We start from the raw sequence: 144,179 nt of genomic DNA on the forward strand, positions 1-144,179 counted from the left end.
TATCAAAGCCCTAGGTTAAATTCTTCGGACCTAAGGTTGATAGTAATTGAGGAATATTGATATTTGGTGATACCTAATAAATAATTGATAGTGATTGAGGAATATGAATATTTGGTGATAGCTACGAAATAATTGATAGTAATTGAGGAATATGGATAATTGGTGATAGTTAAGGAATAGTTTGAAAATTTTGAGGATTTGAGTAACTAGTTAGTAGACATCCTAATGCACATTGTCGGTGTGATTTTGATTTGGAGATTCCTACATAGGGTTCGACCTAGGCAGATTATGGTGGTGGGTTTGAGGTTTTAATGTGTTTTTCTCTCAATTAGTGCTAAAGTAAGTAACTATCAACTATCCTTTTGAGTTTTTATGTATATATATGTATATATAACTCTATATTTTTCAGAAAACTGAATTTTTGTGGTGATTTTTGACATGCATTTGATTAATTGGAGTTTTTATGAATTAGTTCTTAACATGAGCTTAAAGTTAAGTTCAAGTAATTATATATGTATTTGCATGTCAATTTCAACCTATAATATATGTTTATGTATACATGATTTGAGTTTGGTTTTGATGAACTTAGTATATTTGATTAATATTTGTGTAAGATTTGATATTTTAAAGAGTAAATGAGTGGTTTTCTATAAATTTATTTCTCAAGGTAAATTTGAGTTTTAATTAAAGGTTGTTAAAATATTAATTTTGATGAAATTATGATTTATTGAAATAAACTCCATATATGATGATTATGTGTTTATTTTTAAGAAATTGAAGTTAGTATTGATAATATATTTTTAAATTATTTATTGGTGATTTTAGTACAATTATGGTTTATGATTGAATATTTTGGAAATTGACTGAGAAAAGTACTTGGAAACTTTATGATGTTGATTTATGATATATTTTTTATTTTAAGTCATATTATGAAATTATAATGTTTTTAGTATCCATCAAGAGTAATCCGGATAGGTGGCTCTAATTAAAGTCTGTATTTAGTGAGAAATACGGCATGTGTACACAGTTGAAAGACCTATCAGGTATGGCAAAGAAGTGTTGAGTAAGACCATGCGGGATAGGCAAATCATGAGATATCTCGATTATATTATATTGTGGGGATTGATACATATGGGGATTATCTCTCGGATGGATACGGTTTGTGAAATATTTATTGAGATACGATTTATGAAGTATTTATCGAGATATGATTTTTGAAGTATTTATTGATATACGATTTGTGATGAATTTATTAATATACAGTTGATGAAGTGTTTTATTAAAATACAGTTTATTGATATACGGTTTATGAAATATTTATTGAGATACAGTTTATGAGGTATTTATCTAAATACGATTTATGAAGTATTTTATCGTAATACGATTTATGAATTATTTATTGATTTACGGTTGATTTGAGTAAATGGTTAATTACGAACCTATTTATTTTGTATAGTTGAGATTTTAAACAAATAAAATATATATATAGCTATTTTGGATATGAGTTTTATATTAAGTATTTTAATACAGTGATTTACGTTTTGACTATATGTGGTATTTGAGTAATGATAGCAAGCTTGATATTTTAAATTGCATATTTGGATAAAGGTACTATTTTGAGTATTTTATTATGGTTTAATCCATAAAAAGATCATTTTTAAGAATATGAATTTTATGTGATGTATTTTGAAAATTTAAAATATATATATAGTTATTTTGAGTATAAGTAATTTATGTAGTTGATAATTGCTTACTGAGATTTTTGTCTCACGTTTTAAATGTTTTAATGTTTTAGGTGAGAAAGAGCAAGGTATAGGAGAAGTTACTGGTTGATAGACAAGGTTAAAGTGTCAAGTCATTGACTTTGTCCTTAGTTAGGACATTTGCCTCTCATTTGGAGATTTGATTGTATTGGGTAATATTTTAGGACTTGAATGTAGTAGAAATATGGATTTATTTTATAATATATCTAAAGGAATTCTTGAAAAGTGTGATATTTATAATATTTGGATAATTTGGAGACTAGTAAGTGTTGATTGTGATCTTTCTATTTTCACGCCCGATGCCGATTGAGGTCGTTTTGGGTCGGGTGTGACAGTTTGGTATCAGAGCCCTAGGTTAAATTCTTCGGACCTAAGGTTGATAGTAATTGAGGAATATTGATATTTGGTGATACCTAATAAATAATTGATAGTGATTGAGGAATATGAATATTTGGTGATAGCTACGAAATAATTGATAGTAATTGAGGAATATGGATAATTGGTGATAGTTAAGAAATAATTTTGAATTTTTGAGGATTTGAGTAACTAGTTAGTAAGTTGTAAAATGGAAATTTGATGTTTAGTACCTAGGTGTATGCAAATTAGTAAGTTATTGGATATTTGGTGATATCGGTTATATGTGAAATAAGTATGAATTGAAATTTATATTTGGGAGTTTAATACTTAGCTTACGAATATGTATGTTAGAGGTGAAATAAGGCTAAAAGACTTGAAATAATATGATGAGTTTTTGCTCTCAAGAGTATAAGTAATCTAGGAAATGATAAATTGATGAATTTGAGATATTAGATATAAGTTTGAGGAAAAAAATATATGAAAATTCTTACTAATTATCATGGAGTTTGATTAATATTTTGGAGATTATAATAGACACTAATTTGGAGTTAGCATGAATAGTTGAGGATATATATATTGACAATTGAATTTATATAGTACCATTATTGATAATAGCCAAGTAATTTTTAGTTGAAGTTGTGTGATTATAGTTTAAGTTTGTATAAGGATCGAATTGAGTGTTTGTACGTCAAATAAGAAAATCGAATGACATTATAAATTTTATTGACTTCTATATGTCTAAAGGTATCGTTTGGAGTTTGGAGAAGAAAAGAAACATTGATTATCATAATTTAGGTACTATATATTTCTTGACTATATGGTTTGGAGAAACGATTGAAGTTTATTTGGTTGGATTAATGGTATATATGGTGGTGATTACGAAAACAAATATAGCATCTTAGCTCAATTTATTTTAAGGAAATCAATGGAAAATTTTAAGAGTGTCATGAATATTAAGAGTTTATGAAATGAGCCTTATTGATAGGAAATTGTATTATAATATTAAGGTTTATATTTGATTGGTGATGATAATTGAGGATTTTAATATAAAGCATGATTGGAGTGAAAAACTATAGATATAAGTATTATTATCATGATGAAGTAAATTATACGTTGATGCAATTTATTGATTCAGATTATTTGAAGTTTAAGAAAAATATAATAACCTACATATTAGTGGTTCAAAAGTGATTTTTTTAGAAGTCTATAGAATTTGGAGATAGGTGAAATATATTTGATATATATATGCGATAGATAAAATCAATTGTGATTTAAATCTATTAAAGTGAGATTTGGTTTAATACTAGGAGGATATGAACATAAAGTGTATCATATTATATAAAATTGAACAAATGACATTTGAAGTTTTATCGTGGATTTATTGGGTGATGGAATTAACTAAGTTGAAGTTTAGAGTTACTAAGAGTTATATATAAATGATTATTATAAAGATGTCGATATTGATAAATGATGAAGTTAATGGAAAGAAACATTAGAATTCGTGGTCTCATGTTGATTATGAGGAATTTTTTTTAATTTGAAATAACTTTGTGATCTTGGAGATTATTTCAAGAAGAAAATTAATACAGATTAGAGAACATGAATTTCAAGGACGAAATTCTTTAAGGTGGGGAGAATTGTCACATCCGTGTCCCAGATTTTAGTTATTATACCCTAATATTATGTTATATTATATTTATTTATTGATTGGAGAGTTAATTGAGTATTATGGATATATTTTGGAGGCTAATTCATGCTTTAAGTGTAAAATTAAAAGTTTAGGCTAAGTTTTAAAAGAAGTTAAATTTTAGAGGGATCAAAAGGGAGATTTTCCCTTATTGGGAACATAAATCTCAATGTTCTAGGCATGAATTTCGTGCATCATAATTCCAAGGCTTTTGTTTTTGGATGAATTCCCAAATTCATCATCGTCATTTCATCTCCTTCATTCAAACACCCAAGATATCTAGAGATTTAACCGTTGGATCGAGCTGATTTTTTTACAGTAGGTTTTAGACATCCTAATACACATTAATAGGTTCTACACATCCTAAAACACATTGTGGTCGGTGTGATTTTGATTTAGAGATTCCTACATAGGGTTCGACCTAGGCAGATTATGGTGGTGGGTTTGAGGTTTTAATGTGTTTTTCTCTCAATTAGTGCTAAAGTGAGTAACTATCAACTACCCTTTTGAGTTTTTATGTATATATATGTATATATACCTCTATATTTTTCAGAAAACTGAATTTTTGTGGTGATTTTTGACATGCATTTGATTAATTGGAGTTTTTATGAATTAGTTTTTAACATGAGCTTAAAGTTAAGTTCAAGTAATTATATATGTATTTGCATGTCAATTTCAACCTATAATATATGTTTATGTATACATGATTTGAGTTTGGTTTTGATGAACTTAGTATATTTGATTAATATTTGTGTAAGATTTGATATTTTAAAGAGTAAATGAGTGGTTTTCTATAAATTTATTTCTCAAGGTAAATTTGAGTTTTAATTAAAGGTTGTTAAAATATTAATTTTGATGAAATTATGATTTATTGAAATAAACTCTATATATGATGATTATGTGTTTATTTTTAAGAAATTGAAGTTAGTATTGATAATATATTTTTAAATTATTTATTGGTGATTTTAGTACAATTATGGTTTATGATTGAATATTTTGGAAATTGACTGAGAAAAGTACTTGGAAACTTTATGATGTTGATTTATGATATAATTTTTATTTTAAGTTATATTATGAAATTATAATGTTTTTAGTATCCATCAAGAGTAATCCGGATAGGTGGCTTTAATTAAAGTCCTTATTTAGTGAGAAATACGGCCTGTGTACACAGTAAAAAGACCTATCGGGTATGGCAAAGAAGTGTTGAGTAAGACCATGCGGGATAGGCAAATTATGAGATATCTCGATTATATTATATGGTGGGGATTGATACATATGGGGATTATCTCTCGGATGGATACGGTTTGTGAAATATTTATTGAGATACGATTTATGAAGTATTTATCGAGATATGATTTTTGAAGTATTTATTGATATACGATTTGTGATGAATTTATTAATATACAGTTGACGAAGTATTTTATTAAAATACAGTTTATTCATATAAGGTTTATGAAATATTTATTGAGATACAGTTTATGAGGTATTTATCTAAATACGATTTATGAAGTATTTTATCGTAATACGATTTATGAAGTATTTATTGATATTTATAATATTTGGGGAATTTGGAGACTAGTAAGTGTTGATTGTGATCTTTCTATTTTCACGCCCGATGCCGATTGAGGTCGTTTTGGGTCGGGTGTGACAGTTTGGTATCAGAGCCCTAGGTTAAATTCTTCGGACCTAAGGTTGATAGTAATTGAGGAATATTGATATTTGGTGATACCTAATAAATAATTGATAGTGATTGAGGAATATGAATATTTGGTGATAGCTACGAAATAATTGATAGTAATTGAGGAATATGGATAATTGGTGATAGTTAAGAAATAATTTGGAATTTTTGAGGATTTGAGTAACTAGTTAGTAAGTTGTAAAATGGAAATTTGATGTTTAGTACCTAGGTGTATGCAAATTAGTAAGTTATTGGATATTTGGTGATATCGGTTATATGTGAAATAAGTATGAATTGAAATTTATATTTGGGAGTTTAATGCTTAGCTTACGAATATGTATGTTAGAGGTGAAATAAGGCTAAAAGACTTGAAATAATATGATGAGTTTTTGCTCTCAAGAGTATAAGTAATCTAGGAAATGATAAATTGATGAATTTGAGATATTAAATATAAGTTTGAGGAAAAAAATATATGAAAATTCTTACTAATTATCATGGAGTTTGATTAATATTTTGGAGATTATAATAGACAATAATTTGGAGTTAGCATGAATAGTTGAGGATATATATATTGACAATTGAATTTATATAGTACCATTATTGATAATAGCCAAGTAATTTTTAGTTGAAGTTGTGTGATTATAGTTTAAGTTTGTATAAGGATCGAATTGAATGTTTGTACGTCAAATAAGAAAATCGAATGACATTATAAATTTTATTGACTTCTATATGTCTAAAGGTATCGTTTGGAGTTTGGAGAAGAAAAGAAACATTGATTATCATAATTTAGGTACTATATATTTCTTGACTATATGGTTTGGAGAAACGATTGAAGTTTATTTGGTTGGATTAATGGTATATATGGTGGTGATTACGGAAACAAATATAGCATCTTAGCTCAATTGATTTTAAGGAAATCAATGGAAAATTTTAAGAGTGTCATGAATATTAAGATTTTATGAAATGAGCCTTATTGATAGGAAATGGAATTATAATATTAAGGTCTATATTTGATTGATGATGATGATTGAGGATTATAATATAAAGCATGATTGGAGTGAAAAATTATAGATATAAGTATTATTATCATGATGAAGTAAATTATACGTTGATGCAATTTATTGATTCAGATTATTTGAAGTTTAAGAAAAATATAATAACCTACATATTAGTGGTTCAAAAGTGATTTTTTTAGAAGTCTATAGAATTTGGAGATAGGTGAAATATATTTGATATATATATGCGATAGATAAAATCAATTGTGATTTAAATCTATTAAAGTGAGATTTGGTTTAATACTAGGAGGATATGAACATAAAGTGTATCATATTATATAAAATTGAACAAACGACATTTGAAGTTTTATTGTGGATTTATTGGGTGATGGAATTAACTAAGTTGAAGTTTAGAGTTACTAAGAGTTATATATAAATGATTATTACAAAGATGTCGATATTGATAAATGATGAAGTTAATGAAAAGAAACATTAGAATTCGTGGTCTCATGTTGATTATGAGGAATTTTTTTTAATTTGAAATAACTTTGTGATCTTGGAGATTATTTCAGGAAGAAAATTAATACAGATTAGAGAACGTGAATTTCGAGGACGAAATTCTTTAAGGTGGGGAGAATTGTCACATTCGTGTCCCTAATTTTAGTTATTATACCCTAATATTATGTTATATTATATTTATTTATTGATTGGAGAGTTAATTGAGTATTATGGATATATTTTGGAGGCTAATTTCATGCTTTAAGTGTAAAATTAAAAGTTTAGGCTAAGTTTTAAAAGAAGTTAAATTTTAGAAGGATCAAAAGGGAGATTTTCCCTTATTGAGAACATAAATCTCAATGTTCTAGGCATGAATTTCGTGCATCATAATTCCAAGGCTTTTATTTTTGGATGAATTCCCAAATTCATCATCCTCATTTCATCTCCTTCATTCAAACACCCAAATTCACCTAGTTTTGATCATACCTTGATATCTAGAGATTGAACCGTTGGATCGAACTGATTTTTTTACAGTAGGTTCTAGACATTCTAATACACATTAATAGGTTCTACACATCCTAATACACATCGTGGTCGGTGTGATTTTGATTTGGAGATTCCTACATAGGGTTCGACCTAGGCAGATTATGGTGGTGGGTTTGAGGTTTTAATGTGTTTTTCTCTCAATTAGTGCTAAAGTAAATAACTATTAACTACCCTTTTGAGTTTTTATGTATATATATGTATATATAACTCTATATTTTTCAGAAAACTGAATTTTTGTGGTGATTTTTGACATGTATTTGATTAATTGGAGTTTTTATGAATTAGTTTTTAACATGAGCTTAAAGTTAAGTTCAAGTAATTATATATGTATTTGCATGTCAATTTCAACCTATAATATATGTTTATGTATACATGATTTGAGTTTAGTTTTGATGAACTTAGTATATTTGATTAATATTTGTGTAAGATTTGATATTTTAAAGAGTAAATGAGTGGTTTTCTATAAATTTATTTCTAAAGGTAAATTTGAGTTTTAATTAAAGGTTGTTAAAATATTAATTTTGATGAAATTATGATTTATTGAAATAAACTCTATATATGATGATTATGTGTTTATTTTTAAGAAATTGAAGTTAATATTGATAATATATTTTTAAATTATTTATTGGTGATTTTAGTACAATTATGGTTTATGATTGAATATTTTGGAAATTGACTGAGAAAAGTACTTGGAAACTTTATGATATTGATTTATGATATATTTTTTATTTTAAGTTATATTATGAAATTATAATGTTTTTAGTATCCATCAAGAGTAATCCGGATAGGTGGCTTTAATTAAAGTCCTTATTTAGTGAGAAATACGGCTTGTGTACACAGTTGAAAGACCTATCGGGTATGGCAAAGAAGTGTTGAGTAAGACCATGCGAGATAGGCAAATTATGAGATATCTCGATTATATTATATTGTGGGGATTGATACATATGAGGATTATCTCTCGGATGGATACGGTTTGTGAAATATTTATTGAGATACAATTTATGAAGTATTTATCGAGATATGATTTTTGAAGTATTTATTGATATACGATTTGTGATGAATTTATTAATATACAGTTGATGAAGTATTTTATTAAAATACAGTTTATTGATATACGGTTTATGAAATATTTATTGAGATACAGTTTATGCGGTATTTATCTAAATACGATTTATGAAGTATTTTATCGTAATACGATTTATGAAGTATTTATTGATTTACGGTTGATTTGAGTAAATGGTTAATTACGAACCTATTTATTTTGTATAGTTGAGATTTTAAACAAATAAAATATATATAGCTATTTTGGATATGAGTTTTATATTAAATATTTTAATACAGTGATTTACGTTTTGACTATGTGTGGTATTTGAGTAATGATAGGAAGCTTGATATTTTAAATTGCATATTTGGATAAAGGTACTATTTTGAGTATTTTATTATGGTTTAATCCATAAAAAGATCATTTTTAAGAATATAAATTTTATGTGATGCATTTTGAGAATTTAAAATATATATATATATATAGTTATTTTGAGTATAAGTAATTTATGTAATTGATAATTGTTTACTGAGATTTTTGTCTCACGTTTTAAATGTTTTAATGTTTTAATGTTTTAGGTGAGAAAGAGCAAGATATAGGAGAAGTTACTGGTTGATAGACATGGTTAAACTGTCAAGTCATTGACTTTGTCCTTAGTTAGGACATTTGCCTTTCATTTGGAGATTTGATTGTATTGGGTAATATTTTAGGACTTGAATGTAGTAGAAATATGGATTTATTTTATAATATATCTAAAGGAATTCTTGAAAAGTGTGATATTTATAATATTTGGATAATTTGGAGACTAGTAAGTGTTGATTGTGATCTTTCTATTTTCACGTCCGATGCCGATTGAGGTCGTTTTGGGTCGGGTGTGACAGCAAGACTCTGAAATTGTTGCTTATTGTCTTTGGCAAGTTCTTCAATGAAAAATGCAAATGAATAAACTTTGTTAGATTGTTTATGCATATTTGTTAATTTCACATTTCTGTTGATTAAATTCAACAATTTAATCTTTCTTCGCATTTTATGGTTGTTTCAAATTTAAATGTATTATTCATCAATCAAGCAATTAATAAGCATATGTTGATATGGACAATATTGAACTTTTCAGTTGCTGTCTGTTCTGTAAACCCCTAAACTTGCTGAACTCTCCAAAATATTTCAAGAATTTTTCATCTTGACATGCCGTAATAGTAACCACAGGTAGAATAAAGTGTAAAGTTCAATGGTTTCTATATTACTTTCTGAAGTTCAGTGGTTATACTGTAAAAATGGATAAAGTTCAGTGGCCATTGGTGTAATTTACCTGCATTATTGATGTCTTGCAACAATGGAAATAATAGCTTTACTGTAGTCACCGATGGTAACTAGTGAAAAACAATCCGTGTTATCCTCCCCATATATCTGAGTATACTCCATTGCTATAAGCATTGCGTTGTATCTCTCCAATGTTCCAAAGCCCCAAGCTCTTTCTTCATAGCTTATTCCCAATTAGGATCATGACAAGCCTCTATATATGTCTTATTAGGTAATGGAATTTTTGTAATAGGCAAATTGATACCCATCGGGACGTTTTAGTTTTAATCTTAAACTAACAAATAGGTTCTTCTGAAGCTAAACTTGAAGGAGTGAATCTCAGGTTTTACGGACTAAACCTTAGGAATAATAAAATCCCCCATTGTTGAAGGTTAAAACCTTAACAAAAACTTCATAAAGAAGATGATTTGTTTTGTATTGATAAAAGTTAATGATTCTTACGAATAGAGGCATTATATAGCACTCTTTAGGGAAATGTAAAAGACATAAATGTCCTAACTAGGGTTACGATTAACTGAGAGTGATACGGGTAAGATAGGAATGAAATGCCAAAATGGCACTTAGGTAATTAAAACTATAGGACAAATAATAAAGTAAAAATGGCATAACTGTAAATAAGAGATGTAAGAGATTGGGGCAGCCATGGTCCCCATGTCCCCTAATTTTGTTTGTCTTCTTCTAATACTGAAATCTGGTTCGCGGTTGCTAAAGATCAGCATTCTGTCGCAGAAAGGGAAACTCATGTTGCTGAAAATGGTCGGAGTTATGTCAAGTGTGAAAGGTTGGGAAGAGAGTTTGGAGGAACCCGACACCGCGTGTCACTGCTTGATACGGCGTGTCAGGCTGAAAAACCACGGCTTGGTTGGGGCATGTCGGCCCGTGTCGGAACGCATCACAAATATGACAGTTGGTTGTGAGGATATGTTGTAGTGTTAAGGACTCAGTGAATTTGGTAGGTGCTCTAGACCTCCTTGTGGAATGTCTAATTTAAGGAGGCGAAATAGCAAAGAGGAGAGTTACCAGTTGTATTTGAGTGTGGTAAGGCTGATGAATCTGGAGAATTAGCCTCAAATATAATTGGAGAAGGAATTAGATTCTGTGAACTTGGATTTTTTTGGTTAAACCATCTGGTATTCCGAACCACATTGGCCGACTAATCCGGATTCGGGGCGGGTCCAAGAACATATTTTTTAAGTAATAACATATATTTTTTTTTTGATCTTAATGGAGGGGATGAAACTCCGGAGCACAACAAAGAACAAGCTAAATACTAGTCATCCTAAGAACACAAGTACCACAAATATCAGAAAATAAGATATCCAAGATGCCTGCAGGGGCACCTCACACTCGTGAAGACCCACGGTAAACTTCTTGCGTAATTCGCCAGATGAAGTTACAATTTCAGTTTTGAAGGGAAACTGATCTTCATGAAAAACTATGTCTCTAGATACACATAACCTGTTTGAATAAAGATTGTGATACCTTAATTATTATTCCATGAAAGCATCTTTTACACGTGGATCAATTTTTCAGATAAAAAAGATTCATAGGACATCGGACAAAAAACAGAGTGTGGTACATTTCAACCACATGAAAGAATCCCCACCATTCATTCAGTAGCATTTGACAATGCGTAATCGTTAGATCAAGATAAATGGTTGCACAAAAGACATCGGACAAAAAACAGAGTGTGGTACATGAGCTTCTCAGCTCAGTTCAATTGGTTCAGTAACACATGAGAGATGATTGGTATAAAGAAAAATATATATAAATGATTGATTAATTGGGGGTATTATTCCTCCCTCAAACTTTACGTTTATTATTCTGTTCGGCCAGAAATTTTACAGTATTTCCGGAGTAATACTCGGGACCAATCAAAATCTTCTTAAATACCGCTAACACTACATAGGTATGATTGGTTGAAAGAAAAACTATATATATACATGTCATGAATTGATTGGTCGAAAGTATTACTCTAAGAGTACCCTAAAATTACTCTCCGCAATGTTCATCTTAAACTTTTTAGAATATTTTGATAATAAAAATTTAGAATTGGAATCCCTTTCGAATATTAGTTGGAACGTATGTTTTGCTCTCAGTAGATATTATTGTTGGAATCCGAAGAACAATTTTAATTTGTCATGTTAATGTATTTCTCCATTTGATTATTCAAAAGTTTAAGGTATTTTTTGTTGATTTGAATTTTAATATTATAGTAATATAAAACGTAAAAAAATTATGTAAAAAATGAAATTTAAGAGCATAATATTAATTTCACTATATTTTGGGATAATATAATATAATTTAACTTGCAAATTGATAATTAAACATATATATTGTAAATTGTCTAATAAGAACAATAAACATTGCCTAATCATTATTCCCGTTTAAGCATATAATCTTCCTGCCTCATAAAAGAAAAGCTAATTTATTTTATTATAATTATAATTTATTTTATTTTTCGGAAAGGTAGCAGCAAAGTACGTAGCGAGTCTATATCCCAACTAAGTTGGCACTCGTATATGGAATATCTGGACTGGATCTATTGAACCCTCCCGCTAACAAACTACCATTTATCGGTCTCTTTTTCTAGCTCGGTCCATAACATCGATCCGCTCCGCTAATCCATTTAGCTTACCGAGAACTTCTATCATACTCCTCGTCTCTAAGACCATTAACAAATATAGAACTAAACATCTCCATTTCATTTTTCTTCAGGGTTAAACCAACCTCAATTCCTCCATTTCCATCCCTACTCTCCGCCATAGAAATCGATCCATTCTTATCTATGGATACAACTCGGGTCTTTTTCGGCTTCCCCCATCCAAAATCTGTTCCATAAATCTCAAACCGAGGTGACCCAGCAACTCCGATCATGATATCAACAACCCCCATAATATTTTTAAATTTCAAATTTCTCTCATTTACTTGCTCAATGCCGATGTCATTCACTCTTGTCTCTAACTCTTTTATCATCTTGTTAAGCTCATTCGCGACGGAGGCAATCCCATCTTTGTCGAGGATAATTTCCGCATCGATCATTGTAAAGCCTCCGTTGAGACAATTACCGAAATAATTCATCGGTAAAGGAGGGTTTAAACGGGATCTACAATCCGCTGCAAACGTGAATCCAACCTTTCCTTTTCTTTCTAAATTTTTTGCTTTCACCATGGATGCGATTACATAAGCATAGGAAAGAACAAATGTTGACAAATGCATACGGTTTGGATCTTCATTTTCTTTTTCGTATTTCTGACGAATAATATTCCGCCGGAGATTGGTTATGTCTTGTCGCGAAAGCTCAAAATCGGCTCGCACTAAGTTTTCGATATCTGTTATTACTCGTGGAAGTTTTAAGCTTCTCGGGTTTGGATCGGAACTCATAGACAACCAGTTGTTCAAGTAAAACATGTCCAATTCATGTGGATTATCAACCGCTATTCGATCAAAATCAGCAGTTAGCTCAAGCGGTAATTCGGAGTTCTCTTTGCATACATACGCCCATGATTTCATAAACATAGCTTCGCTTTTGGCGTCCATGATTGCGTGGTGCATAGAAATGCCTATAGAGAAGCCTTGATTCGGAAAAAACGTTATTTGAAAGGCGATAATCGCAGCTTTCGAGTCGGAAGTGGGTAACTCGGGGATGTAGGGATGTAAAGCTATTGCTTCCTGCATTTCATTCTGACTCAGACGATTGAGATCCGAGTTAGACTCAGCAACTAAGAGGGAAACACTGTCGTCTATAGTGTAGAGGACGGATGGTTTCGCACTATCGGCGGGCCATATGATATTTCCTGCAATAGGGATAAAGTGCGTAAGGGTAAGTGCAAGAGAATGCTTGAGTTTAGGAAGTAATACTAAGTTGAAGAACGTGCGAGTTGACTCGTGTTCAGCGAGTTGATAGAAAAAGACTCGCTCAATAGGGTGGAACTTAAACCATATGGTATCAAAATATGTAAGAGGGAGAGAGAACTCAGTAGGAGAGTTGACTGAGTCAGTGGATGGGGTGACTCGGCAAATTTCTAGTGTCTTAGTAGATTGGATAGTTGCCATGACTGAGTTTTAATTTGCTGATCAAAATTAGTCTATTAGGAGAGATTATATATTAGAGAATTACATTAACTGATAATTAATGTATATCTTGTTATTTATGAGGGTAATTAATGAATATCTATTGTTAATTAATGAGGAAACACCTAACAGATTTGTAATAAAATGTTTTTTTTTACTATTTTTTTTTACAAGTTTTCTTTTTGTACTGTTATTGATCCTTTCTAGACATGTTTATCAGCTTGTTGATTAAAAAAAAAAGCTAACCCAAATCATTATTTTTAATATGTTTAGAGAATTAGGGTGCGTTTGGTTTGGAGGTTTCAGGAAAGGGTAAGGGAAAGGGGAGACTTCATTCCCTTTGTTGGTGTTTGTTTTGCTAATTAAATGATTCCCTTTGCCTTTTTTAGTTTTGGGTTTACCCCTAACTCCTCTAACCCATTCCCCATTTCCGCCTAAAGTTTTCTATTCCATTTCCCCTCTCTTTCTAACGTACACTCCTTATAAAATTCTACTTTACTCCCTATTTTATTTTTTATTTTTATTTTGGTCTCTATATTTTTTTATTTTTACATTTCTTTATCTTTAGATTAATTTCATTTTTGTTATATATTTTCAATTTTTTTACTCAAAAAATATTTTTTGACTAAATTTTAGTTTTTTATTTTTGTTTAATCCTTATATTTTTTTATTTATATTTTTTATCACTAGATTAATTTCACTTTTGATCCTTATAATTATTTATTTTTACCTTTTTACCCTGAAAAATAATTTTGACCAAATTTTTTTCTTTTATCATATTATTCAGTTTTAATATTTATTTTTAATTATTTTAAAATAATTATTTTCTTTTTAAATATAATATTTATGCATTTTCTTTGATTAATTTTAACTTTTATGAACTTTATATTATTATCAATAAGGGTAGCAAGTGAGTGACGTTTTGGATTGTTGGGATTATATATGAAGTTATTTCACGTTTTATGGAAACTATAGTAAAAGAGTTGATTTTTTTTTTTTTGATTATATATGAAATTAAAAAAAAATAGTTTTGATTCCCTATTTGAACCAAACATCCACAAAGGGAATATGGTGGAATTGCATTCCCTTTCCTAAATATATCCAAACACATAGGGGTATGAATGCTCATTCCTTTCCTTTCGTTTAGTTTCCCTTTCTTGATTCCTTTTCCCTTACCCATTATGAACCAAACGCCCCCTTAGAGTTTATAAATTAGGGTATAGTATATATTGTCTAGGGTTTAGAATTATGAATTACAGCTTAAATTTTTTAAATTAGGATGCAAAAACATACTTTATTTGTTATATATAGAAAATAATGATGTATTTAAAATTAAGTTTCATAATCTGATTTAATTGTAATTTTATAATTAATTATGATATTCATGTAGGAAACTGATGCGGGCATCTTTCCCTAGGATCGAGTCTGAACGAGGAAGTCGGAGGAAGAACCAAGTGCGAGCAACAAGCGAGTAAAGAGGCCCAAACAATACAACACATCTACTCAGACACGCCCCGCGTGTACTTGGACACGCTCCGCGTGTATTTGAGATTGATCCGGCGAAGGTCTGAAAGGTCACCTATGCAAGGCTTGGATTGGACACGCACCGCTTGGAAGAGAACACGTCCTGCGTACTTGAGGGTTTGATCCGGAGAAAGTTCATCAGTCAAAGTACGCCTCGTGTACTTCTGGGCACGCCTCGAGTATAAGGGCTACTGATCCGGAGAAGGGCTCATCAGCCAAAGTACGCCTCGTGTACTTCTGGGCACGCCTCGAATATAAGGGCTACTGATCCAGAGAAGGGCTCATCAGCCAAAGTACGCCTCGTGTACTTCTGGGTACGCCTCGTGTACTTTCACTTTTCAGGAACTTGTGCCTTACTCCAGCTTCCTTATTATTTATACATTTGGTCCCTCAGCTCTTTTCCCACTTTCAAATCAACCCCCTCCACTTACCTTTACCCCATTTACCCCTTATCTTTATGCTTTATTTAATTATGTAATCTACCCTTTATGTAAGTAGGGTTTTTGAGATGATATAAATTCATCTCTTTCTTGTATTTGTTCTTCAACTTTTATCAATCAAATTAAAACTCTTCTTCAAGAAGCTTTGTTAAGGTTTATCCTTCAACAATGGGGATTTTGTTATTCCTATGGATTTAGTCCATGAATTGGGATCCACTCCTTCTAGTTTAGCTAGATAAGTTGTTAGCCTTTGTGAGTTTACGGTTTAAAACTCTCAGATAAATCCGATCTGCATCAGTTGGTATGAGAGCCGATCATTTTCCTTGACCGGAGACTTCTTTCGACAATGATTCAACCGACTTATTCACAAGCCTTAAAGAAACATCTTGAATCCGAGACACGGGAGATGAAGCTCCAATATGCCGAGAAGATGAGAAAGGGGTTGGAAAACCTCAAAGCCATGGTGATAAGGCATCAAGCGAGTTATCGGGAGGATTTTCGGGTGATAAATGAGCTAGCAAAAGAGCTTACAACATCCTTAAAGAGCCTCAAGCAAGAATGCTGAAATAACTCCCAACCCGCCCTAGAAGTTCCTCTTGAAGATCCATCACCAATCTTTTCTCCTTTACACATTGAAGAGGTAAATCCAAAGCTTTCAAATCTTGATGTGGAAGTTGTGGGTATGCCTATTATTAGTGATGATTTGGTTGTTTGCGATGTTGAAGTAGATTTAAGTTCTCATTGTGGATTTATTGTTAATGAAATTGTTGATGAGAATTTAAATGCATGTGTGAATGAGGAGGAGTGGGGATTGAGAAGTGAAAATTTTGAAGAAACCCATGTTGAGAAGGGTACTCCCCAAGTGTTTGATGAAATGCCTCTTAAGCATAGCTACATATGTATGCTTAAGGACATTGAGGATATTTGTCTTAAAGAAGGGGAGAAGGAGTTTGGGCTTATTTATCTCTTTGAGGAGAGTGCTGAAATTGAATTGTGTGTAGAGATTGATGGCTATGGAGATGGGAGAGATGTTGGTGGTTCTACCATATTGGGTTGTAGCATGTCTTTTGAGTCGGACGGCTTGGCACGTGAGTTAGTCGGTTCGAATTACGAAGAGGAGTGGGAGGAAACGAAAGGTCATGGGAGAAGACGGATCGTGGATGAAGATGGAAATGAATTTGAGTATATCCATGAAGAAGATGAGTTAGAAGAGGAGATTGATGAAGAGGAGAACCAATCCAAGAATGAGCTAGAAAGAAGTGTTGAACATGACTCTTGTGAAGGCGAATTCGAGGATGAGGTTGAAGAGAGAGAGCACACTTCCGAAGATAAAATCTGTGAGGATGGTGAACTTTGTCATAGTGCCTATGAGTTTGATTATGATGAAGATGGTAGAGTTTACCGTGAGGAGGATGATCATCAAAGAGTTGAGTGGAACCAATATGGGGCCGCTCATGAGGGAGACGAAGATGGGGTCTACTATGATGAAAGTGGGCATTGGTGTGTTGAGTGGGATCGACACGGGACTCCTTATGAAGACAATGAAAGTAGATTCTATTGTGATGATGAGTTGGAGGATGTTGAACGGAACTACCATGAAGATATCTATGAGTGTGATGGAGGTAGGTTCCATCATGACGATGAGTTGAGAAATGTGGAGTGGGACCGAAACGAAAAAGCTTGTGATGAGTATGATGAAGGTCGGTTCCAAGATGAGGATGAGTCGGGAAGTGTTGAGTATGAAGACACATATGAAGTTGATGATGATGGCAATGAGCACAATGTGTATTTGGTGACTAGGGTGCCAATGCCTATTGAAGAGGAGCCTAGCCAACATCATCGATTATTTAGAACTCGATGCTTAGTTCGTGGGAAGAAGTGTGAGATGGTGATCGACGGAGGAAGCCAAGTGAATATCATTAGTCGGTCCGCCATGAGCAAGTTTGGGTTGGTTCCCGAGCCACATCCTAGACCTTACCACCTTGGTTGGGTCAACGAGGTGGAAAAGCTTCAAGTTACTCATTGGTGTAAAGTTCCTTTCACTATTGGAGCTTTTGGGGATGAAGCTATGTGTGATGTTGTAGAGATGGGTGCTTGTGATGTGCTACTTGGGAGGCCATGGCAATTTGATTGTGATGCCTCACATGCGGGAAGAAGCAACACCTATGCCATACGCAAAGGCGGAATCCGATATATCCTTACACCTTTGAAGAGTTCTCCTAGTAAGAAAATGGAGACCACTTTGGAAGATTGTCCAACTCGGGAGTTGAACGTGAGTGGGTGCATTGGTGGAACGGTTGAGACCTTGAATCATCTTGACTTGGGTTCCATGGTTGAGCTAGCTAGCCACTCTCCTAATGAAGTCAAATCCCAAGAGGGAAATGAAGTTGAGAAAGGGGAGATCCAAGTTGGAAGTGAGGAGGTAGAGCCGATGTTCAAGGGTGACAAGCACGTGTCTTTCAATGAGCCACCTATAGGGTTTCCTAAGGGGCTGCCACCTTTAAGAAGGCTACCACAAGACATAGCATGGGATCCGGGAGATAGTGCACCTAGCTCTATATATGGTGAATTGGGCTCTAGAGAGGAGGATGAAGGTTGCTCTATGAAGCCTATTGATAGCACCGAGACACCTAGCACATGCCACATGCAAAAGAATCAAGTCCCTTACATGAAGCATCAACCCTATGAGGAGTCAATGAGAAGCGATCTTATGATGAAGAGAGTTGGGTTTGTGAAGTCTTTGATGAATGGGGATAGCCGCCCGAGAGATGTTGAGAAGGTAGAAGAGATTCGAGACTTGGGGAGTGGTGGCCAAGTTAGTAAAGTGGCAAGTCTTGAAGTTCCAGGATGGTTGACCCAAGGTGAGGGAGGAGCTACTTTGTGTGAGCTTGGGTTCACTATGATGTGGGTTGACAAGTGTCGCCGGGATATTCCGTTTGATGTGGGCCATGGGCAAGGAGAGATTGAGCATGGTAGCCGGGTTAGTGGCATGAATGAAAGCGAGGGTCGGGCCTATTCAAGTCAAAATCATGTTTGGGTTGTGAAGAGTACTCAAGGGATCGCTCCAATTTGGGTTGATTTATGGCGCCGAGGCATGTCAATTGAGGTTGGCTATGTGCGAGTGGAGGTTGAGCCTAGCATCCGGATTGATGGCATGAGGTACATTGAGGTCCGGGCATATTCGACTCAAGATCATGTTGGGGTTTTGAAGAATACTTGTGAGATGGATTCTACTTGGGTTGATATGTGTCGTCGGGATATTCCATTCGAGGTAGGCCATGAGCGGAAGAAGGTTATGTTGATTCCTCAAGTTCGTGATGGGGAGATCAAGAGGGTCCATGGGTGGTCCGTTCAGCGAAACAATGGGTGTGGGCAGACCATCCAAGCAGTTATGGGGAAGTGGTTTGACAAGCTTCGCCAAGACATACCATTCGATGTTGGTAGAGCATCCGAGATTGGTGGAGATTGGGAGATGAGTGCCATGGAAGATGGATGCCGGGGTGAAGTACTCGTTGAGATATCGGAAAAGGCTCGTGAGGAGGAGGTGAGTCCGACAATATGTGGAGTGGACTTCTTAAATTCATCTCGAACAACACTTTGGTTCGATTTGAGGGCTTGGGTTCATTCACGACGAACACGTCTCAACAATGTATTGCAAGCAACTTGGGGTCAAGTTCTTTTTTTTAAGAGAGAGTGAATGATGCGGGGCATCTTTCCCTAGGATCGAGTCTGAACGAGGAAGTCGGAGGAAGAACCAAGTGCGAGCAACAAGCGAGTAAAGAGGCCCAAACAATACAACACATCTGCTCAGACACGCCCGCGTGTACTTGGACACGCTCCGCGTGTATTTGAGATTGATCCGGCGAAGGTCTGGAAGGTCACCTATGCAAGGCTTGGATTGGACACGCTCCGCATGGAAGAGAACACGTCCTGCGTACTTGAGGGCTTGATCCGGAGAAAGTTCATCAGCCAAAGTACGCCTCGAGTATAAGGGCTACTGATCCGGAGAAGGACTCATCAGCCAAAGTACACCTCGTGTACTTCTGGGCACGCCTCGAGTATAAGGGCTACTGATCTAGAGAAGGGCTCATCAGCCAAAGTACGCCTCGTGTACTTCTGGGTACGCCTCGTGTACTTTCACTTTTCAGGAACTTGTGCCTTACTCCAGCTTCCTTATTATTTACACATTTGGTCCCTCAGCTCTTTTCCCACTTTCAAATCAACCCCCTCCACTTACCTTTACCCCATTTACCCCTTATCTTTATGCTTTATTTAATTATGTAATCTACCCTTTATGTAATTAGGCAAGTAGGGTTTTTGAGATGATATAAATTCATCTCTTTCTTGTATTTGTTCTTCAACTTTTATCAATCAAAGTAAAACTCTTCTTCAAGAAGCTTTGTTAAGGTTTATCCTTCAACAATAGGGATTTTGTTATTCCTATGGATTTAGTCCATGAATTGGGATCCACTCCTTCTAGTTTAGCTAGATAAGTTGTTAGCCTTTGTGAGTTTACGGTTTAAAACTCTCAGATAAATCTGATCTGCATCAGAAACCCTAAAATGTATTAAGTTTGGGATTTATGTCAAAACTCGAATTTGGCCTAACCTGGCCTTCTTCTATATTATATGGATAAAGTGTAAAAATATCCCCTAACATTTACAGTTCGGAGCAATTTTACCCATAAAGTCAATGGTGCAATTTTACCTTTAACGTTGGCCGCCAAAAGCAATTTTATCTCTAAAATTGACAAGTTGGGTCAATTTTCGACATTATTATAAAAAACACAGATATGTTGCTCCTTATCATGTACTAATTGCATATCACGGTTCTAAAAAATATTTCATATTTTTTGTGATTGAATAATAAAATTGAAGATTAATATTTATAAATTCGGTGAAATATTTGAATTTTTGTTTTGTCCAACTTATACAAAAGTGAATATATTTTTTATTTTTTATTTTAATTTTTTCACGTCTAATCATATTTATGTAATATGTTACTAATGAATGAAAAAAATAATGCCCAAGTGAAATGAAGATGACAAAATTCATAACCGAAAAAATAGTTTGATGAATTATTTCAAAATCGTGAAACCTTGTTTTGTATGTATAAAATGGTTGATGAATACATTTTATCACAACAAATTACATCATTCACAAAATGTCAAAGTCGTGAAACCGGGTTTTCCCCCTTCTTTATATAGTATCCCAAGGTTGTTTTTGTCATTTACAATTGTGTTAAGATAAAACAGATATAAGTGTTGAATAATAATGCTCACCTGGATCCTGAATGGCCAAATGAATCTGGTCATTCGCCATTAGATCCAAGCTTATTAAATCTAAGCTTTTGGATGATTTGAATCTCCACCACATGATTCTAATCATAGTTGTTAGAATCGTACGAGTCACGAGTCGACTCGTACGAGTCACGAGTCGACTCGTACGATTCGATTCGATTCATGAAGAATTCGAATTGTATCTATGGTATGACTCGGAAGCTTCATGAATCGGCTGAGTCACCACCGATTCGGCCGATTCATCGAGTCATCCGAGTCGGTCGATTCAGGCCACCATTTTAAAAAAATAAATCAATTTTTAACAACTCAAAAACGTACAGCAGAAGAATATGACTATTCACTTTACAAAAACAAAAAAAAAACGTACACAAGTTATGAAACACAAATAGTTTCAATCAGATCACTCTTCACTTTACAAATTACAAAACCTTCCATCTTCTTTTCTGTTTATTTGTTATTATCTTCTTACTCTTTATTCTTTCTATTTTCTATGTTCTGTCTGTCTCTACTTTCTTTTATAACTTGATATAATTTCTATTTAGATATTAAAATTGTATTTTTGGACTAATATTTAAAGTTAAATATGGTTAATATTTTATTTTTTTATAGCATTTTGAATTTGATCTGAATCTTACGATTCGATTCGATTCGCGAGTCCCGATTCGTAAAATGAGATTTCGAGTCACGAGTCGAATCTCGATTTAACAATTATGATTCTAATAAAGGGTCCAGGTGAGCACTATTGAAGTGTTAATAGCTTGAATTAAAATATTAATTAATTAATTTAAGTGTATTTGATAATTATTATTTTTAACCACCTAAATTATTTATTTAAGTTAAAAGTCACTTATTTTTTTTTTTTTTTGGTAAGAAAGGAAAAGAAAAAAACAAAACCAACAAAAAACCTACACCGGGATCAGTCTAGGAAGGCTGACTCCAATCCTATCCTCTAGGAGAGAAGGCAAAAGAAAAGAAGGAGGAACAGATAGGGTAGAAACACCTAACATTCTCCCATGCCCAGCAGCTGCTAAGCGATCCGCCACGCGGTTTTGCTCCCTAAAAATATGGGAGAAATTAAGATACTCAAAGGCAGGACGAAGCCTCAAAATAGCTTTGATGAGATTCTGGCTCTTCAGACAAACAGCCTGGCTATCTGAAATCCTGTTAATAGCCTCCAGATTATCAGATTCCACCGAGAGCTTTTTAACACCCATGCGAATGGCGAGTTTAATACCTGACAAGATACCCCAGAGCTCCGCAGAAAAGGAGGAGCCCGTAAAAAGTCACTTATTTTTAATTGTTTGTTAACCACTTTAATCACTTTAAGTAAAATATTAAGTACTTATTTAATTTAAATATGTTTAATAAGTTAAAATATTTTTCTTATTAACAAATAAGTTCAAATATTTAACATAAACCTTTAACTTAAAAATTATCAACTATTCCCTCGATGTATTACTTAAGATTTTTCATTTACACTATTAAAATAACTAATTTATCATTAAAACTTCTTTCCTTTTTAAAAAAAAAATTGCTTACAACGGCGCTTACATTAAAACTTCTTTCCTAAATCTCTACTTTTTATATAAAAATTCTCCTTCTTCTTAATTTTCATAGTTTAATTATGATTATTTACATTAATACTAAATTCTTGCCATAAATAATCAGAATAAATTAGAGAAAATATTATTAATGGTTATGTAGTTAATTATTCTTAAATAATTAAATTTTTTTTGAAACCCTCGAAAAGACATAGATCCAAGATATATAAATGAAGAGAAGAAAAAAATATGAATCAATAAAAATAAAAGAATAGAGAGAGAGAGTTTAAAAGGAACGTAAATAGGCAACGTTACAAAGATCATAAAAAATAAATTGAGTTTATTATTATTAATTGTTTATGAATATTTAATATTTAGTTTATTATTATTATGTTAATTAATTAACATAATAATAATAATAAACTCAATTTATTTTTTATGATCTTTGTAACGTTGTCTATTTTTGATTGAAACTGAGGGAAAAGATCAAAGGACATCCCAGCTAGGCTCGCACCCCCTAAGGAAACAGAACCCACGGCCCGCCTTTATTTTTTATTGTAACGTTGCCTATTTACGTTCCTTTTAAACTCTCTCTCTCTCTATTCTTTTATTTTTATTAATATATTCGGGTTTGACGGGGTGTTCCTGCGGGTGCCAACCTAGTTATGATATCTAGGAACCTTGACTTCATCCCAGCCTTTCAATAAATAAAAAAATCAACCTCCAAAAATAATGAATAAAATAGAATAATATCCACAACCTTTTCATGAATTTCCAAAGTTTTTAAAAATTTGAAAATAGTTCAAAAAGTACCAAGAAAACTTAAACATAAAAAGTCTATTTTTAAAATCATGCTTAAACAACTTTATACATAACCGGAATAGATTCCAAAACCTTATAATACCCCTCCATCCCGTAACGAGTGAACTCTCTAGCATAACATGGTGTGTTGAGACGTTTTTAGACCTAATCCTTATAGCAGAAGGAGTAAGATGAGATCTAAGTGGTAACTCGTTATAGTCTTGGTCACTTTCAATCCAACTCACAGTAAGCATGTTCTTCACTCTATAGGATGACATAGACTCAACTACTTTGTTGAAGAGGAGAGTACGGTCCTGCTCATGAGCTAGACCATCTGCCCAAATGCATTCTTGCATTAGTTTCTGCAGCTTAACCGTGTGAAGCACACATGCCTCCACATTATTCCACCTGACCCTTCAACCCAACTTGCAATTTTTAATTTTATTGTTTTAGTTATTTAACTTAACCAAATGATGGGGGAAAATGGTAATTTTGGATGTTCTAATAATGTCTATGTAAATTTACAAGCAATAAAAGGGTAATAGGACAAATACAGATAATAACAATTAACCAAAACACAATTCAATCGATTAAAAAAAATTCTAAAATGAGTTTGCCTATTTTCTGGAATTTAATAAAAAAAAATCATAATTTCTGGTTATTTGAAAAGCATAGATGGATTATTTGACCTATGCCAAATTTTCTAGGCTTCAAACTAGGACTTTATTCCAAAATAATGTAATTAATTATAACATAGTGCCAAAAACATCTTAGTAAGGTTCATATTTTAATTTCCGTTCAAAGATCAAATTGATCCATTATCTATATATTTGACAAATGGAGTAATCTAGCCAAACTAAACAAAACAAGTCAAATAGAATCAAATCTCTTTACTGATGATGTTAAATCTATTAAATATATTGATTAAGTGAAATTATAAAATTATACATTTAGAAACGGAAATTCCGGTCGCAAAATTTTATTCTTATTACTAGTATAGATGTATTGATCAAGTGAAATTATAAAATTATACATTTAGCAACCGAAAATTCCGATTGCAAAATTTTATTCTTATTACTCGTATGCATCTCAATCTCCTTTTATTGATTGGTCCATTACACTCGATCTGCTAATTCATTTATTAGCTTACATATTCCTAAGGCCATCAAGAAAAATAGAACTAAACATCTCCATTTCATTATTCTTCAAAGCTAAACCAATCTCTAATCCTCCATCTCCATCCCTACTCTCCGCCATAGAGATCGATACATTCTTATCTATGGACACGACTTGGGTCTTCTTCGGTTTCCCCCATCCAAAATCTGTTCCATAAATTTCAAACCGAGGTGACCCAGCAACCCCGATCATCAAATCAGCGACAGCCACAATGTTTTTGTATTTCAAAATGAATTCATTTTCTTTCTCAATGCTCATATTCTTCATTCTCGTCTCCAACCCTTCTATCGTCTCGCTAAGCTGGTTCACGACAGAGGCAATCCCATTTTTGTCAAGGATAGTTTCGTTATCGATCAATGCCAAGTTTCCGATGACGCAGTTACCAAAGTAGTTCGTCGGTAATGGAAGGTTCAGACGGAATCTACAGTCTGCTGCAAGCATGAATCCAACCTTTCCTTTTCTTTCTAACTTTTTTGCTTTCACTATGGATTGTATAATATAAGTACAAGAAAGAAGAAATGTTGACAAACGCTTATGCTTTGAATCTTCTTTTTCTTTTTCGTCGAGCTGCGACGCAATATTCCGTCGCAGTTTCATTATGTCTTGTCGGGAAAGTTGAAAATCGGATCGTACTATGTTTTCCGTGGCCCTTATTACTTGTGGACATTTTAAGCTTTTAGGGTTCGGATCCGAACTAGACGACCAACTTTTCATGTAAAACATGTCCAACCCTAGTGGATCATCAAGGATGGTTCGATCGAAAACAGGGGTTAGCTCGAGTGGTAAGGAGTTTATTTGTTTCTTTGTCGTGTTGGAATTTTCTTTACACATATACGCCCATGATTTCATAAACAACGCGACGCTTTTACCGTCGAACATTGCGTGGTGCATACACATGCCAATGGAGAATCCTTGACTCGGAAAAAACGTTATCTGAAAGGCGATAATCGCACCTTTGGATTCAGAAACGGGTAACTCGGGGATGTAGGGATGTAAACCGGCTGCTTCTTGAATTCCATCTTGACTCAGCCAGTTGAGGTCAAATTTAGACTCGGCAACTATGAGTGAAACACCGTCGTTGGGAGCGTAGAGAAAAGATGGTTTCGCTTTATCAGCGGGCCAGATGATATTTCCTGCTACGGGGAGAAAATGGGCAAGAGTAAGGGAGAGAGAATGCTTGAGTTTAGGAAGTACTACTGAGTTGAAAAAAGAGTGAGTTGACTCGTGTGGGGCGAGTTGATAGAAAAAGACTCGCTCAATAGGGAAGAATTTTATCCATATGGTATCAAAATATGTAAGAGGGAGAGAGAACTCAGCAGCAGAATTTGCTGAGTCAGTGAGTGGGGTAACTCGGCAAATCTCAAGTGTCTTAACCAATTGGACGGTTCCCATGACCGAGTTGTAATTTGCTGATTAATAGCCTATAAGCAGATATTATATATTAGAAGATTGCATTAATGGATAATTAATGCATATCTTGGTAATTAATCAGGAAATCCAAAACTGATTTGTGTTACATTTTTTTGGGTACTAGTATTAATTCTTTCTATTAATATGTAGTTTCCTTTTTTCTTGGAATGCTTGTGTGTTCAGTTAAATTTTGGAAAAAAACATTATGAGATTTTATTGTTATTATGCTACTGATTTTTAATTTAATTGGGTAAGTTACACCCATAGCTTCTGAACTTTATTCATTTTCACGGTATGACTACTAAACTTCAAAAATTAAAATAGAAGCCTCTCAATTTTACATGTTCTAATTATGTCCAGTAAACTTTAACTAACACCTCAAAATGACTTTTAATGTCTTCAAAATGAAAATTCAAGAATTGAAGGTGTTTATAATGATTAAGTAGGTCATCAAAACTCTCTTAGTTTGCTTCATATTGGTTATTGACTCTTGAAGCGACTTATTAACCTTTTGAATTTACTTATAATAACATATTAGCTTTCTCAACTTGTTTAAAATATACATTTTTCAGTTTTTTTCAAAATCTTCTTATATTTTGCCATACAAATTTAAGGATAATAATTATAAGGTCCATGTGTTTTTACTTAATACACTAGTTAATCTCTCTGTTTTTACAAATAATTATATAGTCCCCCATTTTTTATTTTCACCAACTCTTTAATCCTTATATTTGAATCAATGGTCAAACTATACTAAAAAAATTAAAATACCAAAATTAACATTTAATCAATGTTTTAATAATAAACATATTATATTTTTCCTATTTTATGTTTTTTCTCTCTTTTTTCTACATAATCATAATCTCTGCTATATTAAGTAATTAATTTATTAAGTTTTATATAATTATAGAAATTTAATTTAGTAACGTAAAATTTATTGACTAAAAAAATAAATAAATAATATTTCAAAAATTATTAAAATAGAAGTAAAACTATACAAAATTATAAAAAGTAATCTTTATTTATCTCTAATAAATTGTATGAATCAACAAATAGAATTTGATTTTTTAAGTCATAAAAAATTCATAATAATATTAATGTTAGTATTAAAATATTATATTAATGTTAATTTTATGGTGATCATCCTCCTTTGAGCCCGATGCACCTTCTTTCTCACAAGCTCAAGGGACTCAGACGTGTCTTGAAGCAATGGAATCTAAACGTTTTTGGGCACATGGACAAGAACATTGCTGAAAGCCAACAGAGGCTGTCTGATATTCAATCTGAGATGAGTGGGCAGGGTTTCAGTGGATCGTTACAGGAGCAGAAAATGGAGGCGCATGCGTGCCTAGATCTTCATCTTTTACAAAAAGAGACCTTTTTAAAGGAGAAAAGCAGAGTTAAATGGCTTGAAGCATGTGACAGAAATACCTCGTTTTTTCACAGAACTGTCTCTTTTCAGAAAGCAGCCTACGGCATTCCGGCTCTTATAATTGACGGTAGTATCTCGACGAATGATAACCGTATTGCCGACCATGTCACTTCTTACTATTCACAGATGTTCAGTAACATATGAAGGGATTACGTCGACCTGAGGAAGGTTCAGGAGGTTGTCCCGAGGCTCGTCACATAAGAAATGAACGATGCCATCACTCGTTGTCCTACCAACGCTGAAATTGAACAGACGGTGAAAAGCTTGAGTGCTTTCAGCGCACCGGTCCCGGATGGTTTCACGGGCTCGTTCTTCCATTCCTTCTGGAGCATTATCATCTCGGATGTCAGCAATATGGTGAAATGGTTTTTTAGCACGGGGATGGTAACCACGGGCCTTAACTCAAATTTGTTAGCTCTGATACCGAAAGTAGAGGGGGCGGTTCAAATCAAACAATACAGGCCGATCATCATGAGCAATTTCAGCTTCAAAATAATCTCCAAGCTTCTGGCTGACAGATTAACTGTAATTGCAGGAGAAATTACCTCACAGAACCAGTTTGGCTTCATCAAGGGTCGGTCAATTCACCAGTGTATTGCAATTGCTTTGGAAGGGGTAAACACGTTACAGAAAAAATGTTTTGAAGGGAACATGTGCATGAAGATTGATGTCACAAAAGCCTTTGATACCTTGGATTGGAATTTCCTGCTTGCTGTCCTGGAAGCCTTCGACTTCTCGCTTCTTTTCAGGGATTGGATCCTAAATATCTTGTCATCTGCCCGTATCTCCATTCTGACTGCTAAGGGTATCTCAGGGTTCTTCGCTTGCTCTCGTGGGGTTAGACATGGAGACCCACTATCTCCGATCCTATTTAGCATTGCAGAAGATTTCCTGAGCCGGCTACTTTTGCATTTGGTAACTACTGGGCAACTAACCCCTGCGGCCTACTCATCCTCAAGCATGCTTCCCACTCATCTGTTATATGCAGATGACATACTGCTGTTCTGCAAAGCCTCCATCTCAAATGCTCAAACACTTTCTTCAAGTTTTGAATTATACAGGAATCTTTCCGGTCAGCGTGTTAATTGGCAAAAATCGGAGCTTCTCTTTGGAAAACATATAACGCCTCGTAGAAGTGGTAGATTGGCGGCAATCACGGGCATCTGTATTGGGCAGTTACCTTTTGTGTATCTAGGGGTGCCTCTTTTTATTGGAGCACCTAAATCCACTCACTTGAAAAGAATTGCTGATAAAATTGCGAGTGCATTCGCTCGATGGAAAGGAAGCGCGCTCTCCATGGCAGGAAGACTGACACTGGTCAAAGCTGTTATCACCAGTTCACTTACACATTCATTCATGGTGTATAAGTGGCCAAGGACACTAATTAAAAAGCTTAACAGATATATCAAAAATTTTACGTGGTCTGGCTCAATCACAAATAGGAAACTTGTTACTGTTCCATAGGAAACCTGCACTCGACCAATAAAAGAAGGCGGGCTGGGGATCAAGTGCCTTGAAAGATGGAACCTAGCCCTCACGGGGAAGCTTGCTTGGGGAATCATCGCAGGTCACTCGCTTTGCTTTAACTTACTCAGGTCTAGATTTCTGAACAAGGTAGGTTTGGCTCGGAACTTACCTGCGCTCTCGTCAATTTGGTGCTCAGTAAAAGAGCCTTATCGTCTCCTTCGCTCTAATAGCAAATGGATCCTTGGGGATTCAACGAGTATAAATTTTTGGAACACGGATTGGATCATCCCGACAGTAGCATACAGGATAGATCTTAGCCCTGCAGATCGGCTAAAAGCCAGAGAAACGATATTGGATTTTAGAGCTGACGGCAAATGGCAGCTCTCCCCGTTACCCCCGGATGTATTAATCGATATTCACGGAATCAGATTCAGTAAGGAGTCGACAGACACCTGTCTTTGGCGGCCTGCAATCGATGGACAATTCACTGTGGCCCTCTTCTACCGGTGGTTATCCACGCCTTATCAGCTGGATCCTATTCGCCTTATATGGCAATCCCAGATACCACCGTCACACTCGTTCATAGCCTGGCGGGCTTTGAAAGGAAAAATTCCAACTGAAGCTCACCTGCAGCGGCACGGATTATCATTGGCTTCCCGCTGTAGTCTTTGCCTCTCAAAAGTGGAAACGATCGACCACCTGTTTCTTCAGTGCGATTTTGCAGTTCAACTGTGGTCTGGCATTGCTAGCCTTTTCGGTCGACAGTTAACTCTTACAGACAACTTACACGAAAGGGTGGTGGACGCCCTCAGTCTCAGGTTCAGTTCTCAAATCTCGGCTTTATGGCAGAGTGCTGTGACGCACATAATCTAGGTTCTATGGAAAACTCGCAATGCTTACATCTTTGACGGCCAGACCCCAAATATCCACATCTCGCTTCGACAATTGTGGATACAAATCCGGCAAGCAGGTTCAATTGGCAAAGGTACTGTCTGGAACTCTATCACGGAATTGCAGGTCCTGGATTCTTTGGCATTGCAGCACCGTCTCTCACGTGCCCCTCGCATCATCCCAATTAAATGGCAGGTTCCACCCCCGGGCTTGATTAAAATTAATACGGACGCATCAGCCACGTCTGCCCCCTCGTCTGCAGGTTGCGGTGGAATATTTAGGGATCATCTTGGCAAGTCAATTGGTGTGTTTGCATTCCCATCCGACCTCCCCTTCGCGCATATGGCCGAGTTGCAAGCAGCGATCGCAGCAATAAAGCACGCACACTCCAAAGGTTGGTTGAACATCTGGTTAGAAAGCGACTCCGCTTACGTGGTCGCGGTTCTCCGCACACGTATGAAGCTGATACCCTGCTAGCTCCTTTTAGATTCACAAGATTGTCTGCAAGTTCTCCCCTTTATGAGGTTCACGGTCTCTCACATATACCGTGAAGGTAACCAAGTGGCGGACAGGTTAGCTTCATTCGGACGAACAAACCCGACCCCCAGATGGTGGACAACTGGACCTGATTTCTGTAATGATTTAATTTTTGCAAATGCAGGTGGCTCTATGAGCTACAGGTTTTCCTAGTTTTGATCTTTCGTTTGCTCTTGCACAAACATTTTCGATTCTTTTTTAATATATTCAGGATGAGGGCGGGTTTTAGGGGGTGCCAACTTTGTTGGGATGTCCTGCTCATGCCCTCCTCCTCATTTTAATCAAAAAAAAATATTATATTAAAAAATAAAATAAAAAATTAACAGAATAAATAATATATATTTTTTATGATTAATATAAACAAGTATATATCAATTTTGGTGTATATATTTTAAAAATATCATTAAAACTATTTAGATTAAATTTAAAACTAAAAGATAAGTTTTTTTTATACATATAACTAGGGGCAATTTTGTACTTTCATCTAAAAAACAAATGGAATGACTAAAGAGTTGATTAAAATAAAATTAGACCATCCCTTTGTGGATATTGTATTTGCTTTAGCCTGTAATCATGTGAGGTTTTATTTCTTAGATTTTGCTTGTTGTACTTCTTTATGTTTTATCTAATGAAATTATAAGGATTTCTCAAAAACATAGTACTTAGGGATTAATTATATATAACTTCAAATAAATTGAAAGGATTAAGGAGATATTTGTAGACATAGAAGTGTTTCATTTTAGCGGGTTTAAGAGGTTAATAAGTCAATTTTAATCAAGTTGAAGGGGTAAATTATATCCATACTAGATTTTACTCATTTTCACAATATTATTACTAAACATCAAAGTCATTTAATTTTACACTTTTTAACATATATACACGTACTAAACTTCATTTAACTCCACAAAATGATCATTAACTATCTCCAACTGAAAATGTTGAAGCATTAATGTTGTTTAGAACCACATTTATCATGAAATCATATTTTTTATTATTCAAAATCAATATTTCTTTAGATTTCTCCCTCTAAACATTCAGTTTCTCTTTCGTAACCAAATAATGCATAAATGGCCTCAAAACGAAAAAATTGAAGAATTAAAATTTCTTAAAATATAATGGATTCTTGAAATTTTTTATTTTAAGGTTAGCAACGGTCATTTTGCAACGTTAATTGAAGTTTAGTGGTCATTACCATGAAAATGAGTAAAATTTAGCACCCATAAATATAAGGGTTAATTGGAAAAAAAAAATTATGGTCCCGCTAATTTACAAATGGGTGTCTGATGTTTCTTTTTTTTATTAAAATTAGAGGACTAAGATCTTTTTTATTTACAATTCAAATATTTTAGGTTGACATTGCCAATTTGAATATTAATAATCTCATAATATGTTTGGTCAGTTAGCTGTTGACTAGCGGCCCCTGCAAATAGGGCTTCGGGGAGCTCTTACCCATCCCAAAGTTCACGGGTTATGACCGTGACATAAAAGAAGGTTTAGGTTTCCTTCTTTACATTAGGAAAGATACTCCTTCTAGCTAAACCAGTGACTATGAGTACTTTCCAGTCTATTATTAAGCCTACCTCGGATATGGACTCAGTTGTTAGAATATATGGAGAGACATTAAACAGAATCCCGTCATTTTCTAACACTCTATTGTCAATGGATTTATGTTCTAACACCCTATTGTCCATGGATTCAATGTATTCCCCTCGATCAGGGTTTAACGTTTGAACCGACCTGGAAATCCCTCCTGACGCATTAACTTACAATGGTAGTGCTTTACAAAAGGCTGAAGCTTCCTTGGAGTGAAGTTTGGAAAATAAGATCGTGCTTCACTTCGGTAGCTTAAGAGATGGCCTTTTGGGCTGATCTCGGATCCGTTATTTTTTCCATGTGAAAGGGGAGCAGGGGTCACAATTAAATTTGTTTAGTACTATATTTACTATGGAATCACATTTTTTGCTTTTCAAAGTCATCATTTTTTAAAGTTTTCTTTCTCTAAACATTAACTTTCTCTCTTAACACCTTTCTAAAAAAATAAAAAAATAAACCTAAATTACTTCAAAACTAAAATATTGGAGAATTAAAATTGCTTAGAATATCATCAATTCTTAAAATTTTCTAAATTCACGTTTACCAACCGTCAAATTGACAATATCAATCTAAAAGTTGTTTTTTAACATAAAAATAAACTCATTGACACCGATCTATAAATTAGCGAAATCACAAAAAAAATTTAAAATTAGCCCTAAATAATTTACTTCAAATTCAAATGACTAATATATCATTTTAACAAATTACTATATTTAGTGTTAATTTAGTTTTTCAAGATAATTTATAATAAAAAATTTTAATACTTAAAAATTAAATTATTAAATACTCATAAAAACTAGTAAATTAATTATATTTCCAATGCAAATAAATGCTTTAGAATTAAGATTTTATTTTATTTTATTGAAAATATATGGAGAATTAATGCTTATATACAACCCTAAGGGTTGTATATATCATTTGCCAATGAAAAGGGTATAGGTTTACGCTTTTTAGGTATTAACTAGTCGAAAACCTGTCCGATGCACGGGATATGAAACTTTTATATAATTTAGATAAATAAATAAATTAACATATTTATTTTTAAGTAATTTTATATCATGCTATGGTATGAAAAAATTTTATATTATGTATATTTGAAATTAATATATATTTTTATTGATAATACAAATTAAATTAAATTATTTTGAAAATATTTATTATATACTTTTAATTAAAGGTGAATGATTTATTTATTTTTACAAAATTCAATGATTTGTACATTTTAGTAATTTTAATATATTTTCATATTTTTTTTATAACTGAAATTCTGTGAAATAATAATAAAATAGGAGATTAATTAGGAAATATATTAGAATATAATGAAAAACAAAAAATTGAATTAAACTATAATTAAAATTAAATATTATATTTACGATACAAAAGAATTACAATCTATGTTAAACAAAAATTGAATTAAACTATAATTAAAATTAAATATTACATCTAAGATACAAAATAATTACATCCTATGTGAAAATGGAAGCAACATTAATATATTATGCTATAAACTATTACAGCCAATACTTTTCTAATATTGCATATGAAGAAACTTTATCAATTCAATATGTTACATATAAAAAAATAAATTCATAAGAATTAGTCACATATTCATCTTGATGATAATCTTTTTGCTTGATGGAATTTCATGATCACCAAAGATTCGAATTCAATTATTCATTCTGCTACAATAACCCATTATATCCAATTGAGTCAGCTTAAGGTGATGATTTATTATATTTTCATCTTGTAATATCTCATCAAGATATTTAATTAATTTGTTCTTCATTCTTTCACTGTATATAATATCAGTCACGCTCACAGATATCACTTATCTGACTTTATTAATATTTTCTAATAATTATATATTCTTGAATTTTGTAAGCAAGAAAAACAAATAAAAGAATAGAAAACAAAAATGAAGGGACAAAAAAGATAATTAGGAGATAACTATTTTTCTCTCGTTTTTTTTTCGAAAATAAGAGAGAATGTCATTATATAAGCATATAAAGAGGAGAGTGGAAATACTTTTTACCCATTAATTAAAATTTTATTTTTTTTAATAAAGTATTAAGTCCATAAATTAATTTTAGTTAAATAGAATTAAATTGCAGTTGTAACTACTCAGTACAAAAAAATGTTTTATAATTAATATGTGAAATTAATTTTATTAATTAGAATCATTATGCTCAACATTTGAGAATTTGAAGAGATTCAAATAATAATATTTTTTTAATTAATATTTTCCAACAACTTGTCCTATGATCATGTTTCATTTTCATGTGTTAAAAACTCTTGAAATACTAACAATTTTGTACAAACCATAATATAATAGTTAAAAACTATATAACCCAATGTTGCAAAAACAATTATCTCAATATTCTATAAGTAATGTACATTTTTAGGATTTTGAGCATCATCCAAATTCTTCAAGAATAAACATCTTATCAAGTGTATTAGACGCTTACAATCTCTTTGTCTAGAGAACTGAGAAAAAATAACTTCTTGATAATAATAATAATATAACATAATTTATAATTGAAATAAATTCATTGTAAGTATAATATTTTAGTACCTCTTTAATATTTTAATCAATATGTCTCCAACTTCAATGAACAACTATGGTTTGAAACTTTATATCTATTTGTACCAAAATGCATAAAAATAAAAATACAATCCATATCAGTTAGATAAACTCAAACTAAAAAAAAAAAAAGTGGATTTCACCAGGTTCCGAATTAGAAAAATTAATCTAACTTCAATTAAAGCCAAAAAAATCTAAGTTTTAGTTAGAATTAATAATCGAAACGATAACACTTAGCAACATATACTAAAAAAGAATGCAAATATATAAAATCTTTATTTTAGTCATTTTGAAAGAAAAAAAGACAAATAAAACGGAAAACATGGATAAGGTAGCAAGAGGTATGGAACCTGAGTAACAGCAGAAATGAAGTTTCATCTCTTAAAGATGAAACTATAACAACTATTGTTTAATAAAAATAAAACAACACAATTGATAACAAAAATAACTATAATATATGGAAAAAAACGAATAATTACCTTGAGAAACATAAGAATTTCTTGTGATTTTTGACACTTTTGTGTTTTCCGATTTTAGTTGTCCATGCATCTTCTATTTCTATCGGATTTCTTCAATTGGAGATATCAGTTTGAAAAAAAAGATAAATAAAAAAGAAAACATGGATAAGGTGGCGAGAGGTATGGAACCGGGGTAACGACAGAAATGGATCTGAAAGATAAAACTATAACAACTATTGTTTAATAAAAATAAAACAACAACACAATTGAGAATAAAATAACTACAATATATGGAAAAAATCGAATAATTACCTTCAGAAATATGATACTACCTATCATGGCAAATGAATATGACAGTATAGAACCTGGGTAACAGCAGAAATGGATTTTGTTTAATAAAAATAAAACAACAACACAATTGAGAACAAAATAACTACAATATATGGAAAAAATCGAATAATTACCTTCAGAAATATGATACTATCTATCATGGCAAATGAATATGACAGTATAGAACCTGGGTAACGGCAGAAATGGATCTGAAAGATGAAATTATAACAACTATTGTTTAATAAAAATAAAACAACAACACAATTGAGAATAAAATAACTACAACATATGGAAAAAAATCGAATAATTACCTTCAGAAATATGATACTATCTATATCATGGCCAATGAATATGATGGTGGAATACTATCTATCATGCTTTATATAGAAGTTTATTTGTGACTTTTGAATTTCCTTTGCTTTGTGTTTTTTCATCTTCTTGTAACTCTTACTTCTTTTATTATTTTAATTAATGGGCTAGTTTAATATATTATAAATATAAATTTGTTATTTTTAATTAATTAAATCTTTTTAATTTTGATTTTTTACTACGATGACAACTCATCAAAAAAGCCTCTAAAACACTTCTCTTCATTTCTCTCTGTTTCCGCTATTAGATATAGATTGTTTCAACGGACTTCCATTAACTAATTAATTGGCTTTTTTCTTTGAATTGCACTTTTAACCATGCACTAAAAAAAACTTTTAGGTACAAATAGTTTGGGGATATATTTTATTGGGTAAACAATTTATAAGTCCCTATAATTTCACATATTATACTAATTAGTTCCTGTGTTTAATCAATATATAGTTCTTAAGTTTTTTTTCTATCAATTTTGTTTCTATTTTCTATTTTTTTCCCACATGTAATTTCTCCAAATATATAGTATTTGATTTAATAATAAAAAAAATTATAGAATTTTAATTTAGCGGTGTAAATTTTGTTTCATTAAAAAATGAATGAAAATACCTTAAAATTATAAAATCGGGAGTAGAATTATATAAAATTATAAATGTGAACGTTTTATTTTTAATAAATTTCATGGATAAAATAAAAAGAAATATGATTTTGAAATTGTTGGAATTAATTGGATATGGATCCAATTAGGCCCGCTCGAAATGGAACGGGCCCAAACCCAATAAGAATTAGGGTTAGGTTATCTATTTATTCAGTATAAATAGAAACCCTAACAAACACTAATTCTAAGAGAATTAGAAGAGAATAAGGAATTAGGTTTTAGAGATACAGTATCTCAAAAACACAGAAAAGAGAATTTTTCTCTCCTGCTTCCTCCTTTTGGTCGCCGCCCCCTCTGTCTCTTTGGGATTCGTCGTCGCTTTAGTTCGTGAACCAATTGTCTTCCTCTCCCAATTCTATTGGCGTGGTTGAAGGCTTGACCGGTGATACTAGATTGGGTGATTGATCCGAATCCTTCCGCTGCAAATCAAGAACGGGATCCGCGCTACAAGAGGTAACCCGTAAACTCGTTTACTTATTCGGATAAATATATATGTTGTGAATATATGCTTATCCCAACAGAAATAATTATGAAGATTCTTAATAATATTCCATATTAGTTTAAAAATATTATATTAAATAATAAATAAAATGAGAATTAAAAATTAAGAAAATAAATAATAATTTTTATATATACTAATATGTCTAAATATAAAAATGTTAGCATATATGTAGGTGTTCGATATGATTACTTTATTTTTTACAAAGTACCGTTACTTGGTGTGGTTTTCACCATTGGATTAATTTTATGCTCTATCATCCAATGGTGAAAACCACACCAAGTAACGGTACTTTGTAAAAAACAAAGTAACCATAGCGGGCACCCATATATGTATTATATAAAATTTAATACAAATGTTGATTAAATTTGAAAAATAAAAGATAAGTTTTTTACCAATATAACTAAAGGTATTTTTGTACTTTAATGTAGAAAAATAAAAGAAGAGACTAAACAATTGATTAATATAAAATTTAAGGATCTTAAAATATATGTGTGGACTCACTATAATGTATTAGGTAAAAATATAGGGACTAATTAATTATTTACTCTATTTTATTTTAGTCTCTGATTATTGTTTTTAAATTAATACAAGGAACAATAATATATTCTTTTCTCCAAATCAATTTAATTTAAAAATGGAGACAAATTAAATTAGTTGTATAAAGCATATTATCTGTTTGTTTTATATTAGATAAAGTTGGCATTTTTATTAAAAAAACGAAGTAAAAGGGACATTTGAGTCAATAGTCCCTAATTCTCTCATTTCTTTCTCCTCAGCCTTCTCGCTTATATGCAAGTGCAACCGTCCCCTTCTCATTTTCTTGTCAAATTTGATCTCTTCTTCTCCTTGTTGTGTCAACTTCAATCTCTTCTTCTCCCTTTTCTAGCAACTTTGATCAGTTCTTCTCTAATCACAGTAAAAATACAGGAAAACAAAGAGAAAGCCTAACGATCGGACTTGTTCGAGTCTATAATTGCATATTGCCTTGAGATAAAACAAGAGGAGATGATCGATCCAGTCATTGGTTCTGTAAGCTAGGATCAAGATGGCAGAGAATGGGTTGAAACAGAGCACATTATCTCAGTTGGTAATTTTCTTCAATTTTATTTTTTTTTATTATGAATTTATTAATTCTAATTTTGGTTTCCCTCTTTAAATTAACTACCTAAGGTAAACGTTTTTATTATATAATTTATTTGTAATTTATCTTAATAACATTGGTTTATTTATTGTAAAATTTGGAGGGTAATATTACCACCAAATTTTGATACACATGTTAACACACATGTTTCTTTTTTTATAAAAGCTGATTTTCTGAGGTTTTTTAAAATCAATTTGCCAATTTGTTCTTCAAATTATTGTAAGTAAACAGTTTCTGTTTCTATATTTTTTATTCGCATCTAGTTATCAATCTCTTATTGTCCATTGAACATTGATTTTTTATTTTTCTAAACTAAATTTGGCATTTTGTTCTATTGTAAGTAAGCACTTCTGATTCTGATTTTGGATTTCTGATTCACATCTAGTTATCAACCTCTTCTCGTCCATTGAACATTGATTTCTAGTTTTGTATTGAAATGATATATGATATAGCTCTATAATGTAAAAAAAAATCTTCAATTATATTTTTACATGTTTAAAATATCAGTAAACTATCACAAACATAGTAATCTGAATTCAATCTGATAGTTACTCTAATGCAGGAATATCGATAATGTAAATGCGATTTTCTTTTTCATTTATGACAAGATGCATCAATTGCTGACAGAGGTAGCAAAAAATTCGTTTTAGCATCAATCAACAAGCGTAGTTATCAATCTTTTATTACTCTTGCAAGTGGGTTCTCAAGATGAAGGAAGGGATATCACCTACAGAGGGAGTCAAGTATAAGGCTAGAGTTGTTGCTAGAGGTTTCAATCAGAGAGAGGGAGTGGGTTATAATGAGATATTCTCACCAATAGTTAGACACACCTCTATTAGAGTGTTGCTAGCTATAGTTACACATCAGGATTTGGAGCTTGAGCAACTTGATGTAAAGTTTGAATGTATACAATACACGAGGAAAAATATTATGTATTTTAAACAGATAAGTAGCTCACTCACGAGTGTTTACCCTTAATTTGTCAAATAATGATAAATGGAATGATGCATGATGTTCTTAAAAAAATTGAGAGTTTTTTCAGTGACAGAATTCGCATTGCATGAACTATGAAATTGATTTCATTGAAGAGAAAGATGATAAATATACATTATAGATAACACTTGTATATAAAGATTACGTGTAATCTAAATTTCAAGATAAAGATAACTTAAAGCCTTATATCTTTACAGCCGAAAGTAGTCTCTAATTGGAGTGGACTAAGGTTAGATGTATAGGCACATCAAACTGATGCTTTTGTGTGGTGTTAATGATACACGTACTTCTTTCAAAAGGAAATGATAGAACACCATAACACATGATTTCATACCAGTGCTTAGCAACCATGACATGGAAAAGATACGATCTCAATTTTTCAATTTTTCCTAGTGTGAGACTCACATTGTAAAACTATGATTTTACGGATTTATTCTTATGGCCCTTAACTTGTTTTGAAAGTATAATCTAATGTGGCCATCTTGGAAGGATACTATGAAGGGCCATCAGATAATTCGCGATGTAGGATATCAACCAAATAAGCGAATTAAATTATGATTGAAGGAATATAGTAAGAGTGAAATATTTTTGTGTGTTCACATCTTCCAGTTTTTTTTTCACTACCCTGGTAATTATGTGCACGTGGATACTCATGATAATAGAAAAATGTAGAGATCTGAGGAATTATATGGGTGTGATATAGAATCTAGAGTAAAGTATACAACATGTTATCATTCATGTTCAATTTAAAGGCTACATATCTCTAATAAGAATAGCATTATAATTCTCTTTTGTATATTAGTCGCATAAACTATTTGCAACTATGAATGAGAATTAAAAGAAAAAGGAGAAGGATGAATATATTTCCCCACATGTGAAGGGGAGATATTGAAAATTTTGCATATGACAAATAGTCTATCCGTAATGGATGTGGATAGAATAGGGTTAACTGGGTATTAGGTTAACTCTAACTCTTACTATATAAATCCACTTATAATTTAACCCTAAACTTAATGCGTAATAATTAAGTTAGGAACAAATGTTGTTATCTACCCTATTAAGTTGCCGGCCGCGACCCCCTCTCTCGATCCTTAATTCTTAGTTCATGGATCATTGTATCTTCTCTCGTTAAGTTCCAATATAGTCGTTGTTCGTAAGAGCCGGAAAAGCCGTTAATATATCTTAATCTCTTCATGCTCTATGATTCTAAGGACATAAATGTAATTTACCAAATACTTCATCTTACAACTAATCATTATCCATCTTACTTCAATCCAAAATTAATAACTAATTAATTTGTGTCCCACTCAAATATATGACATTTAATTAGCACCTCTTGTAACATATCCGATCTCAAATAATTCTAGGCGAAAAGTATCATTAGGCCCTTAATTTTTCATTTTTTATTCATTAAGCCTTTGATCTTTTATTTGGATATATTAAACCTTTGATCATTTATTTTTGGTCTCATTAAACCCTTCATGACAAAAAAAATTAATTTTTAACATAAAATTCGGTTAACATACTATTATTCATTGCACTTGCATTCGAAATTTGTATTTTTTTCACTATTTGAATGCAGTTTTGGATGTGTAATTTAGTTGTAGAAAAACTGTAAAAACCTTAGTTCAAACTGTAAAAAATATTTTTTTTTAATAATTTCAAATACAGATGAAATTAATAACGTATTTTTAACAGAATTAAATGTTCATAACTTACTAATTTGGTCATAAATAGCTTAATGAAACTAAAAATAAATGATTGGGAGTTTAATGAATCCAAACAAAAGATTAAGGCCTTAATGAATAAAAAATGAAAGATTAGGAACCTCATGATGTTTTTTTTTTTTTTTTTTTGCCATAATTCTAATATATACCATGTGAGGCACGTGATACGGTATTAATAATTGAAAAATATTTTAACAACAATAATTATTATTATTGGTGTTATTATCATATCAATAGAAAAAAAATTATCTGTCAAAAAATAGAAAAAATGCTACATTATTTAATCTCCAAGTATATATCAAGACAGCCTAGCTACCATAATTTAATTGGTACCATATCTCATTAATTATAGTCAATTTTCTAAAATATAACAAAATATCTTAGATATTTAAAATATTCAAGTCATGTTTCACAATATTTTTGTTTTCGATATTTTTTTTTACACGAGAAGTTTTAGTTAGGATTTTGTATTTTTTATTATTGTTTTTTTTCTTTTTAATCTGTATTTGTAACAAATTGGATTCTTCCGTGATTGTTATTGATGACAGATTGTTTATTTATACAAAAGTACAGTTTATGATGACTAGTCTAAGATACAGGCCTAGATATGAGGAACTAACTATGAGATACAAAGTTATCTATTTAATATATTCTCTAATACACCCTCGTAGTCGAAGGGTTCGGAGGCCGAACATTGAGACTAGTCCTGAAGTCTTCAAACAAAGGTGACGGCAGACCTTTGGTGAAGATGTCGGCAATCTGATAACGAGATAGGACGTGTAGAACACGGACTTCACCTTTTGCCACTTTTTCCCGAACAAAGTGAATATCCATCTCAACATGTTTGGTGCGATGGCGCTGAACAGGATTGCCGGTGAGAGATACTGCGCTGACGTTGTCACAATAAACCAAGGTGGATTTTGCAATTGGACAGCCAAGTTCAAGAAGAAGGTTACGGATCCAGCATGTTTCAGAAACTACATTTGCAACCCCACGATATTCGGCTTCAGCACTGGATCTGGACAATGTAGGCTGTCGTTTAGCGGACCAAGAGATGAGACTATTGCTGAGGAAGACACAGTAGCCTGAGGTGGAGCGACGTGTGTCGGGACAGCCAGCCCAATCAGCATCAATGTATGACGTCAATTGAGTGGGTGATGAGGCTAACAAATTGAGACCAAGATCAAGGGTATCATGCACATACCTTTTTCAATGTCAAGAGTAATTTTGATGAATGTAGAGATGTTGGAGATGGTGAGGGAGGGATGGGTTGTTATTGCGGTTTCGGTGTTGTTGGTGTGAGAGTTAACAGTGTTTGTGTTGTTGGGTCCGGTTGAAGAATTGTTGGAGTTGTTCGAGGTGTTGGTCATGGTGACTATGGTGGAGTCGATCGGTGTTTAGGTTGTAGGGGACGGATCGGTGTTTTAGGTTATCGGTGGGAAGAGGGAGGTAGTCGATCGGTGTTTGAGGTGTTCGGGAAGCAGAGAGGTTCCGGGCGGCCGCGGCAATGGCAGCCGCGGCGAAGGTGGTGGTAGAATTAGGGTAAGGTCGAAGAGGGTGATAGAATTAGGGTTGGGAAAGATAGTTAGGCTCTGATACCATGTAACAAATTGGATTCTTCCGTGATTGTTATTGATGACAAATTGTCTATTTATACAAAAGTACAGTTTATGTTGTGTTCAATGACTAGTCTAAGATACAGGCCTAGATATGAGGAACTAACTATGAGATACAAAGTTATCTATTTAATATATTCTCTAATAGTATTCATATATTTCATTGGATCTTTTTATCCGTCTGTTGTATCTGCTTTCTGCTATTCTGTCGTTTATACTATTTTTCGATTTAGCAAGAGCGGAAACGGTTTATCTTATCTGTGGATTAATAAATCTACGTGGTTGCAACAAAAGAAATTATTCAGATCCAAATGTTCGGAGTGGTCTAAATAGTGAAATTTGGATTGCATCTACTTTTCTGTAGATTCCGATTACGAGAAATATATGTTTCATTGTTGTTTTGTATTTTTTATGCCTTTGTGGCCCTTTTTTGCTCTATAGATCTTGTAAGGTTTGATTCCTTACTGTTGTTTTCTTATTGTACTTATTTTGTTTTGATCTAATGAAATTATAAGCATTTTCTATAAAAAAAAATAAAAAATAAAAAATTACTATTTTTTTACCGTATAAATTAAATTACTATTATTTCCTTGTTATATAGGCGAAAAACATTTTTTTAGGAGAAACACATGAATTTTTATTAAGTAACGGACATATCCTGAGATAGGATACTGTCAATAAATACATGAATTGAATAATGAATGAAAGAATTAGCATAAGAACAAGCATTTCTAGCTAATGCATGAGCTAAGGCGAAAACCATTTAAATGGTTAAAAAATGACACATAAATATCCTTTATTTTGGAAGTGTCTTAAATATAGAAGTGTAACTTACCTTTTAGAACTTTGATTAATTTTGAATAAACAGTAAAAGATCTTTTAGAATCATAAATTTATATTATCAGTCACGCTTTTTTCACGATAAAGTTATTAGAGAGAAAGAACGATTACATACTAAAGAGATAATGAAATTCGAAGTATTAATTAAATGTCAAAATATAATATTATTTTTATGATGAGGACATCGCTTGCCTATCAGCAGACCTGAAGCCAAGGCACGCGGAGCGTGGAACAGGAAACGTGGAGTGTGGCTTCAAGGCTCGTGAAGACCATGGCGACTCAGCCAAGGAGGAAGAAGTCAACAAGTCAAACACGCGGAGAGTGAAGACGGACACGTGGAGCGTGAAGAGACCCAAACAAGAAGGAGAACTCAGCGTGGAACGAGCAGCTAAGACGAGCCAAGTTCAGGACGTCAATTACGCAGAGCGTAAAGAAGATCACGCGAAGCGTGGAATGAGCAGCCAAGACGAGCCAAGTCTAGGATTTCAATTACGCGGAGCGTAAAGAAGGCCACGCGGAGCGTGCCTAGGTTGAGGAATACTTCCTCCCCAAGTTCTTATTGTAAAGAACAAGAACTGCCACCTTTTAATTACTGTTTTGCCATTACCCTTTATTTACAGAACTGCCACTAATTATTTCTATTCCTATCTTACCCCTAGGAGTATGAACTATCATTGTAATCCTAGGGTGGGCTTTTAGTCTTTTGCTCTTATAATTAGGGAAGGTATTGTAATGAAGAACAACTTTTGATATATTAAACGTTGAGCCTCCATTGGAGCAAGGATTTATTTCCTTTGGGTTTATTCAACCTTCAAGCTAGGTTTGAGAAGATTGCATTCTTTGTCGGTTTAAGATTAAAACTGTTCACATCGACTTAATCTATATCATTTTAGAGTTTTGATTAATGTTGAATACATACCGAAATAATGTTTTAGAACCATAAATTTGTATTATCAAAGAAAAAGAAGAGAGATCACGAAATTCGAAATAATAATTAAATGTTCAAAAAATAATATTTTTATTTATATTGTTTGTGTTACTGCCCAGGATCGAACTAGGGACCTTTAGTGTGTAAGACTAACGTGATAACCACTACACCACAGTAACACATTTATTTATAATGGCTTTATTTAGCTTATAAACATTTTTCCTTTTATTTTTATTTCATCATGAATTAAATTCATTGCTTTGTTTGTTTTGATATATTTTCACTAAATATAAAGTTTACTTAATATATAAAATAAATCTAGTATTAAATATAACATAATGTAGAACTACAATATATTAAATTAAATTTTTAAATAAATTCATTTAAATTAAGGAAAAAAAATTAGAAATTCAATTTGAATTATAAGTTTGTGTTCTTATACTTTGGATATGTTTAATTCAATTATTACTGACTGCTATTTAATGTTCCGGTAATAGTAACAATGATCTTATTTTTCTTCAAAAATAGCTATTAACGCCTATTTCTTAATTCTAATAAAAATATATATTTTTTATTTAAAGTAAAACAATACAAAAAAAGCTACAAAGGAAAATTAAACAAGCACTTAGTCCATATCTTATATTAACTAGTAGTTTTTGTCGGATTCATCTTAACATATAAATATTAACAAAATATATTCTAATAATTACAATTAATGATATAAATGTGCTTTATAAATTAAATATTCTTATTTTATTTTCACACTTACTTTAAATAATCTTTTTATAGATAAATATAATAATATAATTAAAATTAATATATTATATATTATATTATATTTTTTATCAGTAAAAAATGAGAAAGTGACACCTCAGCTCCATCGTTATTGTTTTATATTATAGGGTTAAGGTGCAAAAATACCCCTAACGTTTTCGGCCAGGAGCAATTTTACCCTTAACGTCTAAAATGGTGCAATTTTACCCCTAACGTTGGAAGCCAAGAGCAATTTTACCCCTAACGTTAATAAATTGGGTCAATTTGAGAAATAATTCATCAAACTGTCTTCTCAGTCATGAATCTTGTTATCTACACTTCATACGTGTGTCATTTTATCAGTAATAAATCACAAACGTTTGTTGGGATGTGAAAAAAAATAAAAATATATTATCTTTTTGTATGGATTAGACAAAAAAATTCAAAAAATCCACCGAATTTATAAATATTAATCTCAAATTCTATTATTAAATTATAAAAAACATGAAATCCTTTTTTTAGAACGAATTATTATGCAATTGGTGTAGAATAATGAACAAAAATATCTGTATTTTATAATAGTGTCTGAAATTGACCCAATTTATTAACGTTAGGGGTAAAATTGCTCTTGGCTTCCAACATTGGGCGTAAAATTGCACCATTTTAGACGTTAAGAGTAAAATTGCTCCTGGCCTAAAACGTTAGGGGTATTTTTGCACCTTAACCCTATATTATATATACATATATGCAGAAAATTGAAGAGATTTTAGGGATTAATTTAAATTCTGTAGAACTCTTAGATATGGTATGGATAAAATAATCTTTTTATAGATAAATATAATAATATAATTATATATTATATTATATTTTTTATCACTAAAAAATGAGGAAGTGACACATCAGGTCTATAATTACTGTTTTATATTATATAAATATATAGATATGCAGAGAATTAGAGAGATTTTAAAGATTAATTTAAATTTTGTAGAACTCTTAGATATAATATAGATAAAATAATCTTTTATAGATAAATATAATAATATAATTAAAATTAATATATTATATTATGTTTTTTTATCAGTAAAAAAGGAGGAAGTGATACATCGGCTCCATTGTTACTGTTTTATATTATATATAGATATGCAGAGAATTAGAGAGATTTTGGGGATTAATTTAAATTATGTAGAACTCTTAGATATAGTACGTGTAAAATAATCTTTTTATAGATAAATATAATAATATAATTAAAATTAATATATTATATATTATTTTATTTTATCACTAAAAAAAGGAGGAAATGACACTTCAGTTCCATCGTTACTGTTTTATATTATATATAGATATATGCAGAGAATTAGAGAGATTTTAGAGATTAGTTTAAATTCTATCGAACTCTTTGATATAGTACGGATAAAATAATCTTTTTATAGATAAATATAATAATAAAATTAAAATTAATATATTATATTATATATTATTTTTTATCACTAAAAAAGGAGGAAGTGACACCTCAGGTCCATCGTTATTGTTTTATATTATATATAGATAGATATGCAGAGAATTAGAGAGACTTTATGGATTAATTTAAATTATGTAGAACTCTTAGATATAGTATGGATAGAATAATCTTTTTATACATAAATATAATAATATGATTAAAATTAATATATTGTATATGATATTATATTTTTTATCACTAAAAAATGAGGAAGTGCACCTCAGTTCCACCGTTACAGTTTTATATTATAAATAGATATGCAAAGAATTAGAGAGATTTTAGAGATTAATTTAAATTCTTTAGAACTCTTAGATATAGTACGGATAAAATAATTTTTTATAGATAAATATAATAATATAATTAAAATTAATATATTATATTTTTTATCACTAAAAAAAGAGGAAGTGACACCTCAGGTTCATCGATACTGTTTTATATTATATATAGATATGCAGACAATTAGAGAGATTTTAGGGATTAATTTAAATTCTGTAGAACTCTTAGATATAGTACAGATAAAATAATCTTTTTATAGATAAATATAATAATATAATTAAAATTAATATATTATATAATATATTATATTTTTTATCAGTAAAAAAGAGGAAGTAACACCTCAGCTCCATCGTTACTGTTTTATATTATATATTTATATGCAGAGAATTATAGAGATTTTAGGGATTAATTTAAATTCTGTAGAACTCTTAGATATAGTACGGATAAAATAATCTTTTTATAGATAATTATAATAATATAATTAAAATTAATATATTATATTTTTTATCACTAAAAAAGACACCTAAACTCCATCGTTACTATTTTATATTATATATATATATATATATATGCAGAGAATTAGAGAGACTTTATGGATTAATTTAAATTATGTAGAACTCTTAGATATAGTACGGATAAAATAATCTTTTTATACATAAATATAATAATATCATTAAAATTAATATACTGTATATTATATTATATTTTTTATCAGTAAAAAAGGAGGAAGTGACACCACCGCTCCATCGTTACTGTTTTATATTATATATAGATAGATATGCAAAGAGTTATAGAGATTTTAGGGATTAATTTAAATTCTGTAGAACTCTTAGATATAGTACGTATAAAATAATATTTTTATAGATAAATATAATAATATAATTAAAATTAATATATTATATATTATATTATAATTTTTATCACTAAAAAATGAGGAAGTGACACCTCCGCTCCATCGTTACTGTTTTATATTATATATAGAGTATGTTCAGTTAATTGACCCGAATTATCGGTTAACCGAACCGATGTTTGTATAATTTTAAAAACCAAACCGTATCAAGTAACTAAAATAATTAAATTTGACTGAACTAAAATTTTTAATTCGGTTCGGTTAGTAACCAAATAATCGAAATTTTTATATTTTTAATTTAAATGTTTAAAACGTTATAAATTATGAAATTTGAGCTTCATTAATTTGGAATTTGCAATTTCAAAATCATTTAACCAAATACTTTACATATTACGAATTAATTCAATATGTTTAAAACTAAAATTTTAGGCTTTTTTTTTCTACAAACTGAAGTATGAAATATAAATAATATAAGTAAAATTATATTTTTTTATTTAAACATAAATTCGATTCGGTTTTCGGTTAAAATGATATTTTTTCGAAATAACCAAAGCGATAACTAAATAGAGAACAATGAAAATTTGACAACCGAACCAAACAAAAATTTTGGTTCAGTCATCAATTTTTTGGACTTTTTGGTCATCCCTACTCGAGGCAGTATTAAGAAGTCAAGATATTAATTGACTCTTAAGCACGAGATTCTTTAGGGGGCTCCCGGTGTTGCAAACACCTGCCCAACACCGGGAGCCCCTAATAATTGCTCCTTCGGCCACTTGCAGCATCTAACGTTCCATCTAAAAAATTGGTTGCTACAATTGTTTCAACGATTCATTTTCTTGTACATCTCGGGAGATTTTGCTCTGGCTCCGCCCCTGAATTTAATTGTGCTTTTAGTTGCTTATATCATAAGAAAGGAGTACGAACCCTTTTCTAAGGACATGCATCTATATCACACTATATTATATAGCTATTATAAAGTTTTATAATTAAGATAATGTTAAGCAATTATTAATTTTTAAGATGCCAACCAAGAAGATAACTTAATTATTAGTGATTGAGTGCAAAATTATTTATAAATATGTATCCCTACTTACTTTATTTTTTTAAGTAGTGATAATTCGGGTTTTAGATAGACTTAAAGATATGGAAAAAAAAAAGTCATACTTCATTATAATTGAAAAAATATATTTAATAATTTTTTAATCATATAATATATAATAAAGTTAAAACACATCAATAGTAGCTAGACTATAATACTATTAATATCATTTGTTGACATAAAAGTTCTTTTTCTCAAAAAAAAAAGTTCTTGAATTTTATATTTAAAATTTCAAATAAATAACAGTCCGTTAAATTTAATGAATTTATGATTTGAATAAGTTTGATTTTATCATTGACAAGAAAAAACATCTATATCACCCATGAGGATGGTCATGTGGACGCGAGTCTGGCGGAAGCTGTTGAGTTGAGACACGCGCTCGTGTGGGTAAGCGCCCTTAACTATGAACGAGTGGAATTTGAGGTCGATGCCAAAATGGTGGTGGATAGTCTGCACTCGTCAAAAATAGATATGTCTGAGTTTGGATGTGTTATAAACGATTGAAGACGTATTGTTGCTAATAAGCTTTTTTTCGGGTTTCGTTTATTCCAAGATTAGGGAACGAGGTGACTGATATTGTAGCACAACACGCCCTTTCCAATGCTAATACTTATGTTGTTTTTTTCGTCTCTAGTTGGTTAGAGGACGTGTTATGTACTGGCCTTATTCTTTAATTCAATTGAAAAAAAATAAAGCGTTTCTAAAAACACTTGTATTAACATAATAAATATTAATAAAAAAATATACTAACAATAAAATGTCTTTAAATCAATTTAAAATATTTTTAGATATCAAATAAATCAAAAGATGAAACATGATAAATTAACAATTTAATAAAATTTAATATACATAAGTTAAAAAAACATATATTTTTAAATAAATAGTTATTATAATTTTTTTTTTTTTTTAGGAAAGGAAAGAAAACAACAAAAGCCCCAAGAAACTAGTCCGGGATTAACCCCCACTTGATCGTCCGATAGTAAGGAGGAGAGGAAGTCCGAAGGCGAAGAGAAGGTTGTTATACCCAAGGTCCTCAAATGGCCTTCAGCAGCAAGGCGGTCTGCCACCCGATTTTGTTCCCTTTAAACATGGTCAAACCTGATGGAATCGAAAGAGGTTCTCAATCTTTTGATCTCTTTAACTAAGTTTTGGCAACCTAGACTTTGTTATCTGAGATTAAATTGATTGCTTCAAGGTTGTCTGATTCCACAAACAGTCTTTTCAAGCCCAGATTCTTGGCGCTCCTAAGTCCAGAGAAGATCCCCCAGAGCTCGGCAATGAAGGAAAAACACATCCCCAGGTTCTGAGCAAAGCCAGACACCCAAGCACCACCGGCATCTCTCAAAACACCTCCAGCCGCAATCCTGTCATCACTGAGACAAGAGTCGTCAGTATTTAATTTAACTATCCCTTCCCCAGGTCTGCTCCGGCCAAAAAGATGAACAATAGGTTTCTGGATAGTAATGGATAAAGTGTCCTCCTTGAAACTATCAATAATGGTATTGATTTTCTTATAGAAAAAGACAAGTAAATTAGAAAAAATAATAGCTCCATCTCCAAAGAAATGGTTATTATAATTATTAACATATAATAAAAATAAAATTTCTACAAAAAAAAATTAAAAATTAGGTATATATTTTATATTTTAACTTTTTTTTTAAAAAAAATTGCGCAATTTGTTTGATTTTTTTAACCAATGAATTGTTTGATTTAGATTAAGAAATAAAATATTGTTAAAATATTATTGATAAATATTTTACAAAAAAAATTAATTAATATCTATCAACATAAATAATAAAAACAACATTAAATAAAACAACTCATAGTATACAACTAAACAATAACACAATAACCAAATGAAGTTTATCTATTTTGTATTAATTGACCTTTTTTATTTGAAGAAAATATGTTTCTATAGTTTATATCTAATTCTTATCATGTGATTTAATTTATGAAATAAATGGGAGGCTTTTTCAACACTATGATTGGAATATAATTCACATAAGAATCATTTCTTTTATAGAATTCAATAATTATTAAATTATTTACTTTGTTTGAAAAAAAAATCAATGAAAAAGATTTCAATTAGTAGTTAATAAATTCATTCACATATTCCATCACATCACATTTGACATATATTGCAATTATCATACTTTATCTTATTCATTCACAAATTAATTCTCTCATTAACTTTTCTTTTCAAATATGAAATTTGATAATAAAAAATAAAGCTTAATACATCATTTCCGCTCTCAACTTGTCCAAAAAGTTTGATTGGCCCATAAACTTTCAAAATATTCGAATAACCTCTGCAACTTGCATAAAATATCGATTACATAAAATATAATCTATCACTCGGTTGTAAAAAAAAAAGTAAATTACATGAAGAAGGTGAGCATTTGAATCAATAGAGAACCTTTTCTTCTATATATGCATGAATCAATACTATTACATTCCAATTCCTTTTGCACGTGTTCTGAAAAGTAAAACGATAAAAGCCAGGGTATGTGATTCTAATATTAGAAAAAATAAGTTTTATAGTTAAGCAAATAAGAACTTTCTTTTAATATGTTTTAGTCTATTTAGTGAATTATGTAATAACATTTTAACGCACGTATGCAAGACATCTTCCGAATGCATCTTATTGAGTGATTAATTGATTACATTTTAAACAAGTTGAAGGAGCTGTCAGAACATTTTAAGTAAATTGAGGATGCTATTGGAGCACTTTAAAGTTCAGAAGCTCAATCAATCTTTTTAAACAAGTTATAGATGAAAATGAAGTATTAAGCCTAAAAAAGTAATTAAATTTCTATAAAAATTAATTAAATAATTTGAATTCTCTTCAATTTAAAGGTTTTAAACACAATGTAACAGTCTTTCCAGAGTATTAAACTGAAGGACATTTAAATTATGCGATCAGGCAATTATAACAATATACATTAATTCATAAATACTAAAATTAAGTTGCTTTTAATATGATATAAATAAATAGTAGTAATTGAAAATTTATAAAAAATGAAATTATGAAACCTTTTACTTTAAAGCTAGTATTATTCATTCTTAAAAGTGATTTATTTAAAATTGATTGAATTTTTGGTCTTTATACTTGCCTAGTTTTTTTTCAATATTATTTTACTCTAATTTGGACATAATTAACCCTTAATTCTAATTAAATAAAAAAATTTAGCCCTTAAATAAAAAACATGTAAAATTTCATAGATGGTAAAGAAATTAAATTTATTAATTTTACGAGTTTAGTAAAGTTGGGAATAAAACACAATCTATTACCGTATAAAACGGATAAAGTATAAATTTTGATATATGGTTATTGATGGAAGGCAGATTTAGCTTCTATTCGATGTAGAAATATAAAGGCCTAATACATCGGTTGCTTCAGGTACTTGCTCCAAAACTTCAACTTTTCCCTGAACTTTCAAAAGTTTCAAATGACTTATTATTATCACATTTCTCACTAGAAATTGTTGGATGCATAAATTGAAAGACACGTTGCATCACGTTTCAAAGTCCTCGCCACCTGTTAAAAAGAAAATGTCGAATAAATAAATAAATAGGAACTTTGGGCGGTTCAAGTTTTGGTGAATGCAGTTAGACTAAAATATGGGATTATTAAATACAATTGTATAAAAATAGAAGGTCATTTGTAATTTTTAAAAGTTCAGGATCCAATTAAAGTTTTGTATCAAGTACAAAACACAACATATGTATTAAGTCAGTATTAAACCACAGGATTACCGAAATGCAATTTCAAGGCTCGTAAATGAAAGATGACTTTTTTCATGCGTAACTTTTATGTTCACGCTACCATCCAACCTTCAAGGTTCTCATAAAAAAATCTGGGTAAATTACACCCATGGCCACTGAACTTTATCCATTTTAACATTGTGGCTATACTGAACTTCAATTCTTAACGGTATGACTACTAAACTTTACACTTTTTAACACCGGTAGCCATTCAACTTTAACCAAGTCCTCGAAATGACCGTTAACGACCTCAAAATGAAAATATTCAAAAATTAAAGTTGTTAGAACGATATTTATCATGAAGCCACACTTTTTATTTTCCAAAATCGTCTTTTTTAGAGCTTTTTCTCTCTAAAATTTCACTATCTCTCTCCTAACCAAACAACACCTAAATGACCTCAAAACGAAAATTTTCAAGAATTAAAGTTTCTTAGAATATCATTAATTCTTCGATTTTTTTATTTTCAGACTGTCAACGGTCGTTTTGAGACGTTGAGTGACTACCGTTGTTAAAGTTCAGTGGCCATGGATGTAATTTACCCAAAAAAACTCCCTTTAATCAAGCTTAAAATTGCACCATCAATTAAACGCTGGGCTTAAAATTACACTGTTTTATATATAAAGGCTAAGGGGGTGTTTGGCTACTTCATTTTCTCCTCATTTTTACCCTTTCACTCTAAATGTAAGAGTTTTAGATGTTTTGTTAGATCACATATTTGTCTTTTATAACTAAAAAATAGTTTTTTACAAAAACATTCTATTTTTTGAAAAACAATTTTTTCTAACAACAAATAACATTAAACCGCACGTAAACTAAACGTGCTCTAATTCTACTATTCTCAAGTAATAGTATAGCTAAATTTATTCATTATCTCCATCTACAGTAGATCATCTAAAAAGTCTAGGATGTAAAATCCTAGACTTAAAATTTGGATTCCACGTGTAAGATAGAAAGTTCTTGAATATACCGAAATTGCCCTCAATTTTATTTTTGAGTTTTTCTGGTTGTTAGCCTATATATATGGACGACTGCCTGGCAGTTGAATTCAAGAGGATAGGGGTAGTGATGTCCGATTGAAAGATATCTCCCAATTCCTGAATTCAAGAGTTCAAATCTTTACTTCAAACAGAACAGCAACAGAGGTGAAAAAAACAGTAGGTAGAATTTGTCTCACACTTTTCCCAAATTACTGTTTTTCATTTTACAGACAGTCTAATTTTCTCTGAATTTCTCAATTAAGGTAGTGTTTGTTTCCCGAGAAAAAAAAAAGAAGAATCTTGGGAGAAAAAGAAAATGTCTGCAATCATATTACCTGATGTTGTTCCTCCTACAACTTGGGACTGTGAGAGTCTCAGAAAAGCTATCCAAGGTCTGTCTCTGTCTCTCTTTTTTTTTGGTTAATTACATATAGATGTCCTCTGGTTTCGCGGATTTGCAGATTGATACTTGTTGTCTTTTTTTTTTTTTTTTTTTTGCAAACGCAATTCCGTGATTTGTAAAATTCAGAATTTGGCTGATAACGACCTCGAAATAGAAAAATTCAAGAATCAAATGATATTTTAAACAACTTTAATTGACTTTTGAGGTTTTAAGTCATTTAGATTTTGTTTTTTTCGAAGAGAGAAAGTTAATTTTTTAGAGAGAAAAAACTAAAAAAATGATGATTTTGAAAAATAAGAAATGTAATTACATAGTAAATATGATACTAAACAATTTTAATTTTTGAAAATTTTCATTTTGAGATCATTATCGGTCAAATTTGGTAAAATAAAAAAAATGCACAATTCTTGTAAAGAAAAATATCAAAGGTACCAATCTGCAAATTCGTGTAACCAGTGTAATTAAAAAAATTTTATGCTTTTTGGTTCTTTGAATTTCTTGATTTTCTTTTTTCTGATTTTGCCTTTTGCAAAGTTTAAATCTTTAGTTGTATGAGATAATTTTCAAATTATTATCTTGAATGGGTTGATAATCATATATTCTTACTATCAAAGGCAGAGCAAGGAGGTGCACAAGATTCCTTGCACTCTCGCCGCCGGTATTCACCTGTTGTACTCCGGCCACGGGAATTCACTCGGGTAGGGGTCCTCTACACGTAGATATTCAAAATCCGGGTAAATTACATACGTGGTGTACAACTTTTGCCCTATTTCATAATTTGGTATACAACCTTCAATTTTGCATAAAAATCTAATCTTTTGGTGACGTCTTATTAAAGTGTACAACTGATAATTGTGACCGATCAACTGTCACGTCAAAAATTTGACCTCCCTAAAATAAAAAATTGACCAGTCAATGCGAAGTGTAGTCAAAATTGCTGAATGGCGCGTTGACTTCGCGTTGACAGGTCATAATTACCTGTTGTACTCACCAAAAGGTTATATAGTTTTATGTGTAAAATTAAAGGTTATACACCAAACTGTGAAAAATGATAAAGGTTGTACACCACGTATGTAAATTACCCACCAAAATCCAATATCCTAGGTTCACGGTTTTAAAACACTTCTACATGTATTAGAAATTGTCACTATTTTTTCATTTCCGATTTGGGATTCGGTTCATTTATACTCTATCGCCCTCTCTTTGGAACAGAGTCAGTTGAACTAAAAGTTTAAGTTGAGCCAATAATAGATTTTATTATTATCTTTAATACATTCTCTCACGTGAATGCACTCGAGGAGGGGTAGTTCCAAGTGGTCCTCTATTTTGGAGGTGACTTTAATAACCTGGTCCAATAACGTGTAGATATTGTCTTCAAAACCAACATATTAGACATCACGGCTTTAAAATGTCCATACATATATTAGAAATTAATTTAGTTAAGAGTCAATAATAGTTTTTATTATTATATCTAACACATTCCCTCACGTGAATGCACTCGGGGAGGGGTAGTTCCAGGTGGTCCTCTACCTTGGAGGGTCTGACTTTTACAACCCGATCCAATACGATGTACATATTGTCCACTTTGATCAAAATTTAACACCTTATAGGTCTCACGGCTTTAAAACGCCTCTACACATATTAGAAATCACCTTACTAATAAGTTTCACTATCTCTATTTCCGATTTGGTATTCAGTTCATCCATGCCCTATCGTCATCCCGCTCTTATCAAGTAGCCAGTAGATCTAAAAGTTCAACCAGATCGTTCAGGGCCAATAATAGCTTTTATTATTATCTCTAACATATCCCCTCACTTGAATGCCCTCAGGGCTTCAAGCGTATACAAGGCAAGTCTATTTTACCATGTGGTCGAATTTAATCAATAAATGGAGTTGTCAAGATTCTAATACTCGAACACATGGTTTAAGAAGTTCTAGTACCATGTAAAAGAACCAATTGAATTAAAAGATTAAACCAATAGTTAATGCCTAAGAATAGCTTTTCTTATTATTATCTCTGGCATCTCTTTACTCACCTTCTACCTCAGCTATAGACCGGGTCGTTATAGGCTCATCAGCTTCCGTCTAGTTCGTCTTCGAACTAACACATATACATAGAGAGTCATGTGATACCAAACGTAATGATCTAGTCAAATACCATTTAAATATTATCCATTTTGGTTTTAATCCAAGACTTTGTTCTCACGGTTTTAAAACGTGTTTATATATCAAAAATTCACATTATTAATAAGTCTCAGTCACCTTCTCGTCATTTCCGATGTAGAAATTTAGTTCAATCATACCTTCATCGCCGTCCTTTAGGTTAATTCGCTCCTTGCTCATGTCCTACATCACCCACTCCGGACCAAATCGGGTGCTGCAATTGCAACTTTCTTATTATATTTTCCAACGCATTCCCTCGAATTTCTTATTTATAGAACTTGTGACAAATTGGGCTAAACATATGCAAATTAGCGACATATTATTCGGTCTGATTCGTAATCTCGAAAAATATGTGTTTCTTACTAAATTTTTGTTTACCGATCCCCAAGTTCTTGGTTTCGGTTCCGGTTCTTATTGTGTTTTTTTGGTTATGGATTAGGGAATGATAAGAAGACAATTATAAAGATATTAGGACACAGAACAGCAAATCAAAGAAAGGTTATAAGAGAGACTTATGAGAAACTCTACAAAGAATCTCTCATTGACAATCTTCAAGCTAAGCTCTCTGGTGATTTTGGAGTAAGTTACTTTTTCTCTCTTAAGTTAATTCATATTATATGATAGTCTATAAATTAAGGTTCAGACAAATTAAAGTTCGGGTGATTAATTAACTCACTAGGTTCATATTTAATACATAATCTAGCTTGTTTAAAACATGATAAGCGATAAATTAAGGTTCTGACAAATTAAGGTTTTGGTGGTTAATTAACTCACTGGGTTTATATCTAATACATAATTGAGCCAGTTTAATACATGATAGTCGATAAATTTTTCTAAGTTTGGTCAGAACGACTGAATCTTACTTTTATAGTCCAAATTTAGCCTATTTAATGGATAAATTACATACGTGGTGTATAACCTTTGTCATTTTTCACATTTTGGTGTACAGCCTTCAATTTTGCACAACACAAAACTGTACAACATTTTGATGACCTCCTACTAAAGTGTATAGACATAAAAGTCAACCCGCCACGTCAGTAATGTGAACACCATAAAAGTCAAAATTACTGAATGGCGTGTTGACTTTGCATTGACCGGTCAACTTTTAGCTTTAAGGAGATCAAATTGCTGATGTGGTGCGTTGACCAGTCACAATTACCAGCTGTATACTTTCGTGGGAGGTTGCCAAAAGGTTGTACACCACTATCAGTGGCGGAGGCAACCCCATGCTTGGACGGTCGGAGCTCTCCCTGCTCCGACGAAACTCTGAGCAGGGTGCTGCCTCCGTCGAAATTAGGCCCCCTTTCTCTTCGACCTTCTCCTTCTTTTCTAAAGTTTGAACCCTTTCTTTCTTTCTTTATTTTCAATTCTCCCTCCCCCTTTCTCCGTTCACTGTGCCCTCAGCGATGAAATCTGCCCCTTTCTCATCGCTCCACTGCAGAACTAAAATTAGACCTTCCTAATCTCAAATCCTGACCCCTGCTCTGAACCGAATTAATTAGTTCGGGATTAACAGTTTATTTATGTCAATCAATTACCATATGCATATGTAACAATTTATGGATTTTGATGCTTTGCAGAAAGCAGTAATTTGGTGGACATATGATCCCGCAGAAAGGGATGCAAAATTAGCAAATGATGCATTGAAACAAAGGAGAGTAGGAGCTAAACAACTTCAAGTGATAGTTGAGATAGCATGTGCATCATCTCCTAAACATCTACAGGTAGATATCGCTATCAATTTCTAACACAAAAACACGAATTACAAAAATAAACTGCTTAACATGACTCATGATATTATTTTAGAGTCATTTATATATCATGTGAAATACATAAATCCTATAACATGATAATCGGTTTTGATATTCGCAGGAAGTGAGGAAGGCGTATTGCTCTCTTTTCGAATGTTCTCTTGAAGAAGCTATTACTTCGGTTGTTTCTATGCCCCTTCGGACGGTAAGCCAATTTCACTAGATAATATGTAAGGTTTGATATATTACGAGTCTCTTGAATTTGATCCAAAATCCGGATTGGTCTTTGAACTTATAAAGTATCTTGTTAACTTTCTACTTGCTTCAAGTGACATGATTAACTCTATAAGTACATGTGGTAAAACAACATTGGATTTGGGCAAATCGATATGTATATCAGTTTAAGCAAGTTCAAGAAGCCAAAAGATCACTCTAAACAAGTTCACGAGGGTCAATATGTCACTTTAAATAAATTAAGATTACTAATGTCATTTCCAACCATATACTCTATTTTTTTCCTACTTTATCTTCAATTATAGAGATACACGGTAACATTTCTCCAACCATCTAGTTCATTTATAACTCTAAAAGTATTATTTCTATTAATAAATAATATTTTATTATTATTACATTAATTTTATATACCATTTATTATATTAAATGATATTTTTATTCTTAAACAATTATTAAACCATAGAGTAAGACATTTTGGTACTTTATATATAAAGTATCATAAGTCTTACTCTAAAAATAAAGGTTTTAGAGTACCATTGGTGTATACTTTTACTCTAAAAATAAATTATGGAGTATGATTGGAAATGACCTAATACCTCATTTTCAGCAAATTCAAAAATTCAGTGGGTCAATTGGCTTTTCAGTCAAGTTCAGAAGAAAAGAGTTCAAATGAATTTTTGCACCTAATACCTCATTTTCAGCAAATTCAAAAATTCAGTGGGTCAATTGGCTTTTTCAGTAAGTTCAGGAGAAAAAAGTTCAAATGAATTTTTGCAGCATGAACAACACAGGCTCATCCCACCAAGAAGACCTGATACCATGTCATAGAACCAATATAACCAACAGCTCAAGCTTATAGTTAAAGCTCAATCATAGATCTTATAATAGATCTTATATTAATCTCTAGCCGAAACACCTATCCTCATCATTTAGTTAACCTTTAACTAATTTCTTTTTTTTGGTCATTTGGATTTTATAATATTATAGTAACAGAAAATTCAAACCACTTTTAAATTCAGAAATATTAAATAACCCCTCTATATTTCATTTATGGACAAATATTTAGTCCAATTCATGAGTTGACTCAGTAATTAATATTAGTATTTGATATTTACAGGTTTTGCTGAGTTTGGTGAGATCTTTTAGGCATGATAAGGATGTTGTGAATACAAATTTAGCTGAGGAAGAGGCAAAGAAATTGCACAAAGCCATCAAAAGAAAACATTTAGACAATGAAGAACTAATTCTTATCCTCAGCATTAGGAATGTGTATCAGCTTAGAGCAACTTTCCAGTCTTACAAGCAGAAGTTTGGATCCTCTATTGACCAGGTTCATCTTCCACTACCATAAAAAAAAAAAGGGTAAACAATTTATTAGTCCCCTAGTTTTTACCTAACACACTGTTTAGTCTCCCTATTTTAAAAAACACATTATAAGATCCCTAACTTTTGCCAATATTAACCCTTTAGTCCTTTTGTCTTGTTTTTTTAGACTTGTAACCGTTATATTTTAGCATAAATAGACATATATAAAATAACAGGGTAGCATGATCAACTTGTATTGTAATGCGGTTGTCCTAAAAGCTAAGATATGTTCGGTTAAAAATCTAAAAAAATTGATAAAAGGGCCACAAGGTTAATATTGGTAAAAGATAAAGGATCTTAAAATGTGTTTTTCAAAACAGGAGGACTAAACAGTGTGTTAGGTAAAAACTAGGGGACTAATAAATTATTTACCCAAAAAAAAAACCTTAATTAGCGACGGAGGTTTCCGTCCGTAATGGAAAATCTTCTTAGCTTGTTTAGAAAATTATCTTACTATTCTATTAAGGCAATTAATTTCTGATACAACGACATAATTCACAGAGATAACCCGTTTGACGCAATTATCATTTTTGTGTAATTTATATCATAATCATGTAGAATGTACATGTCCATGGGTCGGACTGGGTTAGACTGGGCTTGGGCCCGGGCTGGGCTAGCCGGGCTCGGGCCAGGCCAACCAGGTTTTTATAGAAAATTTACAAGCTAGAGCCCAAGCTCGAGCTCAACAGTATGTTTAAGAGCTGCTCGAAAGCATCTTGTTAATTCTACTCATAAATATTGCTCGCGAACATCCCTTTAATTATTTCCATTAATTATATTAATTTGAATTTTTTTTAACAGAAACTATATAGTTTTGAAACCTACAAAGTTTACATAGAACTATGTTGATTTACATTTCCATCTTTATAGAAGTACTACTATTAAAAAAATAATCAAACCAAGCTTCCTCGCGAGCGTGTTCATGAACATTATAATCGAGCTTGTTCGTGAACCTATAATTGAGCCTGCTCACGAGCTTTCAAACCAAGTTTTTCCGTGGTCCAGCTCGTCTCATTTATAAATCGAACCAAACATGATCGAGCTTTTATCAAACCGCTCATGAGCGGCTGGACTCATTTATAGCCCTAATCATAATTATGTGGAATATACATATCCATAAGCCAGTTTAGGCCGCGCTCAGCCCGGACCTAACATGCTTTTATGTAAAAATACTCAACCAAGCCCTGCCCAATCCACTGTTAATTTAGACAGGCTTGGGTCTGGCTAGGCTTGGACTTAAAAATCAAATCTCAAACTCATCCTAGATAAGTCGACCTAAAAAAATATACATAATTTTTAATTATAAAAAGTAAAATTTATACTTAAAAATGAATACATAATATATAAATGTATAAATTCACTAATTAAATTAATATGACGGGTTTGGATGGATCGGCCTGTGCTATTTATATCAATCTCAAGCCCACTAAAAAATAGATAAAGCAGGCCTTGACCGGAGAGCCTAAGGTCAACTTTCCTTGTTCAAGTCCGGTCCAAGGAGCCCGGGCCTGAACAGGTACCCGAATCCGTGGATAAATCCATATAATACGACTATAACACGATAATTAGTTCCTATTTTCTTGATTTCTCTTGCAGGACTTAAAGAATTGTGGAAAGGGTGATTTGGAAACTCTATTGAGAGTGGCAGTTCTTTGCATAGGGTCTCCTACTACCCACTTTGCGGAGGTGATTGATTTAGTTCACTTGAGATTAGATAATTTATTATTATTTACATTTTTACATAACCCATTATTTAGATATCGTATTAAAATAATACATTGTTTAGTATATAATTTTTGATTTATTTTATAGTTTAATTCCTCAAATATTTGTATCTATAAGGGAACTAAACTGTTGAATAGAACAAAAATTAAAGACTAAAAGTGTATTATTAAAATACAGATATCTTGTTAGATAAAAAAAATATAGGGCCTAATAAATTATTTACCTTTCATTCTATGATCATATACTTTGTTTCCCTGCTTTTCATGAAATAAATATTCAAAAACATGAATTATTATGAACCATATTTGAAGAGCTAGATTGTTAGAAATAATAAAAAATTAGGCTCAAAACGTCGGTTTTGAACATTAAATTCGGTTAAAAATATGTGGTATAACTTGCATATGGAATTAAAGTTTTACATTAAAACGAAGTTTTTGTATGTCAGTTATGACTATAAAGAAACTATAAAAATGTTTTTTAAACAGAAAAATAGATGTAATTTTAGGCTCATATGAAATATATCACGAATTTTTAATCGAATTTAATGTTCACAGCTAATTGTACGATTAGTCATCACTCAAATATATGCAATTACAATTTATTTTTTTTAAGTAAAAGCGGGTTTCCAAGAGTGAAAAAAAAAACTCTCTTAATCTCAACTAGGTTGGCACCAAGGAAACCCCTCTAAAAAAATCCCGGTAATCAATTTATTAAATATAAAAGAAAGTCAGGGCACATGCCTTAAACAAGAGAAAATCATAATAATTTAATTTTTTCCATTCATTTATGCATTAAAACTTTCCTCACTTTCTATCTACAAAATTTGTCAACAACCAAGGATGATGGCTCGAGCCTTGTCGAAGGATATTCGAGCCACACCCATCGTCGATGCAGCAGAAGGGTGGAAAAACATGGTTCCATGTATCGATCCGCCTAGACCTTGTTAGCTTTCATAAAACCTTTTATCAACAACTATGACACGACAATCTGTTTTGACAACGTTATAGGTGATCGGTGGTTCTATCATTGGGCTCGGGACAGATGAAGACACATTGTCTAGAGCAATTATAGCACGAGCAGAAATCGACATGGCGAATATGAGACCGGAGTATTTGAACATCTTCAAACATACTATGGATGAAGCAATTCTAGGTGACACCTCAGGGGATTACAAAGATTTCTTGATGACTTTAACTGGTCAAGGAATTTGATTGACTTGGATTTTAATGGTGATTTTGGATTGGGCTTGTTTTGTGACTTACTAATAATATGAGGATTGATTGTAATTTTTTTATTTTTGTTTGCGCGGAAACTTTGATTTTAAAGAGTTTTCGTGTTTCGAAAATAATTGCTTTCCGAAAGTTTGTGGTTTATATTTCGGGTTATGTTTCTGTAATTTTTGTAATAAAGTGGAAGCGTGTTTTGTAAGGAAAAATGTGTATTTAGAAGTAGAAGACTTATGTTTCTCGTGGAGTTCTCATCGAGAGTTATGTTCCTCTTTTGTTTATTAAGATTTAAATAGAACAGAGATTTCGGTTTGCCAATTAGGCGCATGTCCCTAGTTTCCTTTAGATTTGATTGTACCGAATTCCTTTTTCGTCTTTTTCTTTAATAAATTTGGTTGCGTGTCTTTTTTGGAAATCTTTTGTTGGTGTCAACCTAGTTGGAATTAGTAGATTGCTTCGCGATCCTTGTTAACCCGTTCTTATTCACACACATAAAAGAATTAGAGGAGTTGTTAACCGATTTCTAATAACATTTTTTAGGCATAAAGAATTGTAAGTCCCGATTGTCATGAAACCAATTAAATTAAAAGGTTAAGTTTGTAGTTAAATGTCCAATTCGTATTAATATCTGACAAACTCCCACACGAAAATGCCAACAGAAACTCCCGCACGTAAATGAGTAACATTCAGTAGTCATTAATGTCATTTACCCTAATAAAACTAGCAGAACAAAGCAACTTATTCAGATCTGTTCCCCCCTAAGGGCGGCCCGGTCGCACTACGCGTCCCCACTGAGCGAGGGTCCGGGGAGGGGTCCCACCACAAGGGTGTACTGGGGGCAAGCCTTCCCCTGCCAATTTATTTGGCAAGAGGCCGCTACTAAGACTCGAACCCGTGACCTCTTGGTCACACGACAACAACGTTTACCGTTGCGCCAAGGCTCGCCGCCCTACTAATCAAAATTTATATGGCCTTGAAAAATTTCAAGTAAGAGCATAGCAAAACGGACATTAGAATACCAAACCCTATCCCCATATAATAGCAAACCTCCCCAATTTATATTGTCTTGTGGGCTCTTAAAGTGCCAAATATTCATGATAGATGTCTAAAGTATGAAACCACATTAGTTTAGCTACAATAGTTCACTAGTGTATCAAATGGGTTCAGTTTGCTAAAAAAGTGGTATATTTATGGTCAATGGGGCGGGTTGCGGAAGGGACGAGCTATTCCATCCCCATCCCCACCCTATTGGTGTATGGTTCATTCCCCATCCCCGACTCAACAGAGAACGTAGATTTCAAAGAATTAAGACCAGTAAATTGCAGTTCAATTATATGCCTTCTTTTCTAAAGAATTGAATTAAATTTCATATGCACGGACACTTTGCAAGCAATTCCATTTGATAACAATATATTCAGTTAATAGACACAAATTTTCCATTTCCTAAATTAAACAACTACCCTAATTGGAATAATGATTCCTTCCTGGGCTCATGGATGCAACTTTTAAGCCTCTCTATTCTTAGTATCATGGGAGAAAAGGCATTTGAAGTAGTGAATTAAACAAACAGCAAATAGATCATCATAAGAAATTCCAGAAATGAGAAAACTTACCTCCCTTCCATTTCGACGCATGAACTTATCGTCGAAGCTGTCCTTGTCTACTCTCTTCTTCTTAGCTCAGGTTTTATCTTCAAGGCCATTAACAGGAACAGAGACCTCAAATCCGCATTCACAAACTTTTAAACCAAATAAGCAAAACCTTTTGGTGACTTCGCACTAAAGTATAAAGCTGGTAATTATGACCAGTCAACGCGAAGTTAACGTGTCACGTCAGTAATTTGACCTCCATAAAAGTCAAAATTGCTGACTGTGACGCATTGACTTTGCGTTGACCGATCAAATTTTGACTTTTAAAAGGTCAAATTGCTGACATTTCGCGTTGACCGGTTACAATTACAAGCTGTACACTTTAGTGGGAGGACTCCAAAAGGTCATATTTACAAGCAATTCCAGAAATGAGAAAATTTTACCTCCCTTCCATTTCGACGCAGGAACTTATCGTTGAAGCTGTCCTTGTCTACTCTTTTCTTCTTAGCTCGGGTTGAAGTCACCAAGGTTTTATCTTCAAGGCCATTAACAGGAGCAGAGACCTCAAACCCTCATTTACGAACTTTTAAACCACGGGAATATTTTTGCAAAGAAGCAAAATCACAAAGTTTATTTTTATACTAATCCTTAAGAAAATACTCGAGAATTTTTACTCAATCGTGTTTGCTTAAAAAAGAAAATCCCTAATCTTATAGGAATCAACAATTATTCAAATTTATCATTAACTACAAAAAAATGAAAGAATTAATGCTTAGAAAAGATCAGACAGAAGACATTAATGGCTGGGTAAAGCTTGATTTGGCTGTCCTGAAATTCAGTGGCTGGAAACTAGGAGAAGAATAGGCATGGCTAGCATTCTCATAGTTAACATCCAATACACCATTCCTCTCGTCTATTTCATCGTCTTCAACTGCATCCTGAAACATAAATCAAAATTCGTAATTCAATGTTCGTTTGTTTTCAATTTTTGAAAGTCCAAACAGCTACAGTAGCAGCAAACAGGAGTAGGTGAAATAAACGGGCCCTCAGTCTTAGGCGCAAAACATTTTTAAGCCCCTCTATGTTATTGAGCCTCTCTACTTTGACCCGGCTTTGTTTTTGTTATGGAACTAATTGAACTAAAAGCTTAAACTGGTAGTTAAAGGTCCAATTCATATTAATATTAGACATAACCCCGCACGCAACTAGGCTTGAAGTGTGTACAACACAGGTCCATATTAACATGTGTTGAAACAAAATCAACAAATGGGATTGTCAAGAACAGAACCCTTGATCAAAGAGGCTCTCATACCATGTCATGAAACCAATTGAACTAAAAGCTATGTTGCACGAAAACGGATACTAGGAACGTAATTTCTGAAAAACATAGGAAACGGAAATGTGAGGAAAACGTGTGAATATTAAAAAAATAGGGACATATTTATAAATTTAAAAATATAATAATACATTTAAAAAAACAAGATTGAAGAACAAAAGGAAGAAAGTCCAAGCTCAATCGAGATTCAAGAGACAAAGATTATAGGAGAAAGAAGGTATGGGTAAGTTCTTTAAATTGAAGGATACAACGACGTTTACGGACATGTTTCCGTTTTCCACATCGGTCGGAAACGGGAAAACGCATGTCATGAAGAGTTCCCGTGCTTGATAGACTAAAAGCTTTAGCTAATAGTTAAAGGATCAATTCATATCAATATGTGACAGTTTTGTTAAACCTCTTTATAATTGAAACATATTGAACCCGGATAAAATGCAACGACGATCAATGAAATTTGGATTCTATATCACAAAAGTTATTCAACTTCATTTTCTTAAAATGAAATCACTAAACTTCAAATTTGATTAAGTCATTCTGGCCAATTTGTATATAAAAACTCACTGGAACGTTGACGGCCAATTAGCTTCTTGAAGTTACTCAAAGTGACATGATTAACCCCCACAAGTCCTAAGCTATGATGCACAGAAACTCTTCATGACATGTGTTTCCCCATTTCCGTCACATGTGGAAAACGGAAACTGATATGAAACGTTTCCGGGCACGTTTCCGTAATTACCCAAAATATGAAATACGTCTCTCAATTTTTAAACGGTTTTCCTTACCTATTTCGATTAAAATTTGAAAATTCAAACTTTCTATTTTCTTCGTCTTGTTCTTCAATCTTGTTTTTTTTCATGTATTTTTATATTTTTAATATTTATAAATATGCTCTTATATTTTTATATTTGCACATTTCTCCTACGTTTCCGTTTCCTATGTTTTTCAAAAATTACAATTCCTAGCATCTGTTTCTGTGCAATATAAGTCCTAAGTGGCAGAGCAAGTGAAAATTTCAACAAGTTAAAGAACGTATCACTTTAAGCAAGTTTAGGAGGTCAATTGCCAAAATATCGCTTTAAGTAAGTTTAAGGAGTAAACCCGTCGGTTTCAAAGGTGTCTGAATTTTATCATAATTCACACTTGGTACCTAGATTTTATTTTATCCTAAAAACATAACTCAAGTAAAAGTGACTGAAAGTTTTAGTTCATTTGATCGGTTAATGACCAGATAACGTAAGTTTGACCATTTTGAAATAAACATTGGGACCTACCATACACTCAATTAATATAAAATTACAATAGTATCATTTAATATATATATAGAGAGAGACCGCTAAATGGTAGTATTGTAATTTTATGTTAATTGAGTGTATGATGGGTCTAAATTTTTAATTTAAAATGGTCAAACTAACTTGGTAGTCATCTTTACTTGAGGTATAAATTTTTTTTGGACAAAATGAAATCTAGGTACCAAAGTGTGAATTAGGGTAAAATTCAGGTATCATCAGTTGTAATTTACTCGTCAAACTTGCATTGACCGGTAAAATATACTAAATTATCCGATTATCGTTACTTAGGTATATTTTTAGAACAAAATGTAATCTAGGTAGCATAATTTACTCTATTTTACCTTGATAGAATAGTTGCGAAATGTAGGAAGAAAACGGATCTTGCAGTACTCATTGAATGCTATAGTCATGAGTACCAGAGGAATTGTAGCAATAGATGCAGCTGGTTTTGACTTCAACCCGAAAAGCCCAATCATGGTGATTTGCATAAGTATTATTGCAATGTATATATAGTGATGAATGTATGGCCAATACCCTCCACTCGTCTCGTAAACAGTTTCATATACATCTTCAATCTGCAAAACCAGGTTAAACAATTTCAGAAAAAGAGGAAACCTGTCACATATCAAAGGAAGAAGAACGATTCATGGAGTGCAACTCAATGAAGGAGTTTAGATGTCTCCTTTATAATAATGTTCACAATAACTCTGGAAAAATAAGGTGTGCTTTGACGGTTGATTGATCTTATGAAGGCATATGATAATTTAGCAGACTGAAACAGATAATTTATCTTTATTTTATCTTGCATTTTTGCTTATTTTGTTTGTTTTGGCCTAATACATCACCATCTCCTTAAACTTGTTCATAATAGTATATTGGCTCCTTAAACTTTGTGTCTCACCAGTTCCTTGAACTTGATTATTTCGTATCACCAACTCTCTAAACTTGTCCATAAAAGTATATTAGCTTATTAAACTTTATAAGTGTCTCACGGAACTCCCTAAACTTGATTTTTCCTCTTCTTATATCTTTCAACCCATTATAAGAGTTAGTGTTACAGGTTTGAAAGATCGAATGGATGAGGATTGAGAGTTAGTATTATGGTGTTTGTATTTAGTTGTTACCGAATAAGCAAGTTTAGGGAGTTGGTGAGACATTTATAAAATTCAGTATGGACAAGTTCCGGAAGTTGGTGATACGGAATAATCATGTTCAAGGAGGTGGTGAGACGCTTGCAAAGTTCCGAAAGTTGGTGATACGGAATAATCATGTCCGAGAAGGGGTCCCACCACAAGGGTGTATTGGGGGCAAGGCTTTCCCTACCAATTGTATTGGCAAGAAACGCTCCTACGACTCGAACACGTGACCTCTCAATCACACGACAACAACGTTTACCGTTGCACCAAAGCTCGCCCTTCTAAAATTCATGAAAGTGATCTCTCCTAAAATTCCTTCTAAATCTTCACTTTCCTTACTCATCGGAGCACAAACCTTATAGCTGCACTTTGATTTCAGTTAAAAGAAAAAAGGCTTATTGTATATTTACACTCTTAAATTTGGATCGTTTTGCCTATTGGCACCCTGAACTTTTAAAATAACCTATCACACACTTATAATTGGTTTTAAAAACCTATCACACATCTATAGTTGGGTTTAAAAACCTATCATATACCTATACTAGGCTTATTCATGAGGCATATAGAACCAACTCACGTGTTTTTCTTTTTTTCTATAGCATGCACATACCACCTCATATGTCAAAGATGACATATCAATGATTTTGTGTGCAATAGGTCCGAATGAGCCAACTATAGGTGTGTGTGATATGTTTTTAAAGGCAACTATATGTGTGATAGGTTTTAAAGGCAACTATAGACGTGTGATAGGTTATTTTAAAAGTTTAGGGTGCTAATAGACAAAACTTGCGAAGTTTAAGGGTGTAAATATGCATTAAGCCAAGAAAAAAGGTGCCAAGACAAACCGAACGAACGATACGAACCTGGTTGACAATCACAATGTAGCCCAGACAGAAGGAGCCAACAAGCAAGGGCAGCATCATTGGTGAGACAAGTGCATATACCATACCAATCAGTATTGATAAGGAAACTGAAGGTATAAATCGATAGAATGGCAGCGAATAAAGATAGGGGTTTTCATCCTTTCCTCTTCCACATGTATGTAACCTTATGGAATCTAGTAAGAGCATACCAGGCTGAAGAAGCTCCAAAGAAAATCCTGATAGGCCATCTGTTAAGATGTATGTCATAAAGAAATCAGCCTGAAATGCAAGTAAAATAACAAGTCAATCCTGCACAAACTAGTTTCGGAAGGATAGTACGAGCATGTACATTTTGAAAACATCAGCAGAACATGATGCAACACACAGTTGTTAAAGGCGCAAGGCGCATTAAGACGCTAAGGGGTCCTGGAGCCTAGGCTCTAGGCACAAGGTGAGGCGCGTGTCTTAAAAACATGAGGAGCATAAAATAAACTAAAAATATATACTCGTTTACTAGTTAAGAGTAAACCAAAAAGACACACTTATGACCACACAAACAAAATAAAACCATATAAAAACATAATACTAAATCATAAATGTCCAAAACACCAAATTAAGTTCATACTTCATAAAGACACTAACAGGCTTAATACCTTCCCAACTCCTCCAAGTTGTCTCCATATTGCAACTGACCCCGAACTTAGACTTGTGACAACTAACCTCCTCAAATAGGTTAATATTTGTGATTTTGGGAGTTTTTTTTATGTCATTTAGTTAATGTATCAGTAGATTAGTTAGATTTAGCAACCGATATTTGGGAAATCTTTTATTTCTGATGTAATATTATGTGGAATGTTTTTTTGGGTTTAGGTGTTATCTATTGCAAAATAAGCAACTTGAGGAGTTATTTGTTCCAATTGAGCAATTTGAGAGGTGATTTGTTCCAAATAAGCAAGTTAAGGGAGTTAGTTGTCACAAGTCTAAGTTCGGGGTATCAGTTGCAGTATTGAAACAACTTGGGGGGCTGGGAAGATATTAAGCCACACTAACATATACTTAACTTCTTAACCTAAAGTATCTAACTATAACTAATGCTATTAAACTAAGAACCATTCATTGTAAAGCAGTTATTTAAAAAAGCAATATTTCAGAAAAATAAAGCAGTTATTTAAAAAAAAACTGTAAAAATAAAAAATTGTAAAAAAAACCTAAATAAAACTGTAATGAGGCGCACAAGGCGATAGCCTTTTGAACAGGGCCTCAGTTTCAAGATTTAAGGCGCAAGATCTTGAGCCTTGCTCGAGGCGAGCGCCTTTAACAACTATGATCCAACAGATTATTAAAATCTATAAATTGAGATGCAAATAATGTAGAAAATGAAAACCTGGTCAGCTTACTTGAGCAGTGACAACACTAGCAAGATGGCTGGGAAAATCCTTGGGATGAGAAAAATATTGCCCGATTTCATCGAGTAACGAACCAGATATCAAGCTCAAAAAGAATACATTTCCCAGTAGAAAATAGAAAACCATATTGCAGGCTTTAATCTCTGCTTTGCTGTTAGAGATCGAACCGCCTATGTAAGCCATGCCAAGCATAGCCAAGGGAACGATATATATGAATCCTTTCAGAATAGCACTGGGAAGATACCCTGTCAGAATAGAGCTTACTCCTGGTCTATCACAAAACCAACATGTTAGAATATACCCGACAATGGAGCATCCATAGCATAGGTATGAAGTGAAATAAGCTCAAGGCTTAGTACGATTCAGGTGAAAATGTGATATGTATATCCATCCTACATTGCATAGACGCAAATAACACGTCAAAATCAGAGGTAAAGGGTCAAAATGAATTTCACATATCGAATTGTCCAAATTGACATGTAAAGTATGCATAGTTGTGAAAGGCGAGGCGAGAGGCGACCCAGGCCTTCCGCACCGGAAGGCAGGCGTTATTCAGAAGGCAACCGCCTGGCTGCCTCAGGCGAGAGGCGGTTGGAAGCGAGAAGCGGTAGCCTTCTGCACTTAGGCGGTAAGTTACAGTTTTGAAAAGGGACTTCTAGGTTAAAGACATCAGCATCGATCCATGGACAGAAATTTCCTCTTCTACACCAATCGACATAAACTTACTCTCCTCCAACCAACAGCACCAATGGACATATACTTCCTCTCCTCCCTTCCTCTTCTACACCAATCGACATAAACTTACTCTCCTCCAACCAACAGCACCAATGGACATATACTTCCTCTCCTCCTATGTTACATGGACTCGGCAAAAATGCCGCCTTCCCGGTGTCAACACAACACGGATCCGGGTACGAAATCCATGTCGGATTCGTGAGGCAAGCTCTGAACAGCCCTCCATCTCCGGCTGAGGAAGAAGGTCTGCCGCCGCTGTACTGGGCACCATTTTTTAAAAAAAATTGGGCCCAAACCGTTTAATCTGGGCCCAGTTTCTGAGAATTGAAAGAAAACCCACTGAAAATCAATGTCAAGCCCAATTAGGCTTGCTTTGCACTTGTGTATCTTGTGCTTTTATTGATTGTTGATTGAACTTTTAATTTTTAATTAATACAGTTGATGAATGTTTTAAATTTTGGGATTTTTTTGGAATTTATATATATAAAAATATATATAAAAAAAAAAAGTATCCCCGTACCCGTGTCCAAATTTAGGACAGAGTCCCCGTGACCAAAAAAATTTAACTTGCCGTACTGGATACTCGGATCCGCACCCGTGTCGGACACTCGTATCCGAGTCCATGTAACATAGCTCTCCTCCACCCAACAGCACTGACTGTCTCTTCTTCTTTTTTATTTTTCCTTCTAGACTCTCCTCTGCTCTCATTTGTTTTATTTTTCTTTCTATAATCTTATCCTTCTATTTTTTCTTTTCTTCATCTTCATCCTACTGTTATGTTGCCCAAATTTCTACTCTTTTATTATGACTTAGGCAAGTGTTATGCTGCCCAAATTTTGTGATTTCTATTATTATTACTAAGTTATGAAAGTTTATGTGAAGTTTATGAAAGTATGTGAAAGTTTATGCTAATGCTACTGTTATGAAAGTTCATAAAAGTTTATGCTACTATTATGCAAATTTGTGAAAATGCATGAAGTGAAGATGCTACTCACACCTCTACACTTCATGCATTTTCACAAATTTGCATGTGTAAAAGTGTTTGAAACTGTATGAAACTATATGAAACAGTGGCTTACAAGTATCTAATTTTCCAAATTTTGCAGGCTGTTGGACATGACGACAGGAGCTTGATGATGAGGATTTATATTTGGATTGATGACGATGTTTGATATGTTATTAGGACTAGAAGTTTTATTTTCTTTAACAAATTTACAACTTTAGAAGTTAAACGAGTCAATATCCTCATGTGCGAGAGGCGGTCACCTTGCCTCTAGCGTTTGCTCGCGGCGATATTTTGCCCTTTCGACTTTCACAACTATGAAAGTATGTGATGCATAGTTTTTGTACACGTGATAATATTGTAATTCTGACAACGTATTAGTTTGAACAAAAATGAGAGCAAATCAAACTAGTGCTTGAAGGTCCAAATCATATGCGGAAAGAAACAGCAAGAGCAAGAGTCCTTACATTAGCTCTATGGCGGTGGCTGGAGGGAACCATTTCTTTAACGTCTCAAATCGGGCTATTCCTTGAACTGCTGTAACTGGGACTGCAAAGAAAATTGTAAGTAGTGATGCTGCAACGATTACTCCAATTTTGTAAACTAGCAAAATGTTCAGTGGAATTCCAATGCTCCTCCATAATACATCCCTTGGTTCTGGAGCCATTTCAGTGGTCAATAACATTGGGTGTGAGTGCTGCTGAGATTGGGCAGCTAATGCAGCACCGGATCGAGACTTGAACGTGGCAAAGGCAACTGGTAACTCCTGCACGATAAAAAGAACTCTGGTTTTCAAAATAGATACAGTATATGCATCTAATACTATGTGCCTGGTTCTCCTTTTTGTTAGAAGTGGCAAAAATACACACACGACGAGACATGCATTTAGCTTAGTAGGTAGTCATTTTTGGGTTGACATGAAAATGACACGCAAATTTTTCGGTTCGTGTTTTTATATGTCACTTTATTAATAAAGATAATAAAATTATAATTATTACTTGCAAATGTAATTTGAACCTCCTAAATTGTTATAAACACATTATATGACCCCTAACACGATATTAGCGAACTTTTCGATGGTCAGTGTTAACTTACTAATGTGAAAATGACATAAAGTATTTAAAAATAGTATCATATCTTCTTATATTTTTAAAAATTATCATTAATATATATGCATAACATAATTAAATGTAACCCGAAAACACGACACGAAATCGACACTAACCCGAACAGGTTAACACGACTGTAACACGAAAGTTTTTGGGTTGGGTTTGGGTTTACTATTTCTAATACAAACCCGAAATGACAAGACTTGAACACGATAATTACCAGGTCTACTTTTTGTATGTCCCTTTAACTGTCCGACTCTAAACATGAAATATAAGATGTCTGGTTAAGATTGAGAAATAACTAAAATCAGAATATAACTACTAGCAAACAACACATAGCTAAAAACAACGGTTGAACCAAATAGACCTATGTCTTATTAGTCGCCAATGGAAGAGAAACATCAAGTTTTGTTTTCTAAGCTACAGATTGCTAAAGATTTTGAGCTTCTCAAAATTCCAACAGGTAGAAACTAACTTGTAAAGTGTAAATCAAGTGAATTTTCTCATTGAAGCTAATATCCATTAAATATTCATAATTGGCCTAAACCATAAACAGCCCCTGAACTTATCAATTTTGGTCATTTTGCCCAATTAACTTATGGAACGACCTATTTGCCCCTCAACTATTTAAAAGTGGTATTAGTAACCCCTTCTTTTCATTATAAGAGGAACAAGATGAAGTTCCAACATGGAAGTATTGAACCAGCCTGCATATATGTAGACGACTTAGGAGTTAAAGTTATATGCAATTTTTTCAAGAGAACTTGTGTATTGTCTATATTGCAGCTTGTTTTAGTAGTGCACAACCTTTTTTATTATGACCTTGGTGCTTGCAATGAGAACATGTCATGATTGTTCCGTTATAATAAAAGAGGGGGTTGTTAATACCACTTTTAAAGTGTTGAAGAGGAAAATAGATCATCTCGTAAGTTCAGGGGTAAAATAACCAAAAGTGACAAGTTCAGGGAGCTTCGCATGGTTTAGGCCTTCATAATTCATACGAATTCTGTCCAGAAAATACCTTTCCTTGTAGCATATTTTCACCCTGTAATTGGCGAATCTTATGATAAATTTCCTGAGCCTTTTCCTCGAGCAGGGTAATTTTTGAAACATCTTGTCCAGATGTATGAATGAGTAAGCCCTCTTTGCTATGCTTCTTAACACTGGACTTTCCTTGCAAGTTCTTAATCTTTTCTTTAATACCGTTCAAAACGGCATGCAAGAGAAACGCACGGATAAAGAATAACTTCATTTTGGGTGGACTAATTTCAAACTATTTTCATGAATGTGGTAATTTTCACACGTGTAAGGGGGGAGTTTGACCATAGGCAAACCCAACTCCAAGTATTGGCAAAGCTATGGGAAGGATTCGGTATCGATTGGCGAATAGACATATCAACATAGATCGTAGAGGCCGAGTTGGTATAAGCAACGCTATAGGGGACATGGACTATCCTGGCATTGGATCTCCGCCACCCTTGGGTCAGTAGTCGGAACTGGCTTAAGTGATCCACCCTCGTCCACTAGGGACAGGAAAGTCGGGTATTCGTCCTTCGTGAGGGGAGGCGGATGTCTCCATAGAGGAAAAGGCTATGGACACTATGGGACCGGCGAGAGCCCATAGTGTGTGCCCATTCTATGGCGAGCTTTAATCACAGGGAAACCCTCCGGGACGGAATGCCGACATTTGCATTGACGGGACGTTTAAAAGGGGATAGACCTCTTCAGTAGGAGTTGGCAGGCTGAGACTTGGGGAAAGTCGACGCGCCACACAGGGTTTTGGCCTGACTCAGACCTGGCCCAGTGACACCCTACTGGTCAAAAAGCGGTCGAGCTAGAGCAATGGGAATTTTCTATAGTCCACCTATAGCACATGCAGAAGACTCATATTTCATAACATAATGGTGAAATTTGACAACTTAGTTTTATTTTTTTTATAAAACATTCTAGGTACTCACTTGAAGACTCAAAAAGGTTTTTTTCTATACATCACAGCCAAGAGATTCTCTTCCTGTATCTTATATTTTAGTAAACAAATTTCTTACAATTGTATTTTGTGACAGGACTGGTAGAAAATTCCTGCAGTCCTGTCCTCCTTTCTGACCAACAAGGCGAGCCAAAAATACCACAAATGCGAAAATAGTTTTAAATCCACCCTAACTTAAGAAATTTTCTTGTAGTTAACCACAAATGTGTCAAATCAAGCATAAGAACTAGATGAATGTGGTGAAAAAATAACAGAGCTAGCACGTAAAGAGCATAAGATATTCTTTCAACAATTGAAATTAACCTTACCAGAAGATCTTCAACAACTTTTGTATCATATAACATTTGATGGGAATGGTAACTTTTAGGGTAATATTTTGAGAACAAATGACCAACGGAACATCCATATGCGTTGTGTTCAGTGCATAAGGGAATCTGTCTAACTAGAACAGCGAAATTATCTGGCCGATGTCTCAAGTCTTGCAGCCGTTGAATCCTCTTAACCAATATTTCATCATACTCCTGAAAGTAAATGGAAAAGAAAGTAAGCCATCTCATCTTTCTAAATCATAGATATTAAAGGCACATGGCGCACTAAGGCGTTAGGGGTCCTCGAGCCTGGGCGCACTAAGGCGTTAGGGGTCCTCGAGCCTTGGCGCACTAAGGCGTTAGGGGTCCTGGAGCCTTGGCGCACGGCGCGCGCCATAGCGAGACAAGGCGCACTTACAAAAACGAAAATTATAAAACTAACATAAAAACGCAATGAATACTAAATCATTACAATATTAAGCATAAATATGTTTTAAAATGCAAAAAGTTGCTAAAACCCAGGTTTTTTCGATGAAACAATATCATTTTAGAAAAGATGCTATCTTATGATATTAGCAATCTCGCTAGCGAGTAAAGAGTTACGAAGTAACAAATTAAAGCAAGTCAACCTTACCTTGAGGTACAGAGTAGTCTTCCCTTTCTTCCGAGAAGAAAGACATTTCATTCTGAGTTTACGCCCCATATTAGAAAGCTAAAGTCGAATACTAAATCCTAAGTTCTATTTCTCATCACTCTTCAAATTAATCACTCATATTGAATTTGAATTCCCTTTGCTGCTTTGTTTCTGTTTGAATTGGTTTTGTGTTTTGTTCCATAGTTGCGAAAGGCGAAAAGGCGAGCCGAGGCGATAAGGGAAAAATATCGCCTTGAGGCGACGCGACCGCCTCTCGCAGGTGGGGCGACAAAAGAATTAGAAAAACACAAAAAATAAAATCATAACTCAAATTGACTAGTTTAATTTCTAAAGTTGTAAGATACAAAAACTAAATAATTCATGCGTATCTGAGATCATTTGAGCTCCCTGCCTTGACCTCTTGCACATACTTCCAATAAGGATCCGTTCTTTTTGTAGCTCTCGATGTATTAGAATCACTAATAGTCATGAAAAGCCTGCAAAATTCAAGCAGCATAACACTTAAAAACTAATAACTAATAATAAACTTGCACAACATAACAACAACTAATAATAAACTTGTAAAAACTTCACAAAATTTCATAAAAATTTGAGCAGCATGACAATTAGAACAAGTCCTAAAAATTTGGGCAGCATAATACTTAGAACCAAGAAAAGTAAGAGAAGAACAAAAGAAACTAAGAAGATGGAACTAAGAAATAGAAGAGAGAAAAGTAAAGCTGTCGAAGTATGTACCTTTTAGATCGACGGTGCTGTTGGAGGAGTTGAAGTGAAGTTGTCGAAGTGGATGAATTAAGCCTCAAGGAGATGAAGTCTTCCAACTGGACACTGAGAACCCTTTCTATCCAATCGCACAAACTGCCTGATTACGGTTACTCCAATTTTTAACCTAAATATCACCTTAGACCCAAAGGCGACCGCCTCTCGTCTAAAACCGCCTCTTGCCTGAGGCGGAAAGGTGGTCACCTTTCGAATTTCGCCCGCCTTCCATTACAGAAGGCGGTGGCTTAATCATCTGGCTCGCCTTTCACAACTATGTTTTGTTCTACTGAACTTCTTCCTCTTGTAATAAGATTTTGTCGTTGCCTCTGCTAATTAATTCAAATGTATAATCCCTCTCTTCCTTTTTAATATTTGTTTTTTTTCTCATTTTGGACCTTTCAGAACACTTGTTCCATATGTGTAACAGTCAAAAAACCCCATAAAACTGCCCCTAACTCACCAAGGCGCGCCTTAGTGCGCCTTTGGCAACTGCCCCTTGACGCAAAATGGCATGCGCCATGGCAGTTGCACCACGTCATGGGGTGTCATAGCGCCAAGGCCTGCGCCTGGTGCGCAATGCGCCATAGGTGCGCCTTTAATAACTATGTTCTAAATTACAGTAAATTTGATAATGCACCAAATCTGTTCAGATCCTTAAGTGCAGTGGCAGAGGAAGGGGGCTCATGGCACGTCAGTTGCATTCCTGGCCACCAGAATCCGCATTAGAACAAGTGGTTCCAGGCGGTCTTCCGTGTGGGAAGACGTCTGCTACCCGGATTCCGTATCCTGGCTCCACCACTGCTTAAGTGGTCTGAAACTAATTAACATCTTGGTTTGTTTAATAACTAATAAAAGAAAATATTACAATTTGCTCACTTTATGAGAACTTAACCTTACCTTATACAGTAGGTATAAGCCATAGAAAGATATAAACCACAAGCATATAAAATGCACCCAAAGCCTACGGAACAAAAAAAGAAACTTATCTTACCATAAGATAAATAATTTACATTATATATAGGAATGTAAATGAGTCGAGCCGCTCATGAGCGGCTCGATAGAAGCTCGGCTCGAATCGGCTCGATTTGTAAACGAGTCGTTCATGAACACGATATACTGGCTCGGTTAGTAAACGAGCCAAGCTTGAGAAGACCAAAGCTTGCGAGCAGCTCTATGAACTAAAAGCTCAAGCTGATAGTTAAACGTCCACTTCATATTAATAGCTGACACACCCCCACATGCGAAAGGACACTTGGGCTTGAAGCGTGACAACACAGGCCCATATTACCATGTCATGGAACCAATTGAACTAAAAGCTCAAGCTAGATAAAGGTCCACTTCATATTAATAGCTGACAATATTATTTAATCTTTTAAAAAAAAATTAAATATTATTTCATTTGTCATTAGATGAGTTCGTTCACAAACATAATAAATGAGTAATAGACGAACTATTTGTAAGCATCTTGTTTGTTTATTTATTCACGAACTTTGCTTGTGAGCTTGTTTATGTACACAATTAAAGAGCTATTTGCGAGTGAACTTCATAAATATAATTAATAATTTACTCGCAAACAATTTATGGTTAGATAATTTTCTTAATAAACCAAGTTCAAAGAGGATTTTGGGCTCGAAACAAGCTCGAGCTCGCTGAGCTTGAGCAAGCCAAAGCTCGGCTCAGGCTTTTTTATGGCGAACAGAGCTTGAGCAGGGCAAAGCTCAGGTCGGCTCGATTACAGCCCTAATTATATACGGTGGCGGAGGCAGGATTCTAAATCTGGATGTGCAATTGTTCTTAAGGGACGGCTGCCTGGAATCACTCCTCCCAAAGTGGATTCCGGTGGCCGAGGATGCAACAGACCCTGTGCACCCCCTCCCTGTGCCACTAATTACATAAATAGAAAACCTAACCTGTTGGAACCCTTGATAATATTAGATATGGTAAAAGAATCCATGGAATGCTTGATCTTTGATGGGTCCCCTTGGCCACCGTAATTAATAGGAAGAAGTATCAGCATCCCAATAAGCGAGCAAACCCCAAAGAATTTTATACTGCAACAGAAAAAATCACACATAAGTGCCAGTTTGTTTCATCTGCTCGTGTTTGCTGCTGCTCTTAGTTGTTTGCTGTTACCTATAGGTAGCGGATATTAGTTGATTTTTCTGTAAATAACAGTTGTTTCGAATTTTTATTAAACGTTTTTTGTCTCCTGTTTAGACTTAAAAAAGCAAAAAAACAGTTTCAAAAATTGAAAACAAATGGTCACTAAATCTCTTCCCATTCAAACTAATCCTACCTGGTCGAAAGAAAGCTAATTAATTTGTTCCAAAAATGTCATTTTCCACTAACAAAGGATCAATTTTGCACCTAAACTTAACCATCAAAATAAACTTTAGATATTAATGTTTAGTATCAGTTGGTTCTTTGTAGCTAATTTTTGCTTCATTATTCCAAACCGTAGAATAAAAATAATTGGTTAAGATTGAGAAAAAATGGTTCATAACTGACCTTTTTTACCAGATGAAAATCAAAATAACACCTGTTAGTAAAATAGTATATTGTTACTTACCACTTCCACATACTCTAATTACATATCACTAGAGTGCTTTATTATGGTCAATTTTTGGTAGAGTCCACTTATTGTAGAACACTCTATATTTATTCAATATTGATGTTCCAGGTTCACATGGATCCTGATTACCAAATGAAACTTAGTTAGATGCAGACTGAGGGTGGAGATTTAAAGCATTCCAAGGCTTATATTTTTTTTTTTTTTTTTGAAAGATTGGGACGCGATTAAGAGGTTAGACATCCCAACTAGGTTGGCACCCCTAACGCACTTAACCAACCCTGAATATTATTAATAAAAAAAATGAAAAATACAAAAGGGGGAGAAAATTAAAGGAAACGAATATGAGCAACATTACAAAGGTCATCGAAAACATGAAATTGGCAAAAATAAGGCGCAGAGTGCCACCAGTGGAGCGCTGATGCAGATTTGCCAAAACAGGCAAGACGATCCGCAGCTTGATTACCTTCCCTGAAGATATGAGTGATTTTGCAGTTCATAGACGAACAACGTGATAAGCAGCTTAACCATTCTTGCTTAACCCTCCATGGAACCGCAGTAGATTTTTCACTGAGCAACTTAACCGCATATGCCGAGTCAGATTCAATCCACAAATTGTGCCAGCCTCTTTCCCAGGCAGCTTCAATAGCAAAGACGATCGCCATCAACTCAGCCGTATGAGCATAAGAATCGGCAATGGGAAAGGCGAAACAGCCCATTACAAAACCTCTTCCGTTTCTGAAAATCCCCCCAGCGCCAGCGATGCCAGGAGCACCCTCAGCAGCCCCGTCGGTGTTAACCTTAATCCAGCCTGTCGGGGGCGGACACCAGCGCACCGTAATGAAGTCCGGTTCCGAAGGTGGCCTGACCCGAGACGTTGAAGAGGAGGTCCATTTAGGCTCATGGAAGAGGAAGAACAGACGGTTCAGAAGAACTTGGATTGAAGGGAGTTCGTTTTCAAACACAGCCAGGTTCCTGATATGCCAAATATACCAAACCGTAGTAACCGTCGCCAAGTTCCACAAGCGGCGTTTCTTCGATCGGAAGCCAACCGCTCTTATAACGCTAAATAAAGCCTCAAAAGTAGTCACAAAGCAGAGAGTAACCGCAAAGTTATTAAAGACCATCGCCCAAAGACGTCTCGCAATCCAACACGTAAAAAAAAGATGATCCAAAGTCTCGATATTGCAATTACACAAGGCACATCTCGAAGCAAGAGAGAAGCCGCGTACCTGAAGATTAACCTGAACTGAAATTTTCCCATGAATTACCAGCCAGCAGGCAAACAAACGTCGGGGAGGGACAAATGCATTCCAGATAAAGCGATTCCAGGGAACCGCCGGCGAAACAGAGCAGAGCGAGCTGTACAGGGATTTTGTCGTAAGTTCTCCTGACATGGAATGTTTCCAAATGTAGGTGTCGGTTCCATCCCGATTACCTTGAACCCGAAGAATACGAGTCTGGACTTGTTCGGGAAGCTGATCCAAGTTATTCCACGAGTTATCCAACCTGTAATTTCGCACTGGCTCAAAAAGTGTGCGCTGATTTTTAGGCGGAATGCCAAGCTGATCAGCGACAGACGGGGATATCCACGAGTCGGTCCAGAAATTTAGCCGGGAGTTGTCTCCGAACCACCACACAATGTCCTCTCTAACTTGTTCATATACCCTCCTCATGGAAGACCAGACCGACGAGTTTGAGATGTATGGATTTGGTAAGCCCGAATGCGTGTGAAAGCGAGTAATCAGAAGCTTAGGGATGAAGCCGTCGCCCTTTAAAAGTTCCCAACTGAACTTTCCAAGAAGTGCTGAATTAAACATACTCATGTTTTTAATTCCCAATCCACCACACTCTAAAGGTTGACAACAGATATGCCAGACAACAGTGCAAAGTTTCCGCTGATCCCTATTTCCCGTCCAAAGAAAATTCCGAAGGGCTTTATCAATTTTTGTGATAAGCGAGACAGGCCATCTGTAAACCATGAATGAGTGGATCAAAGCTCCCGTTAAAGCAGATTTAATTAGAGTGAGTCTGCCCGCTAGAGAAAGCGCTTGCCCTTTCCAGAGATTGAATTTAGCAATAAAGCGATCCATTAAAGGTTGCAAAAACCTTGCCTTCGAGGCCCCCTGAAAAAGCGGAACACCAAGGTAATTGAAAGGTAAGCTCGCACGCCGAATTCCCAATATGCCGACAAGTCTGTTTTGGCGCTGAATGTTGATCCGATTCCCAAAAAACACCTCAGATTTTTCCCAATTAACCGTCTGACCCGAAATTGCTGCATAGAAATCAAAAAGATCCTTGATGCACTTCATGTTCTTTAGGGTAGCCCTGGCAAACAACAACATATCATCTGCATAGAGGAGGTGCGAAGGAAAAGAAGCTTGCCTGTTATATCATCTGACCCGAAATTGCTGCATAGAAATCAAAAAGATCCTTGATGCACTTCATGTTCTTTAGGGTAGCCCTGGCAAACAACAACATATCATCTGCATAGAGGTGCGAAGGAAAAGAAGCTTGCCTGTTATATGTCATAGTCTGAAACTGATTGTTCCTGACCAGCTTAGTCAGCCATCGGCTAAAAAAGTCTTCAGCAATGCCAAAAAGAATCGGGGAAAGAGGATCGCCCTGTCGCACACCACAAGAACAGCCAAAAAAACCCTTAATTCCGCCTCCCAGAGCAATAGAGATTCTAGCTGATCGAAGAACTTCCAAAATCCAGTCTCTAAATTGCAATGAGAAACCAAATGCTTCCAGAACAGCCAAGAGGAAGTTCCAATCAAGTGTATCAAAAGCCTTTCTAATATCAATCTTCAAGGCCATATTACCACCATAACAGTTTTTATTCAACATGTTAATACCTTCAGAAGCTGCAGCAATACAATGATGAATACTTCGACCAGAAATGAATCCGAATTGATTGTCAGACACAATACGAGAAGCAATAGGGGTCAGTCTGTCTGCGAGAATTTTCGAGATAATTTTATAATTGAAATTACCCATAGCAATTGGCCTAAACTGTTGAATTTCTATAGCATCAGCAGATTTGGGAAGCAGAGTCATAATACTGGAATTCATCCCTGGCAACATGTAGCCCGAAGCAAAAAAACTCTGAACCATCTTACAAAGATCCGTGCTAATTATGTCCCAATACTGTTGATAGAGTACTCCCCCGAAACCGTCAGGTCCCGGAGAGCTATCTCGGTTCAGATCAAAGACTGCAGACCTAATCTCATCAATCGAAGGTTGCCGAGTTAAAAGCTCATTATCCATCGATGTGACGCAAACCGGAATTACCTCAGTGATTGGGGCATGGTCGACTAGAGGCCTGCTGCTTGTGAACAGACTTGAATAATAATCCACGACATGTTGTGCGATCACATTCTCATCGTTGACCATGACACCATCAATAAGAAGGGTATAAAGAGAGGAATGAGTTTTCCTACCCTTAGCTGCGCGATGGAAATAGCTCGAGTTACGATCCCCCGCTTCAAGCCATTTTTCTCTACTTTGATCCCGAAGGAGAAGCTCCTGTCTGAATAGCTGAAGATCTAAATCTTGTTTTGCTTCCACTTCCTGCACACGGTTTACCTCATTCAGACCCTGAGAAGAAATAACTTGTTGTACACTCGAGAGGCGCAAATTTGCAGCTGCTATATTATTCTCAACTCTGCCAAAGATTTCTCTGTTCCAAACCCGGAGCTTAGCCCTTAAAGATTTCAGTTTGTAGCAGAAAAGTTGTGCTGGAGGTAAAGAGACATGAGTACCTTGCTAGTGCGTAAGAACCAACTCCCGCAGCGAGATATGGGTAGTCCACATGGAAAAGAACCGAAACCGGGAATGCCTTACTATACCATTTTTGCAAACTAATAACAAAGGACTATGATCTGATTGGTAGCGGGAGAGAGCCGTACAGCTGATAGTACTCCAGGAATCAACAAAATCCTCAGACACAAGAGCCCTATCAAGTCTACTTTCAACATGCTCAGTGCCAAACCGACCGTTTGACCAAGTGTACTGCAAGCCTGCATTAGCCACTTCGATAAGCTCATTGTTGTTAATAAAATCACGGAACTCCCTGCAGCTAATATCAGACGGAATGCGTCCGGTTTTTTCGTGAGCCCCTGTAATCGCATTGAAATCTCCAATAACCATTTTTTTTCTGCTATCATCAATAGCACTGACAGAATCCCAAAGCAGACGCCGTCGACCAAAATAATTGCTGCCATATACAAAAGTAAATTGGGAAAGACCCACTGCAGTACCATATCTAATCGTAATGTGCTGATCATGATTCAAAATGATATTGCAAAGATTGGTATTACCGATTTTGCAGAAAAGCCAAATAGAATTACAAGGATTGCTTTCAACAAACTGTAAGCCAATCGAATTCCAGAAAAACGTAGGAATTTTATCCAAAGTAACCATGGGTTCAGAAATACAAACCAAATCCGGATGATTTACTTGACAAATGAGCTTCAATGCCCGTTGAGTCCCAGGGTTATTAATTCCCCTGCAATTCCAATACAACACAATCATGTGTAATTGATAGTCGGCCTGTTCCGCCCCTTAGAGCGAGAATATGTATTAGTACCCGACATCTTGGCCTTATCCTTCTTTCTAGTTGTTATCCAGTCAGTATCCACATTTGGAATGTAAATATCTTTATTCTGAGGTCGTTCTGAAGAACCCGTCAAGTTACCTTCAGCAACTCGCTCAGCTGTACGAGGAGCATCGGTCTCTGTCTCTGCTGCTGGGTGGTCTTCCTCATCACTGCAGTCTCCCCAACGTTTGGAACCCTCCTCACTTCCCTGAGTTTCCAGATTGGCGGCGGGATGAAGAATTATTTGTAAAGTGTCTTCTGCTACTTTGTTTTTTTCCGCATCATCCGCGGCAGAAGTAGCGTGAGCTTCATTTGGTTCCGAATGAACATCTAGATTTTCATGTGTAGTAGGTGCCGCTCCACTCTTACTTGACTTCATATGCCTCTGCATTTGAGGTTTTACTTCTCTGTTGTTGCGCCTACACTGAGCCGTGGTATGCCCAATGGACGAACAAGTGCCACAAAGAGCCGGGAGCTTTTCATACTCTAAATAAACCCACAACTTCTGATTATCCGTATCCACTCTGAGCTTCGACTGAATATCCCTTGACAAATCAACATCTATCAACACCCTGGCGTAGTGGCCTAACTCTCCATTAACAGTATTATGATCGAAACGAATAGGCACCCCTACTACACGTGCAATACTCGCAATGATCTTAGTGTCCCAAAATTCCCAAGGCAAGTTGTAGAAACGTACCCAAACTTGCGCAGAGGTGGATTTGTGTGAGTCCGGATTGAATCCCGGTGTCCAAGGTGAAAACCGAATGATTCCAGGCTTGAGTGAAATGGGACCGAGGCCCCAAATAGTCTGTAGTGCATCCCTGTCTGGCATAATAATCTGGTAGAAACCCTTACCCAATGATATAAGCTTCCAATCCATATTTCTCTTCCAAAGCTGATTCAGACGCTGCTTCAATTCGGCATGTTTCCAAGGGCGATCTCCCTTATTCAGAAATATTCTCCCAATGACTGAGTGCTGAAACGCTTTAACTCGTTCCTCATAAATGGCTTGTGGGACTTTAATGGCCTTGAAACCCCCTTCCTCTGAAATTAAAGGCTGCGACGGCGCTGGAATCGCCGTTGTGGTGACTGATTTCTTTACAATTGACGCAAAGGAAGGTGCGGGAGTTGAGGGATCCTTACTGATTGTAGTTTTTAGTTTGCTGTAAGACCTACGATCAAATAAATGGGTGATTGCGACATCTGATTCGGTTGCAGCGGTGGAAGAAGAAGCCATGGTGAATCTGATGAGAACGGCGACAAAAAAGAAGGCAGAGCTAGGTCGCCGGCGCTAGGTCGCCGGCGGCGGGCGGCGGCGGATGGTGGCCGGCGGCGCGCGGTCGGCGGCGCGCGGTCGACGGTCGACCGGCGGTGCAAGGGTCTGATGCTGGCAGGTGGAGATTAGGTCATCGCAAGAGAAACCCTAGGTCGCCATTTTTTCTTCCTGTCTATGTTTTCTCAAACCCCACATGTTTTTCCCTTCCAAGGCTTATATTTAATCAGTCTAGATCTAACGGATTTGGTCATCAGGGTCCATGTGAACACTAATGATTTATTCAATTAACATATAATTAATAATTTTTTAATTTTACCCAACAATATATTTAATTAATACTAATTATTTTTTTGATAAGAATTAATACTAATTATTAATACCATAAAAATATTTATTCAATATAAACAATTAATTTAATACATATTATTATTTCAATAAAATTAAATAAACAAATAATAATTATTAAATAAATTAAAATTATGTGGGACAAGTTGAGATAAAAAAAATAATTACCTTTTATTTGAGATACAAAATAATAACAGATAAATACAATGTTGAGATACTTTGAAAAAAAAAATACAATGTTAGTTTTATTTGTAAAAACTGTGTGATATAAAAAAACAAAAACAAAAATAGTTACCGTTTAAGATATGGAAAGTGGATTATAAAAAATAAATAAAAAAACTTAAATTAAGTGGAAAGCATTTAAAAATAAGACAAAAACAACCGTTATTGGACCTTGGAATTGAAGAAGGACATAGTTGCATATGAAATATTTGAGGCCATAGTTGTAAAAACGAGATTTTACTCCTGAATCGAAATCCACGTGACTACTGAATCAGTTCAAATTCATAATATGATAAAATATAAAATATTTACCATATTGAACTCAAAATATTATCAAATATTAGTTTAGAAATGTAATTTTAATGTCAAAAAAAAAATCATATGAACCAAGTACTTACAATTCAAATCTAATGCAAATGCAATCCTAATAAAACTAATTCACAAATCGGACTATGTTTAATAACTTAGTGGAGATGAAGAGTTTGAGTTTCTTACTCTTTTTCCCTTACTATCAACTTGATAATGATAGAATGAAACTAGTTTGAGTTGATAACTTGTAAATAACAATCGGACTAGAGGATAGTGGATTTAGTAGTTAGTGTTATTGAAGTTTTTGATGAACATTGATAAAGATCCGACTCGAAATAGAACTGAATCGAATCGTATGATTCAAATCGCGAATCGTAAGATTCTGTTACAATTTAGATTCTGTTTGAGGCACTATATCTAGGCCAGTTAGCTTCTTACGTGATTTTCAGAAACTGCTCTCATGTTTTTCCTTACTTATTTCCGGAAGATAAAAGGTTTGTTATCATAACAAACCAATATTGGTTATAAGCTTGTAATCATTTGTTCAAAGTAACAAACAAATTATTCTAATTAGAGTTGCTCCAATGGCTTCTTAACTTGTTACACATTATTTTGAACTAAGTAAATCCAAAATAATAAATTAAAGATCAGATTAATACACATTGAACCTATAAACCAAATTTTAGGAGCTAAATCTATCCATCCTCAATTTAAACTTCAATTTTTATCATTTTCTTTGTCAAATAATACCAAAATAATACATATATCCATTGTTGTTAGAATCTGACAATTTACGAGTCAAATCTATTGGTGAATCTAAAATTGTAACAGAATCTTACGATTTATATATTTAATTCGATTCAACTCTATTTCGAATCGAATTTTCATCAATGTTCATCAAAAACTCTAACAACACTAGCTATGAAATCCACTACACTTTAGTCTGGTTGTTATTTAGTAAGTTATCAAATTGGTTGTTATTTAGTAAGTTATCAAATCAAACTCGTTCTTCTAAACTAATATTTGTTAATTTTTACAATATTATGAATTTGAATTCACAAAATGTGGATTTGGATTTTGGAATGGAATCTCGTTTCGACAACTATGCCTATATCAACATCATAAATCGGGTCAAAATTCCATCAAATTAATGACAAACATTGCTAAGTTGTGTAAATACCTAAAGTTCATTTTCAATCAAATAAATTCCGAATCCAACCCGATTGACAGAGACAACACAATCTATAGAAACTATAAACGCCATTGACACAATTATCATCTTCTTGCATCTATATCACATATAACGATAACAAACACATATATAACATTAAACGATTTTAACACGATCCATTTAACAGTACTGACCCGAACTTGAAGAGTCTGATAATGACGAGTGCATCAAGGCCACTAGTTCGGAGAATTTCATCTTCAGTGACACTGAAAGCGCGAGGAATCCATGAAATTGAAGGGAGGAAACGAGAGAGAGTGAGAGTGTGATCGAAGGGGATCTGTTGTCGTTTTGATAGACGACGAGCGTAGTAAATGGGAGCGTTGGATGGCTGTTTTTTGAAGATGGAGAAGAGTGAAATAACTATCAACGCTAAGCCGAAATTAATGGCTGCCGAAGCCAATAGACTTTCCGGCTTCATTTTTCCCCTTTTTTTTCAGTTGTTTTGATGCAGAGAAGAAAGGGGGGAAGAAGAAAGAGGGTGAAGAGAGAGAGAGAGGGAGAGAGAGAGAGAGAGGAGGAAAGAGAAAAGAGCGCCAAGTTTTGCTCTACGTGGCGGGTTTCCATGAGGAGGAGAAATGGTATGCGGAACTGTTTTTTCTGCGACATTGCGAGGCCCAATTTTGAGTTGGGCTGTTTGCTGCAAATTGTAGGATTACTTGCATATATACTTGTCGATGGGCCGGACTGGGCTGGGCCTAACGGGCTTTTAAGTAAAAACACTCAGTCCAATTCCAATCCAGCGTGCTATTAATTTAGGCGGGTTCAGTTCGGGCTGGACTCGGGTTTAAATATTAAATTCCAAACTCAGCCCATATATACATAGTTTTTAATTAAATAAAATAAAATTTATGCCTGAAATAAATATTTAATATATAAATTTATTAATTTATTGACTAATATTAATAGGTGGGCCGGACTGGACCGGTCCGGGCTAATTTTATCAATCCCAAGCCCGTCCAAAATATAGACAGGCTTTAGCGGGCCTAGATTGGACTAGGTTTTAGATCAATTTTCATTGTTTAAGTCTGCCCCAAGGGACACGGGCATGTGAGGGCCAAACGGGTACTCGGGCCTGTCGATAAATCTACTTGCATATAAATCGTAAATGGTGTAATAATATAGTGATTGGTAGACGGATACCGGTGGATTTTTTATCACAAAAAAAAAGATTAGGGACCTTCGTTGGTTTGCAAAATCAATAATTTTTAATTTCATAATGGATGAACTCAAAATAGAACATTTTAAAAATTAAATTTATTTAATATCATATTTATCGTAGATCTACATTTTTTATTTTCAAAAATCATCAGAAGTTTTATATCTCTAAATACTAATTTTTTCTCTCCTAACTAAACAATAAATAAATGACCTCAAAATAAAATTAAAAAAAAAAGTTAAAGAATTAAAGTTGCTTAGAAGATTATCTATTCTTAAAATTTTCTACTTTGAGATTATCAACGATCAAAATATATTCTAGTGTTATAATTGAATATGTGATAAGCAAATCATTGGATGATTTTAGGATTCAAATTTATGCAATTTCATAGTTAAATCGGTCATGGATTATTATATGTGATTAAAACGCTTTTTAGTTGATACATGCTTAGATTGTTTGTAAATATGCTTTATATGGGCTTATTTATCTAGTAATAATTGTTGGGTTGTAATTTTATAAATACGACTTGTCGTTTTTCAATTTTCTTTGTAATTTTAAAAGAAGTTTTATTTTATGTAATTCAAATAAGACAATGAAGCCCACAAAGAGGCCCAGACTTAGAGTTGGAGCCTATATGCCCAAAAGATTATTTCTATTATAAATTTTAGAAATTTCAATAGGTTATACTAGGAAGCTAATGTAGAAAAATTTATTTTCTATTATTTACGCTTTCAGATGCATGTCCATTTATACCCATGGGTCGTGTAAAGCCGTCTTAGAAGCCGTTTTAATTAACTAAATTAATAATCCCTCAATAGTAAGTCATAAGTGTTTTCCACAAACGAATCTTGTCAAGACATCGATTATTTGAACGTGGGTTGTGCCAAAGTCAAGTACGTTAGATCATCTTTGTGAGTCAAAGGTTAAGGTATAGGATTGGCTTAACATCAGATTAGTGGTTTCGACTTAACATGGACCCCATGCAGACCCTGGCCCTAAGCACTGGATGGGAAAGGCCAAAGTCCTAATTATTATTCCCTTCAAACCGAGAATTACAAAGAGATGTAATTGGAATGAGATTCCTACCTAAACAGTCATGTCTTACCATACTACAATATGAACTAATTTATAAAGATATTAGTTCATATTAATATGAAGAATTAAAAGACCTTAATAATTAACCAACTTTTATTTTATTTAGATTAAAAATGGCAAACATAAACGCTTTTTCCTTAAGATCTGTCCTCGAGAAAGAGAAATTGAGTGCTCAGATCTACATCGGTTGTACTTGAAATCTGCAGATAGTGCTTACCTAGGACCAGAAAGAGTATGTTCTGAACTGAGTCTTGCATGCTGCCTTAGGGCGAAATGCAAACGTAGAAGCATTCGACGCTTTTGATAAGCATAAGAAAGACTCATGAGATGTGTCCTGTCTCATGCTTGCTAATATGGAACTTGAGTTTTAGAAGCAGTTCATGGACAAACATGTGTTTCAAATTATGAATAGTCTCAATGAGATGTTTCGAGAGCAGGCTCAATAGGAAAGGTTCTAGTCAACAACTCTTTGAACTCATGTAAGATGTCTCTGGGTACTTTGGTAAGTGCCTATGTCCTCAAAATGGAAGGTTATATTGATACCCTTGAGAGACTAGAGTCACCTATCTTTAGGTTGATGACAGTGGATGATATTCTTAGTTCATTGCCAAAAGCTTATAGTGGTTTGTTTTGTAACAAAAAAATCACAGGTATCGATCTATAAAAACGTGAAATCACAAGAGTTTTATTTAAAATTAATCCTATTTTATTCTTTTATTTTTTTTGCTGGAATTCCACCATTCTGGAATTTTCAAAAAACGTTAGAAATTTCCAACATTCCATAACGCTAAAAAATTCCAACTTTTAGAAATTATCTCTAAAATAATTTGTATAAACTTGTAACCATAACATTTAATTTGAAATTATCTCTAAAATAATTTGTACAACACTTCAATTATTTTACATTTTTATTTAGGATAAATAATTATAAGTTCTCTGTATTTTTACCGAATACACTAGTTAGTCCCTCTGTTTTTACAAATAATTATATACCCCCTCAGTTTTTTTTTTTTTTTTGCCAACTTATTAATCCTTAGGGTAAATTTCACACATGGTATACAACATTTACTCTATATCACAATTTGGTGTACAACCTTCAAAATATCACACTAATATGCACGAACTTAGGGGTGACCTCACACCGTGGTGTATAGCCGGTGAGAATGACCGGTCAACCCCAGTCAACCCGCCACGTCACCCATATCCCACTTATCCGAATTAAAAACGTGGGCCCCCTAAATGTGTATTGTCTAAAATACCCTTATTGGTTTTCCCTCCTAATTAATCACCTACCCATCTCCCAATACATGTCCCTTCGTTTTATCAGATTCATATCTTCTCTCTCTCTCCATGACTGATCGTTCTTCTTCCTTCTCTTCGACATTGGCAAATTATTTGGGTTGCAGAGGAAGATTTTAAAAACCCTAACCTATACAAACGAAACAGTGTTCGTGATGTCTTCAACCACGCATAACATCAATCGATTTGGAAGCGGAAGGATCTGCCACTGTGGAATCGAAGCTCCACTGAAAACTTCATGGAGCGATTCAAATCCAGGAAGAAGATACTTCAACTGTATCGATTTCGAGGTAAGAAATTATATCCTCTTCTCTTCATCTCATACTTTGATTTCTTTATGAATTTTAACCTAGTTTATGCTATTCATCGCATACTCGACAGAAATCCAATGCTTGCAACTTCTTCGAGTGGATGGACCCAGTAATGGATGGTAGGGCAAAATCGGTGATTATTGGATTACTGAGGAAGCTAGACAGGATTGAGAACGAATGCAGCAGGGTGAAACGTGAGTTAGAAAGGGAAAGACGTTGTGATGCAGATTTGCAAGAGAATAGAGAGCTGGTGATTGATATAGAAAGAAACAGGGGAATGATTTGCAGTTGGATATGGATTGTGATTGCTGTAATAATTGCTCTGTTTATGTTGTGTGTTATGGGTTGATTTGTGCTAACGTAAAAACAGATGATTGCTGTGTTAAATACTCTATGGCTTGTAATGGTCATATTTATGTTAATTAAATGCCTTTATGCTAATTAAATGGCTTTCTGCTGTATACATTTTTGTGTGTTTTTTGTGCTTTGGTTGGGACACATAATGTAAAAAACACATATTTTACCAAAACATGATGTAAAAAACACCTAAAAAACAAGATTGAAGATTGAACATGATGTTTTACATTATAAATTACCATATTCTACAAGAACATTGCCAAAAAAACAAAAATTCAAGATACTGCTAAGAATTGAATTGCCAAATTCCTAAACTATTTCCATTAGCAAAAAATACCAACTTCAACACATTGTTAACCCAACAAAGGGCACTGCATAAAATACAAGTTTATACCACCATGGGCACTGCACAAAAAAGACCAAATTTTATGCCAACATTGGCACTGCACAAAAGACCAAATTTTATGCCAACATGGGCACTGCACAAAAAGACCAAAGTTTCAGCCAACATAGGCACTGCACAAAATACCAAATTTCAACCAAAGTTTTAACCCAACATGGGCACTGCACAAAATACCAAAATTCAACACCCAACAACAAAACTATCCTAATGCCATGGTCTTTGTTGATTTGCAGATGAACTTCTTGTACGTCGTCCTCTTCCTGGATGAACACGGGTTCTTGCATTTGGTTGTCTTCTTTCTCTGCTTGGTTGGGTTGGTTGACTAGTTGAGGCAACTGTCTGACTAGTTCCCTAATCAACTCATCTATATTAGCATTTGAAATAAACTGCATTAAAAGAGTAATTATCGAAACAAAACCACCACTTACATCGATCATCCAGCGGACTGTGGTAGATGGTGGGGGCTGTGATGTTGTTGGCCTTGCAGAAGTAGAAGTTCTAGGTGGTGAAGCTGCTGGCCTTGGAGCAGTAGTAGTTCTAGGTGGTGATGTTGCTTGCCTTGGAGTTGTCCTGGCTCTCTTTGACTACAAGAAACAGATATGAAGAACAGTTAGGTCCATATCAGATATGTAGAATATTTAGGGACATTACACAACTAATACATATGGACCAGTTGATTGTGTAGCTTGTGATGTGCATGTCCTCTTGTTGTGGTTTTTACCTCCACATTTTCTATATGTCATGTACATATTACCTTTCCTGCTCAATTTACCTTTGCTAGATGCCTCAATTTCTCCAGGTTCTTTCCTTCTTGCCCTTTGCCTTCTACCACGCTTGGACTTCACTGGTGAAGGAGGCTCAATTGGCACAGGTGGAACTTCATTGGGCCATTGATCCATGCCATTAGTTGGTTCAATAATGAAACTGTAGACTTTCAGATATGTCTAAACTGAATAGCAATCTCCTAGGTAATTCTCTGGGTTGTCGTGTTGGCCTATAATAGCAGCACAACCGTGACTGCAAGGGATTCCATGCAACTGTCATCATCGACATGTGCAAGTGTTATCTTCTAGATTCACGACAAACTGCTCTCCTAGCCCATTGATTTGAACTCTAGGCCCCTTGAGTAAGTTGGAACATAATGTCTTGCCCAATCCTTGTTGATTTCTAGCTTCTTCAAAATCTTTCCACAGAACTTCTTGTTATTCTTCCTCATAATATCTGCTTTGTTCTTTATCCTCTTCATTAACTTGACTTTAATCATCTTATACATTGTGATAATGCCCTTATCCCTTGCGTCAAGGATGTACTTGTTGAAGCACTCACACAGGTTATTTAAGAGCATATCACATTGTGCCCTGTAACAGAAAACAAGCATTCAAATTACACTACTGAAACAAAATCCATCACAAACTATAGATAGGATATTACCTTTCAGAGAAGCATGCCCTGGCCCAGTGTTCGCTTGGCCTTTATCTAAGCCATTCCCTTGCCTCAGGTGAAATCTATTCAATCTTGTTTAACCATTCCTCATGCTTAGCCATATATGGAGCCCTTGCTGCATTCCAGATTAAATCCTTCAACTCGTTCCCTTTAAATTTCATTCTAAAGTTTGTGTACATATGGCGTACACAAAGCCTGTGTTCAGCATTGGGGAACAACATCTCCACTGCCCCTATTGATCCCTGCATGGAAGGACACAAGTTATGCATACTGAATATGGAAATAACAACACAATACCCAACTAAACAGTTATACCTTTTATCTATCTGACATGAAGGTGAAATGGCTACCGTCTTCAATTTCTAGATCTTCAGCCAATAGGTCCAAAAACCATGTCCAAGTTTCCTTGCTTTCTGTCTCAACCATGGCATAGGCAATCGGAAATATACAGTCGTTTGGATCAATCCCAACAGCTGCTAACAGCTGACCTCCAAACATACCTTTTAACCAGCAACCATCTAAAGAAATAATTTTCCTGCAACCTGCCTTCCAAGCTGATTTCAAAGCACCCAAGCACATGTACATGCCCATGAACTTTCCTTCCTTCCACCTACCCTTAAAAGTAGAACCTGGATTGGATCTCATTATCTCAGCCCTATACCTATATAAACATAAAATAGCAATAATTAACAAGATAAGCACACATACATGTACATATATGAAAAAAAAGCAAACTATAACCAACAAAGTGTACCTATAGATGTTCTCATATTCGGACTTCTCATCACCATATATAATAGTAAGGGCAAAGCACTTAGCCCTGTAAGCTGTCATTCTACCAATGCTCAAGGACATCTCCATTCTGATGTCATCCATCATTGCCTGTATTTTCCAATCAGCATCACTCATGAAATCCTCCAAATATTTCCTCCCAACATATTTATACGTCATGTGAAAAATTTTATGTACTTTACATCACTCGTGTTGGAAGTGACCACTCTTCACCTGCATGGTCCGATTCAATTGATCCTTTCTATCCACCTTTGAAGCATATATTCTCCATGGACACTTGTCACTGTCACTGATCATCCCTTTGCAAACTGCTTCCACTTTTATAGGTGTGTTAACCCTGAACCATGGTTGAAATCTGTGCTTGATGCCATGGCTCCTACATGCTGCTTTAAACTCTTCGTTATCATTGAATAGCATGCCTATCTTGAATGTAGGATCAGCCATAACCCTAGGAGCATTGAACTCTGGATACCTCCTTCTACCTTCATTCTCAGAGTCTGACTCCGAGTATAATTCATCAGAGTCCCCATACTCCGATGAATTGTCCTGAACATTGAAGCTCTGTGTTGGATCCCTACCACTCGTGGGAACAAATGGTGCAGTCATACGTCTACCTCTTCTGGCATTCTGAACCCCCTGTACCAGATCATCATCATCCTGCTCCAACACGTAGTCATCATCAATAAAATCGTCTTCATCTTCTTCTCCTGCATCTGCATTTTGCTCACCACCAGCAATATGGTCCACAGCAACATCATGGTGACCAATTTGATCACCCCTAGTGGCATGGTCAACCGTTTCATCACCACCAGCATCATTGTGTCCAGTGTCATCACCCCCAGCATCATTGTGTCCAGTGTCATCACCCCCAGCAGCATGGTTCCCAGTGTCTTCACCCCCAGCAGCATGGTTCCCAGTTTCATCATCCCTTACAGTTTGGTCCCCTTCATCATCCCCAGCATAGGTACCTTCATCTTCCTGGTCATCTTCTTCAGTATTAGGGGCATCATCTACACCAACATAATCAAACGTTTCAGCTGTAGCTTCATCATCAATTTGGGCTGCTTGGTCATTATGTGGAATTTGATCTGTTTGTTCGCCACCACCAGAAATAGGAGCTGATTGTTCACCATTGCCAATATGAGTTGCTTGATCCCCATCAGCAATAGGAGTTGATTAATCACCACCACTAGCAATAGGAGCTGTTTGATCACCATCATCAGAATCCTTATTGTACTCAAGCAAAAACAACTTCCTTCCACTAAGCTCTAGGCACCCCTGTTTAGGTAAATGAACATTTTCATCAATCTCTTCTATTATAACAGAGCTTGGTATATACTCAAACTCGTCTTCATCTTCATCTTCTGATCCAGGTTCATCAAAGGTAACCAAGTCATCTACAGTCACCTCCTTCACAAAAATGTGAATCTCCCCACACTCAACACCAGCCAGAGCCATCTCGTAACAATCGTCATCCGAGCTCAAATGTTTTAGCCCATCCTCCCATGGCGTGTCGTAACGCTTCCAATAGTATTGACGAACACCTGTGCATTCCAAACTGACCAATTTGGCAGCAATCCCCACTAAGGACAGAGTATCCCAGTGACAAAATTCCCAGTTGAATGCGTCACCGCCTACATATACATGCTTTGTCCATCTACCATCATAATACAGTAAAATATCAAAATATCCATCTTCAGGATCTACAAACAGTCAAAAGCAATAAACACAATCATCAAATAAGCAATAAAACAATAAACCCATTCATCAAATAACATATAAACCAACAAACCAAACCATACAAAAAATGAGATTAGCTTAATAAATAACACTTAATAAATACACTTACAGGGCTTTGCCATTGCAGATTCTTTTTTACAGCGGTGGTGGTCTAGTGTACTACGCTTCCATACGGAGTCGGTTGCACTGAATGACAAAAATCGTAAGTGTCAGTTGGAATTATTTAAACAACAACAAAAGAGCTTTCTTCAGAGAGCTTTTAAACATCATTAAAAGAGCTTTCAGACGAAAAAACGATCTTTTTTCAGACATTTGAACTGAAAAAACAATCATTAAAATGACAAAAAAATGATCATTAAAACGACGAAAAAACGATCATTAAAACGACGAAAAAAACGATCATTAAAACGACGACAAAAAACGATCATTAAAACGACGACAAAAAACGATCTTTCTTCAGACATTTAAACTGTTCTTCCTTTTAAACAACAATCAAAAACCTCAATCAATATGACTTGTAATGGTGAGAGAAAGCAAAAAAAGAGCAACCCAGTTATCCTTTTAAACAACGAGCAAAAATACGAGCTTTATTCGAAACGAGCGAAACAGAGTTATTATCTTCATGGAATCGGTAAAAGGAAGTGAACTTACCTCTGCCGTATTCGAATAGGAAATAGATGAAGTTCTCCTTGTCTTGCGATTAACACCGTTCTTGCGATCACTTTCTTCTTGTATTGCGATATGGGTTTCGATTTGTTTACGGAGCAAGAACTGTAAAACCTAGGGTTTGCTGTGGAAGTGGAACCTTCAAAATCGAAAGAGAGAGAGAGAGACGGAATTTTCTGAGTTCGAACAAATGAAGAATTGATAGATAGACAGACATTTTTTCTGTTTAAAAGTTGAATCAGAAAACGAAGGGATGTGTATTGGGAGATGGGTAGGTGATTAATTATGAGGGAAAACCAATGAGGGTATTTTAGACAATACACATTTAGGGGGTCCATGTTTTTAATTCGAATAAGTGGGATATGGGTGACGTGGCAGGTTGACTGGAGTTGACCGGTCATTCTCACCGGCTATACACCACGGTGTGAGGTCACCCCTAAGTTCGTGCATATTAGTGTGACATTTTGAAGGTTGTACACCAAAATGTGATTTAAAGTAAAGGTTGTATACCATGTGTGAAATTTACCCTTAATCCTTAATCCTTATTTAGAGTGAAGTCTATATATATTCTTGAACTTCTTTTTCCGTCAGATCTACACCTGTCAGCTATACTTCTTTCTTTTATTCTTTTTTCGGTCTTAGCAAGAGCAGCAAATGTTTATCTTGTCCGTAGATTTATAGATCTGCATGATAGCACAAACAGAAAGGACTCAGATTTGAACGTCCGAAAGAACCTAAATGATAAAGCATGGATTACAACGGGTTTTCAACGGGATTCGACTTACGAGAATGATATGATTTATATGTTTGTTGTATTTGTACATTTTATGGTTTTTCTTGCTCTTTGTATTCTATTTTCTTTCCTTTGTGGGTCTTATACTGACTGTAGTCTGTATGAAATGAAAATTTTATTTCTCTTTATTTTCGTATTGTACTTTTTAAGATAATAGAATGATACGTGGCATTTTATAAAAATGAATAATAATAAAATATAGAAAATACCTTTATAATATTTTATATTATAATAAATAAAAAGTGAATTTAATTATAATACAATATATTTTTATGGAATATAATTATACTAATACTGAATCATGTGTGATATACACAAATTATTTTGTGGACCAGTGGAAATTGTTTGACTATATTTAAAAGAGTCATCACATCACGTGTATTTCTCTTCAATTTCATTATTGTTAACTTTGAAACGTAACTAAATAATAGTACTAACTAACAATAACTACCCTACCATGAGAGAAAAAAAATACAAATAACTAACTACCACTAACGAAAAAAAATACATACTAACGAATAAAAATAACTTTTTTTTTCTATAAACCCCCCAAAAAATAGAAAACTAGTACCGAATCATTAGCGGACGATCCGTCCACGATAGTAAAAAAAAGAACATTCTAGAAGTCTACAGGAAGCTCCTTCCACTCGTAAAAACCCAAAGATAGACGTCCTGCGAAGTTAGCCATCCAATCCGCAGCGCAATTACCTTCCTGGTACACATGCACTAGCCGAATCTCTCAATCATTTGCACACAACCTTCGACACTCATTCACAAGGTAGTTACAATGACGACGGTTCTCAGTGCCTTCCTGAACCAACTGGACCACAACTCTAGAATCTAACTCAACCACCACCCATTTGCACCCTTTATTCCAAGCAACCCGAAGTAGAGGCCCCACAGCTCAGCAAGGACTGCCGAACACACTTCCAGATTCACTGCAAACCCCGTAACCCAGCAGACATGAGCATCCCGCAAAAACTATTAACCAATCCATTTAATTCTGTTAACTATATTTCAGTTAACCTATTACTTTGGTCGGTTAACTATTAGTGACTTTTTGTAGCAAATATCACTTTAAATATATAATTATTCACTTTAAAATAAATATATAATTATTTAATTAAATAAAAATATTAAATTTGAAATTTAATTAACAAAATTGTCAAAACGAATAAATTTTCAGTTATTTTAATATTTTTAACTTAAAAACTAAACATAAATATAAATATGTATATTTATATATTGATAATTAAATTTCTATGGCTTAATGCATGTTTATATCCTTAAACTTGGTAAGTTTTACCTATTGGCACCCTGAACTTTTTAAATAACCTATCACACATTTATAGTTGTCATTAAAAACCAATCACACATATATAGTTGGTTTTAAAAACCTATCACATACCTAAAGTTGGCTCATTCGAATCTCTTGCACACAAAATCGTTTATCTATCATCTTTGACAGACGAAGTCATTGTACGTGCTATAGAAAAAATAAAAGTGTATTAGTTCATTCTATTTGTCACCTCATACGTCAAAGATGGCAAATCAATAATTTTATGTGCAAGAGGTCCGAATGAGCCAGCTTTAGGTGTGTGATAGGTTTTTAAAGCCAACTATAAGTGTGTGATAGGTTATTTAAAAAGTTCAGGGTGCCAATAGGTAAAACTTGCCAAGTTTAAAGGTGTAAATATACATTAAGCCAATTTCTATCTATATTTATACTAACTCTATGTGTATCAATACATAATCAGTTTATTTTTTAGTTTCGGTTAACCATCGCTTTTTGAAATGAAAAATCGTAACCAATGAACCATCGGTTTTTTAATTGAAAAATTGTAATCTATTTTTTGGTTCGGTTTTAGTTTCGGAAATCAGTTTTTCAGTTTTTCGATTAGTTTTTTGCAGCTCTAATTACCATGCCACATCATCAATATACTCAATACTAATAATTACCAATTATATATCAACTATACTATTAGAAACATACTTAAATATTCCATCCATTCCATATTACATGTGTTTTTAGAGAGTTGATTGAAATTAAGAATATCAGAAAATTTTGTCCCTTATTTATTAATTCCACTATTTATTTATTATATAGTAAGTCCATTATTTTAATTAATCTCCATAAACCTACGTTTCATAGCACATAAAATGTGACTTAATGTATATTGATCATATAATATGATATGTAATATGAAACAAAAAAAAGTCTCTACAAAGGCATGTAATATGAAACAGAGAGAGTACTATTAACACAAAATACAGTGACCCTATTTGGCAAATAGCTGATTACATTAGGTGTTAGTTGATTACATTTTTAGTTAGCTGATTTGACTAGCTGATTGTGTAAACTTTTTTTTTTGTAAAACATAGCTGCTTCTTAATAGATGTTTGTATAAAATAACAAATAAGGACATGATAAAGTCTTTATTTAGGGTTAGATGATAATAAATAGGAGTAAAAATATTTTTCCAAAAGATTGAGCAATAAGCTAATTGAAAAAACTTCTAAAATGAGCCTTTTCAAAATTAGCTTTTTGGACCCAATAACCTCTTTCAAACCTCTCTCCACCAAACACCACTATTAGATGTTTGACTAGTCAAAACTTCTAAAGAGGCTCAAACTTCTAATTTTGGTCCAAAACTCTCTCTACCAAACAGGGTCAATAGAAAACTAATAACTACAGACATAATTTCATCAGTTTGACTAATCCACATTTTTAAAATTTCGGTAACACATAGTTAAAATTGATCTTGATTAAAAATATTTGGAGTAAATTTGGACATTTTCATATGTTTGAGCCAAATTTACACTCTACGAATAACATGTTGGAAAATTTTGAATAAAATTATATATTAATTTATATACCAACAAATACCTCCTTTCATGAACAGTCGTGTCTGTTGTGTACAGTCGTGTTCGTACGTGAACAGTCGTATCTGTCCGTGTACAGTTGTGTTCGTTCGTGAAAAGACATATCCTTTCAAGTTCTATTTATCTAGAATGGATTGTCAAATTCACATACGGTTAGAAAAATTATTCTTTGGAATTGTTCCTGCTCTTTGTCTGTTCATATTGTTCCTGTTTTCCTACTCCGGTGATAACTAGGCTACACACGGTTTGAGTTCGTTTGCGTAATCTCTTGTATCCTGGGAGACGATCGTCAATAGCGACGACATTTGTCTTAAGAAAACTGCTAATACAGGCCTCAGATTTGTCTATCTCTTTCCTTTTAATTTTCAGTTTTACTGTTTATATATTTTTCTGTGTTCGTTTTGTTTTTTGGTTAATCACATCTAACATTTTTAAGACAGACGTAATCGTTTGTCTAACAATCTTAAGATAGATGTTACGTTTGTCCAACATTCTTAAGACAGATAGATTATTTCCTTAAGAATCTAATATTCTTAATACAGAAGTAATTATTTGTCTAACATAACATTACAGTGAAATTTGGCTCTTATTCTCATTAAGAGGTGTTTGTTTACTCAATTTATTTCTCATTAAAAGGAGAGTTTTAGGTGTTTAGAGCATCTCCAAGAGACTCTTAGTGAGCTCTCTAAAAATAATATAAATAATTGACTCTTAGTGATTTCAGAGTGGCTAAGATATATCATCTCCAATAATGCTCATTATATTTACTCCTTATTTATTATTTTATTATTAAGATTATTCTTTATTGTTACATTACCAATAGTGTGAGGAGAGAGACACATAAATAATAAATTATTAATAAAAAATGAAGTTAGGAGGCACTAAGAGGTGGAGAGAGTCTCTCTATTAATATAGATGATGAAGATGCTCTTAGTGATTTGAGGAGCCACTAAGAGGCTGTTGGAGATGAATTTTCATTCTCTTTCCTCAAATTTTAACTTAAGAGTTAACTTAAGAGGCTATTGGAGATGCTCTTAGTTAGAAACTTTTTGTTCATTAGATAATGCAGGATCAATCAGTTGGGGTGGGGTGGCGCGATTTTGCACGTGTGTGCGTAATTTTTTTTGGCTAAATCGAACTTACTCAAATTTTTTTCATATATATACGTGTTATAATCTGAGTGATCACAAACCAATTTTTAAGTATCAATATAAAACTTCTCATAATTAAGATGGATTGTGTCTAAGATTTTTAACATGTAAAAAAAATTTGGATTTCGGAAGGACCTAACAAGCAAAAAAAAAAAAAAATTAGAAATTTGGATCTGAGAGGATCGAAAGAGGGTGCCTTCCATCTAATGTAAGCAACTTCAAAAGTTGTCAAAACTTAACACATCACCAAAAAAAATATAATATTTTATTTTTTCTTTCATCCACATCATTTTTTACAACTTTTTTAAAAAATAAGTACCAATGCCAAGCAACTTTAAAAATTCACATTATGGTCTCACAAATCATTATTTTATATATAATTTATTTTAATTATAAATATTATTATAAAAGTCCGCTAATAGTAAGCAATTAAATCATTTTTTATATTAAAAAAATGAAAAAGTAAATATGTCAAAATGGTGACAAAAATTGGCAACATTGTTATAATAATTTAAGCAACCATTATTACTTCAATCTAATATACTATTTCAAGCACCCTTCATCTCATCAAACACATTTTCAATCATCTTTAATTAGAGCATCTTCTAGTATACAACAACAACAATAAAGCCTTAGTCCCGAAATGATTCGGGGTCGGCTAACATGAACCATCATATAAAACCGTGAAATCAAGTCGTGTCAGCGACACAAATTCGCTCCCTCCACTCCGTCCTATCCACTACCATACTTTCCTCAATTCCTAGTAAATTCATATCACTCTCGATCACCCTCCTCCAAGTTTGCTAAGGTCTTCCCCTACCCCTCACCACTACATCCCTTTGCCACTCTTCGGTTCTCCTAACCAGCGCATCAAGCGCTCTACGTCTCACATGGCCAAACCAGCTTAGTCGGTTTTCTCTCATTTTATTCTCAATAGATGTGACCCCTACTTTTGTCCTAATTATTTCATTACTCACCCGATCCTTTCTCGTATGACCACACATCCATCCCAACATACGCATCTCCGCCACCGACATCTTATGGATGTGGCAGTGTTTCACTGGCCAACACTCCGTACCATATAACAATGCTGGTCTAATTGCCGTCCGGTAGAATGTTCCCTTCAATCTATTAGGCATGCCGGGATCACAAAGGAAACCCGTAGCACTCTTCCACTTCGAACAACCAGCTTTAATCCTATGAGCAACATCTCCATCTACTTCTCCATCCGTTTGGATAATAGATCCTAAATACCGGAAGCAATCCGAGGCCTGAACAACTCTCACGTCTAGGGTGATTGTCCCTTCCTCCCTACTCATATGGCCGCTAAACTTACACTCTAAATATTCTATCTTACTTTGGCTCAACTTAAAGCCTCTAGATTCTAGAGTTTGTCTCCATAGTTCCAACTTCCTCTCCACTCCTTCTTTCGTCTCATCAACCAACACAATATCATCTGCAAACAGCATGCACCATGGTATACCATCTTGAAGTGAACTTGTTAGTTCATCCATAACGATGGCAAAAAGAAATGGGCTTAGTGCGGAACCTTGATGCACTCCAATCGTAATAGGAAACTCTTAAGTCTTCCCAACACTAGTACGTACACTCGTGCATGCTCCCTCATACATGTCCTTTATGATGTCAATATATTTCCGCGAAATGCCTTTCCTTATCAAGGCCCACCAAAGTACTTCCCTTGGTACCTTATCATATGCTTTCTCCAAGTCAATGAAAACCATATGCAAGTCTTTCTTCTTATTTCGATAGTGCTCCATTAATTGTCTCATTAGATGGATGGCTTCCATAGTTGATCTTCCCGGCATAAAGCCAAACTGGTTTTCCGAGATCTTCACCGTCCTCCTTAGCCTTTGTTCGATCACTCGCTCCCAAAGTTTCATAGTGTAACTCATTAATTTGATTCCCCGATAGTTGGCACAATCTTGGACATCGCCTTTGTTCTTATACAAAGGGATTAAGATACTTTTCCTCTATTCTGATGGCATCTTATTGTTTCTCCAAATTTTGTTGAAGAACGTCGTCAACCATTCGATTCCTCTTTCTCCCAAACATCTCCAAATCTCAATAGGGATGCCATCAGGTCCTACTGCTTTCTTCGACTTCATCTTACTTAATGCCATTTTGACTTCACCCTTTTGAATTCTCCGCAGGCATTCATGATTTATCATATCGTGATGGATACTTATATCTCCAACACCTTGTCTGCTCTAGTATGATAAAAAAATTTAGAAATGTTGATTTAGGGGACCTAAGCAAAAAAACAAATAATGAGAAATTGGATTTAGAAAAATCTAACACTTCTCGAACAGTCTTAGGGGTGCTAAACAACACATTGCTAATATTTCTTGAAGATAATGAGGCCAGAACGCCCCTGGTCAGATCAATTTATCAAATATTCAATCAAAGTTATAGGTCAAATGCTCAATGTATCAAATACCTAATCAAAATTTAATCAAACCACAAATTTAGCACCTAATCTTTAAATTTTATGGAGACAGAGATCGAAACTACCCGTAGTCATATGGTTCCGGCGGCCAGAGTGTGACGGGGCTAGGTCTGAGCCAGGCCAAAACCCCGGGTGGTGCCTTGACATTCCCCAAGTCTCGACCAGTCAATTCGTACCGAAGGATTCCGTCAATGCATCTGTCAATATTCCGTCCCGGAGAGTCTTCCTGTGTTAAACCTCGCCGCATCTATAGAATTCCCCTCTATGGAGACATTCGTTTCTTTTCACGAAGGACGTATGCCCAGCTCTCCTGTCCCTAGTGGACGAGGGTGGATCAGTTAAGCAAGTTCCGACTACTGACCCAGGGGTGGCGGAGATCTAATGCCAAGGTAGTTCTTGTCTCTTATAGTGTTCCTTATACCAGCTATGTCTCTTCCATCAGCGTGTGTTGATATGTCTCATACGCCATTCCATGCCGAAGCCTTCTCGTAGCTTTGCCAATGCTTGGACTTGAGTTTGCCTATAGCCAAACTCCCCCCTTACACTTCTCCGGTCGTCTTGGGGGTACTAAACAACATGCTATTAATATTTCTTGGAGACAGTGGGGACGGAACGCATCTGGTCATATCAATTTATCAAATACTCCATCAAAGTTATAGGTCAAATGCTCAATTTATCAAATATATAATCAAATCACAAATTTAACACCTAATCCTTAAATTTGGTGGAGACAGGGGTCAGAACTACCCCTAGTCATGTGGTTCCGATGGCCAAAGCATCACAAGCCCCTGTGTACGCCTCTGCTTCTGTTTGTCATTTATATCTAAAAAGCAGCGGGCATCAACTTGCAACCATAACAGGATTCAACCATCCCTACTGCAGCAACCAGCAAACCGTAACAACAAACAGCACCCGCAGCTAAACCAAAAGGCTCCAATTTCCACACATGTTCACCATATATGTACAAATACAATATTTCATCATCACTATTGCATTTAACACGTTAATCTTCTAATAAACCCCCCTTCTCAAACAATGGAAAGTAGTAAAAATTGCAGAAACATTGGAAGCCAAAAAACAATTTTACCCCTAACATTGTTAGCCAAAAGTAATTTTAATTCTAATGTTCTCAAGTTGGATCAATTTGAGAAATAATTCATAAATATTGTCATTTACACTTCACATCTCAGTCATTTTATCACTCATTAGTAACAGATCATAAATATATGATTATACGTGAAAAAAAATTAAAAAATTTAATATCTTTTATACGAGATGTACCATTTTAGATGTTAGTGGTAAAAGTACTCCTGACCATAAATGTTAGGAGTATTTTTGTAACTTATCCCTAAAAACAACGTTTTTCCAACCACAACTAGCAAACCATAAGCAACAACAAACAAGTAAACTAAACACCCCAAATTTCAATACATGTTCACCATATATGTACAAATAGGAATTTTCAAATGAGTAAGTGAATTTGCTCATTCAGTGTTAGATATATGCTTATTAAAGCTAAGTCTCAGGATGCTTTGAATCTCCACGTTAGAATTCTAATAAGCATAGAGCAAATTCTCGTTAATGTGCATGTGATCAAGACTGTAGGTATAAATACCAAAGTTGATCATCACTAGTGCATTTAACAGGTTAATCTTCTAATAAACCCTCCTTCTGGAACAGGGGAAAACAGTAAAAAATTGCAGAAACATGCTTGAAAACCTCTGTTTCATTGACTCATTCTTCTCTTATTTAATACACCTAATTAATCATGCAAGAAAAAGAAGCAAAAAGACGAAGAAATCATCAACTGACTGATCCTTTTTATAAAATCAATTAATCAGCCGTTTACTGACACAGACCCATTAGATACCTTTCTTCACAAACTTCCAAACAAAAACCTCCATTTTCACATCCACACACTCAAATGAAGAACACAAGAAAAAACAACAAACATGAGCAGAAGCAGCATAAGAAGAAGTCTTTGATATTTCAGCTATTTATTTGTCTGTTTCCTTTTCTGGATTTCTCTTATTTGCTTGTAAATTCCGTCCAAGACGAAACTTAGTAGACTAATTAAGTCTTTCTCTTGGATTTTTGCTTGGAGTCAATCTTTGCTGCCTTCAGGTTCATTTTCCTTCTCATTACTTCTGTAATTTCTGCAATTTCTAGATTGAATTTTTGAATTTTTGATGTTATTTCTTCTGTTTTATTGTGTTAATTTATTTGGGGGTTTTTGGATTCTTGTTAATTTGATTGAAGTTCATTCTTTTTTAATTTCCCCTTTGTTTTTCAGGTTCATTTCCTTCTCATTCCTTCTGTAATTTCTTACATTTCTACCTTCAATTTTTGAATTTTTGATGTTATTTCTTCTGTTTTATTGTGTTAATTTGATTTGGGGTTTTTTGGATTCTTGTTAATTTGATTAAAGTTCATTCTTTTTAAATTTCCCCTTTGTTTTTCAGGTTCATTTCCTTCTTCTGCTGTGAATTCTTCAGCTTTCTTATTCTTTCTTCTGTTGAATTGGTTTTTTTATTCATTTGGGGATTCATTGATTCATGTTAAACCCAAATCTTACCTTGGAGTCAATCTTTGCTGCCTAATTCTTCTTTTCAGGTTCATTTGCTTCTGTAAAATGTTCACTTTCTAGCTTGAATTTTTGATTTTATTTCTTATGTTTTATTGTGTTAATTTCATTTGGGGGTTTTTGGATTCTTGTTAATTTGATTAAAGTTCATCCTTTTTTAATTTCCCCTTTGTTTTACAGGTTCATTACCTTCTTCTACTGTGAATTCTTCAACTTTCTTATTATTTCTTCTGTTGAATTGGTTTTTTTATTCATTTGGGGATCATTGGATTCATGTGAATTTGAATAATTTGGTTCTTTTTTAATTCCCCCAATCTTACCTTGGAGTCAATCTTTGCTGCCTAATTCCTCTTTTCAGGTTCATTTCCTTCTGTAAAATGTTGAATTTTTGAATTTTTTTGTTATTTCTTCTGTTTTATTGTGTTAATTTCATTTCGGGTTTTTTTTTTGATTCTGGTTAATTTGATTAAAGTTCTTTCTTTTTTAATTTCCCCTTTGTTTTTTCAGGTTCATTACCTTCTTCCACTGTGGATTCTTCAACTTTCTTATTCTTTCTTCTGTTGAATTGGTTCTTTTATTCATTTGGGGATTCATTGATTCATGTTAATTTGAATAAAATTTGGTGAATTCCCCCCAAAAAATGGGAACTTTGAAGAGCAGAAGCTTCTCTGAACTTGTTACAGAGGTAAAAGCCTCAGCAGAAGAGGTAACAACACTAGCAAAAACCTCAGAATTAGAAAACCAAACCTTCGTTGAATTTGCGGTTTTGCTAGAGAAATTCACTCCAATTTTAGTGGAATTAAAGGATAATGATAAAGCCATGGATAGACCACCAGTTAGAAAAGCAGTTGAATCTTTAGAAAATGAGATTTTTCAAGTTAAGGATTTGATTCAAACAAATGGTTCAAGATCACCCATTAAATCAATGGAGGATTTGACCCGAGATCTCGGTAGATCTTTAGGGCTTGTGTTGTTTGCTTGTATTGATGCATCTCCAGCCATCAAAGGGAAAGTTTCAGCACTGCATAAGGAACTGATGAATGCCAAGTTTAATCCGAATTCAAGTGCAAGTGCGAGTCCATGTGCGAGCCCTAGTGTTCATCCTAGTCATGAATCGGGGTTCGCGAGTGAAATCGACTCGGAGAGAGAGATTGAGGAAGAAAGCATTAGTCTCAGTGCTGAAGATGTTGTTTTGCAACTTAAGTATGGCAATGATGAAGAGCTGAGGCCCGTGTTTTCGAGACTTTGCGAGCTTATCAAGGAGCAAAGTATTGATAAGGAGTGGTTTGATGTAGTTATTCCAATTCTATTTCATCGGTTAGGATCAAGTAAGCCTAATATCCGATTATCTGTAATTCGAGTACTACGAATCCTTGCTTCTGACGATGCTCGAAACAAGGTAAACCACATTCGAAATGATTCGTTTTGACTATGTAAATTTGAATGTTTCGAGTTTTTAGCTATCTTACATTGTGTGGTAGTCTGCAGGAAAAAATGGCGGATGCTGGTTTTTTATCACAGTTAGTGAAATCTTTGACTCGAGATGCGGATGAACGAAGAGAAGCAGTAGGACTATTGCTTGAACTCTCCGAGATTTCTGCTGTTTGGCGCAGAATGGGGAGAATCCAAGGCTGTATCGTAATGCTCGTAACGATCCTTAATGGGGATGATCTAACCGCTTCGAGTAATGCCGGAAAGTTGTTGACTTCCTTGTCTAATAGTACTCAAAATGCACTTCATATGGCTGAGGCGGGCTACTTTAAACCTTTAGTTCGTTACCTAAAAGAAGGTACATACGAAAAGCTTCCTCTTACGGATTTTTACATTCAGTTTTGCACATGAACTTCTGTCGTTTTTTCGGTGTGCCTATGAATTCGAGAGGATTGAGTTGATCCAATTAGTTGGCTCGAGGTTGGTTAGAAACCCTTGAGGATATAGGCACATTATGGAACCTCGTTAAATCTCTCTCTCGTGTTCAGTTTTGCATATGAACTTCTCGTCTTTTTGGTGCGTCTATGAACTCGAGAGGCCTTGGCGCAACGGTAAACGTTCTTGTCGTGTGATCGAGAGGTCATGGGTTCGAGTATTAGGAGCGGACTCTTGCCAAAAAAATTGGCACGGGAAGGCTTGCCCCAGTACACTCTTGTGGTGGGACCCCTTCCCAGACCCTCGTTTAGCGGGGACGCGTAGTGCATCGGGCTGCCCTTTTTATGAACTCGAAAGCATTGAGTTGATCCAATTAATCGGCTCGAGGTGTTCAGTTTTGCACATGAACTTCTCATTTTTTTTGTGTGTCTATGAATTCGAGTGCATTGAGTAGTTAGTCGGCTCGAGGTTGGTTAGGAACCCTTTGTAATTTGATTTTGAATAATAAGAAAAAGATAGCTGCTTTACTCTTGAGTATGTAGGCACATTACCGAACCTCGTTAATTCTCTTGCATTCTCTACTTTTCGGATACTTCATTGCTTTCTATTTTTCTGCGTATTACAAAAACCGGTTATGTTTGCAACTCACGGTTTGATGAATACGATATGATGTTTTTACAGGCACTGATATGAGTAAGATCCTTATGGCAACATCAATTGCAAGAATGGAGCTCACAGATCTAAGTAGAGCTTCCCTTGGCGAAGGCGGGGCAGTCGAACCTCTCGTCAAAATGTTCAAAACCGGAAAGCTCGAATCGAAGTTATCCGCTTTGAATGCATTGCACAACTTATCAAAGTTGACATCAAACATACAACTTCTAATCAGTGCAGGCATTGTAGTACCGTTGCTTCAGCTTCTATTCTCCGTTACATCTGTGCTCATGACTCTTCGGGAGCCGGCTTCAGCTATACTAGCACGAATTGCTCAATCCGAATCTATTCTTGTTAATCAAGATGTGGCTCAGCAGATGCTCTCCCTTCTGAATCTGTCGAGCCCCGTGATTCAGTTTCACCTCTTGCAAGCACTCAATAGCATTGCTTCTCATTCTAAAGCATCACGGGTCCGGAAAAAGATGAAGCAAAATGGCGCGGTACAGCTTCTGTTGCCCTTTCTGACGGACGCTAATATCAAAAATAGAAGCGTAGCAGTAGATTTGCTCTACACTCTCTCGAATTACTCACCGAAAGAATTGATTGAACAGCTCGGAGAATCTCATATAAGTAACATCGTCGACATTGTATCTTCATCGAAATCCGATAGCGAAAAAGCTGCTGCGGTTGGGATACTAAGCAACCTTCCTATAGGCAATAAGAAAGTAACAGAACTGCTTAATAAGTTGAATTTGCTTTCGGTTCTGATATCGATACTAAGTTCAAACGAATCGAGTTCTTCGCCCGTGACAAGCAGGTTAACGGATAGCATTGCAGGCATATTCGTTCGATTTACGCTTCCTTCTGATAAGAAACTGCAGCTTCATTCTGCAGAATTAGGAATCATACCTTTGCTCGTGAAGTTGCTGTCAAGCGGATCATTACTATCTAAATGCAGAGCTGCAACTTCACTAGCTCAGCTATCGGAAAACTCGCTTACTCTACGAAAATCTCGAAAATCGAGATGGACATGTATGTCATATTCAAATGCTGCATCTTGTGAAGTCCACGGCGGCTCCTGCACTGTCAAAAACACATTCTGTTTAGTCAAGGCCGGTGCTGTCGCTCCTCTGGTCAAAATCTTGGAAGGCGAGGAGCGGGAAGCCGATGAAGCTGTTTTAGGCGCGCTTGCAACGCTAGTGGAAGACGAAATCTGGGAGACCGGAAGCAATTACATAGCCAAAATGCCGGTTTGTAAAGGGATAATAAGAGTATTGGAATCAGAAAATGTAAAGGCTCAGGAAAAAGCATTGTGGATATTGGAGAGGATGTTTCGGACTGAAGAGCACAGAACACAATTCGGTGAGTCGGCTCAGGCCGTGCTTATTGATCTCACACAAAACGGGGATACGAGAATAAGATCAGCAGTTGCAAAAGTTTTGGCTCAGTTACAGCTGCTGCAGGATCAATCTAGTTACTTCTGAGATTGTTTTATGCTGTGTAAGTAAACATTGTGCATACAAATTTTGACTTTGTACGTTGACGTAATGTTGGGATAAGGGTAAAAAATGTCCGTACCGTTATCCGGTGAGATCAAATATGACCCTAACGTGAAAAAGTGTTAGGCCCAACGTTCAATATACGGTGCAATTTGATTTGGGTCTCATTAATGGAATAGAATAAATGGTCCGTTAAAAGAACACTTTCTTTCGGGTCATTTCTTCTATTCTGTTTGTGATGCTAAAATTACGCGTCAGGTTTAATATTGCACGGTTTTTATGTTCGGGTCATATTTGATCTCCGTCGATAATAATCACCGAGTTATTTTTTACCATTATCCCTATAATGTTACCTTCATAATTGTTATTTTTTCTTTCTCTCTCTTAGTTGCCATATTATTTATTGATTGAGGTGAATATAAGACTCCTGAAATTGTGGTTCAATAAAAAATGATATTTGAGTGAAGTTCGGTACGGTGTCGGTTTAGTTCTCCTTTTTGTAGCTCATTTTTTTTTATGTTTTATTTCAAATAGCAGATCTAAAGTGTTTGATTAGGATTGAAAATATCTACGTATAGCTATTTTAAAAGGAAATAAGCTAATATATGTTGGATTAAAATCTAGAATGTGTAAAGTGTATAATGTTGTAAATTATGGGTTATCATATATTAGTCCGTTAAATGATCTGATTTAGTTTATAGATTAAAAAGTATATATAATGGTATGGATTTAATTATGTATAGATATCTGATTGTAATATTTTAATCCTATGATGGGCATAATTGTAATTACAACCTATGTTACATGGACTCGGGAACTCGTATTCATTACTGGTATAGATCCGAGTATCTAGTACGACAAGCTTGAATATTTTGGATATGAGGATACCGTCCTAAATTTGGACACGGATACGGGGATACTGGATTTTTGATTCTTGGTGAAGATTTTATACTATAGGAGCAATTAGGGTTTAGAAGAAAAGAGGAAGAGTTAAAGAACTAAAGAGACTTACCGCTTGCTTTTGATTCCCAAGGTACAAGACGTTTCAAATTACAGGACGCTTCAAGTTCTTTAAAGAGAACAACTGCCCTCAGAAAAAAAATATATGCTCTCCAAAAAGAATAACCGTATCCTATCTTCTTCAACCGTGTCTGACACATATCCCATACCTGTGTAGTGTCGACACTGGTATGACAGCCAAAATGAAGAGTCCGAGTATCATGGATTACAATCTTTATGTTTTATCTATAAATAGAGAGTTATGATTTCTAGAATAGATGAACAAATTGTTTTTAGTCTTAGAAAGCGTATCAAATGTCGCAAATTTTTGATTTTGTGTAATCTATACCGTTACGGATTCCATTTTCGATCGAAATGATTTGACATGAATTTATAGTCTTATGGTTTTGTTATATAAATCTAATTCCATAATATCTATTATCTACCAGCAAATAGTGAATATTCGAACTAAAAGCCCCATAGTTTAAGGTTTTTTGGTATTTACTATTTTTCCGTCTGAAAATAGATAATGGCGAATACAAGATTGGCCTGTTGGAGAGCCAATTTTACACATCCACGAGTGAATTATTTATTTATTTTTTTTGCTAAATCGAACTTGCTCAATTTTTTCCATATATATATGTGTTATCATCTAAATTGGTCCAAATCCATTTTTTACGTACCAATAGAAAAATATAAATATTACCGATTTTATCCGACTTGTCTGCCTAACCCGGTTTTACTCGACTTGACCGATTTGAACCGCCTAGACGTAAGAAAATCGGACTCAACTTATGCCAACCATTTATACATAATTGGATCGGTGTTGTAAATATCACGATCAACTAGTGGCGGACTTACCGATTTTTACAACACTGGCCCTATCTAGTGATGGGCATTCAACTTGAAAAAGTTCCATCCCATATGGGCCAAATATATTTTGGAATTCTTGGACTTCACGAAATTGCCAAAAGAATTCGTTGACTGGGCTCAATTTTGGGCCATGGACTTTCATATAAACACATGAAAACCGAAACGTTTCTTTACTACAACCAAACGACGTCGCGTAAAACCCCCTCTTTCTTCTTCTTGCAGTTCCATACGGACTAAAACCCTAGTAAAGTCCTCTGCTCCATCGTTTTCCTTTCTGTCTACCCCAAAGACAGCTTCTTTGCTCTCCTCCTTATATCTCTACATCGAATAGTTGTTGAATTTGAGAAATGTTGCGCAGAAACATTCGTTTGAGGAGAGAGTATTTGTACAGAAAGAGCTTAGAAGGCAAAGAGCGATTGCTTTATGAGAAGAAGCGCAAAATCAGAGACGCCTTAGCCGGTAAAAATCGAAAATCAATCGAGTTTTATGTCGCTTCTAATTGTGCGTATGCAAGTTTGTGATTAGTTCATGTGTTTTCTTCACAGAGGGGAAGCCAATTCCTACTGAGCTTAGGAACGAAGAAGCTGCTCTTCGCCAAGAAATTGACCTTGAAGATGAAAATACTGCTAGTAAGTTTTGAAGTATTGAATTAGGGTTCAATTTGGGGTTGTTGATTCATGTTTTTTTGCTTTGTATTGTTGAAATTTAGTTCCGAAGTCCAGCATTGATGACGAGTATGCAAGAGCAACTGAAAAAGATCCTAAGATTTTGCTGACTACATCTCGGAATCCTAGTGCCCCTCTCGTACAATTTGTGAAGGTTGAGCAGAAGCTACTTTTGCAGTCTTGATTAGTTTCAGTCCCTTCATTCTATTTTCCTTCTCCTTATTTTGTGTTTATATTAGTTCTTGTTGGGTCTTTAGGAATTGAAGTTTGTCTTCCCCAATGCGGAGAGAATCAATCGTGGTGGTCAGGTTAGTCTCTCACTCCTTTTTATTCCCTGCTGGGTATTCCTACAACTGGAGTTGAGTGCTGTTAATGGTTGTTTCAGTATGTGGTAGTGTTCAATTTCTTTTGTCCTATCAATTGACTGATTGAACATTTGAACTTCTATTTCTTACATATTATGTTGCATGAAAACTTTGATCGTAAAGGGTTTCATGTTTCCGAAATGTCTCGGAACTGAAATTCTCGAAAACTTGTATGAAATTGAAACATTTAGGGTCACATTTCATAAAGGGCGGCCCGGTGCACTACGCATATCCACTAAACAAGGGTCCAAGGAGGGGTCCCACCACAAGGGTGTATTGGGGGCAAGCCTTCCCTTGCCAATTTTCTTTTTTTTGGCAAGAGACTGCTCCTAAGACTCGAACCTGTGACCTCTCAGTCACACGGCAACAGTGTTTACCGTTGCGCCAAGAGGGGTCACATTTCATAATTTAAGAAAATTTGAAATTCGTTTCTTAGAATTTGAAAACATATTTCCTAGGATGTAATGTGTTTTTAGAATCAGATAAATGCTAATCACAATCCTAATATGATCATCATCTTCTACAAGCTTACAAAATGAAAAAAATCTCCTCTCTATTGTAACATAACATGTATCACTTCTTCGCAGGTTCTTGCTGAAATAATAGAAAGCTGCCGGGCACATGATTATACAGATGTTATTTTGGTTCATGAACATCGTGGTGTTCCTGATGGTTTAACAGTATGCCATCTTCCATTTGGTCCAACTGCTTACTTTGGATTGCTCAATGTGGTAAGTATACTGACTTTTTTTTCTTGTAGTTTTTGGCTTCCGGTTTAGCTTTCTTGTTTCGTCTAATCGAGCTTCTAATGTAGGTTACTAGACATGATCTCAAGGACAGAAAAGCTATTGGAACAATGCCTGAGGCTTACCCACATTTGATTCTTAACAATTTTAAAACCAAGGTCAGTTGAGCACTCCGAGTGGCCAATTGATTCTAAATATGTTCCTTAGATGAAAGATTAATGCTTTAATGTGATATTATAGAGCTGATTAATGAATCCTTGCATACTTATTGGTAATTTATTTTGTTTATGATAATTTTGTTTACTTTGACAGCTGGGAGAAAGGACAGCAAACATTCTAAAGCATCTTTTCCCAGTGCCCAAACCAGACACTAAACGCATTATCACTTTCGCAAATCAGTCGGATTATGTCTCGTTCAGGTTGGTGCACTTTTTATTTAGTACCTTGAGAAATACTTTCTTTGATTGTTAGTAATAATAAAAAAGTTCAGGGGCTTAAAGATGCTTTTTTCCTAATATAAATCGTCTTTTTGGAGTTTAATGCATAACCATAGATTAAACATTGAATCGTTTTTTAAATAATTTTGTAAATATGTTTCTGCAATCATACATATTGTTTAAGAATGTTTAACAATGGATATGCAGGCACCATATCTATGAAAAGAAGGGAGGACCTAAATCTGTTGAGCTTAAGGAGATTGGTCCCCGGTTTGAAATGCGGCTTTATCAGGTAACTCTAATGCTATTTAGTTAATGACTTAATACATCAGGCCCCTTTATACTTGGCTAAATAATCCGATTAACCTTCCTTAACTTGCTTAAAGTGACGCGATTAACTCCCAAAGTCTGATAGAAAACAAAACACAGATGACTCTAATCCCCACGGGAGAAACCTCACTCTCTACTAAGTATAGCCACTGCAATAGCATCCAAACAACAATAAAAAACTTCCTGCCTTCTCTAAAACTATTCCTCTTATACTAATGACTCATACCCTAAATACTAGTGCTGATGTCTTATACACAAAATGCCCCTATTTCTACTAATGGGCTAAGCCATTCTCTAACAAAGTCCTATGGCAAAGCAAAGTGGAGATTTGGACAACTTGAACTGCCAAAGCACGCATCACTTTAAGCAAGTTAAGGGGGCTAATGGATCACTTTAGGTAAGTTCAAAAGGCTAATGAGATGGGGGACCAAGCGGATTATTTGGCCAAGTACAAGGGGCCCTTAATGTATTAAGCCATTTTTATTCGTCTTGTAGAGAAATTATGGCACTGGTTTGGCAAATATGGTGAATGTTACCTGGTTTCGGTTGAATTTCAGTTTAATCTTTGAAAAAGGAAGAAAATCAAGGAGTTACTGCATTATTTCATTTAGGGATTTAAGGGTTAAATTTGCCTCTTAAGCTTATTAGGGAAGCTCAACTTTACCCTTTTGCTACGAAATAGTCTAGTTTTGCCACATGGTAGAAAGTTTAGCTCAATTTTGGTATCGTACTTTAATATCTAGTAGTGAAGAGTGGCAAAGGGATGCAATGGTGAGGGATAGGGGAAGCCCTAAGCAAACTTGGAAGAGAGTGATTGAGAGTTTATTGGGGATTGAGGAAAATATCGCAATGGTAGGACGGAGTGGAGGAAGAGAATTTATGTCGCTAACATGACTTGATTTCACGGTTTCATATGACGGTTCATGTTAATTGACCCCTAATCATTTTGAGACTAAGACTTTGTTGTTGTTGTTGTTGTTGTTATTTGAACCATGAGGAAAAAATCAAGTCAGTGTTGTACGATGTGGGAAAAATTGAGTTTGTCCAATAACCTTAGGGGCAAAATGGCAGAAATTATTAGAAGCACCCGGTTCTACATGTCAAATAGAGGACTTCCCATACATATTTTTGCTATATGTAACATGGACCTACACATATTATAAGAGGCCCAACTATTTTATTTATAAATTGGAATCACAATACACGTATCCAAATGTAAATTACGTGTACAAATGTGAATTGGGGTCCTCCAATTGACATGGAAGACCAGGTGTTTAATATAAGAACTCGCAAAATGGACTCTTATTCCTTTCATTTATTACAAAATGGACTCTTATTCCTTTCATTTATTACAAATAAACTTAAACTTACAGTTGTTTGTAATTTAAAGTAGGGGTGTCAATTTTTGACATGACAACGTGATTTATAGAGACAACACGACTGACATGAATATCATTTTTCTTGTATTTATAGCATATATAAGGCATAATACATCTCTATCCATCTGTACTTATCTAGAAAAGTTAGTTGTCCCCTACATTTGGGAAACATCCTATTTACTCTCTGAACTTGTTTATAGTGACTATTTATGAACTTTCTAAAACTGACCTGTTGATCCTCTGAACTTGCTTGCAGTGAATTTGGTTATAGTGATCGATTGACCTTCTGACTTTCTTAAAGTAATGCCACTTCAACTTGTCCAAAATCTCCAATTACTCTGAATGTGGACTTAAGGGGGTTCAATAGATCACGTTAAGCAAAATAGATCACGTTAAGCAAGTTCAGAGCGGCCAAAGAATGTTTCCAAAGTAGAACAAAAACTTATCTGAACAAATATAGGAGGCTAGGAATGTATTAAGCCCATATGAGCACATGAAACATATATATAACATAACGCCACATTTACTTACACGATAATCCGAATTACCACTCCTAATCTAAACGGTTAGCATCTGACATGTTCTAGCCAAAGTCCATATATAATCTACTTGAACTCTGTTTGTTGTTGTGAATATGCAGATAAAGCTAGGAACGGTGGAACAAAGTGAAGCCCAGGTTGAGTGGGTGATTCGACCATATATGAACACTTCTAAGAAAAGGAAGTTAATTGGAGATTAATTAACAAAAACCTCCAAACCATTTCTAATTTTGTTCCTCCATTTTTGCTGTTTTCACATCAAATATCTATTACAGCTATTTAGTAAGTTATACCTTTTCTTATCCCCTTGCAGTAGTATCTTGTGTTCTTATCTTGCTCAAAATTGCACGTCTCTTCTCAAAACCATTAAATCTATCATGTAAACAGAGGCGACCTTGGATCTACGGCTGTAAATGAGCCGATCTGTCCATGAGCAGTTCGATTGTGCTCGGCTCGATTTATAAATCGAGTCGAGTTTCGGTGGAGCTTGGCCCGAAAGCTCGAGTAGGCTCAACTATAGGTTCATGACTAAACTTGATTATAATGTTAATGAACACGCTTGTGTACAAGTTTGGTTTTATTTTTTTAATAATATTTTATTTTTGTAAAATAATGTAGTTTTGTAGGTTTTAAAATTATGAATTTGATAGTTTTGTAGGTTTTAATAATATAATTAGTAAACATGATTAATGAAATGTTTGAGAGTGAATTCATGAATAAAATTAATCTGTTGCTCGTTAGCAAAGCTTGTGAACAAACTCGGGAGTAGTTCGCTAGCCGTTCATAATATGATGTTGAGTTTGAGTTCGAGCTCATCAATTTTCTAACAAGTTGATCATGGTCTGGCTAAAGCTTGACTCGATTACAGCATCTCTGGATCTTATTTCAGGCAGAAAGCTGCCTGAAACTACCTCTCCCGGGATGGATTTGGATGGACGGGGTCCAACAGATCCGTGCATCCTCTCAGTTTTAGAAAATTTTCAAGTTTATGTGATTTTCTTCATCTTCGACTTCCTCCCATATTCTCTCAATTCACCACTTGTGATATGCAGAGGCGGACACAAAGGGCCTAAGCCCTCCCGGCTGGCGGAACCACCCCTAATATTGATGGTTTCGGTCCCTCTTTCCGACAAATTAAGATTTTTCATGGTGAATTACTTTTTACGTTTGTATTTAATTACAAAATTCAACTTGATTAATATATGATAAGTGATAAAAACGACATAATCTTACTTTTGTAGTTAAAATCTAGTTTAATTTCGAGAAGTAAAAATTGGCCATGGACATTAAGATGATAACATGTATATATACGTGAAAAAAAAATTGAATGAGTTTGATTTAATAATTTTTTTTTTTTTTTACATACGCACGTCTAAAATTGGTCCCCTCATTCCTCCATTTGTTTTTAATTCTACAAATTAATGAGATTGTCAGGACTCGAACCCTCTACCGTTTAGTCCAAACGGACCTGATGCTATGTTGATAGTTAAAGCCAAATTATAGATCTTATATTAATCTCTGACAAAATTGTATATAATACATCACATGATTTTAGATTCCATTTTTTTAAAACATTATCCAATTCCAATAATTGTCTATTATAGCCTTCTGTACCATCTTTTGTACTGACATTTTGACTGTGCTTATGCTTAATTCAAATGAAGGTAATTGACCTTAATATATATGGCTAATAGTTCTAGTGTGTATTGGTATTGTGATAATTCTCTCTTCGATTCAAATTTTTATTTATCTTATTATTGGAAAATTTAGTTGAAATAATAATATCATTAATAAAGAAAATATTATTATAAAATGTGAATATTTATTTTATTACTATAAACACTTTAGTGAGGGGTTTTGTAATAATTATAAACAGTTTAATGAGAATATTTTTAATTATTATAAGTAGGGAATAGTAGTTTATAGTTGAATCAGGTACGATTGACTATCAATAACCTTTATAATTAATAGAACTTTAGAAAACAGGAAATTGTTTTACTAATAATATCAAAGCTGAACCTTACGATAAAACAAAGCCTTTTAAATTTGGCAAAACCTTAAAACAGAATCCTAAACGGAAAAGGAAAAGCGAATCCTGTAATTACACTCCCAGACTCTCTTCTCTGCCTCCATCCCTAGAGAGTTGGTTTCAGGCGGTTCTCGACGTGAAATAAGGTCTAGAGACACTGTAATTGCATTCCGAGACTCTCTTCCCAATCTCCGCCACCGTTCGTACACGGATTCAAAGAAGCAAAAGCAAGAAACTCAGGATCATGTTCAAGAACATCCATGGTGTTCTCATCTAATGTCATCCATGCCTCAATTGAATTACTTCTTCCAACATCTTTCAAAATTATAAAATTTGAATCACAAGCACTATTTTTACTTGCTTCTCCAAAAATCCCAACCCAAACAGGTTTTCCATATCCAAAATCAATCTCACTAAAATCAAATGTATGCCAACTAAAAAAGCTAAACACATCAGGATTTTCCATGGAAATCGCTCCAAGCTCATCAAGGTGTTCTAAAATGGCAATAGACCCTTTTTCACCTGACAAACTCTTCAAATACTCACTGTTTACTTTCCCTACACCATCCCTTACTAAACTCACCAATTCCTTCATCTCCATCTTCGTCTCATCGGGATTATACCTCGCAATCGCGGACCAAACGAGGTTTCCAAATGCATATCTCGACATTCGTGGCTTCGTTAGTCTCCGAATATTCACAGCTTGAGACATAACAGAAGGCCTTGGAGAACCTGATATGTTTTCACAAGCTTTCATTGAACATTTCCATATAAAAGCACTTAACGCCTCCACTCGAGTCGTGTTCTTCACGAATTCGCTTCTTCCTTTATCTGTCAGGGCGGATACTGCATTCGCATTGAACACGAATCGCCTTGTCCTGAAGCGTTTTTCGCTAAACCATAGGCTTTCCATCAATGATGTATAGCGAGAAGGCAATGTTTTCTGCGGTGGAAACATCGTGGAAGCCTCGAATAGATTAGGCTGTATGACTTTGTTATACGAACCTGAATCACACGAATTAGCTGCCCATGTTTTAATAAAAGAACTGCCTGTTATTCCGTCGTTGATCTTATGGGAAAAACACATGCCAAGTGCAATCCCGCCGCAGTTGAAAACATTCACCTGCACAGCTAGTAGTGCTAACGTTGGATCAAGTTGTTGGCAGAATGGTTGATATGGAAGGAACATGTTGAACATTTCCATCTTAGGGTCTCGGATGAAATCGGACAAATGACCGTTCACTCGAGCTTTGAAATAAGGAACACCCGCGTCGAATTCGTCGATAATAAGGTTGTTTTTCACTCTTCCTGATAAAGGGTAGTAGAGATTTAGAGTGTTGGAGAGTGACAATTTTAGTTGAGATGTGATTTGGGTGTTTTTTAGATGAAAATTCTTAGTGTTGTAGAAGAGAATTAGAGGTGAATAAGTTGTGGGTGTAAGCTGGTCTAAAAGGCAGAGATTGAAAGGTTTCAGATTATGAACATGTGAAGAACATGGTCTTATGGTTTCTACTGATATAACTGAAACTTCCATTATTCTATGTTGAATCAGAAATAAATTTGAAGTTGAGATTTTCCTATGTTCAACAGTATTAAAGTAAGCAGTTTCCTTACTAAAAAGCATATCCTATAGTATCACTATTTAGTTCCGGTTTGGATCTTCTTTTTGTTGTTTTACTCTAAACTACAAGTGTTTGTTTAGAATCGAGAAATAACTTTTCGTAGCTATTTTAGAAGGAAAATCAATTAATATCTACAGATTATTAATAACGAAAATAGTTAATAACAACTGAACCAAATAGATCCTTCTTACAATTAGAGTCAAACTAAACCTTCGATAAAGGATCATATCTGTTAGGAAAATTGATCCGATCGGTTTGTGTATCTAGTTAAATAAGAAAAATAGCGTTTGACCGAAAAATTGACATATAGAACATTTAACTGCAAATTTCACAAAGATCTAATACATCACCAACTCCATGAACTTGTCGATAAAAGTAGATTGGCTCCTTGAACTTTGTTATTGTCTTATCAGCTCTATAAATCTGCTTATTTCGTATCACTAGCTCACTAAACTTGTTAATAAAAGTAGATTAGCTCCACGAACTTTGCAAGTGTCTCAGCAGCTCCTTAAACTTGCTTATTCTGGAACAACTAAATACAAAAACTATAATACTAACTCTCGATCCTCATCTATCCGTTCTCTAAAACCTGCAACACTAAATCTTATAATAGGTTGAAAGGTAGGAGAGAGAAAAAATTACATCTCTAATATATGAAGATGTATTTTTACAATTTAGGTTTTATAAGTTTTGTATTTAGTTGTTATGGAATAAGCAAGTTTAGGAAGTTGATGAGATAGTTGCAAAGTTCATGGAACTAATCTGCTTTTATGGATAAGTTTAGGGAGTTGGTGATAAGCAAGTGTAGGGAGCTGGACACTAACAAAGTTCAATTTTATGTCTATTTTATAAGGTTACAATTGAACTAATTTTTCATCCAATTTCAACAAAAAAAAAAAATTTGTTTTTAAGCTTATTGTATATTTGTTTTATTTTATATTTTAATTTCATTTTATTAACATTAATCTTTATACTTTAATTGGATCGGCACCTGTTTTATTATACAACATTTGCAATTAAATGGTTACATAAGGTGATGGTTTTACTTTGTTTGTTCTATTGCTGCCTTCACGCCGGCTGGCTTTTTGCTTAGACTTTGTAGTGAGTGGTTAAGAGCAAAGCAGTAACTACCTTTTTCAATAAGGTAGGAATTTTCCGTTCTTGTCGGGGATCCGTCTTGATGAAGATAAAAAAAATTCTAAAATCTTTTCCACACAAGGTGGATGAATTTTTTTTATTCAGTCTGAAAGCTCGGACAAAAAACGAAAATGGAAAATACATTCACCGACTTGCATGACTGTGTGGATCCCCAAAATATTAATAAAATTATATATATGGGGTTGTATCATACAGATTCTTGAATAAGTTGTAATAAGTGTTGGGCTTATGGAGACTAATATATATAGGTCCAACTGAAGCGATGGGCCCAACTGCAGCGATCCAACTCGCTGCTGAGTTGGACGGGGGTACGGGGGCGATAGCCCCTGTTGGGCCATTAGGGTTTCAGACGGTTAGGGTTTCAGGAGTATAAATGTAACCTCTTTCTCTGTAATCTGTATCTCATTCATTATAGTGAAATATCCTGGCTTGGTAGTGCCCCCAGACGTAGTCATTCTAATCGAGTGGCGAACTGGGTAAACAATTCTTGTGTGTTTGCTTATTTTTCGTTTATCGTAATTTTAATTATTCCTAACAATAAGACAGAAAAAGAATCAAAGAAGGGGCTGGTGACCGGTTAACTCGTTCCAATGGCTAACTAAGCTTTGAGGGATGATGTAAGGATGAGCATAACGAATAAACTAAAGCTATGAAGTGTGACCTTAAGAATGGATGAATGTGTGTATGTGAGAGGTTGTCTGGCAGTATTTCTAATGAGGTTTGAGGAGATTGAGGTGGTTACAAATATCGGAGCATGTAGGAATATGTGTCACCTGCTGATAGGCAAACTTGTATCCACTAGATGGAATTCTGCTCTGCTCGATCCTACTAGATTCTTGATTGGTGGGATCGGGGTGAGTAAGCTACAACAGGCTGATCTTCGTTGGGAAGGTACTGATCCCCCAGATCCTGCTTGTGTGACTAAGTCTTATGAGTAACTGCGATCTTTTGTGATGATGCCACGTGGGTCTTGCCTCCAGGGTGATTGCCTAGGCTTCACTGATGATGCTGTTGAAAAAAGTGGGACTAAAATTATAATTTGTCAAGGACTAAATTGTAAATTATGAGGACTAATTATGCAATTTGGAGGGGCTATTAATTTACGAAATAAAATTAGCACAAGCACAAAAGAAAAACTATTCAACTTATTATTGCTCTCAAAATCTGTCAAACACATTACGACAGACTAAATCTATAGAATTACTCCAATTTTTCATACACAATGCATACCACATATTTTGACTATTCTTTCCACTATAAACGTGTACACAAAATTGATCACAAGTCTTTACCATACCTAGATAATACAATTATTTTAGCAGTCTAAAAAGTCTTTGCCATACCTATATAATATAATTAATTTGGCAGCCTTACAATTATTTATTCAGGTGATTGATCACAAGTCTTTGTATTTGATTTTTGCTTCAATTCCCATGCATTCACGTGATGCATTTATTATCTTGTCTTTTTTTTAAACTTAATTTTTCGTGACTCCCAATTGAACTCTAGTAAAATCTGAATAGAACTACATGGCTTTGATTCCCGAGTAGGGTATGGGATATGTAGGAAACCAAGTCCGATAAGCCAATTAGGTAGATTAAGTTAAACAGTTAATCAAATATTTGTTAAGAGTTTATTAGACAATTAGATTTTCTAATATAGATATTTTTACCAATTAAAATATTGTCGTATTTTCGACTCATGGTCGTGTGTCATTAGGTCTTCCCTTCATGTCTGATGCCATTTAGGGTCGGGTTTGAAACTAAACCTCTCCAAAGAAAACTCTTCCATTTTTTTCTCCATTTTCAAGCCAAACAAGTCAAATTAGGAAGCATATAGAAAGACATCAATTGAAGGTTAGTATGCTGTTTTAGCATCATTTCTACGAGTTTGAGATTCTGAAATACCTAGGTATGATGATAGAATTTGTTGTGGATGAGTTATGATTGACTTTGTTGAATTTTGGTGTTGTTTCAATTGGTTTTAGGCTGTTTAAATGGAAGATATGTATCAAGTACCCTAAACAGAAATAAAGGGTACTACTTTCAGTCATCTTGGAACATGTTTTGCATCTTGATATTGTTCGAATTTGGAAAGGCATAAAGAATAAACTATTTTCATATATATGTTAGGAAACTCTCTGTAAAATATGAGATTTTAATTCAATATATAGATGAAAAAATCCTAGATGGAGACTGACTGACTCGAAATTGAATATCGTGTGAGGCAGCCATGTTGATGTAGCATTTTGATGACCTTAGCGTCAAAATTTGGGAAAGTTTATCTATAAAAAAATGTTCCTAACTACTTGAAGTATGTCTATAAAAGTATTTGGAAATCCATTGTGTTTATTGTGAGCTACGTTGAGTGAATTATGGTAGATGCAAATCTGGATAGTTTGTTTCCTGGCTGGAAACATGACAAAATAGTTTTGCATGCCATATATTGTGTAGAAGTGATATTAATATGAATTTTGGATATGTTATATCCATATATGTTTCATTTCAGTAGGTTCAAGAAACAGGGCATTTGGATTCATATAGAGAGAGTTATGGCAGAATGTGTGCAAGTAGATCATGTTTTGATCTAAGACAAAAGGATTAGATTGCATAAACTTTGTGGAGCTAGTATCTTGTAAATATCATATATCATGCATTAGTTTACATTTTCATTGAGTTTATATTAATACTAATTGTATAAATTTTATGTGACATTATAAGGACAAGGTGCAATTGAACGCACACCCGATCGTGTAGAATAGATCAAACAGAGTGCGACGGTAAACATATTGCTTATATATGTGTATGAATGTATTGTGGCTTGTGACTTGTTGAGTGTGAGATATGGTTGGATATGATGTGAATAATGTTTGAGTGTTTGTGATACGTTGTGATAGATATGAAAGTAATATGATTGAGTACGTTGTAGTGTTATGACTACAAATGTGGCATGTTGAGCCTTGTGCACATAGTTGAACTGGATAATGGTTGGATAAGAAATGAATATGAGCTTGCTTAGATGGATATGTGAAATGGTCCTAGTTGAGAGTGTTATCCGAATATTGTGAGCCGGAAGCACATGTGTTGAGATATATGCGTACGTGAGTTGAGTTCAACTCCTCCGTAGCACAAATGATTGTATTCCGAATTTAGTGAGTCGTGATACAGATTGGATCCAAGGACCATTTTATATATATTATCTAAGTATAGCAGGGTCCTTACTTACTAAAATAAGCATTACTATAATAAGTGACATAAGTGAATATCTTTCCATTGAAAATTCTAACTTGGTAATGATGATATATTTTGATATGTGTTTTTTACACTACTTTTGTATACAGATATGTGTAATATGTTTATTGAGTAGCCAGCTCATCCATTGCCAATAGATTTTTACAGGTTAGGTGAAGTTCTTCTTGTTTAAGGTCGCACCGGCAGTGTCAGTCCATTCCCGACTAGGCATTTTGGAGTTTTTTTGATGTACTTTTGTTTTGTAAATCCTCTATGTAGGACAATGACTTAAAAATGTATTATAAATTGTAAACGCTTTCTCTTATGTATAATATGTAAAGTTTATATGAGATTGAAGTTTATATGATTGAGATTTGAAAGCATGTCTCTAACTATGTTGTATTAGATATTATATGATCGTAGTGAGGGGGTTACATATTTCATTTCTGTGTTATTTAATATTTCTACATTAAGCACATCTACCAACAATGCACATCTACCAATGCAATTATGGGAGTTAATTGAAATAGATTTATGTGTGTATTTTCTTGACTAGTTTATTTCTTGCTTAATTCATATAAAACTTTGAGTTGCAATAAGGTCGATTCTACACTATAAATATGCATGAACTTAATATAATTGTTTAATTTGTAAATCTTTGATTGCCACTTAACTCAATATCATACGGATTAGACAGGAAGAGACAGAGCCTCACAATTTTATTGACATTAGATTTTTTTTATAGATTTATTTATCTATCATATTTGTACAGATTTGGATACTTGCAGTTACAAATTTAGTGTTTGTTGAGACGAAGTCCATATGAATTTTATTTATTTCGTATCATTTAATTTGGTGAGATAATGGTTTTGATGAAAAGGTTAAGATTTGCAATCAGTGATCATATTATTCTTTCGATTAATGGATCTTCAACTTGAAAAGAAAAAGATATAATTTCATGCCTTATGTTCATTTGTTACTCAAGTTCTGCAATGTTTTTTATTTTTTATTTTTAGCTTTTTCAAGAATATTAATGTGGTTTATATAAGCAATTTTAGGTTTTAGTTCACCTATTTATACACAGTTTCAAATAATAGCTAAAAAAAGAAGTTAACTGCCTTTTCCACTCCCTCAATATCCGAGGTCTCCTGCACAAAAACTACCACTCCGAGGACCAAATAAATTGAAAGAAATTGATTCCTTTGTCAATAAATTGACATTAGGTTTTAACTTTAAATAAATTGATTCCTTTGTCACTACTAATTCTTCTGCACTTCAACCACCAAATAATATGTTCTTCGTCTATCCTTTGGCTACCGTATTTCTTCTCTTCATTCTAATATGGGTTTGTGATTAAAGTGAGTTTGATTTTCTTTTAAGGATTTTTCTGAGATTGGGTTTTGAGAATTTTCAGCATTGGTTTATCAATGTTGGTCAATTAATTCGGGCTGAGAACAGGGTGGATGACATGGAGGTGACATTGTTAAATTTGAGCCTATGAAATTTGAAGATAATAACAAAACCCTTCAGGTATTCAGTGTGTTGCGGGTGGATTTTCATGTATTTCTCTTTTCCTTTCTATGGCGGTAACCTACATTTCTATAGTCTGAAATCTTCTATGTTGTGTAATTATTTGTAATCAAGTTGGATTTGTTTTAATGGTTTTATTTATACTTCTACATAGCTATATTCCTCGAAATGCCTATTGCAATTCGGATTTTATTTTCTTTCATATGGATAATAATTTCGTTTACCTTTGTAGTTCTCTTCGAAATTGTAATACAAGAGTCACTATTACTAATGGAAATATCACAAATTCTATGAAAAAAAAGGGAATTAGTATTACTAGAATTGGAAATGAGAAATAGAAAGGGACAAATAAAGGAGCATGTTGAATCTAGGGTTAGATAGATGAGAGAATTATGGAGATAGACAGATAAGTAATAGGCACAATAATGAATTGAATCAGCTTAATGATTCTGACTCAGAGACCTTGTATTTATAGTGAGCCAATAATAGTTTGTATAGGAATACAATACATAAGTATAGTCGTATTAGAACTCTACCTAGCTAGGAATATAGACAGAGTAAAACTCTAACTAGATAGGAATCTATTTACAGGGATAATTAGAATATTATCTAAAACACCCCCCCTCAAGTCGATGGCGGGCACGAACGAAGAGGCGGGAGCGTAGCATCGTGAAACGAGCCGGAGCTAGCGGCTTGGTGAGTATGTCTGCAACCTGATCATCGGTTGGAATAAATCTGACACTGAGAAATCCTCTGTGAACTTGTTCACGAACAAAATGATAGTCTAGCTCAATGTGTTTCCATGGAGAAAAGCATTAGAGACATCTAGCTGATTGACGAACCAGTTGTTCGCTGCTGCGATGGCAAATACAGACCTGATGGTTGTGGCTTTGATTATTGGACTGAATGTTTCTTTGTAGTCAATCCCAGCTTTTTGAGTGAATCCACGTGCTACTAAGCGGGCTTTGTGACGCTCAATGGTTCCATCAGACTTCTTCTTTATACGAAAGAGCCACCTGGAGGTGATGACATGCTGATCATGTGGTCTCGGTACAAGTTGCCATGTTCCATTGTCCAGAAGAGCTTGGATCTCTTCAAACATTGCAGTACGCCATTCTGCTTGTTTGTTGGCTTTACTGAAGCATGTGGGATCCACTGTGCCATTTGGATGTGTAGCTAATAGTCCCTCAAACCTTCCTCTTGACTGAAGAGATGACTGTCGAAGTTGCATATAATGTTATCGTGGACCAATCAGTGGTGCATTGCGAGGCCTGGGCCTTTCAGGTGGAATAGGAGCATGTGGTGCACTTTCAGGAGGAGGAGAATCTGTTTGTGGCATGATGTTCTCCTCATGAGGAATTACATTCTGTATTTCCGGTGTGATGATGTCCGCAGCATCAACTGGAGTGTTATCTTCAACATTAGGATCATTCTGAGAAACATGTGTTGATGCAGCAGTGACCACTGGTGACAGATATTGAGGTGGAACTAAAGGAGCACTGTGTGTGGCTTCAGAGTCAGGAGGAGTAGGTGGGGTTCCAGGATGAGGTCCAGGTGTGATGGGTGCAGAGTATGGAACCAGGTTAGAAGAAGATACTATAGGGTTGGGATTAGAGAAATTACCTGGATACGGGCCGAGTAGAGATGGTAGTTGACACGATGTGCTTACCCCTGAGTTGCTAGATGAAGGTGATGATGCAGTGATTGTTGATGCAGGAAAGACTTCTTCATTGTGCTGCACAAACTTGCAGATGTATATGCGTCCGGTGGCATATTCAAGACAGATATCCCCGGAATGATTTTCTGATGGACCAAGGTAGACACATAGCTTGGAGCGAAAATCAAATTTGTGCTGATTGTATGGACGAAGAAGGGGATAAATACCACTGCCAAAAATGCGTAAGGCCTTATAGGCAGGTTGTTTCTTGTAGAACAAGAAATAGGGTGACTTGTTGTTTAGGATTTTGGTGGGTAAGTAGTTAATTAGCCTAATGTTGTGTATCATGGCATAGTTCCAAAATTTTGGAGGTAAAGATGCATTGGCTAGCAAAGTAAGGCAAGTGTCAACAATATGTCTAATTTTCCTCTCAGCTATACCGTTTTGTGCATGAGTGTGAGGGCATGCAATCTTGTGTATAATGCCATGGCGTTTGAAAAAAGGTTGTAGTTTTTGAAACTCCCCCCCCCAAGATCAGAGTAAATGTTCTTAACCCTTGCACTATACTGATTAGAGATCATGACATAAAAATCACAGAAGGTTGAAAAAACATCACTCTTATTCTTTAAACAAAAAACCCATCCAAATCTGGTGAATTCATCAATGATTATTAAAAAATAACGGTGGCCAAGACAAGAAGTAACTAGAGCTGGCCCCCAAACATCCAGATGTAAGTTTTCAAAAGTAAATGTGCTAGAGCGACTAATAGATGGTAAAGAGCTCCTAGCAAGCTTGCCTAATGGACAAAAAGAACATTTGCTAACTGCTTTTGAAGAGGATAGATTGTTTCCTTTGAGAACTGAGCTGACTGTCTGATTCTGACAATGTCCAAGCCGTGCATGCCACCTTTCAAAAGACACATTCTCTCCAACTAGCGCCTCCTTCAGGGTGGGTGTAAGCACATAGAGTCCATCTTTACTCGGGCCCCGTAACAGGATTTCCCCAGTTGTTTGGTCCTTCACAAGAAAATGGTTAGGCCAAAATTCAAAGAAACATGAGTTGTCACGGGTAAATTTTTGAACAGATAGTAAAGATTTGGTAAGCTTGGGAACAAGTAGGGCATCATTAATTTTCAAATTATTGATACTTGAATTTTCAAAGTGAGAAATTTGCAAACCTTGACCATTGCCAAACTGAACTGTATCATATCCTGGATATGGCTGAATTTGTTGAAGTTGAGCCGGATTTGCCGTCATGTGATTAGTTGCTCCCGTGTCTGGGTACCACAGCTGATTAGGACCCATGAATGGATTCAGTGGTTGGTGCCATGCCATGTGCGCTTGTGGTCCAGGATTGTATTGTGCTCTTGAATTGTTCTTAGGTCTTTTGCATTTGTCAGCCCAGTGGCTTGGGTCACCACAATTATAGCACTTACCACTTCTTCTTTTCTTTGGATTCTGCTTCTTTTCTTGATTTGCTTCCATGGTGGATACATTAGCCTCAGGTTGAAGCAGAGTTGTCTTTCTGGTTGATTGAATCATGCCCTCAACTATCTTCAAGCTATGCAAAATCTCTTGATAGTTGATGTTTGTACCGCGCTGAGTTACAAGATTCTGAACAGTGGAGCGATACTCTTCTACTAAACCTTTGTAAAGGACTGACGGTAGTAGATGCCGAGGATAAGGATTCCCTGAGGCAGCCAGATCATCAAGGATGGATTTCACTTTTTGCATATATGCCGTAACAGACATTCCTCCTTGCTCAAGTTCATGCAGTTCGACTCCCATCTGAAACTGCTTGCTGCCTGTAATCAGCCCGTAGGCATCCTCTAAGGCTAGCCAAATGTCATGTGAATATTTGAGATATGCAATCTCAGAAAACACCTCTTCGGTGATTGAATTTAGGAGCAAAGTCCTAACCACATTTTCTACATCATCCCATTGAATAAACGATGGATTTATGATTAAATCCGCAGCTGATGTCACAAAACCTGTTCTAGGAATAAATTTGGGTGGTGGTGGTGTTGAACTAAGAATGTGAGGAAGAAGATGATAGGTTTGAAGGGTAGATTCCATGGACATTCTCCATGCTTTGTAGTTGTTCGGGTTTAATTTGATGTTGATGTTGATGTTTGTGGGTGGTTGTCTAGGTTGTTCAACATGAGTGGGTATAGGTTCTGGATGGACAGGATTGTTTGTATTATGAGGGATGGATGAAGAAATAAAATTATGTCTAACATTGGTTGACAGTGCATTAACAGTGTTGTGAAAAGAATTTGAGAAGAAGGATGGTGAGGGATCATGAGATAATTGAGTATTGTAACAAAACGGTGAAGTATGAGATTCAGAAATAACCTGATTTTGGTTACTAGCTTCAGCCGCCTGATATGCTGCTAGGGCAGCCAAAATTGATGGAGAAAATAGGGTTGGAGGTGTTGCAGATTGTTGTACCTGAACGGATTGTTGCTGAATCGGAACTTGTGGATTCCGTGTTTGTGGAATAGCTGCCTGATATGCCGCGAGTGCGGCTAGAATTGCCGTGTTTTGGTCCTGCGTTGGTGTCGCGGTTTGCCTTAGGGGCTGTTCACGCACCGCTGTCGCGGTTGGAGGAATCGCCGGTTGTACGAACAGCGACGTCAAAGGATGGTTCTGCACAGTGGCAGCCGCGAGGAATGGTGCGGCAGATTCCTGAATCGGAGCTTGTACTCCGGCCGCTGTCATTGCCGTGACAGACGGTGCAGGACGCGCCTGTGCGATTGCCATCCTTGCACTGGCCGCTTGATAGGCCTCGAGGACCTCCGGAGGGAAGGTGTCGCCGACGGTATACGTTGATGGTGCGGCGGCTGCTGCAGTTGGCGGGTTGAGGAAGACGGAATCCCTGGTGATGAACGGCGAGGTAAATCGCCATCCCGACGATGCGAAGGAACCACCATAGGCGTCGCTGGTTTTCTGGGCAGCGGCGGCGTCAGACGCGGCTGCGGGTTCGATCCGGACGACAGCGACTCCGGCGGCTGCGGTGGCTGCAGCGGCGGCGGCAGCGGCCGCGACTTTGTATTGTGTAAAAGTGGGTGATTGAGGATGATCAGAGGATTCGGAGGATGCGGAAGTGGATACTACTGATACCATGTTGAATCTAGGGTTAGATAGATGAGAGAATTATGGAGATAGACAGATAAGTAATAGGCACAATAATGAATTGAATCAGCTTAATGATTCTGACTCAGAGGCCTTATATTTATAGTGAGCCAATAATAGTTTGTAGAGGAATACAATACATAAGTATAGTCGTATTAGAACTCTACCTAGCTAGGAATATAGACAGAGTAAAACTCTAACTAGATAGGAATCTATTTACAGGGATAATTAGAATATTATCTCTAACACCCCCCCTCAAGCCGATGGCGGGCACGAACGAAGAGACGGGAGCGTAGCATCGTGAAACGAGTCGGAGCTAGCGGCTTGGTGAGTATGTCTGCAACCTGATCATAGGTTGGAATAAATCTGACACTGAGAAATCCTCTGTGAACTTGTTCACGAACAAAATGATAGTCTAGCTCAATGTGTTTCGTGCGAGCATGAAACACTGGATTTGAGGTGAGATAGATTGCTCCAACATTATCACACCATAACTGAACCGGGGTGGGTAATGGAAATCCGAGATCCGAGAGAAGAGATTTGAGCCATAGTAATTCGGCAGTGGCATTTGCTACTGCTTTGTATTCGCTCTCCGTTGAGGATCTGGCTATTGTGGGTTGCTTGCGGGTCTGCCACGATACAATGCTGGATCCAAGATAGACACAGAAGGCACCCGTGGATCGTCGATCATCAGGACACCCTCCCCAATCACTATCTGAGTAGCAGTGGATGTGCTGTATTGGTTTGACAGACATGACTATGCCAAAATCTGATGTACCCTGAACATAGCGTAAAACCCTCTTGACTCCTTTCCAGTGTTCATCAGTTGGACAGTGTAGAAATTGACATAATTTGTTAACTGCAAATGCAATGTCAGGTCGAGTGAATGTTAAGTATTGAAGTGCCCCCACAATGCTTCTATATTCATCTCCAGAGGTTAAGCTGGTGCCTAGCTCCTTTGAAAGTGTTGGTGTGGTGGCCATGGGCGTTAGTGTGGGCTTGGAGTCAATCATCTTCACCCTGTCGAGGATGTCAGCCACATACTTGGCTTGACACATGTGAATGCCATCCTTCTCATATCGGATCTCTATTCCAAGAAAGTATTCTGCTTTGCCAAGATTGCGGATGGGAAACTCACGTTCGATGGCTGCAATAGTGTTGGTGATGTGTGCAGGGTGGTTCCCTGTTATGAGTATATCATCAACATAGCACTGAATGTAACTTTTTTCAGTATCGATGCGTCTGATGAACAAAGAGTTGTCAGCCTGTGACATTTTGTACCCTAGGGAGAGGAGGAATGTTCGAAGGCGAGTGAACCATTCTCTTGGTGCTTGCTTCAATCCATAGAGACTCTTTTTGAGAAGGCAGACATGAGCTGGTCGGTCACTATCTCGAAACCCCTGCGGTTGTTCCATATATATGGTTTCTGATAAGTTTCCATGGAGAAAAGCATTGGAGACATCTAGCTGATTGACAAACCAGTTGTTCGCTGCTGCGATGGAAAATACAGACCTGATGGTTGTGGCTTTGATTACTGGACTGAATGTTTCTTTGTAGTCAATCCCAGCTTTTTGAGTGAATCCACGTGCTACTAAGCGGGCTTTGTGACGCTCAATGGTTCCATCAGACTTCTTCTTTTTACGAAAGAGCCACCTGGAGGTGATGACATGCTGATCATGTGGTCTCGGTACAAGTTGCCATGTTCCATTGTCCAGAAGAGCTTGGATCTCTTCAGACATTGCAGTACGCCATTCTGCTTGTTTGTTGGCTTTACTGAAGCATGTGGGATCCACTGTGCCATTTGGATGTGTAGCTAATAGTCCCTCAAACCTTCCTCTTGACTGAAGAGATGACTGTCGAAGTTGCATATAATGTTGTCGTGGACCAATCAGCGGTGCATTGCGAGGCCTGGGCCTTTCAGGTGGAATAGGAGCATGTGGTGCACTTTCAGGAGGAGGAGAATCTGTTTGTGGCATGATGTTCTCCTCATGAGGAATTGCATTCTGTATTTCCGGTGTGATGATGTCCGCAGCATCAACTGGAGTGTTATCTTCAACATTAGAATCATTCTGAGAAACAAGTGTTGATGCAGTAGTGACCACTCGTGACAGATATTGAGGTGGAACTAAAGGAGCACTGTGTGTGGCTTCAGAGTCAGGAGGAGTAGTTGGGGTTCCAGGATGAGGTCCAGGTGTGATGGGTGCAGAGTATGGAACCAGGTTAGAAGAAGATACTTGATAAGTGCATAATTCGACAATAAATAACCCCGCTTTTGTACTTTATAATTGTCATGTTTTGTTATTTTTGCGGGTTTTATTGTTTGTTTTCGGTATTTTGACCTCTACAGGCCAATGATGACAAAAGGGAGATGAATTGGGCTTAATTTGGGCCGAGCTGGTGTCGGGTCGTGATCCGGAGCTGATTGGGCGAAAATTGGTCTGAGTCGGAGTTAGTCTTGCACAAGACTAAGGCAGTTACGGGCTGACAGTTTCCTGGTTCGAATAAGATTGCTTTCCTGATCCAGATTGGACGATTTGAGAACAAGACTTTCAGCTAAAGCACGAAATTGTAGGAGACAAATGAGGGGGCAATTAATTTCAAATTTGAAGAAGGATTCTTAAGCTATTTTGAAGGGATTTAGTTCCTTACATTTAGGAACCGTGATAGATTTAACGATGGCAGATTTTTCAAGTCCAGAGATCAGTTTTTTTTACATTTATTTTTCCAGCAGAAAAACACATACGTTCCATGGCTATTGATAGCTAATTTCTTTATTTCGGTTAAGGGTTAATTCAAGGGATTTTTCTCCGTTATTGTGAGACTGTCGTGTTACATTTTTCTCAATTTATTAAGCTGTTTATTTGTTCATCGTGTTTAGAGAATTACTCTCAATTGATTGTTTGTTCTATGAATGATAACTGCAGGTTGTTTGTCGAATCGAATAATCATATGGCTGATTTGGTTTATTAGAGTTTCACCTAAGATAGCCAGACAAAGTAGCTATTGACTATTTAAATCAAGCTAGCTTCGTGTTTGGAAGAACAGACTCAAGTTTGACAAACCTGAGTTTGTATTCCGCGTGACATTAATACGAATCTAGTTGGGTTTATCTGAGTCAAATGAACAGATAAGTTAGTCGAAAATCGCCGACGCTGAGAGACGATTAACTAAGATCAGGTTCTTCTATTCCTTAAAGCTGTCAGTAAATTAAATCTTAGGCGCTGAGATAAGATTGTTTATTGATTAGGAACAAGTTATTTGCCGTGCTTAACTAGTTCGTTATTAAGGAAGAACATTCAAACTGACCCGGTGAAAACATGAGAATATAATCTTATCTGTCAATGATCGTTAACGTATGAATTATCCTGCGATTCCCCCTTAACTGAACTTTTCCAAATATTATTCACAAACCATCTTCAATTTCTGTTTTGTTTTTGCCATATCTTTTACTTGCTACCTTTAATTTAATAAGCTTCACAATTTCAAACCCCCATTTAATTATTTTGTTAGGTCATTAGAAGTTTTAAATCAATATTATTCCCTTGGGTTCGACCTCTACTTGCTCTATTACAAATTATTCGTTTAGGGAAAGTTGGGATTATTTTTGGTGGATTCGGCACCCATCAAATTTTGGCGCCGTTGCCGGGGAATAATCTAATTTGATTTGATTTCTTTTATGACCAGGTCCAACAATTCAGAACAACTCATTTTTGAATCAGAAATTAAATTATTGGCTCGGAGGTTTCGCAAGGAAGTAAGGTTACAGAAATTACAAAGTGCCAGGAATTCGAGTTCTAGTGACGAAGAAGAAATATCCAGCGAAGAAAGTGAACAATCAGAAGAGGAAACAATGGCAGACAGAACTCTAAGACAACTTCAGGCGCAAGAGGTTAATAATCAGCCCCTATGCATCACATATCCCAACTTGGATGTGTCATTTGAGCTGAAATCCGGGTTGATTCATTTGTTGCCCAAGTTTCACGGCATGGAGAGTGAAAGTCCTCATAAGCATCTTAAGCAATTCCATGTGGTGTGCTCCAGCATGAGACCGCAAGGAGTAACGGAAGAACAAGTGAAGTTGAGAGCGTTCCCATTCTCACTAGAAGATGCAGCCAAGGATTGGCTTTTAAATTTGCCATCAGGAACAATCACTACATGGAACCAGATGGTACAATCATTCTTGGACAAATATTTTCCAGCCTCCCGAGCGGCATTAATTCGGAGAGAAATCAGTGGAATCAAGCAAAAAGATGTGGAATCACTCCATGAGTATTGGGAGAGGTTCAAAAAGTTATGTGAAAATTGCCCTCAACACGGGATTGCGGAAAATTCTCTGATTCAGTATTTCTATGAAGGAATGCTTTGCATGGAAAGAAAAATGGTGGACGCGGCAAGCGGGGGGTGTTTCCTCGACAAAATGCCAACCGCGGCTAAGGAATTGATCAGGGTAATTGCAGCAACTTCCCAACAGTTTGGGAAATCTCAGGAAGGTCCCAAGAGGGTGTATGAGGCAGGCAGTTCGAACATTGAAGAGAAATTGAATAGACTGACTACTCTCGTGCAGAACTTGGCTATGGGAAAAGCGGCTCAGGTGAAGAAGTGTGGGATTTGTACTGCCACTGAACATGCCACTGATGAATGCCCTGTCCTGTATGAAGAAAATTCGGAACAAGCCAATGCACTTAATGGGTACCAAGGGCAAAATCAAAGAACGTACGATCCGTACTCTAATACGTACAACCCAGGGTGGCGCGATAATCCAAACCTCAGCTATGGACCAAGGCAGCAAAATTATCAATCACGGCCTCACCAATCCACCCAAAACTCAGGTATGCCTTTAACTGATGTTGTCCATAATCTTGCAACTAATGTGCAGGAACTTCAGAAACAAATGACTCAAATAGCTACTGCTCTAAGTGAAATTCAGTCTCAAGGTAAGATGCCCTCTCAACCGATAGACAATCCAAAGCCAAACCCAAACGTGAGCGCAATCACCCTTCGTAATGGAAGAGAAATAGAGCAGCCCGTTTTAAACAAACCGGCCAGCAAGAAGAACATTGTTGAGGAAGATAAAACTCTTGAAGAAGAAGCACAAAAGCGAGACAAAGTCCCTCCTTTAGTTACTCCAGCACCTTTCCCAAATCGGTTCGACAAATCAAAGAAGGAAAAGGAAGAGAAGGACATCTTTGAGGTATTTCGCAAGGTCGAGGTAAACATTCCTTTAATTGATATTGTCAAACAAGTCCCTCGATATGCTAAGTTCCTTAAAGATTTGTGCATTAATAAAACTAAAAGGGTTGGGTATGAAAAGATTACCATGGGTGCTAATGTATCAGCTGTACTTCAAAGAAAAATGCCCCCAAAAAGTAAGGATAGAGGTATGTTTGCTGTTCCATGTCAGATTGGGAATACTAGCATTAAACGGGCAATGTGCGACTTAGGAGCGTCTATAAATGTCATGCCTAAGTTTGTTTATTCCTCTTTAAATGCTGGTCCTCTTGCAGAAACTAGCGTCGTTATTCAACTTGCTAATCGGTCTATAATCTATCCCGAAGGTCTGTTGGAGGATGTTTTGGTGCAGGTTAATGGTTTAATTTTTCCAGCTGATTTCTATGTCGTAGACATGGATGATGAAGGTCACTCTTCAAATTCGTCGGAAATCCTGTTAGGTAGACCATTCCTAACAACTGCTCGGACAAAAATCGATGTTCACGAAGGAACAATGACTATGGAGTTTGATGGTAAAATTGTTCAATTTGATGTTTATAAGGCCATGGAAATTCCTAATGAAGTGTCTTCTGTTTGTGGCATAGATGTTATTGAACCAATAACTCATCAAGTTTTTGAAGTATGTAGGCAAGACAAGATGCAGGCAGTTATAGAAGAAAGCTTAGATGTGAGCAGCAAAATAAAGGAGAAAGACGTAGAGCTTGGAGAAGATGTGCAGGAAGCAATGCAACAGATGGCAGCTCTGAAATTAGAACCAGGGTGTTCTAATGCTAAAACAATTTCACACACTACTCAACATCTTTTACCTCCCATTTTGCAGGAACCAAAACCAGAAGACAGAGCCTTATGGACAATTGAGCAGTGTGACATGAATGTTGATGAAGCAGGAAAACTCAGGAAGTTGAAAGTACAAGGGCTTGAGGAACTAAGGAATGAAGCTTGTGAGAGTTCGAGTATTCACAAATTGAAGACTAAGAAATTTCACAACAACATGATAGTTCAGAAACAATTTCAAATAGGACAGAAAGTGCTACTATATCATTCACAGTTGAAATTATTTCGAGGGAGATTGAAATCATGTTGGATCGGATCTTTCTTAGTAACTAATATCTTTCCTCATGGTGCAGTGAAAATTCAGTGTTTGGAGAACGGAAAAGTGCAGAAAGTAAATGGCCATCGTCTCACGCCATTTTATGAGAATATCCCGATTGAAAGTGGTGAAGTTATGGAGCTACAAGTTCCTGGAGACTAGCCTTAGAGCTCAAGAGCGTCTAGCCAAAGACGTTAACTAAAGGCGCTACTAGGAGGCAGCCTAGAGTTAGTCTTGCACAAGACTAACATCTATCATTCGTTCAGTTTTATTTTATTTTATTTTGTTTATTCCATATAGGTTAACTGATTTAACTAACATCATCTTCTCCAAAGGGCTTGAATTTCTGAGTTTTTGATTTACAGATATGAAAGAAAGAATGGAGGAATAAAGGCCCAAAGAAGTGAAGAAAAAAAAAAGAATGGCCCAATATGCTGAATAAGAGGAGTTAAAAAGGAAAAAATGATTTGACCATTATTTTAATTTTTCAATTTTTATTAAATCACAATTTTTACCCAAGTTCCACTTCATTCCGCCAACACCATCACCATTCCCTCTTCTCCCTTCCAATTCCAAAATCCAGCAACATCGCCTCACTCCTCTCAAATTTCTTTCTTTCCTAAAATTTGAACAGCATCTCTAATCTTTCTTTCCTTTAATTTCTAATACCCATCCATACAATTCCAAACCCACCAAATTCCACTTCCTTCAATCTTTAATTTTTGATTTGTTTATTTATTTTTTTTCTTCTTCTTCTTTTCCTTTCCTTCAATTTTCCACTTCAATTTCTCCTTCACTTTCTCACAAGATTCCAATTTCCTTTTTTTATTTATTTCTTTTCTCTCCCTCATAAAAGTTGACCAGCACCACCCTCTTCTTCAATTTCAATTTCTTACAAATTTCACCCACCATCACCAACTTCCACTTCCTTTAATTTTTGTTAATTTATTTGATTTTTTTTTTCTCTTTTCCTTTCCTTCAATTTCTCACTTTAATTTTTCCCCTTCAAATTCTAACACACAACTCCACCATAGCCTCAGGTTACAACGGTTTTACTCATTCACAATCAGTTTTCATACCGCAACCAGTGATGGCCGCAACTTCTATGGACACATCGTCATCAATACCACCCGAGTCACCACATGATGGAGGCAACCACCCTGCTGATGTAGCGGTTCTTACAAGGCACCGAACAGCACCACCGCCAACAGGACTATCGGGGTCCCCTCCCCTAAAAAAGGACAGTAAGCTTCTTAATCACTCGTTTATATTTTATCTTTTCATTATATTGGTTGTTGAGGTTGCTGCCCTTGCCCCTAATTGATTAAATTCCGCACCGAGGACGGTGCGAGGAGAAAAGAGGGGGAGGGATGATGTATTAGAAGTGCTTTCATGTGAATATGGTTGTTGCATTATGATAGATGTTTTGCTGTTCAACACACTCTTTAGGCTAGAAATCTATGAAACTTTTGGTATAAGTCTAGAATAGTGTGAGGTAGTCGCCTCGGAAAAAAATTAAGAGAGAAATGTGTTTGAACTAGTGTGAGGTGGCTGCCCTTTGTTTTGTTTCATTGAGATTTTACCATTGCTAGCTCATTATCTTCCAAATAGTTGATAAAGTTGCTTGTTGTTGTAGTACTTAGTCCCCTAAGTGTTATCGAGTCTTGCGAGTACCTTTCTGAACAGTCGGAGTCAAGTAAATGCTTTGCCTACACGCTGACAAACTAAATTGTTTCCAACATTGCATGAAAACTCGTTTTAATAAGTTGACTTAGAAGCAGCAGCACCACTTTACACCCCATTTCTGGTAAGCATTTGAGCCTAATGGAAAGAGCAAACACATTATGCATTTGCTCTATTTTCTTTTCTGAGTGCGTCTGCATAGCATGATAGTTCTAGAACTTGCCATGACATACGTTTCAAGACCCGATTGATGAATTCGAACTGTTAAAATGATAAGGGCATTAGGTTTCTTTTGTTGTTAACCTTTCCACACTTTTGAACCCTGAAAAAGAAAAAAAAATTTACCAAAATTTAACCAGCCTTTAGACTGCCAATTTGAGCCTTTTTCCCCATTTTTTTGATACCTTGTTTATTCCTTTGGCCAAGGATAAGTTTTAAGCCTTCAGAGTCCAGTTGAAGTTTGTACAAAGTGTTGGGTCGTTTATGTTTCGTGTCATATTTCGAACCACAAGCTCTTTAAAGAAGAGACAACAAACCGTTGTGCTCTATAATTACTTATTGTGGTTATGAAAAAAAAAGAAAAAAAAAGAGAAAATAGAGGCAGAAAAAAAATAAAAATGAAAAAAAAAACAGAAAAGAAAAAGCCTCAAAGAAAAAAGAAAAAAAGAAAAGAAAAAGCCTCAAAGAAGAAAAAGAGGAAAGAAAAAAAAAGATAATTAGGATACAGTCATTTGTCTGTCCTAGTTCGTTTACTGTTTTAGTTTCTTTTGTTTATGTTCTCATTAGTTTCCATGATTGTCTCGAGTTGTTTTCTAGATATTCATATGAGATTATGAGTTTGTCGTCTTGTAAATATGCAGTTTTATTTTTGTTTTGGCCCAGTTTGGAGTAGTTTGCACTATTTTACTACTCTCGGATCCCCTAAAGTTTTTTTCCCCTCTCTCTTTTCCAACCAATGAGCCTAACCTACGTTACACCCTTGTTAAGTCCCTTTGACTTTCTGTTTGAATTCATACTATGTGGTGGAGGTTCGATTGATTGGCAAGCTTATGGTAACTACATTCTATGATTGTGACTTGAGTGAATCCTCTAAAATAAATTATAAGCCTAAACACAAGAGTGCATAGAGTGATCACGTGAGGGTGTTGTTGCTTCTAGTTTCTTGTTTTACACATTACGTGCAGTATTGTTGAGATGTTTTTGGGAGTTAGAAGTAGTCTAAAAATTCGAAAGATTCTTGACTTGGATGATTGGTAGTCAATGTCTTTATAACGCTTAGGGGAATTAGGAACGAATGACAAAACTACCTAAGAGTATGCGGAGCTAATGCCATGATCTGGTATGCTTGAGGACAAGCATTGGGCAAGTGTGAGGTGTTTGATAAGTGCATAATTCGACAATAAATAACCCCGCTTTTGTACTTTATAATTGTCATGTTTTGTTATTTTTGCGGGTTTTATTGTTTGTTTTCGGTATTTTGACCTCTACAGGCCAATGATGACAAAAGGGAGATGAATTGGGCTTAATTTGGGCCGAGCTGGTGTCGGGTCGTGATCCGGAGCTGATTGGGCGAAAATTGGTCTGAGTCGGAGTTAGTCTTGCACAAGACTAAGGCAGTTACGGGCTGACAGTTTCCTGGTTCGAATAAGATTGCTTTCCTGATCCAGATTGGACGATTTGAGAACAAGACTTTCAGCTAAAGCACGAAATTGTAGGAGACAAATGAGGGGGCAATTAATTTCAAATTTGAAGAAGGATTCTTAAGCTATTTTGAAGGGATTTAGTTCCTTACATTTAGGAACCGTGATAGATTTAACGACGGCAGATTTTCCAAGTCCAGAGATCAGTTTTTTTTACATTTATTTTTCCAGCAGAAAAACACATACGTTCCATGGCTATTGATAGCTAATTTCTTTATTTCGGTTAAGGGTTAATTCAAGGGATTTTTCTCCGTTATTGTGAGACTGTCGTGTTACATTTTTCTCAATTTATTAAGCCGTTTATTTGTTCATCGTGTTTAGAGAATTACTCTCAATTGATTGTTTGTTCTATGAATGATAACTGCAGGTTGTTTGTCGAATCGAATAATCATATGGCTGATTTGGTTTATTAGAGTTTCACCTAAGATAGCCAGACAAAGTAGCTATTGACTATTTAAATCAAGCTAGCTTCGTGTTTGGAAGAACAGACTCAAGTTTGACAAACCTGAGTTTGTATTCCGCGTGACATTAATACGAATCTAGTTGGGTTTATCTGAGTCAAATGAACAGATAAGTTAGTCGAAAATCGCCGACGCTGAGAGACGATTAACTAAGATCATGTTCTTCTATTCCTTAAAGCTGTCAGTAAATTAAATCTTAGGCGCTGAGATAAGATTGTTTATTGATTAGGAACAAGTTATTTGCCGTGCTTAACTAGTTCGTTATTAAGGAAGAACATTCAAACTGACCCGGTGAAAACATGAGAATATAATCTTATCTGTCAATGATCGTTAACGTATGAATTATCCTGCGATTCCCCCTTAACTGAACTTTTCCAAATATTATTCACAAACCATCTTCAATTTCTGTTTTGTTTTTGCCATATCTTTTACTTGCTACCTTTAATTTAATAAGCTTCACAATTTCAAACCCCCATTTAATTATTTTGTTAGGTCATTAGAAGTTTTAAATCAATATTATTCCCTTGGGTTCGACCTCTACTTGCTCTATTACAAATTATTCGTTTAGGGAAAGTTGGGATTATTTTTGGTGGATTCGGCACCCATCAATACTATAGGGTTGGGATTAGAGAAATTACCTGGATACGGGCCGAGTAGAGATGGTAGTTGACACGATGTGCTTACCCCTGAGTTGCTAGATGAAGGTGATGATGCAGTGATTGTAGATGCAGGAAAGACTTCTTCATTGTGCTGCACAAACTTGCAGATGTATATGCGTCCGGTGGCATATTCAAGACAGATATCCCCGGAATGATTTTCTGATGGACCAAGGTAGACACATAGCTTGGAGCGAAAATCAAATTTGTGCTGATTGTATGGACGAAGAAGGGGATAAATACCACTGCCAAAAATGCGTAAGGCCTTATAGGCAGGTTGTTTCTTGTAGAACAAGAAATAGGGTGACTTGTTGTTTAGGATTTTGGTGGGTTAGTTAATTAGCCTAATGCTGTGTATCATGGCATAGTTCCAAAATTTTGGAGGTAAAGATGCATTGGCTAGCAAAGTAAGGCAAGTGTCAACAACATGTCTAATTTTCCTCTCAGCTATACCGTTTTGTGCATGAGTGTGAGGGCATGCAATCTTGTGTATAATGCCATGGCGTTTGAAAAAAGGTTGTAGTTTTTGAAACTCCCCCCCAAGATCAGAGTAAATGTTCTTAACCCTTGCACTATACTGATTAGAGATCATGTCATAAAAATCACAGAAAGTTGAAAAAACATCACTCTTATTCTTTAAACAAAAAACCCATCCAAATCTGGTGAATTCATCAATGATTATTAAAAAATAACGGTGGCCAAGACAAGAAGTAACTGGAGCTGGCCCCCAAACATCCAGATGTAAGTTTTCAAAAGTAAATGTGCTAGAGCGACTAATAGATGGTAAAGAGCTCCTAGCAAGCTTGCCTAATGGACAAAAAGAACATTTGCTAACTGGTTTTGAAGAGGATAGGTTGTTTCCTTTGAGAACTGAACTGACTGTCTGATTCTGACAATGTCCAAGCCGTGCATGCCACCTTTCAAAAGACACCTTCTCTCCAACTAGCGCCTCCTTCAGGGTGGGTGTAAGCACATAGAGTCCATCAACATCAACATCAAATTAAACCCGAACAACTACAAAGCATGGAGAATGTCCATGGAATCTACCCTTCAAACCTATCATCTTCTTCCTCACATTCTTAGTTCAACACCAGCACCACCCAAATTTATTCCTAGAACAGGTTTTGTGACATCAGCTGCGGATTTAATCATAAATCCATCGTTTATTCAATGGGATGATGTAGAAAATGTGGTTAGGACTTTGCTCCTAAATTCAATCACCGAAGAGGTGTTTTCTGAGATTGCATATCTCAAATATTCACATGACATTTGGCTAGCCTTAGAGGATGCCTACGGGCTGATTACAGGTAGCAAGCAGTTTCAGATGGGAGTCGAACTGCATGAACTTGAGCAAGGAGGAATGTCTGTTACGGCATATATGCAAAAAGTGAAATCCATCCTTGATGATCTGGCTGCCTCAGGGAATCCTTATCCTCGGCATCTACTACCGTCAGTCCTTTACAAAGGTTTAGCAGAAGAGTATCGCTCCACTGTTCAGAATCTTGTAACTCAGCGCGGTACAAACATCAACTATCAAGAGATTTTGCATAGCTTGAAGATAGTTGAGGGCATGATTCAATCAACCAGAAAGACAACTCTGCTTCAACCTGAGGCTAATGTATCCACCATGGAAGCAAATCAAGCAAAGAAGCAGAATCCAAAGAAAAGAAGAAGTGGTAAGTGCTATAATTGTGGTGACCCAAGCCACTGGGCTGACAAATGCTAAAGACCTAAGAACAATTCAAGAGCACAATACAATCCTGGACCACAAGCGCACATGGCATGGCACCAACCACTGAATCCATTCATGGGTCCTAATCAGCCGTGGTACCCAGACACGGGAGCAACTAATCACATGACGGCAAATCCGGCTCAACTTCAACAAATGCAGCCATATCCAGGATATGATACAGTTCAGTTTGGCAATGGTCAAGGTTTGCAAATTTCTCACTTTGGAAATTCAAGTATCAATAATTTGAAAATTAATGATGCCCTACTTGTTCCCAAGCTTACCAAATCTTTACTATCTGTTTAAAAATTTACCCGTGACAACTCATGTTTCTTTGAATTTTGGCCTAACCATTTTCTTGTGAAGGACCAAACAACTGGGGAAATCCTGTTACGGGGCCCGAGTAAAGATGGACTCTATGTGCTTACACCCACCCTGAAGGAGGCGCTAGTTGGAGAGAAGGTGTCTTTTGAAAGGTGGCATGCACGGCTTGGACATTGTCAGAATCAGACAGTCAGCTCAGTTCTCAAAGGAAACAATCTATCCTCTTCAAAAGCAGTTAGCAAATGTTCTTTTTGTCCATTAGGCAAGCTTGCTAGGAGCTCTTTACCATCTATTAGTCGCTCTAGCACATTTACTTTTGAAAACTTACATCTGGATGTTTGGGGGCCAGCTCTAGTTACTTCTTGTCTTGGCCACCGTTATTTTTTAATAATCATTGATGAATTCACCAGATTTGGATGGGTTTTTTGTTTAAA

The 144,179-nt window shown here is 35.1% G+C and overlaps 6 protein-coding genes and 1 non-coding gene across 15 annotated transcripts; 3 read left to right on the plus strand and 4 right to left on the minus strand.

Moving 5' to 3' along the window:
• Positions 1 to 24,584: 24,584 nt before the first annotated feature.
• LOC136223585 (malonyl-CoA:anthocyanidin 5-O-glucoside-6''-O-malonyltransferase-like) lies at positions 24,585 to 26,134 on the minus strand. The gene has a single exon (XM_066011676.1). It carries the CDS (start codon positions 26,131 to 26,133, stop codon positions 24,712 to 24,714), a length of 1,422 nt encoding a protein of 473 aa, XP_065867748.1. The 5' UTR covers position 26,134; the 3' UTR covers positions 24,585 to 24,711.
• An 18,177-nt stretch (positions 26,135 to 44,311) lies between these two features.
• On the minus strand, positions 44,312 to 44,384 carry TRNAV-UAC (transfer RNA valine (anticodon UAC)). The gene has a single exon. It is a non-coding gene; the product is annotated as a tRNA-Val (tRNA).
• A 9,068-nt stretch (positions 44,385 to 53,452) lies between these two features.
• Positions 53,453 to 62,609, plus strand: LOC136224062 (annexin D3-like). 5 transcript variants are annotated; one of them, XM_066012292.1, is made up of 9 exons: positions 53,453 to 53,601; positions 53,688 to 53,816; positions 54,442 to 54,525; positions 56,430 to 56,569; positions 57,571 to 57,714; positions 57,863 to 57,946; positions 59,093 to 59,305; positions 60,937 to 61,026; positions 62,073 to 62,609. In XM_066012292.1, the coding sequence occupies exons 2-9, from the start codon at positions 53,741 to 53,743 to the stop codon at positions 62,274 to 62,276; spliced, it is 1,035 nt and encodes a 344-aa protein (XP_065868364.1). In that variant the 5' UTR covers positions 53,453 to 53,601; positions 53,688 to 53,740; the 3' UTR covers positions 62,277 to 62,609. The 5 variants fall into 5 exon arrangements, with proteins under 5 accessions (XP_065868364.1, XP_065868367.1, XP_065868363.1 ...); XM_066012291.1 differs by having other exon boundaries at positions 53,477 to 53,605; XM_066012293.1 differs by having other exon boundaries at positions 53,493 to 53,589.
• A 1,809-nt stretch (positions 62,610 to 64,418) lies between these two features.
• Positions 64,419 to 87,568, minus strand: LOC136224673 (CSC1-like protein At3g54510). Of its 2 annotated transcripts, XM_066013079.1 has the most exons (9): positions 87,159 to 87,568; positions 78,380 to 78,520; positions 77,367 to 77,430; positions 75,053 to 75,265; positions 72,116 to 72,414; positions 69,902 to 70,181; positions 68,505 to 68,783; positions 66,847 to 67,080; positions 64,419 to 64,818 (listed from the first exon to the last, which is right to left on the minus strand). In XM_066013079.1, exons 1-9 carry the CDS (start codon positions 87,440 to 87,442, stop codon positions 64,663 to 64,665), a joined length of 1,950 nt encoding a protein of 649 aa, XP_065869151.1. In that variant the 5' UTR covers positions 87,443 to 87,568; the 3' UTR covers positions 64,419 to 64,662. The 2 variants fall into 2 exon arrangements, with proteins under 2 accessions (XP_065869151.1, XP_065869152.1); XM_066013080.1 differs by lacking the exons at positions 77,367 to 77,430; positions 78,380 to 78,520; positions 87,159 to 87,568 and adding exons at positions 75,687 to 76,183; positions 76,443 to 77,321 and having other exon boundaries at positions 64,421 to 64,818.
• A 17,817-nt stretch (positions 87,569 to 105,385) lies between these two features.
• LOC136224066 (U-box domain-containing protein 44-like) lies at positions 105,386 to 110,649 on the plus strand. Of its 4 annotated transcripts, none has more exons than XM_066012307.1 (5): positions 105,386 to 105,704; positions 106,043 to 106,522; positions 106,672 to 107,563; positions 107,653 to 107,953; positions 108,712 to 110,649. In XM_066012307.1, exons 3-5 carry the CDS (start codon positions 106,805 to 106,807, stop codon positions 110,163 to 110,165), a joined length of 2,514 nt encoding a protein of 837 aa, XP_065868379.1. In that variant the 5' UTR covers positions 105,386 to 105,704; positions 106,043 to 106,522; positions 106,672 to 106,804; the 3' UTR covers positions 110,166 to 110,649. The 4 variants fall into 4 exon arrangements, with proteins under 4 accessions (XP_065868379.1, XP_065868382.1, XP_065868378.1 ...); XM_066012310.1 differs by having other exon boundaries at positions 106,345 to 106,522; XM_066012309.1 differs by lacking the exon at positions 105,386 to 105,704 and having other exon boundaries at positions 105,794 to 106,193; positions 106,345 to 106,522.
• Positions 110,650 to 112,240: 1,591 nt separating this feature from the next.
• LOC136224755 (uncharacterized) lies at positions 112,241 to 116,817 on the plus strand. Its single transcript, XM_066013177.1, has 9 exons — positions 112,241 to 112,511; positions 112,598 to 112,681; positions 112,762 to 112,871; positions 112,975 to 113,025; positions 113,670 to 113,813; positions 113,897 to 113,986; positions 114,141 to 114,247; positions 114,473 to 114,557; positions 116,615 to 116,817. The coding sequence occupies exons 1-9, from the start codon at positions 112,400 to 112,402 to the stop codon at positions 116,711 to 116,713; spliced, it is 882 nt and encodes a 293-aa protein (XP_065869249.1). The 5' UTR covers positions 112,241 to 112,399; the 3' UTR covers positions 116,714 to 116,817.
• Positions 116,818 to 118,598: 1,781 nt separating this feature from the next.
• Positions 118,599 to 120,076, minus strand: LOC136224932 (stemmadenine O-acetyltransferase-like). The gene has a single exon (XM_066013359.1). It carries the CDS (start codon positions 120,074 to 120,076, stop codon positions 118,691 to 118,693), a length of 1,386 nt encoding a protein of 461 aa, XP_065869431.1. The 3' UTR covers positions 118,599 to 118,690.
• Positions 120,077 to 144,179: the final 24,103 nt, after the last annotated feature.

Source organism: Euphorbia lathyris, chromosome 3 (genome assembly GCF_963576675.1).
Source record: "Euphorbia lathyris chromosome 3, ddEupLath1.1, whole genome shotgun sequence".
Lineage (NCBI taxonomy): Eukaryota > Viridiplantae > Streptophyta > Magnoliopsida > Malpighiales > Euphorbiaceae > Euphorbia > Euphorbia lathyris.

What these genes read in the sequence shown, in the direction of transcription:
- LOC136224932 (XM_066013359.1), bottom strand. Translation starts at nt 120,076, where the DNA reads ATGGAAGTTTCAGTTATATCAGTAGAAACCATAAGACCATGTTCTTCA.
- LOC136224066 (XM_066012307.1), top strand. Translation starts at nt 106,805, where the DNA reads ATGGGAACTTTGAAGAGCAGAAGCTTCTCTGAACTTGTTACAGAGGTA. An exon ending in CTGACGATGCTCGAAACAAG is followed by an intron (nt 107,564 to 107,652) that starts GTAAACCACATT and finishes GGTAGTCTGCAG; the next exon opens with GAAAAAATGGCGGATGCTGG. An exon ending in AGTTCGTTACCTAAAAGAAG is followed by an intron (nt 107,954 to 108,711) that starts GTACATACGAAA and finishes ATGTTTTTACAG; the next exon opens with GCACTGATATGAGTAAGATC.
- LOC136223585 (XM_066011676.1), bottom strand. Translation starts at nt 26,133, where the DNA reads ATGGGAACCGTCCAATTGGTTAAGACACTTGAGATTTGCCGAGTTACC.
- LOC136224673 (XM_066013079.1), bottom strand. Translation starts at nt 87,442, where the DNA reads ATGAAGCCGGAAAGTCTATTGGCTTCGGCAGCCATTAATTTCGGCTTA. An exon ending in GCCACCGCCATAGAGCTAAT is followed by an intron (nt 70,182 to 72,115) that starts GTAAGGACTCTT and finishes GTTTTGTGATAG; the next exon opens with ACCAGGAGTAAGCTCTATTC. An exon ending in TTCGCAACTATTCTATCAAG is followed by an intron (nt 64,819 to 66,846) that starts GTAAAATAGAGT and finishes TTTATGTTTCAG; the next exon opens with GATGCAGTTGAAGACGATGA.
- LOC136224755 (XM_066013177.1), top strand. Translation starts at nt 112,400, where the DNA reads ATGTTGCGCAGAAACATTCGTTTGAGGAGAGAGTATTTGTACAGAAAG. An exon ending in TTAACAATTTTAAAACCAAG is followed by an intron (nt 113,987 to 114,140) that starts GTCAGTTGAGCA and finishes TTACTTTGACAG; the next exon opens with CTGGGAGAAAGGACAGCAAA. An exon ending in TTGAAATGCGGCTTTATCAG is followed by an intron (nt 114,558 to 116,614) that starts GTAACTCTAATG and finishes GTGAATATGCAG; the next exon opens with ATAAAGCTAGGAACGGTGGA.
- LOC136224062 (XM_066012292.1), top strand. Translation starts at nt 53,741, where the DNA reads ATGTCTGCAATCATATTACCTGATGTTGTTCCTCCTACAACTTGGGAC. An exon ending in TCTCAGAAAAGCTATCCAAG is followed by an intron (nt 53,817 to 54,441) that starts GTCTGTCTCTGT and finishes TTACTATCAAAG; the next exon opens with GCAGAGCAAGGAGGTGCACA. An exon ending in CTACTACCCACTTTGCGGAG is followed by an intron (nt 61,027 to 62,072) that starts GTGATTGATTTA and finishes ACAACGTTATAG; the next exon opens with GTGATCGGTGGTTCTATCAT.